This window comes from Aptenodytes patagonicus, chromosome 3 (assembly GCF_965638725.1).
Source record: "Aptenodytes patagonicus chromosome 3, bAptPat1.pri.cur, whole genome shotgun sequence".
NCBI classification, from domain to species: domain Eukaryota; kingdom Metazoa; phylum Chordata; class Aves; order Sphenisciformes; family Spheniscidae; genus Aptenodytes; species Aptenodytes patagonicus.
Window position 1 is genome coordinate 53,155,719 of NC_134951.1, and position 122,516 is coordinate 53,278,234.

General features: G+C 42.6%; 2 protein-coding genes across 3 annotated transcripts; both read right to left on the bottom strand.

Moving 5' to 3' along the window:
* Nucleotides 1-2,189: 2,189 nt before the first annotated feature.
* Nucleotides 2,190-67,878, bottom strand: SEC63 (SEC63 protein translocation regulator). The gene is made up of 21 exons (XM_076333351.1): nucleotides 67,690-67,878; nucleotides 48,970-49,069; nucleotides 47,993-48,107; nucleotides 41,870-41,982; nucleotides 39,211-39,272; nucleotides 35,521-35,579; nucleotides 34,720-34,770; nucleotides 32,060-32,168; nucleotides 29,404-29,498; nucleotides 26,678-26,810; nucleotides 25,420-25,512; nucleotides 17,981-18,135; nucleotides 16,052-16,199; nucleotides 14,180-14,262; nucleotides 12,439-12,498; nucleotides 12,047-12,205; nucleotides 11,170-11,328; nucleotides 10,127-10,228; nucleotides 4,859-4,957; nucleotides 3,876-3,980; nucleotides 2,190-3,313 (listed from the first exon to the last, which is right to left on the bottom strand). Exons 1-21 carry the CDS (start codon nucleotides 67,811-67,813, stop codon nucleotides 3,170-3,172), a joined length of 2,268 nt encoding a protein of 755 aa, XP_076189466.1. The 5' UTR covers nucleotides 67,814-67,878; the 3' UTR covers nucleotides 2,190-3,169.
* A 29,750-nt stretch (nucleotides 67,879-97,628) lies between these two features.
* Nucleotides 97,629-108,460, bottom strand: OSTM1 (osteoclastogenesis associated transmembrane protein 1). 2 transcript variants are annotated; one of them, XM_076333353.1, is made up of 7 exons: nucleotides 108,131-108,460; nucleotides 104,843-104,957; nucleotides 103,183-103,280; nucleotides 101,693-101,857; nucleotides 100,714-100,879; nucleotides 100,313-100,406; nucleotides 97,629-97,888 (listed from the first exon to the last, which is right to left on the bottom strand). In XM_076333353.1, exons 1-6 carry the CDS (start codon nucleotides 108,458-108,460, stop codon nucleotides 100,351-100,353), a joined length of 930 nt encoding a protein of 309 aa, XP_076189468.1. In that variant the 3' UTR covers nucleotides 97,629-97,888; nucleotides 100,313-100,350. The 2 variants fall into 2 exon arrangements, with proteins under 2 accessions (XP_076189468.1, XP_076189467.1); XM_076333352.1 differs by having other exon boundaries at nucleotides 97,629-100,406.
* Nucleotides 108,461-122,516: the final 14,056 nt, after the last annotated feature.

A 122,516-nucleotide genomic window follows, 5' to 3' on the forward strand; every position in this document is an offset into this window, starting at 1 on the left:
ATCATTTTACGCAAACAAAAAAATCCCGTTTCTATAACTTGTCCCTTTTACCTACACATATCTACTTCAAATTTATCCCTTATTTTAACAAGCAGTGTTTATCTACCCTAAATCACGGTACTGCCACCGACTAATTGCAAGTTACCGCACCCCGCACCAATACGCAAGCTGGGCCAGGAGGAGCAGGGCCAGTTGCGTTGCATCACCCTCCTGCCTGTTCTAGCCAAGTCCCATTTTTTGCCCCTCGGAAGCGGCTTCTGCAAGCCCCGAAGGTATTCGCAGCATCTCTGCTTGGGTGGACAGTCCGGCTGGGCACGTGCCTGCTCTGATCCAGAACAAGATGCTACAAGAAGGAGCATGACAGCAGAAGGGGAAAAATAAACCTAGTCACGCTGAAAGGATGCTAGATGCTTCCAAGTTATGCTTGGGCCACTATTGCACTGGGGGTGCAGCAGCAAAGCAGATTTTATTTCTAGAACTTTTTTACTCTTCAGTTACTAGTCCAGAGTTTCAAAAGAGTTAGGTGTAAAATTGGCTGAATTAATTCCTAAACCCTATCAAAAAGCAAGGCCTATACAACAGCGAGCGCAAAATGCTGCTTCTTCCCATAAAGTTTTGCCCATCCCAGTAACTGTTATTCAAGGAAGAGTTAGCCAATCTTTGAATGACAATTCAAATTGTTGTTAAAAAATGGTTATTAATGGACACACCACACGATAGACCAACTAACAATTCAATAATGTAGTAACACTCCTAAGAGTTGTGCATCTGCAGTTAGTGTTTTTAATTGTGTGAAGCTCTTAAATACCTCCTCGGCCCCATTTTTGCATCTGTCCCAGAAGGTGTTGCAAAATGATGCACAACTATATAGGTGATATTTTTAGGAGAGAAAGTATCAGCATGCCTTCTTCACATTATGAAGATTTCCAATACCACTGCAATTCTTTTCCTCACATCTTCTATTAAGTTACCTTGACTATACAGGAGACCCACATTTGAAGTAGCATTAGATTTAGCCTTTGTTAACCTCAACAGAATTATCCCTTGGTTTGCAGACTTTCGGTGTAATCCCAGCTGCCAGCTTCGATCTTTAAGAAGAAAATACTTCAGCGTTCAGACCAGGGACATGATTCTTTCTTTTTTTTAAATCACTTCAATGCATTCACATCTTGCAAGTATATACCCTGACTTTTAATAGTCAAATTTAGGGATCAGTAGTCAGAGCACTCCCCCCTCCGCCCCACGCTCTTAATATCAATTGTATCTCCTAACTATAATCACTTCCCAACTTTTAACCACCGCAGAAGTTCACTATGAATTGTTCTGGCAGAATGATGTAAGTTTAGCATTCATTTTGCCTACTTGGTAACGAGGAGTCTGGTGACTCTGCCTCAAGCATTTCTCTCATCAGTGCAGTATTTGGCTTGAAAGCCTATGGAATGCAACTAGTGCTTTTTTATTATTATTTCTCTACTGTATTTCACAAATAAAAATGGGAGTTAAAAGGCACCAAGTGTACAAGGCATTTAATTTAAACCTAGTCTTCATTCCTGAGTTTGAACACCTGACGCTGCTTATGCTTTACAAGGGTTTTTCCTGCACAATATGCACTTCAGAAGTACTTTGAAAGATACCATAATCTCATTTAGAACATTTTCAAATTTTATTTGCAACTATTGCAATTACAAAGAATATAACAATGTAAATTTGCATTTAAAGTGACAACCCTTTCTAATAAACAAGGTCACAAATTAGTGTGCACCTATTCTGGCTTTGGGCAATTTTCATAGGATGGAAATTTTCCTGCATGACAATTTGTCACGCTTTACAGCATTGCATTTTCATAGTTCAATACATACGAACAGAAACACATCTGTTCCTACTTGCAGAACACGCTATGTATTTCTGAAATATAGAAATACAACTTTTAATCACTTTCATTTGTTTTATTGAGAGGAAGAAAAGGAAGAATCCATCCATGGCTTTTGTCAAGTCATACAATACACTAACAGCCCTGATTCTCTCCTCCCTGAATTTATTCTCTAATTAGACTTGTTTGTGGTTTGTTGTTTGTTTTGTTTTGTTTTTAAACAGGAGTAGGGATGGAATCACTGTCTTGTTTACAGCCCTGCAGGAGACTGAGGTAAAAAAAACTCAGACAGAGATGCACACTATTACAAATGCAAACAGCCATCAAATTGTCCAGTTTATTGATGGGAATTCAAAATTGATACAAAACATGCCCTCTTTGCATGTTGTATTTTACCCTTAAAATGTTTCCGACAGCGTCAGGTAGATTCAGAGTTAAGAATATACTTCGGCTTTCAGCATATACCTTTTAATAAAGGTATTACACAAAAGCCACCAACTTACGTAACACATGGTCCCAAAATTGCTTTCAGACATTTTGTTTATCAAAAGACTCAGATCTTCTGCTGATCTGATGAAATAAAGGCTTAAAAATGTTTTAAGCCATTAATAAGTATCCTATGGCAGAGTCAAGAAAGTTTACGATTTCCATTATAATCTTGGGCATAAAAAGGCAACAGTCCTAAAAAAGCAGCCCTCCAGAATATATGGAATGTGGCAATGGGTATGATGCCAATTTATAATGATCAAGTTAAGTAAAACAGATTTTTAAAGCTATGAACGATGTGAGCAGTATCACAGCAAAATATTTAATGAATACCACAGAACCGATCAAGTTTGAAAGTTGAGCAGATGTTGTTTCAATCAACAGAGATCTGTAATGTCAAATATACCAAAACGTTTTCTAAAATAAATTCCTAATGCAGAAAAATTGATTTAAAGTTTGCTCCTAGCTAATAGTACCTTTTATTTAAATTGGACCCTAAACTGATCAGACAATACATAGCCCACACTTTTGGACATTTATAATAAAAAAGCTTTTATTTTCAATTGAAACAAATGCACCATCCTGCACTTGAAGGCTATAACGAGCCATAAGCATATTCCAAGGTGTATCAACGGCAACAGATTTGTTTCACCTCCACTGAGAAGTTACATAATGCACTCTTAATTGGTAAAGAAAAATTAAACTCAGCCTTCTCAAAGCTGCTGTACTGTGTTTCTTGGTTAATGTACAGTTCCACAGTCAGACCAAGAGTTTGCAGTGTGTGCAGATATTGTAGTCAATCAATAGTATTGTTTAATCATCATCTTCCTCCTCTTCCTCTTCCTCCTCAAAACTATCTTCAAAGCCCTCGCTGTCTTCCTGGTCCTCATCACCTTCTATCGCTGTATCCCATTGTGGATGATTTTCTGGCACTGGTTTTGCTTCATGAACTTCCAGCTGTAATTGGATAGAGAGAGAAAAGATGGGGAAAAAAGTTACAGACAATACACACCAATTTGGGAAAACAAAAAAAAAACCCAAAACAAAAATGACACACCACATGAAACTGACAGTTTTAAAAAAAAAAAACAACAACCAAACACAAAACCAAAACAACCCACCCCCCCGCCGAAACAAAACCAACAACTGCTTCCAGAAATAACGCATGCCAGATTTTTCTGATTAACTGGATCTATCTAGGACTAAGGGCAGGGAAATGGCATGGCAGACCTCAAGGTATAAAGCCAGAGCCAACCATACTGCAGAAATTTAATAAATGTGAGAAAATGTGGATTAAAATATGCAGGCACTGGAAAGCATCACAAACTTTAGTCCCATTTAATCCATCGTAAAATTGCCACTACTGGCATCAGGCAGAAACCGCTTCTAAGTCCCTCCTTGCCACTGTTTTAAAATTAGGACAGCTTCAATTCTTAAAGATAACAGGACTTTTGGGGTTTTAATAGCTGTATGAAGTAGCTTTCAATCTAATAAAATATATAACAGAATTAAACATCACCTTCAATGGTTTAATCTGATCCAATCCCATATACGAATCCGATCTTAAATAAACTGTGTACTGATAGTTTCCAGGCTTGCCTGGTGCTGGGAACTTCAGCTCTACCTACAAAACAGAATTCACGCCGTAAGTTCTTATGCTTTCAAGTGACACATTAGAAAAAGTACCCAAGTACTCTAAAACTTTTTAAGAAAAAAAATATTATTCTGTAGTAGTATTTATTGCTTATTAGTTTCTTACAAGTGACACTTCTAAGAAAATCTCTACATAATAAAATAGCCACAGAAAAGAGACAGAATACGCAAGCACAATACCTTCCATGAAAGCTGAATAATTGAGTCACATTTTTTTCTCTATTAGACCAAGTAACTCTACATTAAGTACACAATTTCACCCTGTTGTATGCTTCCTAAATCTCAAAAACCCAAACAGGTTAAAATATTTAGTCTGCCGAAAGTATTAGCTTAAGTCTACTGTTACTTGAAATTGAACATAAAATCTAGTTTGAAAGAAAATACATCAAATCTCCATTTTTCAGAAGAGCAAAGAACACAGCCAAAGGTTACAGTATGAGAAAGGTTCATGTGAGCTGAGGCTAATTAATTTGTCACAGCCTCTGCTTTACAGAAAAACAACACTTAGTATTTCTCACACATTTGAATAACTTTAAGAATGATCATTGTGTACAAATACTGGTTTTCATCAGCTTTTGATACCGGGGGCGGGGGGGGAGGGACGGGACACGGGGGACGGGGACACAACCCTATATTCTGCAAAGAAACGTAAAAGTCTTCTTAAATTATTTTTTTCTCCACTATCAATTTTCAGTTAAAAAGGCTCTTCTCTACTTTTATCAGGAGAGTAAAATTTGTTTTCCATCTTAAGAAATAAGTATGAAAAAATTAAAACCTAAATGTATTTCCATACCATAAGACACTTATGGTCTTGTAACACCCCAAAAGAAAATTCTTGAAGTACTTTACCTCTTCTTTATCTTTTAGTGTACAAACGTGATACGGCATACATATTAGCATCTGCTCCTTCCGATCTGCAATATATAGCCACCACCATTCTTGTTTTTCCTTTCATAAAAGAAAAAAACCAAACAAACCAGGATTATTGAAGTCATATGAAGTGATGCACCTACACTTTGTAACAGGCAATTATGTTTCTCTGGTCCTTGTAATACAGATAGAAAGGAGGTGGTTTGTGTTTGGTGGGTTTTTTTAAACTCTTGGATATGTATGAATAAAATATATAGTATATACTGCACTCTGAAAGCAAACAGGTTATCACAAGTAACTGTTGGTCTCCAAAGGCTTCATTCTGTATATTCAGCCTAAGCTACCATGTGAGACCTGGTACCGTTCTGAAGAATTGTGTCCACTGAGGATTAACAAGCAACTTCATGCACTATAATACTACCTTAGGCCCTTCAACAGAAATCCAGCCTGGATAACAAGGTCAGCATATAAAGCAAGGCATGCCAAAAGACAGATGAAGTACTCTTCCCAGTAAACAATCTTTTTCAGGAAAGTATGCTTTGCCCCACTTCTTCCCTCCCCCTCTAAAAAGTAGGAATCTGCTGAAAGTTGGAATTTGGACATACCGAGATTTCACTTCAAGGAAGTATGAACCACAGGCAATACTGGTATTTGTAAAGGATACCCAACAACTGCTGCCTATCACACACAGCTTTCAAAATAGCTACAGGTCTCAAAGGTCTTACCACTGCAGGCACTAAAGCAGAGTTCCTGAACTAAATGAAATGAGTGCAGTCCTTCATAAAAGACAGCAACACTGTACAAAAATAATAGTTATCCCTCAACTGGAGTCAGATTGTTAAGACTGTGGTGCAGTTCAGCAGCATAGACACAACCTTTCTCAAATGGGAAAGACTATAGCTCTTCAACACCAGCTGTTCTTCATTTAACCACTATTCCTTTTTGGTTAACCCTCTGGCATACATTTTGGGCAAAATCCACTTTGTTTTAATAGAAGCTGAAACCTTTCTATTGCAGAGAAGTTAGTTTAGTACTGCAAAGCAAGTTTCGGTTCCTTCACCTTAAGTCTTTTCTTAAAAAAAGTGAGAATAGCGGGGGGGAGAGGGGAAGACTTCTTTATATTTATGAAGAAGTATTTTAGTAGATAGGTAATAGTCATAACAGCATAATCTTACCCTTAGGGAAAAAAGGGGAAAAACCCACACCTTGTAGACAAACCCAATGTTACACTGCTGAACTGTGTTCCAACACAATTGTCACCCACCCCTGATGGTCTGATAACTGATCACGTTTATAACAGACTGGAGCCCTAAAGAATGCATCTTATGACAGTTACAAGTCAAGCTCCAAACCAGGAGGCCAATTTTTATATATTTACACCAACAACAATCAGGTAAGTTGCTTCAGTGCCACATGAAAGTGGTTGTTTTGCTTTGTTTCGTTTTTAATCTAACAGCATTAGAAGGACTGAATGAAAGGATACAGTGGACTTTTAACACCACCACTGAGCCCCTTCCAAATTCCCAAGGTGGGAAGCAAATGCTGTTAATATGTAGAGTTTGAAGAATTTTTGTCTCTACTGAAAGAGTCAGAAGTTCAGTAGTTTTGGTGTGTTGTTTTTGGGTTTGTTTTGGTTTTTTTAAACACTTCAGAAGCCAGTGTTTGGTGATCTGAAATTTAAATAATGCAGGTCGAAAAATTACAAAAGCTAAATTAACTCCTTTTCTCTTTTGAAGTGGCTAATTGTTATGCTAGTAATAATTATCACCATCTCACTGAAATATTCAACTAGCAAACTACAGATTTGCAATGGCAAGACACTCACACCAGCAACCAGAACACCCTGATTAGCACTGTTGAGTCCGAGAGCAGAGGAGTGTAAAATTAACTCAGTATGTTAATGCCCATTTTACAGTGTATAAAAGTAAAAGCAACTGCATCACAGTAAAGGAACAGCATTCCTTCACATGTTTAGAACAACAGGCACTGAGAACAGGACAAAAACCTATTCATATACTATTTAAGACCAGAATTTGTAGAATTATAAGAAGTCCTTTTTACAACTATTCCAAGTGATTTTCTTTACAAAAAACCGTCCCATGTGACTACAAGGCATAAGTTATTTTATCTGTAAGTTTCAACAATAAATATATTGTCGATCTGCTTGACAGCTGTAGCAAAGAAAATCTTACACAGTCGAAGTGTTTATTTCCTAGCCAAGGGGCCTCTAGGAATATAAGGATAAACAGTATAAATAGTACAGATGAACAAGAACTAGAGAAGCTAGATCCATTACAGAAATGGCTACTCACTATTTTGGGCCTGTAAGGACTCTGACCATAGAAAAAAGGATCTGCATTTGTATCAATACATTATTTTTGATGTTACCAAAACACTGTGCTGACTTACTATACATTGTGTATGTTTCCATCACTCTCAATGGCAAGGAATTTTTTTTTTTTTTTTTAGAACAAAGATCAAAACTGTCAACTGGATTTTCACAAAAGCTGGTAAAAATAACAGCCAAGGGGGGAAAAGAAATACCAGAACAAATGACATGCATTGATCTAACGCTCAAAGGAATCTATAGAGTAAACTCTTTGGAAGTAAAGCTTCTGACCCCGAAGTGCCACTGCTTTTTTTATAGAAAGGACAACTGTACAGGAGTATCATTTTCCTCTCTCTTATTGGGTGGAATTTAAAGTTTATGCCTGTGAGAATCTGGCAAACTAACAGGCAAGCGGGCAAAATGCCCTTTAACAGATGGGTGCAAGGTTTGGCATGCCAGAGAACCAGCATGTTCATGAAATTGGAGTACCAGGGCCAATTTCCACCTAAAAATGTCAAAACTACAATCTGTGCAGTTTCTGGATCCACGGATGCAGGAGCAGAAGATAATTATTTAGGAACCTGCAAAGATTAAAGATGCATCTCTGGCAGAGTAATCAACTGCCCAAAAACTTAGATGAAACAGTGTTAAGGCTACCTCCTGAGAACAAGTATATTAGGCTCAGCTACACTCAAACATCCGTAAATTCTGGAAATACAGAGACTCACACAACTAGAGCATTTCATCCTTAGCTCTCCATCTCTGAACTGGCCATGACCACAATACACATAGTACTCTAAATCACAGATGAAAAAAACACCCAGAGAGTACAATGGATTTTGTTCTTCAGACGTTGTAAATCAACTATATGAACAAGCTCCAACTGCAGCTACAGCACTAAGTACAGCTGCATTCAACTTCCAGTAAATCAGTGAAGAGAGGTTGGAAAATTTACAACTGCAGTACCATGAGATAATACGCGTGCATCTTTCAAGTTCAAGCCTTCAGTTCAGTCCTAGATATTTTTTTTTTTTTTGCGCACAGTACTGTATTTAGGTTTTATCATAAAACCTATCAGCAGCTTGGTTACACACAGCTGAAGCTTAAGCAGCTTTGTACAAAGTATAAGCAAAGTCTCCGAAGAAACCCTCAGTGCAGCAAAAAAGAAATACGAATAGTTAGCGCCCCTGTGGCACTGGGCATAGCACATACTCACTGTTTGAGCTTAGACTGATGACCAAAGCCAGCTGCCTTCACAGCAAGGAGGTATTAAGACTCTGCTGCGTATTTGACATGATCTAAGGCAGCCAGAAGAGCAGAATGCCAGTACACCTTTTTCTATTATGCTGGTGTGTACTGCTGGAAGCTGTATTGAGAGATGGAAGGATACCTAACAGTGTCAGGAAAATACAGCATTAAGATCAGCCATTACAAAACTAGATGTTGTGAGGCCACACAACTCTCAGCTAAGGCCTTCAGGAAAACAATTTCCTTGGTTTATTTGTCTATCTTGTCTGGCTCCTTAGCAACAGGTCTTGCTTCCCACACTTTGCTTTCTAATGATGGCAGAACTAGGTAAAACCAGCAGAAACAGTATGATCGCAAGCATGGGGGCAACGGAGTATGTTTTGCACACACAACAAGCTGTACAGGGTATAGACATAAAGAGCCTCGGGGACCGAAAAGAGGGAGCAAATATATAGTGTCTTCCTTTTTTCTCATGTTTTCCTGTTCTTCCCCATCTCGGTTGTCTCCTTTAAACCACAAAAGGAAGCATAAGCCTTGCATCCTGCCTCCCTGTTATTGGAGATAGCACGACGAGAGAAAAGAGATCCTAGATTAGTTCCCCAGTCAGACAGCAGGGAAGCAAAGGAAACCCTCTGAACCACTGGCCTGGAAAGAAAGTGTGGCCAAATACTCCTTCCTCCTGGTTCTAATCTGGTCGCCTCCCAAAGACCTAACTTATTTGCTCAGAACAGAAAACCCACATTTTGAAAAATCCCGTCTTTTTCAAGGTTTCATTGCTGTAATGGGTTTTCAGACACCTGTTGAGTGGTTAGCTGTTTGTGTAAGTCACAACTGATATATCGGAACATACTTTCAACACCAAAGGCTGCTGTAGGGGCACCTCAGCCTATCTACTATACTGAGTCACCACTCTCAAATACATCCCTTTCTCTGATACCCATCCACACCTGATCTTGTATTTTTGAGGTCTATAGGAAAGATTGTTCCACAATTGGCTTCCGCCACTTCCAGACTACACTGTGGTAGAGAGACAGCTTTGCCAACCCTCTCCATCTTCCACAGCTGCACACTGTGTTGCCACCATGCTGTTGCATTAAGACTTGAAGTCAAGCAGCAAGCCAAAACAATCTGGTGATCCAAATGACCCCCAAACTCTCCCGTCATTACTGTTAACACAGGAGGGCTCAGGACCTCCCCCGCTCACAGGCGCTTGCAGTTAAAGAGCAAGTAATACTCTACCCTTAACTCTGTATTAGAGCCACTGCTGTGCTTTCACATTCCATAGCAAAAAAAAAAAAAAAAAAAGGACTATAAATTAGATCCCTATGTATCTGAAAGGTTTCATTCTGAATCTATATGTAGCAGACCAGCAGAAAAAAAAAATTCAGCATTATTGCCATCAAAAAGGAACCTTAAATTCTGTAAAAGTTTGCAAGTCTATGGGAACTGGATAGAAATAATATTACATCAAAAGCTTTTAGAAAAGTTATCTGAAGGAGTTTAAGAGGATTTTATAAATTAAGACTTTTTTAAAATGAAGATTAGCAATTTTTTCAGGTATTAGACTTTTCTTAAAAGCCCAGTGTTTACAGTAAAAATATAAAAAGAGCAATTAATTTGTATTATATTAATTCTCATGTTTCACAACTGTAATGTTTTCTATTACTGACCTCAGGGAAAAAAAGACTGTAAACGGGATGTGTTATCTTTGACTTCGTTTCAAGAAGGGCTCGTTCCTTTCTCTGTATACTTTGCTGTAATTCTTGCCACTCCTGTCAAAGACAAGTTTAAAGAGTTACTGTGTACTAGCCATCTTTTGCATTAAAGAAAAAAAGAAATTTTAGCCCATGGAAACAATACATGACAAGTTCTTGTGCTACACTACACATTATAAAAGGGAAAGGCACGTAGAGATTAAGGTATATAGTACGATTAAAAGCAAAAAAAAAAAAATAAAAATCAAGCAGCAGTAAAACTAAAGAGACCATTCATGTAAATATTTTAAAAAACCCAAAACACAGATCTGAGGGGCTTGCACACATTCTTCAAAACTCACTTCTACAGCACTGCCTATAAACACTCACTACCTGAGCTGTAAGAGCCCTGATTACAAGCTTGATGATTCTTTTCCCATCAGAAGCTTATTCTCACCCTGTATGGGACTTCCAGCTGTCACTCTCAAGTCTTCCACTGTAAGACCTGTGGTGCAGAAATCATCTACCACCATAATGCCTCATTCTCAATTACAGTTTCGAATAACTAACCTAATTATTAACAGTTGCTAGAGTTTAGTAAGAACATGTACAAATTCATTCAACTACTGCATGCTTATAGTATACATTATGCAGTATGCAACAGCCACTGCATGTAAAGAACAAAGTTCAAAGGAGAAACTTTATCTCACAAAATCTGCAGCAGCTAGTAATCAAATTAAGCTGCAAGAAACATTACAATCTTTCCCTGAAGTTAAGCTATTTTTCTCATGTAATTTTTAAGTTTTCTATCTATGCTGCAAAGACCCTTCACTGCTCTCTCTGAAACTGACTTGCACTGACAAAGCTCTTATGCTGGAATAAGATCTGAAAACCTCTGGAGAACTGATATTACTCCTTCATCCTAGTGTTGCCTAGCCTGAGGGGATGCTAGAGGATTAAAATGCATTTTCTCTCAACCCCAGAGGCAACATTACCCTTCAAGAAAAAGTAAGGCTTACAGCTTCATCATCTTTGTTTTGCTTCTCATCTTGTTCTCTGTCAGAGTCTCTGTCACTTCCATCATCTTTTTCACTTTGAGAATCCCTGTTTGTTTCTTCTTCTTCAGATTCACTTCCTTTATCAGAGATGTCCTCCTCTTCTTCCTTCGCAACTACTTCCTAATGGGAAAGGAAGAAAAAAAAAAAACCCCTCTAACTTAGTTTGTCTGCATTATTGTAGTACACAGCATTCATAGCACCCATCTTAAGGTCATAGCCCTTCTTTCCTATTTTGATCTACACTCTTCTTGTGTCACAGAGTATGTCTATAGTGAAGATTAATCCCTTTCACCTCATGTGCTAAGAGGAGCAGGGAAGCAATTTTCCTTCTCCATATGGCACCCGCAACACAAATAGGAGAAAACAGTATTTGATTCTGCGGTTGCATTTCAAAGAGTCGTAAGAAAGTTAGAAAAAATACAAGAAAGTACCTACAACATAGCCCATGAGGTGGAGAAAACACCATGCAGTGGGAGCATAAAGGTACTAAAATTTACCAGAAGTCTCATTTCAGTTTTTTCCTTTAAAGGAAAAGTAGAAGGTACAGAACAATTCACCTCCCAGAAGGCAGCTTAACAAGAACTAATAAGAAGGGCCTATAAAGCCAGACTTCTAAAGTAGTTGGGCACAGCTTCCAGCAGGCCACTGGAAACATTACTGTGGTGGTTTCCTGATTATTTTACCAATAATTTTTCAATGTAAAGAAAGAAATGCTATTTTAGGAGATATGCTTTCCAAAAGCACAGAATGAAATGTAACAGATAGATACAAAAAAACCATCAGATTAGAAGTGATAAGCTGAACAGAATACTAAAATATCAATGAATCTATGAGCTACCCCATTAGCTTGTTTTTGCTTCTGCTGTTTCGGTGGCTGCAATGAAGGTGGCACAGGTTTCTTTTTCAATGGCTTCTTTTTCTTTGATTTTGAAGCTTTCTTGGTTCCTTTATTCTTTTGCTGCCATCCTTTGCTCTTAACTTTGTTGACATCTCCTTGCTGTAGGAAAGCAGTATTTAAAATATTTATTCTGTTCATTAAATTTCAGGCATTCACTGTACTTTAAGCATTTTAAGCTGAAAACCAAAGTTAGAAAGCCTAGCTCATGAGACACACTTCAGAAGGCATTTCTGGGAAAAAAAAAAAAAGCTTGAGAAGCACACAATTAGCAACTCAAGATCTGAAAGAAAGTTCTCTTTAGCTAGCAAGAGGAACATTCATTCTTCACTTACCCCATCTTCTGTTGGTTGCTCTTCTGCTGCACATATAGACTGTTCCTTTTCAAACACTTCCTGGTTAGAGAAAGATGTGGAAAACTATTAATGCCTCTCTGTACCAAAAGAGCAAATTATTATTTTTTATTTGAACTTAAACTAAATCACCTTAATCAGTTCTGAAGGTTTTACTCATTATGGCAAATTCTTTTATCAGTGACAAACAACAGGGGATTAACAGATCAAAATTAAACACTGTTTTGAACATTTGGTCTAGGATTTTTCCATCACTAGCATTATAAAGAAATTTAGTAACAACATGTCATCTTGTTCCAAAGAATCTACTTGTTTTATAAAGCACAGAAATCCTGTATCACAAAAGCAAGCAGTAGTAAAATGCAAATTCTGCTCCAGTTGCCAGAGCATTAAAAACTTCAACAGCTGCACTGCTACTCAGGGACACAGGACAGCAAATCAAACCAGAAATATGAAACGTTAAGACAAAACACAATGTTAGTATTATGTAGACTAGAACATCTCTATGCAAATGGAATTTTCATGCATTTCTTTCTTCAAAACATACTATATGCCATTCAAAAAAAAAAAAATTCAGTCATAAGGAGCTGTCTTATATAAAAATGGCAAATATGAGATACCACGACAAAAAAGGCATCATATAAAAGCCTAGCTCTAGTTTTTAGGTCTTGTAGCTCAATGCAAGACTGCCTTGTGGAGTTCACGTAGAAAACAGCTTACATGAATCTTCTATATGCTGTCAGATGTTTTAATTAATTTCTAAGTGCAGTTCAATATGCTCACAATTTTCAGTTTCCTTCATTTTTAAGATCCAGCATAGTGATACGGTGCTTTTACTTTTTATCTACTGCATCCTCAGTTATCATCAAGATGATGCATTCTGAAATTCCATAGCATGAACACATGGTACTTATAGACTGCTTTCTGCTGAACTGGCTTCAATGGCTAGTCTGATCCTCAACTGTAATATTCATGCTTGTATGCCTTACCTTAGAGGCATAACTCAGACTTTCTGTTTACTTAGACAATTATCTGAATAGTACAGATGCAAAAATTGACACTGTAGGCTTTGTTAGGTAAAAGTTCGTTTAGTTTCTGCACATTAAGTTTTTTGTTCAAAGAAAGTCATTACTGCGTTTTAAGCTAAAAAATAAGCACAAGTCAGAAGTTTGACTACTAGGATGTAGTATTATTTTGGTTATGCCACTTCGCTAGCAATTCAGTAGTCCACTTTCTTCATGTGGCACTGGTGTACCTCCTTTATATTAAGTTATGTATATTCTGCATTCTGCTGGACTGAGTTTCTTTCATAAAAGTGTCTAAAACACCCCAAGAGATTTGTAACATTATGAGCCCACATAAAGTGAAATCAAACACTGTCTTAAGGACTTGAGTGAATACATTATTCTAGTTCAAGAACTAAGTTTCTGAATGTCGCTCTTCCTGTTATTTACAAACCTCAGGACAGTATCACTTGCCATATTCTTTTACTGTTCCCTAGACAACTGCAACGGGTCAGACTGAACTTTGGTTTGATTCCAGGAAAACTTTCTCATTCAGAAACAAAAACATGAGGGAGGATTAAGAGCACAAGTTCTCAATTTCAAATCTTAATTTTACAGTTATATTTACAAAACACTATGTTAGCTTGCAAAGAAGAAATGCCTGTTTATTAGCATATACTTGCAGTTACACTGAAAGAACAAGTATTCTTAATACTTACTGCCATGGTCTGTCTTGTTAGTGTAACCAGAACAGTGACAAGAGAACCTACTGTAATATTGTTGCTGTCTTCATCATCCAAAACTAGGGTAAAAAGAAAAGCAACACATCTATTAAACTTCTTTAAAGCTTTTTTTTTTCCCATTAAACATTGTTTCTGCTATGTCTAAATACAAGCATACAAATTCCAAAATTTTTAACAAAAAGTAATTTCAAAATATTATTTAGTAAGTCTCTTACAACCTCAAATATACTATCAGGATGAGGGCTGGTAATTCAGCAAACTATAAAACAGCAACATTGAGTTTGAAATTTTAATTGCATGAAAGTTAGAAATTTCAAAGTTATAGCTGCTGTGGGAACCATAACTCTGTAATACTGTGCATTATATATTAAAGCATAAAGCTTCAGAAACATGAAATACCCCACATGACCAAAGGGACCGTGTTATATTTGTTCTGGGAATCATAACTTTGATTTTCCTGACTTTCATATGATTAACAACTCAATTTCAACGCTACATTAACAATCATGCATTTAATTCTTTTTTTAAGTAGAAGGCAAAGGAAAATAAAAGAACAATGATTATTTTAACTAAAACATCAAACATAAAACCCACAGGAAAGCCACTGAGGAGTTTACATCTCCAATCTATGAACTGGAGAATGTCCCAGGTTGGGGAGGAAAAGAATTATATCCCAGTGTAGAAATCTTATTTATTCCCCCCACCCCCTCCCACCCCCCCCAGAAAGCAGTTTTACTATTCACTAGGTTTACACATATATTTTATATAATGGTAATACTGAGCTAAACAGAAAAGCATATGTGTTGTTTAATCCTCCATACCACACCTGAGTACAGTTGTGTGACAAATGAAGACTATAGGTAGAAAAGGGTTGCTTGCCAGAATATAGGAAGGTACTCCAAGACTGAATTTTAAACAGATTAACAGGACTATGTACAGTCCTGTGCTACAATAAGATAAAGTCTTTTGTTTGTTTGTTTTTAAAACACACACATAAACAACATTTAGAAACACCAAGGTTAACAGACATTTGCTTCCTTAACGGATATTTCCATTAACATTTGCTTCTCGCAGAGGACTACGCATAAGCCAAATTACAAATTAGGCTACCCAAACAAAACATGTCACATTTTGAATTTGATCACGGCAACCACAGTAACAATACAAATTAGAAACAAGTATTAGAATAACTTTTCAAAATATCTCACATTTACTAGCACTGATCTTCTACAAAGGAAAGGAGACCGCAGAACCAATTCACTTTCCACTGAAAGGCTGTCTAACAGGAACTGCTTAACAATATACCTCATCTTCAGAGAGGAAGAGCATTATACATTCATTGAAACAGTGCACACAAAAGGTAGCTAGCATAGCATGGACAAATTCTGCCAGATATAAAACCCATACAAGGATTATCACAAAGGAACCCATGAATATTTAGTCATCGGGGTCTCCAACTCAAAATCTCACAAAGGACTCTCCATGCTGGAGTAAGCCGAGCATAAATTCTGGAATAAGCACAACTTTTTAAGATAGCTAATAAAAGTGGTATTTCAACCAGAATTCCACATTGCTCATGAAATCTTAAATCAACAGATGAAACGTCAGATAAGCTTCTGTAGGAGAAACTACTGCTGGCTTGGGAATCTGTGAAATGTTTCAGTGTACTTTATCTCCTCAGACTATAAATCTCATGTACAAGAGCCCGCCACTCAAAAAAGTATGTCATTTCCAGGCCACATAAATAACAGTGAGTAGTGTTTCAGCGTCCTCCAAAAGCTTATTGCCAACAGACTATCAAAATGTCAGAAGAGCGACATATACAGAACAAAACGACCTCCCACTCACCCTGTGGTTTTATATCCATAGTGACATACGGAAAGCTGCCAAGGACAGCCATAACTTCATCATATTTCTTATCATCTAAGAAGTGCAGTAAATTGCGACGATCAGAACCTTTCAAACTCACCAAATCCTGAATACTTTTGATTTTATACTGAATTAAAAAAAAGAAAAAAGGAAGTCACATGGTAGCAAAGAACACAGTCCACAAATAAACTCTTGATAATGCATCACTTGTGTCCCCACATTACTAATACATACGCACCATTTCATTTGTTCTTATAAAAAAAACATACTTTAGGAAGCTATCAAGCATATGTTTTGAGAAACAATAAAACAAAGAGGTTGCATTCAAACCTGCTAAATAGCACCGCTTTGAACATTGGTGTGTTCCATACTATGTCACCCCTTAGAAACTGAATACATTTCTTATAAAACTATTACTTCAGCCAGCTTTTTCAGAAAGCTGAGCCAAGAAATTTTACTAACTGGGTTCTTTATTTAGAGTACTTCAGTGCTTTGAGATTTATATTAGCAGGAACAACTAAGTTAATTTTTTTTTTTTTCTTTTAAATACTGAATTGCCAACAAATCTAAAACCATGCCTTTTAGGATCTGAAGAGCAGAGTGAAAAGGATAAAACAAACACTGATTTGTCTGAACACTTGATTACTTCAGCCCATTAGAAAAGTGCGTATTTTATTTAAAATTTCATGCATCTAGGTAGACTGATCATACCTCCACTCTAGGGGACTGTATTTTTGAGAAGCTCGATGCATGGGAATCCTGAACAAACAAGTCGAATAAATTGGTCTCATCCCTCTTTCAGAGGAAGGACAGGTGGGATTATGAGATAGCCAAATTCTTGATTTCTGTACTTTGTTACGCTGCACATGCCCAAAAATACATCTAAAATTGTGTACTTTTTTGTATGTTCCCTGTAGTTTAGGGGTGGATTAAGAAAAGTACGTGTTTGATGATACCTGTAAGATAATGGTTCTTTTACTTCATCCAAAGGAAAAGACTACTTGACTATTTGATAAACAAGCATTTTCAAAAGGGATTAAAAAATGCTGTACTGAAGAATCTTCACACTAACACAGAAACATTTAAACACCACCTAAGTTAAAGCTAAACAAAGCTTCCATTAGATAAAAAGAATGTTTTTAAGATTGATTAAGAATTAACGATTGTAATAAGACTATCACAAAAGTCAACAGCTTCTACTAGAAGACAACTGGTGGTTTCTAACCAGGCATTCCTAGAAGATATACTACAGTCAAACAAATAAGCAGGTTTGAATACAGTGATATAGTCAATGCAACAGGAGCGAAGACACGTATGCAGGTATTCAGACAAGACTATTCTTTTTTGTCCTTAAATTCTACAAATACCAACCCTTATCCAACTACAACTACATAGCAATAGCTTTTTAAAGCATCCTCTTTCATACATAGAGGATCACAAAATCTGAAATACTTCCCACAGTAATTGACTTTTTTTTTTCATTTTATGAACTCCTTTGTGCTACCTTCCAAATGTATTTTCTATCAAACTAGATTAAGAATGATGTAAAGCCAAACAAGGAAAAAAATCCCCATAGGATATTCCAGCTATATTCTGGAAAAAGTGTTATATTAAATAGGAGCTCTGTAATAAGAAGGAAACTCTGTTTCTTCTGTTTGTGAGGTCAATGTAGACTGATCTTTTACACTCTTTTACACTTAGAAGATCTCTGATCTTAATTCCCACCTCCTTAGATGGACTTTAAAGAAACACAGATCTAGGAAGTATTGTACTGGATTCCTGAAAAAAATAAATACCTTTTTTTTTTCCTTAGTTATTTCATGACCTTGCCTCCTTATAGGCAAATAGGTAAAAGTAGTAACAGAAAATGTTTTAAGACATTACCAAGTATCATTCATAGTTTTGTACCTTTTTGTGATTGGAGACCCGCCTAAGGTTGTCCTCTTCAATGTGAGGCAGCTGCAAAAGGGGAGACTTGAACTGCTGAAGTCCCTGGACAGTCATCTGTGAAAGCTTCATGCAATTTTCCAAAGATCCCAAAGATGGAGCACGGAACTCCCTTTCTTGGGGAGAATGAAACAGATAACATCGTTTATAATTTTTTTCTTCTTACACTTTTACAATGTATACTTATGTTATAGACTACAGAAAACCTTGTTTTCAGTCAAGCAAAAGAAAGAGGCATCTTAAAATGTTCAGCATAATTAACCTGGGAGCCTTTTGACTCTCATTGCAGTCACACAGCTCAGCAGACATTTTCTTCCCTCTATTTAGACTATCACAGCTGAACACTAAGAAAGGGAAAGACTTCCATCTAACATTGTCTCAGGGAACAACAGCACAATATACCTATGCAATTATTATAAAAAACTCCACCACTTAAATTTAAAAAAAAAAAGGCAGCATCAAAACCGACTTGTTTTAAATTTGTATATTTTATATATGTGTGTATAACACGTTTAGCTCTATTTTGTAAGCATATCATTACAGTTTATCATTAAACATTAATGTTTTACAACAATACCTTATTTGTAAGATTTTTATCTTGAGACGAACATAAAGCTAGCAGCCTATTACATGCAAGAAAAAAATGTAGGTATAACTGAAGCTAAGCAGGGCATATGATGTTAGAAGGCAGTAAGAACAGCTTTAAAAATATCAAAGGCATGGCTTTTATGAGTAAACCTAGAGGTTAAAAGGGGTGTCCGAGCAAACATCTATTTGACTTTTATTTTAGAAATTACCTGTAATTCCTTTAACATTTTAAAGTACAAAGAGGTATACACTCTACATAATTAAAATAATTAGAAGATAGACAAGGAGAAAGTCTTAACCAGAACAGAGCAAAAGAAGAAAAAAAAAAGTCATCTAACACTCCTCATGTCTGCAAAGAAATGAAAAAGCAAAGCAGAGAGGTTTCCACATACTGCTATTTAATTTTGTTAGAGAACTATCTATTCATAAATAAGAGTTCTCAAAACCCTGTTTAGAAAACTTATTTCAGAATTCCCCTGCAGCTCAACCCAGCAATGTTTGGGTCGCTCTATATATACTTTACCGTGAAACAGAAAAGTAAGTTAGATTCTCTTCAGAGAGCCAAGAGGAATTTAAGCTACTTAATTGTTTTTTCTGAACTCATATGTGGCATAGGAAAAAACTGAAGGCAATTTTAAACAAGTATTACAGAAAGCACCTGTAATTTAGGACACCTGTCATTTTATTTAAGAATCAGCTTGTGTATTTTCCCTATACTTTAAAAAACTTTTCTCAGGAAAAAAATCAGCCTTTGATTACCTTGACTGTTACAGGTATATTCTGCATATAAATATAAAAAATAAGTATGAATACAAATATGTGTGTGTACATACACAAATATACTCATATATGTATACAAATATGTATATTTTGTATGGACATATTTGGCTGGTACCAGTATATTTGGGACACTACAACAGGGGCATAGAGGCATCTTTCAATAGATTGATTAGACAGATGGTCAGAAGGAATATGCCCACTCTGCTAGGGCTGTGTGATCAAGCTTGCCACACTATCAAGGCAATTACAGACGTGGATAAAAGCAGGTTTACTTACACGTAGGTGAGAAGGCAGACAGGCCATAACCTGCACCTGACCAAAAGGGTACCAAAGCAAGAATTGCTGAATGTTTAATTTAAGTGCCAATAGCCATGTATTTTGATAAACAGCAAGTTTAAGTTAATTTTAAAACATTTTACAGAGGAAATATGAAAAGGTAACAAATCTGACCAAAAAACCAAATTTGGTGTCTTCAGCATGTTTTCTCCTTCAGCATGTTAAATGCATATAAAAGATCACTCCATCACCTCTGCTCCACCTGCCCTTGTTCCCTCAAATGGCCTGTTTATTCATTAATTACACCAAGCTATAAATATAATCAGCTATCAAATCAAATTACATGGCAGGAGCTGTGGTTTTGGTGTTTTTTTAAATCCATTATACTAATAAACACTGTAGCGATTATACACAAAGCAAAGAGAAAAATAACACCAGAGGGATTATGAATGGAACTACCCAGCTAGAAATACCAATACATAACAAAGATGTAACTTCTACCTTTCAAAAAAAAAAAGCAGTAATGGAAAGACTAATTTCCATTTTAAAAAATTTATTTTCCATTTTACCTATCTTCCACCTCCCCCATAATTTTTTTGGCTGCTGCTAAGGAAAGTCACAGGATTTTTTTAAATTAAAAAAAAACCCACACTGCAAACCAAGTTAATAAAAGAATCCTACATATTCTCTGACAAACTGGCTTTTGCAGGAAATTCACCTAGAGCTTTGAGACCACAGAGCACTAGTCAGAGTAGAAACTCTTCTCTTTCTTAAAGCATTGACTCATCATCCATATGACAGTAGAATAACATTTTAACAAAATTGGAGAATATTATTTTGGTTCTCTGAAAATAACACAGGACTTTATATTCCCCGAGTGGATTTGAGGAGAGACGGTATAGCTTTTAACACCACCAAACTGCCCCACCGTAAAATGAATGCCATTACTGCACGTATTTTGATGGCTTCTGGTTGTCATAGAATCATTAAGGTTGGAAAAGACCTCTAAGATCATCGAGTCCAACCGTCAACCCAACACCACCATGCCCACTAAACCATGTCCCTAAACGCCTCATCTACACGTCTTTTAAATACCTCCAGGGATGGGGACTCAACCACTTCCCTGGGCAGCCTCTTCCAATGTTTCACCACTCTTTCAGTAAAGACATTTTTCCTCACGTCCAATCTAAACCTCCCCTGGCGCAACTTGAGGCCATTTCCTCTCGTCCTGTCGCTAGTTACTTGGGAGAAGAGACCGACACCCACCTCGCTACAACCTCCTTTCAGATAGTTGTAGAGAGCGATGAGGTCTCCCCTCAGCCTCCTTTCCCCCAGTTCCCTCAGCCGCTCCTCATAAGACTTGTTCTCCAGACCCCTCACCAGCCTCGTTGCCCTTCTCTGGACACGCTCCAGCACCTCAACGTCCTTCTTGTAGTGAGGGGCCCAAAACTGAACACAGTATTCGAGGTGCGGCCTCACCAGGGCCGAGTACAGGGGCACGATCACTTCCCTTCTCCTGCTGGCCACACTATTTGTGATACAGGCCAGGATGCCATTGGCCTTCTTGGCCACCTGGGCACACTGCCGGCTCATGTTCAGCCGGCTGTCAACCAGCACCCCCAGGTCCTTTTCTGCGAGGCAGCTTTCCAGCCACTCTTCCCCAAGCCTGTAGCACTGCATGGGGTTGTTGTGGCCGAAGTGCAGGACCCAGCACTTGGCCTCGTTATATCTCATACAGTTGGCCTCAGCCCATCGATCCAGCCTGTCCAAGTGCACAAGACAAGATGTCACAAGACTTGTCAAAGTGCACAAGACAAGATGACCTTTAATCTAAGGTCATAAAGTCATCCAAAACATATGCCACTAAAGTAGTCAGTCACAAATTTAAATGCAAACCGTAGTTGCTTGTGAAGGAATGGTATACACCTGGGTCAAACCATAACCTCCGCATTACACTGCAGCTTCCAACCTGAATTAAGAAATGCACTTTGACTGGACAGCTGAACTGATGCCTGACCTTTCTGCAGACAGGTACTAGAGCACATTCCATGGTTTTGGCAGCAAACGCCTCGCTTGGCAGGGCAGCTCTCTGCTTATGATACCTAAAGATGATCTCAAAGAAGCCATCAAGATAATTTACACCCCCTGATTATCAACTACCAGTTAATCATCACAAAACAATGGATGCAAGCAAGGGATACCACAGAGCAAAACATATTTTCAGGGAGCTGCACGGAAAAAGAAAGTCTCACAGACTATGCAGAAATCAGGCGGGAGAGTAAAAGATATTTTATCCAATGGTAGCTCACAATTGCCACATTTTCCACCAGACTGGAAAAAGCTTAGCAGTAACTAAAAACTGACTGGACTGAAATGAAAATAGTATCAGTTGTGCTTTTATGAAAGCAAATTAAAACTGTTCCTTGGCAATAACAAATCCAAATAATAACGAATCCAAACTCATCTGCAAAGAATGATAGCTCTGTTAAAAATTAAGAAGTAACCATGATTAAATTATTTTTATGCCAAACCTACACACATTCTTTCATGACAGATTGTTTCTAATGGGGTTTAATAAGAAAGGCAGCGTCCATGACTTTTATGGGGATGCATAAGCAGCCTGAGGTACCACTTTTTGCTGTCTGGGGAGGCAGGATGCTTGTCCCTGTGAAGGGCTCAGACAGCACAACTTCGTAAATCTCACTTTGTGACGTGCAGTCCTTAGTGTTTCTCAGTCTTTCTTGCGTCTCCTTCAAGAACAGCTGACACTGGACTAATAGTTGAATGCTATAAGGACATTTTTAAAATTAACAAGGAAAACAAAGTGCCAAGATTGTCAAGATTCATCCAAGACGCTTCTCCTCAGAAGACTTGATGACAAAGTATGCATAAATGATTACAGATATTTTTAAGCTAATAATAATAATAATAATAATAATTCAGGATACTTGAAAGATATAAATGAATGCAGCGCAAAATGAGACTCCTCATCCCACCATCAATTTAGGTTTCACAAAATAAGATTTGTCCCCAAAATATTTCTTTAGATAATATTAACGCATGCCATCATCTTTGTATTTTCACAGATCAGGACTGCTGAACATCTATGGCTAATTATAGCATGTGATAATTTTATGTACCAAGTCAAGAGTGATTTAAGTGAAAATTAGAGCTAAACCCAGAAACATCTGTAGTTAAGTTTTAAGCTACTTAATTATGTTAAGATGACAAATACACAAACTTAAACAAAACAGTCTCTCAAAAATTTCAATATCTAACTTTAATTTTACTCATATCTTAAAAAAAAACCAAAAACCTGACACCTTTTCAATTTCCAGTTGTTTCCCAACAATAGTCAGCAGGAGGGCAAAATTCTCTCTACATGTACGGTCATCAAAAGCAGGGTCAACATTTTAAATTTGCTAAGTGATAAGTAGCAAAAATTGTGATTTTCCAAAATTCTGAAACACTTTACTTTCAAGTCCTCAAATTCATTATTGGCCTGATGGGCAACTGTTCAGTACCACCTTCCCTTTAATGCTTTGCGCTGAGAGCACTGGCATGGAAGTCAGAGGAAATGTTTGGTACAAATTTCTGAATACTGCCATTTTAAAACTTTAGAAATAATTTTGAGAAAACTTGCTAAAGAAATACCAAACAAATCCTCAACTATACCTATGATACACTTCTCCTTTGCGTTTTTCCAAATATATGGAAGTAACTTCTGCCGTACATAATGACAACTATAATTTCTCATCCACTTTCACAGACTCATTGAGGTTGGCAGGGATCATGAAAATCTCTAGAAATTATTAGTAGTAGAGGTTGTTTAGGATTGTTTTTTTAATAACCATCACTTCCCATTTCACATGCAAATGGAAAATTAGTTTACACTATTGTCTTCCAAAATACTGTTTGATTTTTTTATTTTAATTTAAGCTAAAACCTAAATTTTCTGGTACTTCAAAGCAGTTTATTAAATACACTGCATCTATAAGTAATCATTGTACTGTCAAATTAAAAAAGGGATCTCCGTGTACATAGAGAACTAGAGGAGAATACAGCTACTTGAAGGTCATTCAAGTTGTAAAGTATATCATGTACTCTGTTAAGTATCTTATTTCAGCTTTTACAAGAAGAGATATAGGTGTTTTTCATTTTTCAAAAGACTTCACAGTTCTGTTGCATAAAAAAAGCTGCTGGCTGTATTATTCCAGTTTCATTTTACACAAGTGAAAACAAGTATTTGCTAGTTGACTAATATACACATAGGCCATCTTAAAAGACACCTTCTAGAGGTCTGAAGTGTTTTTATAAAAAAAACTATCCAGATTAAAAAACATACCTATATTTGGCATGCGCAAGAGCTTATAAACAAGTAAAAAGTTGTCTTCGCTCAAGTGCTTTTCATAATTAGCTATAATATGTGGACTTGGTCCTGCTCAGCTAGCAAAACTTAAAAAAAAAAAAACAACAACAAAACCAGCACTTCCAAAACGGCTACTTAGCTTTTTATGAAATTATTAGTTTAATAATGTAAGTTTCACAGCATTAGTTTCCTCACCTTAAATCTGTACTGGAGATATCTTTGCAATTTAGTTACAGTGCTAGTCTGGAGAATATTCACAAAAAGGTATCCAATATCTATCCACAACTGAGCTCTTAATATGATACTCATTAATAAATATAATCTAATGTTAGGTGAAGATTACTTCTACAATGAAAAATACAGCTACTGTTTCCTTCCAGGTTTCAAGTTTTCTCCCCAGCAGTCTCACAGACTAGTAAAGACAGGGTTTAAAAGAGAAACAGAAATATAGTTCATCAATACTTCTTTCTAAAATAGGACACATAAGCCAGCATGCAACAGCCTTATCTGCTCATGTCCCCTCTCTTGTACTTTATCTGGTTATGGAGCACAATTTCCAGCACCGCTTGCAATAGTGCTGGGAAAGATCTTCCAAAGCCATTCTTGTTAGGAGGCTATCAATGCTTGCTAAAGGAATTTTGGTCTAGTAAAGATCAACCAATGAGTATTATTTGATGGCAAGCAAAATGGTCCCCAGTTTGGCATAAAAAAAGAATGCCTTGCCTATGTTTGTTGCAATAACGGAATGAGATCCAAGTCTTTGTTTCTTTACACTGCAAGCAACCATCTTCAGCATAATTGCCTTTTTACAATAAAAATAAAAAGCTTAGATATTACATTTCAATTAAATTGTAATTTTTACGTCAATTATGGCAAAGCACCTGCCACTACAAGTTCGGGAAAAAAACTACATAGCAGTATCAACAGCATAGGAACCAGAAATGGAGAAATACGAGCAACACACAAAGAAATGACAGCAAAGAAATGAGCCAAAACACAAGTGACACTCGTAACAGAAGAGGAAGAACTGTGAAAGTGCAAATTAAAAGACAGATGAACACAAGATTCAATGTGTCTTATACTAAGTGCTTTGCTACCAAAAATGGACCAGATCTTTAAGAAAAGGTTTTCAATTGCACTTAAGGTGAAACTTTTAGTTGCAAAAATTACAAGGTGAACACAGATACTCAAGATTTCAGAGCAGGACTTGGCAGCAGCAGCAGCATTTCAATCTTCAAAATGGAGAGCTCTCTCATTACAGTGAAAAGAGCAAAAGTGCATTTAGGCATTTCTAAATATCACAGGTTAAGTTTCTCACAAGAACCAATGAAATACTGCAATGAAGAATCATATTTACTAGTTTTAATTATACAGTTTCTTTTCTTACCTTCTCGGCTTCGAGCCATTATTATTAGTTGGCAGATCACATTAATCATTTCTTGAAGTAGTGCAGGACTCTTTTTCAGGATAAACTGCTGATCTGCAAGACATAACTGGCTGCAATTATGCTGCACTTCTATTAGGAAAAAAGGGGAGTGTTTACACGAACAGGACATTTAATGGTACAGTCTTAATTTCTATGCATTCTCATCTTATTGAAAATATCGCTTTATTCACATTGACACACCCATCCGTAACACTCCGTAACAAAACAGGAAAGAGCAAGTGCTAAGAGGGAACACAAATTTTATGTACCAGACAAGCAGCTTCCACACCAAATGAAGTACTTATTAGATCCATCTAAAAAAGCAACAGGATGGCGCAGACGATTTACCAGTCTTATTAAAATACTATTAATTCTTCAGGTAATTAAAAAAAAAAAGGATTTTTACTTCTAAGTGAAACACCGATTTTGGGAAAAATATTATTTGTGAAGTACTAACTACTTTTGAATACAGATCTGTGAAGTTCTAAGTACAAACAGTAACTAAGTGGCAAGGAAGAGGAGGTATTTTTAGTGGCTATTTAAAACTGATCATTTTTCTTTTGAAAGAAACTGAAAAATTTGAACCAAAGCACCTTCATTGTTTGTTTGGTTCAGGGTTTTTTTTTTTCCCACTTGCATTAAAATATAGAACATCTCAAGTTTCCTGGTCAGCCTAAGAAACCATGAAGCTCATGGTTGAAACTTAAGAACTGCATTTAGAAACATTTCAGTTTGTATATTTACAAGCATGAAAAATTGCAAAACACAAAACTGAAGCTCATGTAACTGACATTTTAAAGTTCTAATCTTGTCACCCTTGCTTTACCTAGTGGGGGTAAACAACTCCAAAAATAACCATGAATGGAAATGTTAGAGAGCAATATTATGCTTATCTTAGATTTCTTTACTCTGAAAGGCAAATACACTTCACATGTTTAACTTTATTCTATTACAAAGAAAAAAAAAAGATCAGTCACATTTGCAGCCAAAATGCATTAAAAACTAGGATATTAATATTACAGGGCTATCAAGAGAATAAGAAAATGCTAAGTAAATGTTTTAGAGAGTCACTAAAGTTGAAAATCTAAGTACACTGCATAGAGATTATTGAGCAGAGATCCATGCAACTCTAATGGACAAAAAGTATGTTTATGAGTACTGTAGCATGCAATGTGTTGCTCTGTTTCCAACAATATCCAGTTAGTGGAGAAGCCATTACCTTCTTCAAGGACCTCAGGAACTTTCATCCTGGCAAGGTGAGTCAACAGCAGAACTCTGGCTTTCAGGCTGTAAGGGCAGGTGAGTGGAGGCTCATTCTTCTTTAAATTTATGCCACCAATTTCTCTGATTAGCTAAAATAAAATAGTTAAATACAAATAGCTATTTTGGTGCTAAAGAGAAACAAATACAGAAGGAGAACAGTTTACAAGGAAAAAAGTTACATTCACAAAGCAAGCCTTTAAGTAACTTTTCCCTGGAAAGTTCTGTAGAGATGAACATTAGCCATTTTTATTCATAACCCAGCTCCAAAAAGTCAAAAAGTATCTTTAAATGCCTTGTTTCAATGTGGGTGTGACGGAGGAAGTAAAGAATTGCACAAAAGAAACTTGCCTTGAATAGTATTGAGTAAATTTGTATTGATAAATAAATGTTTAAAATCTGATTTTATTGCCAAGGTTTACGAGATTCAACCATATTTCTACAATATTTATATGAAACTCAGTATGCACTAGCAACAGCATCATCTTGAGACCTTTCACCCGTCTAAGACCTAGCCAACTTCCTCAGAAATAGCCTCAAGTATCACAGGAAGGAGGGTTATAAGCCTGAACTCCCTGGTAGGCTGAAGATCAAGTATTTTAACTTATTTATAAACAGCACCGACTTGAAAAAAAAGCGTGGTATTCTTTATCCAGGATGACTTATCTTGATCCTGACTAGACCAAGACACACAGTTCAAACAGGTCTCTCTCATCTGAATTTGTTGAAAACCCTGGAGGGAGAAGCTGCAAAGCTGACTAACAGACGCTCATAGTTTACAAGAATCAATACATGGCCCAGAAACTTCACTTTTTAGGTCAAGTCACCTGAGGGGAGACTGAGGTTTAAAAATCTCCAACCACAAAGGGAAGTTAGGATATCAGCAGCCAAAGCTACACTGACCTTTGACCAGCCTTTCCCTACACTTGAAAATTTCAAGATCTTCTAATAAGAAGTTCCTTATAAGCACATCCTGGTATAACACCAGACCAAAACAACTAAAACTTTGATAGGAAAACTTTTATAAAAGTATCGATACGGGGTTTATGGTAAAACAGTGAAATAAAAATGGGAACAATAATCATAGCCCAAAAAGCAGGATACACTAACAAAAATTATTAGCAATACCCTTCTGTATTGATGCTTTGGAGACTTGCACTGCCACATACTAAGAAAAAAAGAACACAGATGACTGCAGCTTTAGAAATGGAACAAAATCCAATAGTATAAAATGCAAGGTCATGCACTTGCATACTAACAAGAACTGCAGCTCGAAGATGGGAGCTTGTTAGCTGGAAAACAGGGGTATATAAGACAAGAGAAATCTGGAAAACCGTGATCCCACACTACCTGTATTAAACCACCATATGAAACAGCTGTGGAAAACAGTATGCTGAAAGTTATTCCCTGCAGAAATACAGGAATAGCAGTGCCACTGATTAAGGCACTGCTAAGACTTAAGATGGAATACTGTGGACAATTCTGAGCAGACAAAATAAAAAATAATGTAAAATTTAGAAATACATCAACTGGGGACAGTACCCTATTCAGCACGTAGCAGGATGAGGGAAATGAAGAGCCTTTTGGGAAAGAGGGGATTAAAAGACAGCAGCTTTTCTAGCTTAACAAAATTAAGTCAAAAAGAGAACAAATGGGCTATTGCTTCTGTCTATAAATGCATTAAGGATACACACAGCAAGAATCATTTCGACTCAAGAATAACGATGACAAAACACACTGATATAAATTGGTCACAAACAAGACTCCTATGGTGATTAAGGTGATCTTTCCCAGTCACGTGCTCCCAAGCGCAATGCCTGCTGAAAAACCTCACCTAACCACAATTCCAGCTCCTTCTCTTAAAGTCCACAAGATAATAAAGAATTTGTAAAAGAAGCAAAGACAGTGAAGTAAAGAGGTTTCTCAGTATATTTTCTTTATGTTTAGGACATGAAAGTATGTTTACAACTTGAAAATTCAATTGTGTGCATGCAAAGGTTAAATCTGTGAGACTACGCTCCCTCATTTTGCAAACTCAAAACATTTTCATTGGAACATTTTGTATACTGTGCTTCAAACTTCTTAAAATCAAAGTGTTAGTTGCTGATAATTAAGACTTCCTAAAACTCTGCTAGCAATAATTATTTGCCACAGTATACATTATGGAATCTCTGTTGGGAAGACTGAGTGGAAATGAAAATAAAAGGCAACCAGAGGGGAACTGACATTCATGGAAGAATCGTTATAATATTTAAAGAGATTATTAATTCAGACATCAGATAATAATTTTATTTCACTATTAACATATTTAACCAGATATGTGTTAATGATTCAAAAGCACTTTATCAAACGGCAATCACCTTATATCAATACTCAAAATTTATAAGGACTTCCACTCTAATTCCCTATTTAGCTGACCCCTCCCCAAAAACCCAACCCAGCAGCCTATATACTAAACTGATTCCATTTAAGCTAAGCATTATCACCAATTAATGTTATCTTTTCTTTTAAAAAAATTAAATCAAGTCTAGCTTCTGATTTCTATTTCTGAAGAGATACAGTTGCATCTCAACAAAATTAATGCCTTGAGAACTTGAATACTGTCATCTGGTCACCTAGAAGTGCCATCTCCCTCTTCCCTTGAAGGGGTCAGTTATTTATAAAACATCTCTTGATATAACTAACCTGTGGTATCTGAATGTTGTCTGCTGGTCTGCTCGTAGCATCTTTATTGTACTGAGGATCAAATTCAGATGCCCCTGCTAAAACCATGATAAGCCCTGCAAAGATAGGAGGCAGACAGAGAAAATGTCAGCAACATCCTATGCCACTGAGCGATTTCTTCAGAACCCTCAGCCATAAAACTTATTCCCGCTCTTCCCCCAACAACCATGAATATACCACGTTCTCTATTTAGTGGATCAGTTAGTACTGCCACAGGGCAAAGGAGGCAAGAACCAATGCCTGGCACAAGACAAAAGAGATCACTCAAGGCTCCATTTTGCATGGCATCAAGTCCAGCATTTGATTCTAAATGTCTTTACAAAAACATAGTTAGACTCCTCTAGGACTGGCAGACGTCACTGCACAGCAGTTTGACTACTACTGCATGCTCACAGAACGATTCCTCTCAGCAATTCACATGCCTGTGGCTCCACCACAATGTGTGTACTGGAGGGGGAGGCGGGAAGGATAAAATTTCAACTCCATGTTCCATTCAGTCAGCATCAAAAATTCACCAAAAATTTTTCTTTTAATTATTAGAAAACCAGTTCAATAAATACCCCTGCAAACAAATCCCATTAAGATGGACTGCTCTTCTCCTAATGTGATTAGGAGAATGGATTAGGAAAATCCATACTACCTCAAAATATTCTGTTGTGTAATTAAGATGAAAGACCTACACAATGGGGTATTTTAGCCCCATTATGACCTTTCTGCTCACGAACATATCAGGTGCCTCAAACAGACAATGAAAGCTCAACCCCATCATTTGCTCCAGTTAAAAATAACTTTTTCAGCAATAGCTACACAAAATTCATTCTTAAAATTTGAACAAGTTCTTTTCTGAGCAAGTCAGTTATTTTTGCCTACTTGCAGTGCTCAGTGAATTCCACCTACTAACAACTAGTCAAGTTCCCTGAGCATCGATTTTCATTTCCATTCTCGATTATCTATTTACTTCCTGAGCAGAGCATAACGAAGGGTTTCAGACAATTATAAATACTTTCCTCTTATTTAAGATCCACAACTGTGTATCCTCAAGAAAGGAAGTTTTTTAGGTTTCAATACAAATGAGTTTTTTAAAAATATCTAACACAAGGCAAGCCACGCAGATTTGTCTCACCATTTCCCTAGCCCAGTTTGATTACATCTGCCCAGGCCTTGACTTTTGGTACTGGTACCTTACACCAGTGTGGAACTCACAACCAAGCAAAAGCCTTACCTGATCACTGTGTGATTTGTCTAAGCCACCGCAGCTGCACCTCATTTTTCATTCAGACTGCACAACAGACCTCAGTGTAAATAACTGACCTGCCTCTGACCCCAGGACTCCTTGAAAATGTTAAGTCCTTAAATAAGGCCACTTAAACTTACAGTTAACTTTTTAACCAATCCACAGGAGAGACAAGGCAAGCCTCAAAGCTATGGTTCTGAGCAAGGTTCAACATGAAATAATCTACTGTTGCCAAGTTTGGAGAAAGAAGAGAACAGGTTTGCAGCGAACTCCCTGAACTTCTAAAGGTGTCTCACCTACTCTCCCCTTCCTCCTTTCACACCCAGCTGTTCGGAAAGGGGAAAAAGCGTGGAGTATGACAAGGTGGAAAGCATAAACTGGCCTAAATTAACCCCACACACAAATCCATTTGTGCTGTGACTAGAAAGCTAATGTATTTCCATACTCTTATCTCCTAGACCTCTCGGATTATCTGTGAAGCATTTCTGTTCAGCAGGAAAGGGATGTATCAAGCGTGGATGCTTCCAGCAATCTTTCAGCAAATCTAAAGCTAAACAACAGTGCAATTCAAAGGAGTACAAGAATATATTTATGACCCCTTTTTAAGTTTTTTTTTTTGTTGTTTTATTCTGCTTTTCAATTGCTCTGAGCATGCAATCTAGTAAAATCCAATCTAGAACTTATTGGTACCATGCTAATTCTTCAGGCCCATACCAGCCTCCAAACTGAAAGATCCAATTCTGCACCTGAGGATATCGTGGACCAAGATAAAGTCCAACATAACTAATCTACAGATTTCCCCAGAAAATTTTATTTTCATTTCTTTAAAAGTGAGCAGACAAGAAAAATAAGTATATCAAAAACTATAAACAAGTAACAAAGTAACATGAAATTGATAGGGAGCAAAATTTTTAAACAAATTTAGCTACAACATAACAAGTAAGAACAGAGTACCAGTAATGCTATTTCGTTCCTTGGTGATACAAAAAAAAAAAATTATGACAGCCCCTCCCTAGAAAATTCCCAAAGCCCATTTTGTTAACATTAACAGAAGAAAACACGCAGATACAGGCTGCACTCCCAGTGGCCACATAGTAACTCAGGACTACAGGCAGGTCAGCGTCTGTTTTTCCCAGCATACAATATCCTTTGGTTTTTTTATAGACACATGTAGATATAGATCTATATGACTCCCTCCCCCAAATAGTTGTCTTCTTACAGAGTACTCTTCACCTGCAACAAAATGAAGTTTTTAAAAAAATTCTCAAATAACCAGAAATATTATTTTAACCTAATAAAGACTTGTAAGGCAGAAGTATTTTAACATCAGTAGATTGACATTTCAGATGAACACATCAACATTTCAAGATGCCTTTCACTTACGTTTCATGTCCATGTTCCGTGTTTTATAGACAAAATATGTATATATTTGAGTTGTCCGAATAAGAATCTGATCTCCACTGTATCGTATTGATCGGTACCACCAGGAACCCTGAGATATTTAACAAGAACAAAATTATGCCAGCTACAGTGAAGCATCAGAACAGCTATACTGGATCACCTTGTATCTGTTCACAACCTGTTAGCTCAGCCCAACTGACTTTACCTATGTTACGGTCAACTGAATCTCAGAAAGGAGAAGGAAACAAAAAAAATGTACCAACACAAATTTTAAAAGCACACCAATATATTCATCTGAGAGAATCTAATGCTAAAAGTTTTTAGATTATCTCAAGCCTAGAGAATTCCCCCCGACACATGCACACACACACATACAGTGCTTTATTTATTTTTGGCGTTGTTGTACTGAATGCACTAAACAGTAAATCCTCTCGATTTACTGGTAACTCCTTACTGTGCAACACAGCATTCAAGTTAAACTCAGTTTAGGCAGACCAAGGTCAAACCAAGAACAAAGTAAGAGATTTCTCTCATTGCAAAAAAAATAATTTAAGTCACCTAATCAGAAAATGCTTTTCAGAAGGGGAATTTGGATGTGGCCCAGTGCCCTTGCTGCAAATTTTCAGAATTAAGCCACACGCCTTCAGGTTGACAGAAAAAGTTTTCCAACCCTTCAGAAACACTCCAATAATTCTCTCATTAGCATTAAACCAGTGACTTCAAATTATGGAACTCACTGTACAGTGATTATACTCTGTAATATATTTTACGAAAAGTGGTGTGCTGGGTTATAAACTGCAGTCTGTTCATTAAACTCCTCCTTGGAAGCAAAGCTCACTAACATGAGAAAACACATCCAAGATACATCTCAATCTATTGTAAAGTTTATCACAAGTGAAAAGTAACAAGCAGTAAAGTAGTAAGTGATGCTTACTACTATTAATTTAATAGGCAATAGTGTAAATTCCCCTACCATAGCAAGAAGTCTGCAATTTACTTAATTATTTGGGAAATGCTCTAGGACTGGCTCCCCATAAACACTTTTTTTTTTTTAATAAATTAGGTTTGATTCTTCTATGAATAGATTAACCCTGACACAAAATAGTACACAACTTTTTTTAAAGTTTTTCTGCAGAAAAATTTAGACTATAATCCCATAGCTATCAAATTTTTGTCTACTGGAAGAAAAAAATATAACTACAGCCAGTCCAAATATACATGAAAGAGGCTGCTCTGACTGCTTTTGCAGATACAGCTCATCTCTCTCGCCTCATGTACAGAACATTATTTAGGTCAGTGGAGGTCTAGGAAGAACTACGTATCAGTATTTTCCTTTTTTGTTGATCTGGATTCCAAGGGTGGAACTAGCCTTACTTTACCTCAGATGCCTATCTCAAATATAGGATGACTACACTGTAGTTAACTTCGGCTTCTTTACTGATTCATAAAAGAGAAACAGGCCCATTAAAGGCATGAATCATCTTGTATGTCTACTTTAGAATGAAATGATAGAATAACTTGCTCCATAAAAATGACTATTCCTCTTCACTGACTATAAAAGAAATTTACAGTGACAAGTCTGAATGCAGAAGTCTACATCTGGTATAGGAGCAAGAAGAGGCAGATTATTTTCTTCTCTGCTCAGGACATTTCTTCATAACAACAGAAAGGATGTTTACTTTTACCTGAGCTATGATAAACCTGGTATAAATCACTAAAAGTACACGTATACAAAATAGCACCAACAGATACCAACTGAAACCTAAAAGGAAAGACGAGAAAAATAGGTAGACATTGTACCCTGGGGTTTAGTCTTCTTATTCAACAACTTGTTGAAATTGCCACATCTAATTTTCTACACTGAATCCTCAATTATGCAGAAAGACTCTCAAAGAGACGGGATAATGCCTGGCTGAGCCTCTGCACACAGAGGTGCAAGCAGTTGCCAAGACCCCCGGACACTTTCTCAAATAAAAGTCTTCCCAAAAGCATGACAGTTTCTGGGTGTCAATTGTCTGAGTCTTTCTTCATGCCATACCACAAATGCACAATCACTGGACAAGGGATATTGTTCAAAAGCAATACTGTAGGGCAAACCCAAGCCCTGAAATACCACTCACCTAGCAATTGATTCCTCACACAAAGGACTCTCAAGGGCAGACACCTCATGGTGTACAGAAGATCAATAAAAATTGAAGTTACGAAAACAAAGGCAGCCAGGAGAAACCAAAGCAACAACCTGTTCCATATGCAGTAATCATTCTAGTACCACCAGCTACAAACATCTCAGTCTTGGCTCTACAGTAACACCACTGAATATACTCTTAAGTTCATCACATCATACTAATTTTCATGTGATGAATGACAGAAGGTGCAAGACAAATTACATAAACTCAGTCTCTAACTCTTGTGATATCTAGTATTTTCCCTACAGCCCTCTCTCCATCATGGCACTGCATTTTTTTGGAAACTCTACAGCAGCTACTTTTTTTTACATAATAAAACACCCACACTAAAAAAAAAAAAGCTCACTCACGCTCTCTCTCCATGAAAGGCAAGAATGAACAACTCTACTTATGTCTAAGACAGCTTTGTTTACAGCTTGGTTACAGAGGGTAGAACATTAGTCAGATAATACTTACCACAACAACTGGAAGAATAACCATAAAGGCTAATCCGTATACAAGCAAAACCTAGAGATAAATTATGAAACGTAGTGCATTAGACACTCCAGTTACTTAATACCACTCTTGTTTAATCTTTGTTCTAAAATACAGTCAAGTAGTATTACCAGAAGCCTACTACAAATGAATGGAAGCTTATTGCATAATACCTGTAATTATTTCTGAAGAACAACTTACAAGTAATCTAATCAGTTGAGTAGGGTTTAAATAAGGAGTATCAGTTTAGTATAAGTAATCTTTTAAATCATCCATGCATTGTCTCAGGTGGGTTTCTTTAATAATTAAAGAGTTGGCAGCTAAACTGTAATGCAGTGGACAGAGATGATTACCGCATTAAAAGAAATCAAGCGGGTAAGCCAAATACCTTGCAGCAACAAATGCAACAGAAAGAACATGTAGACACTGCATGATTACAGCATCACTAGCAAGCCAAAAATGGAACTACAGAAATCCAGGAAACAAGCAGTTCTATGTGTTTCCTTGCAACAAACACACACTTTGTAGCAGGGGTGACCACAGTACAACCTCATTATCATTGCAATGAGATCCTTCCAAGCATATTAATATTTTACTCTCAAAGGTTCGATTTAAGCTACTCTAACACTTTTGACTCCTGAAGTTTGCTTCAAAAATGTGCATTTGGGCCGAAGTATTATTAACTACGTGTTATCACTAAAATGGGCAGTATTAAGCACAAACATTTTAAGGTGAACACTTGAAAGTTCATCTTAAAATCTTAGGCTAAGTAAGCTGACTCACCAAAATTGAATTTTTCTGATCCACAATCCAAGCTGGCAAAGCTATACCAAAGCTTGTAGCTGTAGAATGAAAGAAAAGAAATTCACTATAAAGTATTAAGGAATTGTTGTAAAGTCACATTAAGTCTAACAAACAAACAAAAAAACCCAACAAAACCACCAATCCACAAAAAAAAATCCTCGTGTTTATCACTTCAATAAGCAAAATTCTAACAAATTTAGCAAAATCAAAAAACAAATTAGAAATACTCAAGTGTGCAATAAAATAACATCTGAAATACCAAAGATTTTACCTTAACATATTGCAGTGAAATAGATATGCAAGATTTATTAATATATAAAAAGATAGAGAAAGATTTTACAGATGGAAAGATTTATGAGCTTTGCCTTGCAGAGTTTTCAGCAGTTTAAATACATATAGATCAGTAAATACATGAACTGCAAGAAAACTGTTTGAGCAAATGAATTCTGTGGAAAAAGTTTTACTAGTTTGTAACTTTAAAGTGTTCTAAGCTGTAAATTGTAAAAATAAAACCCTCTACCAGTTCAAATTTCTGTGTGATTGGTAACAAAGGAACACTTTTCAATTCAAAAGATGTTAGGCTGCAGAAAATAGAAGACATGATTCTTTAACAGTAACATCTACAGTACACAGATCTGAATGCAGAACAGCATAAAATAGCTTGTCTTCAGACACTTTAGCGGTAATAAATAGAACTTTGCAAACGCTAGCTATTCCACCTAGGAAACCAAGGGGGAAAAAAAAAAAAAAAAAAGACTTTACAAATTTCTAGAGCCTGCTTAAAAAACAAACAAACAAAAAAAAACCCCAAAAAACCCAAACCCCATGCTTTCCTCAGTTACTAGCAGGTATCAATAAGGAGTATTGCCTTACATAAGGACAGACTAGGATCCCCTATGTACTTAGATACTATTCTGATACTGTCTCAACAGATTGTGACAGCCATCCATTCAGACAACCAGTTGTTATGCGTAAGCCTAATGTGACTTCTGTGTAGTTAAGTCGGGAACTACTACTTGCTGAGACTCAAATTAAACAACTGACCAGCTTGACCGTATCTCAAGCTTAGGAGTTCAACAGAATAACACCCAGTGAATTTAGCACATTAAGTCATAGGAAATGCCCTGCTCTGGAGAAGAGTCTGGAGATACTTCCGTACCTGTTAATGGTTATGGATTTTTAGAAGAATCTACTAAAAATGTAATGTGTCTTTTACTGGTGATACCAATTTCAGTTTCCTACAATATTTTTCACCTTTAGGATAGTAGCTTCAAACTGTTCCAGGAGCAGTAGCTGTTCAGTACAAAGCTCTTTCTCTTCTGGTCTGAGAGTCTGCTTGCCCCCATCCATGCTCGCTGAGCTGAAGCACTAGCAAACATCAAGGGGAAATAGTCTACTAAAACTGCCTTACATTATTAAAAGCGTATCTTTTCACTCTCCAGGTGCCCTCACCTGCTTTGAACACTCTCCAAATGATTTTGCACATTCAGAATTTTACTTTTAGTAAAGGAGCAAGTCATGCCGAAGGCAAGAAAATCTTGTTTGCCTGCCTCTAACCTCCATGCTGCTTCAGTTGGATAGAGAGGAACACTGCTTGCTGTTCCTTTGCGCTGGGCACAGAGAGTGGGATGTACCTCATCTAACTTGGTTAGACCTGTCTAACACCAGATGCGCTTCATCTCATCCCAGAATATACCTCTATAAAGGGACTGTCTCCATTCTTTGACTACATAGAACTAAAAAACTAGAGTACATAGCTTGCATGCAGATTTCTACACCACAGGTGTATAAATGAAGAGAAGATGAATTTCACTACATTAGAAAGCTCCTCACACTTCAGTGTAGAACAAGGTTATAGAATAGAGGATGGGAGAGAGAAAGTCTCAGGCTTCTTCCCACCCTTCAGATGAAGCAACGATGAGAGACCTAGAAACAAAGCAGAGAACTCCAATTCCACCATAGTCTGAGTTAGGATTTCAGAAGAGCAGGAGGCTTCACACACAGTACAAACTGCTGCCCTACGAAAGAATCATTTCATTCTGCCCTTCGGGGATCCAGAGTCCCTTAAGTCTGTGAAAGGGATCTCTGAGCCAACCGCTCAAGGATCTTCATGCCTTTAAATTCTCAGCTTTTGGCTGAGTTTTCTTTTGAAGTCACAGCTTCAGGTCTGTTCAAGGACACTGACATATTGCCTAACTTGAAATCCTATGCCTCGGCAACACTAAGTTAGTAGCTTGTGGATACAAAAAACAGCTTAACATCAGGAAAGGCCCTAGGAAAGCTATTTGTGCATATACCAGACTAAAATTTACAGCACCATTTTGCTGATATTGTGACAGCATTTCTGAAGCAAGATTGTATTTGTATTTTGCAGCAAGAGGGACAGAGTCCTCCCTACTTGCCTGTCTAGGAAACCTAGAGAAGCTAGGAGCTTAAAGAAGTTTGCTATGCTATAAAACACAGTGGTTAAAGAAACCAAACCACCACCTTAGTCCATCAGAAATGCCTTTGTCAGACTATGATTTAGTTGGCACAGTTGTTTTGTTGAAGGGAGAGTGAAGATTGTTTTTTTGAAACACTGGTTCAGGGGCTGGGGAGTGTATTCCCTTTTATAATTAATTTCCCATGTTGTATGGATATAATTCAGGAGAAGAATTTCCAGCACAGAGTTCCCTCATGTCATCCAGTAACTTCACAATTAAATTACAAATTCAATTTACTACTTCCACGCTGGCCTTAACTCCTTCCATGTAGATATGCAGTATAACTTAGTCCCACGAACTGCAGGGCATCAACAAGCAGAGATCTACAGAGGCCTGTCCTAACAGATGGCAGGTTTCCTTCTTGCTTGTAATGAGTATCAGAAGCAGCTAGAAATATACAATATTCTTCCTCACAACTAGTCCACTTAGACAACGGTCACAAAGATGTTTTACAAGCAACTCACGCAACTGCAAATAAGAGGGAAAAAAATAATCTATTAACTTTCAGTCTCAAATTGTTTTAGTTTGGATCATCTACTGTAAAACTTTAATACCCCATCATCAGGATAATTTCCATGTAGCTACCTGCCCAGAAACAATCTACCAGCATAGGGATAATCAGCAGGACTCCTCAAGCAAGATGAAGGTGGCATAAAGCTACACTCAAACAGTACTGCTTCCAGCAAATGGAAGGCAGATGTGTATACAATATTTATTTAAATACATACATATCCTCACGTACATCCCTTCGAAGTGTGTTTGTTGCATTATGGCTAGTTGTTAATTTTTCAATATACATTTATAGTGTCTGATCGTAAATACTAAGAAATGTTTAAAAGTGACAGGTTTCTGATGAGTATTATTCTATTTTTCACTTATACCTCCTTTTAATATTGGCAAGTTTCTCTAGGTAACTTACTGAAGCTGACTAATTAAAAAAATACCCTTCTCTTTTTTCCCCTAATAAGAAGTTTGAGGAACGTGAAAGCAAACTCTTTCCTGCCTTCCCCTCCCACCACCACCCCAGAGCCAGTTTCACAAGCAAAGAATTGATTGGATGCATTGTTTCAAATCATAAGAAAAAGTTATTCTATATGCATTAAGATCTGAGTGCTTCTCAAATGATCAGATATTACACAGCTCAATGCACAGAAATTACAGGACTTCTGTCATTCATAATTGTTACCTTGTGGTCCATCTGGATTACCAAATTCTTCCCAATTTTTTCGTGATTCTTCATCAGTTAAGCTAGTATCAAGAAGAGATATTAAGTTAATACAGAAGAAATTTCTCTAAATCATTAACATACAGAAACTTTAAAATATGGTATTTATACTATCCTTCAGAGATGGTCTGGCAAGCTAAACAGCTTCTGCTATTGTTTGTATGAAATCTGATATGAAACAATACTGCTGTATTCCTCCATGATACACAGGCAAATTCTTTTAGCACTTTGACAGCAAAAGAAATCAGACACAGAAGGTGCACCCTCATACAGGAGATGGAACAATCACATCTCCCTTTCATGAGAGTGACTGCGTACCCATCAAAGAGCACTTTTCAATGCCAGGTTACAGTTCAGCAAATTTTGAAAGACAACAAAGGTTGAAAACATTGTCTTTTTTTGGAAGGAAGGTGAATATGCAAGATGAGTTGACACAGCAGAAGTTGTCCCTGTGGGCTTTTAATTCGCTTATTCTAGACTTTTAACCTTTGATGGCATGTGTGCGTTTGGTTGCTTTTTTCCCTGGAACTCCCTAGTTTCATATTTAAGAAGAGAGAAATAAATTAAGACACCGCCTCCTAAATCTTACAATTTCTATGCCTGTTCTGTAATGACAGTTTCTTGGCAACAAATATACCACCTCAAACAGAATCCCTGTTCCTAGAAGGAAGACTACTGCTTTAGGAAACAGAACACCACGCATTCGCTATACGGAAGAAACCCAGTGAACGAGTCCGACATGTCCTGATCATTTCTAAGTCTCACATTTGTTAACAAGCAGACTCATTGAATGGGTAGCTTTTATATTCTTTCAAGACAGCATAGCTAAGGAACTTCACCATCATTTACTTCAAGATACGCCTCTGCCACAGCCCTTGCACTAGTGTTTGAAGTATCAAACTGTATCACCAAGCATTTGAGTGCTAGCTTGCAAAGCAAAGTGAGATGTTTCAGGAGTTCAGAAAGCAACGCCAGAATATCCTATTGAAGAGACCTGCATAGTGTGCAGATGTATTTAAGCAGAAAGTATGATTTCAAAACTGCTCAAGTGAGCATGGTGCTGGTTCTCCTTCTCACTTCACCCCAAACAGGAATCTCAAACAGTCAGTAAGGTCAACGACATAGACAACTGACTTAAAAGCAGAAATCACCAATTTGCTCGGTTCTCCGATGATGTGACTGACCCAATATACCCCTACAACAGAAGAAGGCTCAGAGGGGATGGGCAAGGGCGATGTGCAGTGAAGCACATCACAGACTGACTACAGTGACTCACCACAGTTGGTGCAAAGAACCTGACTCTGTCTCAACACAAAGGGGACCGGAGGGTGGCCTTTGTTTTAGGTAAACACCTATCAACAGCTGAGCAGATCAACTGGTAGTGCAAATGTTTCTCCTCAAGTTTGCAAGACCAGCATGGGGGGAGTACATACCTGGCTCAGCCCAACATAAGAGTATAAAAACTAGACAAGTAGCAAAAGAATTTTGAAGAGAACAACAGGCTTGAGCTGGCTTCAACCCACACATGCCTTCCCAGTGCCTGGGGATGCCCAGCATCGTGACAATGAGCTTATTACAGAGATCGGTAATGGGAATCACATTGCTATTGTGATTGAACAGCATATTGAAATTGCAATATTTTGCTAAGTCTAACTTACAAAATAGACTAAAAACACGATACAAATGTATCACTCTGCTAAATCAGAAATCCCATGTAACATCAACTGTCTTCAGATAAGCAAATTTGACATTAAACATTACATGCTCCACACGTGGAGTACCTAGAAGAACCTGGTCAGAGGGTATTGGACTCTGACAGATGATCATTTAGAGTAGAAAAGAATATAAAGCTGTATTAATATTCCATGTATGAACAGCATTACAAAACCCAAACCCGCATCTTGATTATGGAAAAAGTCAATAAAAAGGGATTTCCTTTCTACCAAATTCTAATATTACACATCATCTCTCAGATCAAAAAAAAAAAAAAAAGCTCTAAGCAGAGGTAAGGCCAAAAAATACTCTGAAGGAAAAGAGGATTCGAGGATTCGGCTTTTAAGAACTACATAGGTAATATGAAACAGTCACTGAGTGAAAAAATCAGGACTGCAAGGCAAGTGCAAGTGAAGAGGGACATGGGGGACCTGAGAGAAAACTGACTCAGAACGAAACATCTTTGTCGCTAGATGGGAACAGAGTTAAAATACTGTCTCTTATTCTATGGCTTTATCACCAGGTGAAACGAACAGTATATTTATTTTCTAAGCAATGCTTCAGAATTGCTGCGACAGGGTTGGTTGGTTAAAAACTGCAAGACCCATTTTGTTCTTTGTCATCTTTAAGATTTAATATGTATTGCACTGGAATCACTTTTCCTAGCTGACATGGAAGTTTAATACAAAGACCTAACACCTTACAGTATTCTGACAGTTGCTAAACAATTAAGTCATCCTTTCTAACTTGTACAGAGCAAGTATGCACTGAACTGAGACATGTTTTGACTTTCATTACGTATCCGAACACATTTTCCCTGGCTGCTTAGGTCATCCCTATTATTACTTTAGAGGTTTCCTTCCCCATAATATCAAGTTCCCATTTTTTGTAGGCAAAAAAAACTTACGCTGCATAGGCCTTAGCAATCCTCATGAACATAACTTCATCTCCTCCTTTATCTGGATGGTATTTTAGCGATAGTGCACGGTACTGTTTCTTAATTTCCGATATACTTGCTCCCTTAAAAAGGAAAGTTTTGAGTTATTAATAAATTCCTTAAATCAAATCCATTCTTCTATATCTATATTCTAAAGCACATTGTGCAGTATTTCTCTGAACCATTCACTGAAATAAAGAAATATGTTCTAATATGATATGATCATGAAACTACATATGCATTTCATGGAAACATGATTATTTTTTCTAGTAACTTTTTATAACCATTACATTTTTAAAACAAGTTAGAAGTCATAGTATAACAAAAAGACATTCAGATGGCTGGGTATTGGTTTTTTTTCTGGACTACCTTATTCATCCATCCATAGAAAAAAAAAAGTAAGGCTGCCTTATCTGTTTGGCAACTCTTATCTTTTCCTAAACGCATTCATGAATACAAAGAATTCTCACTTGCAATATTCCACTATTTAAGCAAGGAGTTCATAGATCAAGTATGATGGTTCACTTGCAGCTTATAGGCAGAAATAAATCTGTCACCAGGAACAGTGGATTGCCCTGCCACTTAAGAATGTCTTTGACTAGAATCATCCTACCCATAAATTATTTCAAACTTCTTGAACAAAGGGAATACATTACCTACACCTGAGAAAGAGTTTGATTTTTATTCTACTACAGCACATTGTTAAATGCCACCAACACAACCCCCTGTGCATTAACTTTCAGGTTGGACCGTGAACTTCACTATTCAAAAAAACAACAAGAATTCATAGTAAGTGCAGATAAAGTTTTTTCTAGTAAGCTATCTGCTAAGTTTCACAGAACCATTACCATAGGACTCTTCAACATTTTGTGGTAGGCAGGCCTAGCATGCTGGCCTTAACTGCATAATAAACACGCAAGAAGTTATTTAAAGATGATGGTACTGTTTCAATAAATTTAAACAAAAAATTAAACTACCCTGAGGCTTCAGTTGCTGTTACTTTATCTCTCTTTATACAATCTGTCTATCATTTTCCAACATTATTTTTCAACAGCATGCCTGACTCATTTAATGCACAGGATGAATTTACTCCATAATAAGTTAGACTTCAAGTAAAAACAGCCATTTCAAGACTTGATGAAGAATGCCAGATGAGTAGCAGAAGCTAGAAAGTGGAGAAAAAAAATCAGGTTGCTGGAGAAGAACAGAAGGGTTTTCATGGCTCACATGAATGTTGCCCATAAAAAAAAAAAATCCTGATTTTTTTTCTCTCTCTGCCACAGAGGTTGCATGTGAACCCTGATAAGCTGATGACAAACTTTCCATCTATCATCAATTGCTTACTCCTCATTTTCAAAAGCTAGGCTACAGAGGTTAGGCCTGACTTACAGAAATGCTTAGCAGCCTAGGACAGTTGGTGTCAGTCATCACTCTGCTTGGAACACAGAGCTTCCCTATATATTGGCATAGAGGTGCTATGCTGGACCTTGTTCTCACCAACAAGGAGGGGCTGGTGGGGAATGTGAAGCTGAAGGGCAGCCTGGGCTGCAGTGACCACGAAATGGTGGAGTTCAAGATCCTTAGGGCACCGAGGAGGGCGCACAGCAAGCTCACTACCCTGGCCTTCAGGAGAGCAGACTTTGGCCTCTTCAGGGATCTGCGTGGTAGAGTGCCATGGGACAAAGCCCTGGCAGGAAGAGGGGCCCAAGACAGCTGGGTAATATTCAAGGATCACCTCCTCCAAGCTCCGGAGCAATACATCCCAACAAAGAGGAAGTCAGGCAAAAACGCCAGGAGGCCTGCATAGATGAATAAAGAGCTCCTGGACAAACTCAAACACAAAAAGGAAGCCTACAGAGGGTGGAAGCAGGGACAGGTAGCCTGAGAGGGATACAGAGAAACTGTCCGAGCCGCCAGGGGTCAGGTTAGGAAAGCTAAAGCCCTGATAGAATTAAATCTGTCCAGGGACATCAAGGGCAACAAGAAAACATTCTATAGGTACATCGAGGATAAAAGGAAGATGAAGGAAAATGTGGACCCTCTCCGGAACAAAATGGGAGACCTGGTTACCCGGGACACAGAGAAGGCAGAGGTACTCAATGACTTTTTTTGTCTCGGTCTTCACCAGCAAGTGCTCAAGCCTCACCACCCAAGCCACAGAAGACAAAGGCAGGGACTGGGAGAATGAAGAGCCGCCCACTGTGGGAGAACATCAGGTTCAAGACCATCTAAGACACCTGAAGGTGCACAAGTCCATGGGACCCAATGAGATTCATCCACAGGTCCTGAAGGAACTGGCGGATGAAGTTGCTAAGCCACTATCCATCGTATTTGAGAAGTCGTGGCAGTCCAGTGAAGTTCCCACTGACTGGAAAAGGGGAAACATAACCCCCATTTTTAAAAAGGGAAAAAAGGAAGACCCAGGGAACTACGGGCCAGTCAGTCTCACCTCTGAGGCTGGGAAGATCATGGAACAGATCCTCCTGGAAGCTATGCTAAGGCACATGGAGGACAGGGAGGTGATTCGAGACAGCCAGCATGGCTTCACCATGGCTTCATGGCAAGTCCTGCCTGACTAACCTAGTTGCCTTCTATGATGGAGTGACTACATCAGTGGACACGGGAAGGGCTACAAATGTCGTCTATCTGGACCTCTGTAAGGCCTTTGACACAGTCCCCCACAACATCCTTCTCTCTAAATTGGAGAGAGATGGATTTGATGGGTGGACTGTCTGGTGGGCGAGGAATTGGTTAGATGGTCGCATCCAGAGGGTAGTAGTCAATGGCCAAATGTCCAGATGGAGACTGGTGACGAGTGGTGTCCTGCAGGGGTCCGTATTGGGACCGGTACTGTTTAATATCTTCATCAATGACACAGACAGTGGGATCAAGTGCACCCTCAGCAAGTTTGCAGATGACACCAAGCTGAGTGGTGCGGTTGACACGCCTGAGGGACAGGATGCCATCCAGAGGGACCTGGACAAGCTCAAGAAGTGGGCCTATGTGAGCCTCATAAGATTCAACAAGGCCAAGTGCAAGGTCCTGCACCTGGGTCGGGGCAAGCCCCAGTATCAATACAGGCTGGGGGATGAAGGGATTGAGAGCAGCCCTGCCAAGAAGGACTTGGGGGTACTGGTGGATGAAAAGCTGGACATGAGCCAGCAACGTGCGCTCGCAGCCCAGAAGGCCAATCGTATCCTGGGCTGCATCAAAAGAAGCGTGGCCAGCAGGTCGAGGGAGGGGATTCTGCCCCTCTACTCTGCTCTGGTGAGACCCACCTGGAGTACTGCGTCCAGCTCTGGAGCCCTCAGCATGAGAAAGACACAGACCTGTTGGAGCAGGTCCAGAAGAGGGTCACAAAAACGATCAGGGGGATGGAACACCTCTCCTATGCAGAAAGGCTGAGAGAGTTGGCGTTGTTCAGCCTGGAGAAGAGAAGGCTCCGGGGAGACCTTATTGCAGCCTATCAGTACTTAAAGGGGGCTTATAAAAAAGATGGCGGCAAACTTTTTAGCAGGGATTGTTGCGACAGAACAAAGGGGAATGGCTTTAAACTAAAGGGGGGTAGATTTAGACTAGATATAAGGAAGAAATTTTTTACGCTGAGGGTGGTGAAACACTGGCACAGGTTGCCCAGAGAGGTGGTGGATGCCTCATCCCCGGAAACGTTCAAGGTCAGGTTGAACGGGGCTCTGAGCAACCTGATCGAGTTGAAGATGTCCCTGCCCACAGCAGGGAGGTTGGACTAGATGATCTTTACAGGTCCCTTCCAACCCAAACTATTCTATGATTCTATGATTAACTACTTACAAAAAATAAAAATTAAGACCCCAATTGTCTTACTTAAAGAATCCAAAATTATAATCAGTTTTGAGCTTCATCTTTCTGCCTTGGATCCCACCTGTAAAATGGCAGTATGGATACTTATTCAATAAATCAGTAATAGTATTTGAGTGATGCGCTCCAAAAAGAGCTATTCTATGTTCAAAACAAAGTGCTGATACTTTATATAAAATAAGGTTCATGTACGTTATCTGACTTTGTCCATGTTGTGGTTCTCCTCTGGAGAAAAAAGCCTCTTGTTATAAGCTGATAAGCTAACATGAGATTAAAATTAAAAAAAAAAATCTTGGCCACAGGGTGAACGTAAAGAAGCAAGTGAATTACTGTGTACCAAAGCTTTCAAGTGCTTGTCTGCAACTTTTTTAAGTTTGGGGGTTTTTGTTTTTTTAAAAGCAACATTTCCATTATCTAACAACACTTCAACATTAGCAGGGCTGGCAACGACTCTAAAGGTTCCACTTGAATAGGAACAGAACAAATGTTAACTACATGTTAACTTTCATGTAGTCCAAACTAGAGGTTTTTCAAGGGGATTTAACAGACATTGTCTGGTAACAGAAATACAAAAAACAAACAAGCTCTGGAATCTTGGACTCCATTTTGAATCCTACTTCAACTGCTCTATCTTCACACCCATCTCTTCATTCCCCTTGTAACATCTCTGGCTTTAATTCAACTTGTCCTTATGACAATATACTCCATGCCTTTATCAGCTCTTTGAGCATCCCAGTATTGGTTTCTTTGCCTGGATAAGTTGCACGTGTCTTGAGCATGCATACAAGTTTTCATTAATAAACGTTAAGTTACAATTCACTACACACATACTTTTTCCCCCCTCAGGGTGGTTACTTGTAGAAATTTCCCTAAGATGACAAAAGAAAATCTTCTGATGACCTAATCCCTAGCCTGATTCAAAGTTAATCCAGATATATGAACATTTAAAACTGCATGGTTCCAACAGATACCATTCAATAGTAAAAATTTATCTTGTTCCTGTGCGTCAGCGAGAGAACGCAAGTCAGCAATCAGTCACTCACAGAGGAACTGAGCAGAGACTGAATTTAAATAACTTGCCTCTGCATACGACAGGCAGGTCTTGTTCTACCTGTCTAGCTAGAAACAGGCTAGAGTCTACTTACCTGCTATAATGGCTTTCTTAGCGTAGAAAAGCAGTACCAGTGATGCCTACCCTTATGCTGACAAGCCACATGACTAATGGCAAGAGATGGATTTGTTAATGTTCATATACATATTAAGCTCTCCCACACTAACAATATACACCAAGTTTAATCAAAACAGGTACATTCAAAGTTCTTCCATATTCTTGTGCTGAGCTGTATCCACAGTGTACTTCCTTAGACTGGAGAGTAAAACATAGCTCAGACTTCAGAACTGAAAAGATTACTCTACTGTTATTCAAAAGAGGAGCTTTGTATCAGGAAATAATTACCATAAGCAGAGAATTTGCTCAAGGCATTGCAGTTAAGATGAAGAAGAGAGTTTGACAAGACTGAAAAAAGAGTTTAAGAGATGTCCAGAAGGTCTATTTGTCTCCTTGGGATAAATAACTTTTTATATCCATTTTGAATCAGACCTTCAATATAAATAAAGCACTGCATCCGTTTTCTAGATAAACACTGCATCTTTTTTTTCCAGTTTAATAAACCAATTGGCTGGTATCACTATTTAGAATTTGTTGTTTGCATTCACAGATGCAACTGAGATTCAAGGTAACCTTTACTACATCAAAATGTGCATCCCCAACGCCCTTTAGTGAAACCTTTCATTTACAAGAGAAATATTGCTGTACAACAACTGTAAATCAAATGAATCCACGTTCTTGTTTATACAGTTTATTCAGCAGCATCCCTAAAAATGGCTATTGAGAGTATTTTCATAGGGCATACAAAGCAGAATGACTTTGTGTTCCTGTACCAAGCAAGGAAAACAATATCAGAGTAAGATTCAAAATAGATTTTAAAAAAACCACCTCACTATATTAAGAAAGTCATTAGAATTTTGAAGGAGTTAGATATGAAAGTTACAAATTAGATATTCTTTGCCTATATCTGTACTAACGATTGTACAATACGCAGCAGCAACTTTCAGATGCCTAAAAAGAACAAAACTACTAGATACATTCACTAAAGTCAACTTATTTTGTTTAAAAAACCAAGTCTTAAATTTGACATCTAGACATAGAATATACAGTTATAGTAGTACAGACTAGTGAAAGATGCTGTTACTTACAGGATCCAAATGTAAAACCTCATAAGGGTTGTATTCTTGATACTCTCGGTCCGTTTTGGAAACTTTGTATGCAAGAAACAAAAATAATGCCCAGCCAGCAAGGAGGACTACTTTCCTGTTTGGAAGAAAGAATTTTTTAAGTGTACAAATCCACTAGCTCTAGCATAATTCTACAAATAACATAAGCAGCCATTTGATATCAGTCTTCAAGAAACAATATTAAAATAGTGAGAAACATTAAAGCCATTTTAAAGCAGGTATGAGTATTTCAGTTATAACACCACCTTTGACACAGATGAGACAGCTGCTCTGACTTCTAATTAATTTCTTTTCTCCTTTTTTTCCTAAGGCAAGCCACTATCAACAAAGACACTTTCCATTCTTTAACTGTCTGTCCTCAGCAGGTATACAATAGTAATTCCTATTTTTAAAGGATGATTTTAACCTGATCTTAGACAAAGTCAATGTTAAAAAAAAACCAAAAAGCTGAAACAGATGCATAACAGACAGCAAAATATTTTGAGGGTTGGAGTAATAAACAAAGAACTGAAGGATATAAAACCATCAACTTCGAACATACAAATTATTACTGTTGTATATTTGAATATATATGTTTACATATTAAATATTTAAATCAAAAGACATCACTAGCACCACTAATTTCAGTGAGGGAGGATTATTTTTTGGAACAAATAAATGCATTGTTTACTTATTTATTAGTGCTGAGGGTCACTGGTCTCATTTAGCAGATATTTTATAAAGCACAAACAGCATCCATCTTGATTTCAAGCCCTACTAAATAATTATTAACTACTAATTATTCAAATATAGCAGATTGCAAATGTCTCTTCCGTGACACAAAAGCCATTATTATATAACTAATTCCAGCTGCTTTTATTACAAAAAAATATATTTTTATAAAAATAAAAATGTAGGAATTGCTTTAATGGAAAGTCATGCAAGTGAAACAAACTTACTTTACTGTAGGAATTATGTTTTGTTGTGGTTTTAACAGTCGCAAACGATACCACAAGCATCTTCCATATACATTTCTTATATTCTTTAATCGAATTTGCTCTATAAAAATAAAGAGAACGATTGTGATTAACCAATCTGACAAAAAGCAGAATGACAAACACGCTCAGTTCATCCTGGAGTAGGCAGTACAAGGTCAGTTGGAGGACTAACAAAAGGTCCAGCAATATTGGAGGAAACAATGGTTTTTTAATCCATTTAAGTAACACTGCACACCCCTAAACATAAATTGGTCAGATTATTCTCCACTACCTAAAAGGAATCCATTCTATTTTCCACATGCCACGCAGCAACCACCACTTGTGAACCCAGCCTTTGCCTGGCTAATGTGCACCTGTAAGTTTTACTTCTGCCATTTTATACTCAACTCCAACAAGTCTCCCATTTCAGTAAGTCAGCTACCGTGTGCAGGAAAAACAAACAAACAAAACCCAAAAAAACCTAACCCACATGCAAAACAATGTTTGTATACAACCAAAGAGTGCAGCTAGAGTAACAGCTACTTCCTCAATTCAAAATATGATGCATTTTCCTCCTCTTTGCAACATCTGCTTTTTGTAAGTTGCCTTCATTTAGGTTTTTCCTGTTGAAGGGGAAAAGGAAGAGTAAGGTAACAGCTATTTGTAAGCCATGTAGCTCAGTAATATGGGCCCTTGGCAAGAGAGTATACGCATTAGCAACAAATTAGCCAGCAAGATTTCCTCCCGTGTCCTTTCAGGACAGGATGGGGCTGGAAGGAAATTGTATTTATACCGTCAACATCACTGTGACAAGGCATGGAAGCTCTCTCTGTTAACCGAGTTTTAGTTGTATTTCAGAGTTAACAAAGACCACCTTAGTCTTGGTCAAAGAAGTCTTTTATGCTAAGAAAAGTATGATGGAAAGCAAATAGCTTGTACAGAATTTCTGTAAGCACTGAAATTATATGTTATAAAGTGACTTCAATCCTATTTATCTTTTAAGTAACTTGTCTATCCATAGACTATGGAGTCTGACCTGTAACACCTCTGAAGTGAGTAGGTCGCTGTAATTACCTTAACTGCAAAAGAATAAGACCACTTGGCCCTTTTCAGACTAAAGGAAAAAGAATTAAGAGAAAAAAATTCATTCTGTCTCAACACATTTAGATATTGCTGGTGAACAAAGTGACTAAATTTGCCAATTTAAAAGAAGTTTGTGAATTGTCTAAATGCAGGAATTATATTAACAACTTTGATCCAAAGCACATGTCAATCACATCCTAAAAAGTCTTAAATCTCAACTTTGCACTTTTAACAAGGTGATGCCATCATCTGAACTAAAATAGCAGTTATGATACATGGAAACATTTTTCTCTGGAAAATTTCTAAAGATGATTGTGGAAGACAGTGACGACCTCTGTTTAGTTATTCTGAAGATACTGGGAGGCGGGATATGGTGCTCAGTGATCTACTTGAATTTCTAGGCAAGCATGCAATTCAGATGAAACGTCTAGAACTTCAATTTGCAGTCACCAAACTATCTGAGGCCAGAGAAACGTGACCATAAATGTCAATACTGTGCACCAGATCAATCACAGGTTCAGATTTAACCCGGATCAGATGTGCGCACAGGATGGTATTTCAAACTCTGGCTGATTTGGCAGAAATAGAGTGGGAACACAGATGATACCTGGCCACCCACAAACTAGTAAAGCAGACAAATACTAAAGCTTGCAGAGACAAGGTACCGGAACCAGAAAAAGTGTATCAGCTTATTCTGAACTACTTAATTCTATAAAATATATCTTCCCCAAAACTCAGTATGACATTGAACAGCTTGATGGGATTCCTTGAGAGGATTAGATTACATTAGTAGTCCCATCACCCCCAAAGAGGGAGCGAGGGAGATAAGGGAGGATAATTCAATCCCTTCCACCTGATCCAATTCTTGCAGGGCTTCAAAATAAGCTTCGAAACTTGCCTCATGATTTTGTGCAACAGATAAACCACACAAGTATTTTGCGGTTCTCCTGATCTGCAGATTGTTCACATACTTAAAATAGGTATTACACATGAAACTTTCTAAACAAAAAGGATATGACTAATATTTGGTTAAGCAGCTGCTCACTTAGTTTCACTTGTGTAAGGCTTTAGAAAGCACTGTGAAGGAAAAATTCAGAAGACAATGAAAACAGGGTTAAAATGCAACACTGACTCCCTACCGGTAGAATGCAAATTAATTTGGCATTTTCTCTTTGCAATTTTTTTTTTTTTATTTTAAGACAGAAATTGTGGGAGATCTATTGGTTCAGAACTGGATCCACCACAACTAGAAGTGAGCTAATTGTTACTTAAAATTAAACTACATTTTTTAATGCAAAACTAAGAGACATTACCAGCACATAGAACTGGCATTTCAAAAACAGTTGATGGCATTAAAGACTAGACAGATGATTAAGTTATGAGGACTAAAGAGCTCTGCTAAACAAACTGGGAGGAAAATGTTCTGGGGGTTTTAAACAGTCACGGGACAACTATGAGCCATAGCATGACGCTTTTATGAAAGTCACCAATGACACGAACAAATCGGGCATCACAAGCCTCACAGAAGACGTGCTTATGTTAAGCATTTATTATTTATTTCATTTCAAATATTGTCAATAAACTCAGTTGTGCAGTGCTGAAGCAAGATGAAGCCAACTGTTCAGTTCAACCACACTGACCCAGATCAGCTACCTGATCCAATCTGTACCACAGCCCCACAGACATTTCTGCAGCACAACCAAGGGGCAGTGCTGTTCGGTAACTGTCTTAACTGACTGTGCTGCTTGCAGAAATACCTAAAAGTAACGTGAAAACGGACTACCAGTGCGCTTGGAGAAACAGAAAGCGACTAAGAGAACTTTGTTTACTTAATCCTGTAAAACTCAGCCTAACAGGATATGACTCCTTTTAGTTTTTGCTAGGATGCTTTTAACAAGCTGCTGTGCCTTTTTTTTTTTTTTTTTTTTTTTTAAAATCTGTGCCACCCTGTGACACAATACCCCAGTTCTCAAACCTGCCTACCGTCCGGCCCCACAAGTACCAGATGACCCTCTCCTTTCCCCCCTCTGCATCCTCCCTGCAAGAACAGCCAGTACCTTACCATACCAAAAAGCTTCCAAAAGGCCCTTAGGGGAAGGCACCACGGAGAACAGAAAAATAGTTGTGCAAGGTAAACTAAAGAGTTGGCATAAGGTCAAATAAAAACTGACCACAGGGGAAAATGAGGCTAGAAACTAAAGGTGTTTTATAATAACCAGAGAACTGAGGTTTTGGAACAGCCTTCCAAAAACAGCTGCAGGAGTCACATTTTGTGAACAGTCTGACAGTAGCACCAAGGGGGGGGGGGGGGAAATGAGGCAAGTGGTGTGAGCAAAAATTAAGCACTTTGGATAGGTAAACAGCACTCACCTAAGTCAGTTCAAGAGTCCCTGGCAATGATGTCCTGGAACAGCTATGCTGCATAGGGGGATGACTTCAGACAAATACCAAATTAAGACATGATGCTAAGTAGCCATCGTGGGTTTTTGTTTGGTTGGTTTGGGGTTTTTTGTGGGGTTTTTTGTTTTGTTTACACACGCATCTGAACAACTCTGGATCAAACCTAATTACAGAGTTGATTAAACCATATCAAAGCAAAAGCACCTCATTAATTTCTTTCCGATCTTGGGATGGCAATGGTCTCCTTTGATTAACAACTCTAAAAGGAAACAGGGCACTAAAAAGATGAATGATTGTTTATAGTTATCTGTCCGGAACATAAAGAGAGAATCAAATCCTTCCTAAATTGAGGTTAAGTCCAGACTATTCAAATTATTCAGAGCTATCCTGAGGCACTTCCTCTGTCACATGTCATCATTAACACGTATTAACTTGTGGAATTCAAAAACAGGCAGCTACTTGGGAGAAATAAGGAGGAGTACAGAGAGCATCACTTCCAGTTTAGGCAGAAAGCCGCCGGCAAAACAGCACCCTGAGTAAGAAAGCTATATTCCTGCGGTATCCAGGAAAAACAGGCTTCCTATTTATTTACAGACAACATATGTGATTGCACCAAAGAAAATAGAAGAAATCAGTTGCAGGGGAAAAAAAAAAAAAAAGAAAAAAGGCTAGCAAGAGCTAGAATAGCAGATAATTACTGTGCTTAACAAAAGCAGCAATGTATTCTTAATGAGCAAGTTGTGGATAAATCAGGTCCTTTTTTGATTTGCCTTCCTCTCCCAAGGAGCTTTCTTTCAAACAAGTGGATTTGCCGTGCCACGGAACTGGCACACTGTCCCTGCAATATCCTGCAGACCCCGAGCACGCAAAAGTAAATACATTACATGCTGCTCAGGGTAAAGCTTTGCAGTGAAATAGGAATGGTAGCTTCTTTGGATTTTAGCTCTGGAATCCTTGCTTGTCAGGGAAAGCGGTTCAGAGTCTGAAAAGCAGGTAAGAGTTCTCTGTTTCTTCTCGCTCCAGATCATGGCTCCCCATTAAAGCATAAGAGCACTTCAGACATCATCCTTTGACATGGGATTACAGGGAGACAAGTGGGAGGGAAAATGCTTTTCCTCTAGTCAAAACGACTTCTCATTTGATAGGTAAAACCCTTAACAATAGTGAATCTCTTCTACAGTTTTTAAAATAGGTATTAAAGAACCTTGAAAAGCAAAGGCATAATGCATCCGTGGGCTTTTGAATTAATCTCACTAACAATAATCCATGCATCAAGGTATTGTTAAAGCACCCCTATCAGAGAAGGATGTAGAGTGCCAGTTCATTTCTGTAAATAATCTGGGGAAGCATCCAATGCTTCCTTCATTTCCCCCCAAACTGTTATAGATACATCCAAAGTTCCTGAGATTCACAAGCAATTTTTCATCAATACAACTCTTACTTTCAGAGGGTTCTCACAAGGGCCTATTATAGTATCTTAACAAACACATGTGAATATCCAGCCAAAACTACATCTTAACACACTCTTCAAGTTCTCAAGAAATAAAACAATTACTGGTACAAAAGGAAACCTGAGTACCATCTCTTTCAATTATTCAGAAAGAGCTAGTCAGGTCCCCCAGCGATACTAGTAGGTATTTTAATCCAACGTTGTCTAAAGCTTTTAGACAAATGAAAATAAAAACAAGACCCTAGCACAGCTAGGCTATTAATAACTAAATGGGGAAAAAAGTTCATTTGTACACTAATCTGCTTACTGCTTTTGGATGAAAATAACGTAATTAACAAGTATTTTAGACTTTTGCTTCTTAAAGGTAGCTGTCCATTTGGCTACATACCTTAACTAGAGAATGACTAAAGATCACTGATCTGTAAATCTGAGATATAGCCAACTTTATGTTGAATCCAAAGAGGTATGCAACATCTGAATGACAAGCTCAAAGCAATTATTAAAAAAGGGGGGGAGGGGGGGAAGACGACCATCTTTGATCTTTATTTCTTTTATTTGGTGACTAAAGGTTTTCTTCCTTTGTATTCCAGGTGACGATACAGGTATCAGTAGAGAATGCTTAAGTAAAGAATTGACTCCTCTTTGTCAGAACTTACGTATGCCTCTTGAATATCCAGGTCTTTAGAGAGAATGATTTTAGGATGAATAAGCCAGAGATGTCTGCTTTTTCTGGGTGGGTAATCCAGACCACATAGTTCTTGGGTATCCCAGAACAGCTGAACATCTGAGGTTGGAAGAGACCTCTGGAGATCATCTGATCCAACCCTGCTGCTCAGAGAAAGGTCAACAAAGCAGGTTGCTCAGGGCTCTGGCTGTAGTCCTCTGAATACCTTCAAGGACAGAGACCCCGCAGTCTCTGTGAGCAGCCTGTTCTAGTGTTTGATCACCCTCACACAGCAAAAAATTTTTCTCATGTCTGTCTCAACATCTGTTCTTTCACCCATCACACGATGGGTGAGGAACACAGAGCACACAAACACAGGAGGAAGCTGATCACAGGTTGGATTCGCTGTTTTCATAGATCACATACAACCTGTGGCCTACAACTCAGCCATGTCTGACAAGTTTGGTTTTGATGTTCACCCATACCTTCCTTACTGGCCCACACACTGCCTTTCTGCACTTCTCCCCTGCCCCCTCATCATAAGAATACAAAGTCTTTGGCTCCTCATACAAATATTGTCTTCAAAAACCAAGGCCTTTATAAAATGCAGCAACTGCATATTGTTTTACCACACTCCGATCACCACCTCGGCAGTACTGATGACCAGCAAAAGCAGACATGTTTCTATCGGCACATGAGGAACACAAAGGATGCTGGCAACATGGGCACTGCCAGGCAGCTCAGAAACACAAGCGCTTCTGTTGCCAGAAGAATCTGTGTCACACATGCTGGCACGACTTCACAAACATGTTAAAAACAGTACCACAGAACAAATGAACCACTTCTGTGGGCAATGATAAGGACACCAGATAACTGTGCTGTGCCAAGACATCAAAAGAAAGATCTGGGATACAAGTCATTTTGGGGTGAACACCATAAAGCAACACAAATACAAAAGCACTGCACGAGTTCTGTGTCATTTTTAGTAACCCGTGCAGGGTAACCTAACCTAGCCGTTACTTCAGAAATTACTTCTGACCGACTCCTTTCTGTCAGTGAAGCAGAAGTGGCCTTCACTGTTCTCCTATTGAAAGTGCTTGAGAAGTCTTATATATATGTTTCTGAAGAAACAGGAGGATTCATTTTATCCTTAGGAATGCCTGACAAATGATCCCTACCTAGACCTAACCTTTTTGTTTCAGGTTCTAGAGGCTCCAACAAGTGCTCCAAAAGAAAACCTATGGGAGATTCTTTTTCATTTTTTACATCCTCCTGAGGAAGGAGACAAGACTACACATTTATTGGAGACGGACAAACTCTGGAAGAGAGGGAAGGGAAAGAGGTACACCGGAATTATATAGAAGAGAAAAGTTTTAATCACCAGAATCTTGTTTCAGCTGCAACAAACACAGGTCAGTTTTAGGAAAAAATACCACAAAATAAGACTATTGGCATCAGTACTCCTATCTAAAGCATGTAAAAGTTTAAGATGATCCTACAATCAATTTTTAGGACAAATCAAAAGTTAACAAAAAACCTAGTATCCAGAATAAATGGAAGCCACCAGTTTTCCATCATTCTACTTCAAACAGTAGGAAAGAACAGAAGTACGTCCTAGCCTCCTGCATCCTGTCTGCCTTCAGGCTACTAAGAAAAGCAAAGGTAGGAAGTCTAATATACAGCTCCAGTGGACTCTGTCAGAAAAAGAAATATGAAGAGGTGCATATGAAACATTCTGCCCACCAGATGCAGACAATTCACCCAAAGGAGAATGCTGCTTGGTTTCAAAAGAAAAGGACTTCTTTCAGCAAGGAACACGGAGTGACAGAGTTCTGCAGCCTAGGAAATGCCAAGATCCCTTTAAAGACAGACTTTCACAAAACTTATTCGCAGCATGTCATCCTCTCTCTACCCCATCTTGGAAACCTGTACCTGTGGAATGCATCGAGGTGAAAGTAATACACATAGCATGCAAGTCTTCAGTAAAGGTTATGACCCAAAGGTACCGTGGCTCTAAGCAATAAACCTGTTCTGTTAAAACTGAGGGTTACAGGCTCAGCTGAAACACTGCTCTTGAGAGTTTCTGATTTTGCTGGGTTTTATTCGGAGTTCTACAGTTTTAATCCTCTAAACTGTGCACTAAATAGGTTCCTGTTTCCCTTCAACAGCTATGTACATGTATATGTGTACATATACACAAAGTATACACATACATATGCAAAAGCTGAAGTCTTGGACTTTTTCCTACTTCAACAATCACAGAAATTAAACAATGGTATGGACAGTTTATTTACTGAGGTCTTGAGCTGGGACTCTCTGAACAAATTTACTTCTTTAATCACAGAACAATTGCTCAGATAACAGGCAATGAATACAAGTATGAAAACGCTACCCTACTGCCTTACTAGGCCATTTTTGCTTAACTCTATTGACATTTTCCTTGATAATTATTGTAAAATAGACTCCACATGGATATAGTATGGTATCCGGGAATAATTTAAAAATCACAGGATTAGGAAAAAACCCTACACTTACTTTCAAAAGAAGCCAGTGACAAACACTGATAAAGATGTTTTAAAGCAGTAACCCATCTTCCCCAGCAACTAAGAGGCAGGATTCAAACTCGCAGTAACTCAAAGTCAGCAGCTCCTCTGAAGTACTAAATAATTTCAAACCTTATTATAATAGGATTGACTTCTAGTGTAAAACCCCAAATTATGAGGCATGAAGCAAATTGATTTAAAAGTGTTCTAAAATGCAGTTGCTTAAATCCAAAAGCCTTCAAATGACCACTAGTGTTTCAATTAAGATTACTTTTTTTAAAAAAACTGGAAAGCATGTTTCAGGACTTTGAATTGACCATATCAGTGAAGAATTAAATTATCTGAATAGATGCTTTCTAATTTTAATGTCTATTATTGTAAGAATTGTCCTCATTACCCTGAGTTTATCTATAAAGAGGTCATGTCCAAGTTAGCCTCTTCACCAAAATGTTTATAGCTGAATAATCTGACCCTAGTTGTTTTCAAAGAGATTTTTTTTTCTGTATAGTAAATATTCATAGAAATAATAAAAAAATGTCGTGTTTTGAGTAACATGTTGTTAACTATTAAAACTCCAAGCAGTTCATAAACTACAGAAAGTCCTGTGAAAGACCTTAACAGTGAGGCAGCTTCTCTTCTAGGGCAACCAGATTAAGCACAAAAGGGACAAAAAGTAACCTAACTTTTCATTCACACACTGTTCCACACATTTGCTGACCAAAAGATAGCATTTGTTACTAACGACTTTAATAAATAGTAACATATGATGATTCAACATCTTGCAAGTTAATTTCTTTTCAGAGTTTACTTACTTGGACTTTCTGTTTACTGTCAGCCTCGCTGGTCTCAGGGCACAGTTCTGCATTACGTTACTCCTAATCAAGCCATTTCCAAACCTTCTCCTTCCTATTAGTATACTGTCCCATTTGTGCTGACAATACTGTCAGTGGGACTAACTATGCTAACTTTTAAGCTGCATCACCTAAATTATCAAATTTATAGTAGGGCTGGATCCTACAGGTGCATCAGCAAAACTTCAATGGAATCTGAGAGGAATCAGAAAATTGGCTGTTTTAGTAAGGAACAACACCCACGTGGGTCAAGGTTAACAATTTTAGATGAAATCAACAACCACCCTCGGCTCCAAGACTTACATATCCTTAATTATTAGCTTGATTTTATCAATTTGGTGTGTGGAGGAAACCAGAACACATTCAATCCAAAACAAATGTAGACAAAAGTCACTCAGTATATCACCAATCACTAAAAATGCCTGTATCCAGTATCGTTCTGATGCACACCTTGAAGAAACTGTAATAAAAGACAGAATTATTGGACACAGGGATACTTACTATACATCCATTTATCATCGGTGGGGCTTTTGTAAAGGGAAAGTGAGCTTTGCAAACTTGAGTCCTCTAAAGGAGGTAAATGTATGGAAGAGGAGATCCTACTGATACAGTCTGTGGTTTCCAAAGGCTTTTGAAAGGTTCCTCTTAAAAGTCTTTCAGGACAACCATTTAACTATTGCAAAAATAAATACGTGATTAGAAGACAGAGTGAATGGCCAATTCTCACAGCAGAAGGAAATTGCCAGGAGTTCTGCAGGAATCTGTGCTGGAACTACGATATTCACATTTCAGTAATAAGTAACCTGGGTAAAGGGGTGAGCAGTAAAATAAAGCTTCTGGACAATATTAACTTATACTAGGTAACAAAGGCAATGGTATCCTAAAGAATTGTAAAGATCAAGCAAGTGGCAGAATGTACAGAATGGCACATGGAATTCAGGGTATGAAAATGTAGAGAGCAATGGGGACTATGATAATTTTAAATATATATATATAGGGATGAGCTTGGAGCTCACCATTACCTCTCAGGAATGCGATCTTGGTGTTGTAAGAACCAAGATCTACGAAAACCTCAGCTGAATGCTTATTAGTTATAAAAAGCAAAGCAAATATTTAGGGAATTCCTGTGAGGAAAGGAAGAGAAACCACATAAGCTTCAGGTATGTACAACCTTGAGTATGATGCACAGTCCTAGTCCCCACCTTTCAGAGAGGGGCAACTAGAAAACATTCAATTAAGATGAACAAGGGCCATCGAACATTTGAGAAGATTTATGTCCAAAATACAAGCTACAAATCTTTTGGCTGGGAGAGAGAAAAGTGCAAGGAGAAGTAATGGAAGGCTGTAAAAAACCTAAGTGACAGCCAGGACAGACAGGATTGAACGTTTACTGCCTCTTCCAGTAGAGCAAATAAGGATCGTCAAATAAAATCAGAAGCAGATGCAAAACAAAGGTTATTATTTGCAGCGTGGGCAGCAGAGCTGGTGAACTCCTTGCCACAGGATGGTATAGATGCTATGCTAAAAGAGTTATTGAACTGAAAACCATTGGAAACTGGGACAATATGCAAAGGAAGCATCATTTATGCTTGTCCTGTTATTCCCTCCTTAAGGCATATACTTTTGTAATATCATGTAAAGACGACATGTAACCTGACCCAGTATATCCACTCTTCTGTTTCTAAAAAAAAAAAAAACCCCCAAAAAAAACCAACTGTGTTTGAAACTTTATTGGTAAGCCTTTGTAGAAGTCATAATGCTAGCAAATATCCTAGTTTCAAATAGTTCAACCAGCTAACCAAGATAAAGGCATCTTTTGAATCTAAAATGCATCATCTCCAACAGATATATATTTAGAATGCTCATAAGTAATTTTCTGTACAAAGGAAATATTAAGTGAAAATCTGAAAACACCTCTTCAATCTTCTCAGTTGTACGCTTATTTAAAAATTGGTGCAGACACAAATCTTTTTGCTTAGGAAAGCAATGAAGTACCTATTTTAGGCTTCTCCCTACTATTGATATGGTCCAGCCAGCACAACCTTCCTCACCATGAAATGGAGGCACATGTGTGTCAGGTCCTGGCTAACAACTGAGGGAAAGGACTACAAATCCCTCAGTGGGAGAAGGCAGCACCACAGGGTGAAAGGACGCAGCAGCAGCCCCAGTCTAAACTTGTTCAAATTCCTGCAGATCTGCACCCTTCTTCAGACATGAACTTAACGGGAAAAAAAAAAAAAACACCACCAAAACACACAAAAAAAAACCCCCACCCCAAAATCCTCACTTTGGAATTGCTGTTGATCCCATTCCTTGTCATTTACCTTGCTCCTCTCTCAAATTCCTGCTCCTCCTGCAAGAATGGTTTAGCTGCTCATGAAACCATAAATGAACCATCACACTTTACCCTTGAATATATCAGGTTAAATAGCACTAACTTGAATTCTCTAATACGTAGCCTGTGCATCCTGGTAGTTCAGTGTCATCTACATGAGTAGTCAAGATATCCTTGCAGCAAATAGAAAATGAACAACAAGGTAATATAATAAAACTTTCACAACACTGTTTTCATAAGCTTCTATAACAAAGATTGAATTTAAAAAAAATAGAAACAGCTTTATTTTCATGTACATGTAATGAGAGATAGCTTGAAATGTAATGTAATGTAATAGCTTGATCTTTATCTCGCAACAAAAAGCTTTTCAGAATTAAGTGTGCTGGGCAGTCTTGAAGCTACTCAACTAATCTCTAATACAGGTTATTAATTTTATTTTACTGCTAGGAGGCTACAATGCTTATAAGATTACAATACTTCAAAAAAATTCCATGAAGAGATATGCCTTTTTCCCAAATAACAGAGCCGTTTAGATACCTCTGTCCCAATGCTTTGTTTTGAAAAGTATTTTTAGAGATAATTGCTAGGCATTACTAATGACAACTCATGATGTTTGCCCTCTCTTCAAATGTTTCTGCAAAAAAAACCTACTGCTTCAAAATAGCAATATAGTAAAAAATTAACAAAATAGTATTAAGTATCACCATTATATTCTATTCTCCCTTTTAAGTCACCTAATCAGCTGTATTTTTCTGAACTTGAAATGGTTTAAGTTAACCATAGCACACTCAATCTCTCGATACCTCAAAAAAAAATATCAATTTATATGTATTAACAGTTCTTAAATGCATAACTGAGTTTCACTGACTCTCCTCCCACTTCCTCACACAATGCTCAAAGGTTATATTAACAGGAAAGGATTAGCACACGCACACACGGGCACAAAATGCTTATATTCACAGATACCAAGTTTTCACAGCCATACTCCACATAAGCATTAGCAATGAGCATGGCATCCTGTCCTTTTATCCTGTCCTCTACCAGCATCCTGTCCTTTTATCCTGTACTACCAAATACCAAAATGCTGTGAAATACTTTTGAGGTAAGGTAAATGAGATTTCAGTGAGCTGTGAGCAAGGACAAGGGTCACAGTCAACCCACTCCAACCAATCTTATCTCACCAGAGGATTAGAAGCAGCGCAGAAGAATTTTACTCCCAAGTGGGAGCACCAGTATTAGGTAGTACCGAGATGCCCTTCCTCCCCCGCAGCTGCTGTAAGGTACAAGTGCTCATTACTCCATTACAAATAAAACAGAAGAAATGCTGCCTGCATTCTCTACATTGGCTTGAGTCACATCCAAGTTGCAGACTCACTGTTTGTCCTTAAAGAGCCAAATAAACTTTATAGCCTCAGCTCCTCTACTTCCATCTTAAAGCAGGGGATTAATATGGATCTCTGAAGACAGCCTTGAGATCTACAGACGAAAAATGCACCAAAAAATTAGAAAAACCTTCATATTTACACTACTATATAGGGATATCCAGTATAGTGGGTAGATATACAGAGCAGTATGGTTCCTAATACAATAAACTTTTACAGAAGGACTTTCTCAGGACTTCTATTCAAGGTTTTGAACGTGGGTGCCAAGTACTACCTATCTATAGTAGTCGGCAAAAAACACTACTGCTTCAAAATAGCAATATAGTAAAGAATTAACAGAATAGTATTAAGTATCACCATTATATTCTATGCTCCCTTTTAACAGTCACCTAATAAGCTATATATTTTTTTTTTTAAGTATTTCTGTACTTTGCCCAGCCTCAACACAAAAAGGCTGGACTAGAATGGGGATTCTCAAACTGCCTATGCTACTTCTTAGAGGCATGGCATCTTCAAAGATTAGCAGGGAATAGCCTTATTTAACCAGGTATTTTTGAAGTTTTTCTTTTTATTAGCCCAGTGTTCTTCAAGAAGACTTTAGCTACATCTCAGAAACAGAAACATTTGAGAGGGGACGGTGCAGGGGAAAAAGGTTAGCGAGCAACAGGACAACATATAGCTGGGGGGGACGGGACCAACAAAAAAAAAAACCACACACACACACGCTTTATATGGATTTCTATCACAATGAAAGCAAACTGAACAGCTTTTGTCCATTTCATATCAATATTTTTTCCTAGATATGAAAATGCAGCAGCTTATCTTTTTTTTCCCCATTCCTACAGTAGGTTTTTCTGTTCTTACACTTCAAGAAGGAAGATCTACGTTCCAAGCAGAATTGCTGTGAGAGAAAAGAGGCTGTAGGAGCTGAGACAGAGAGAAAAACTTTCATTAACGTTATCCTGCATTCACAGCTATTATTCTTTGGGGTTTTTGAACTGTTTTCAACATCTTGTTTTGTTCAAGTTACTGTAAAAGACTCGGGATAGAGGCTTTCATTCTTTCCAGCAGCTTTTTAACACATGAATACCCAGTGCCCTAAAACAGGATAATTTATTTAAGATAGACCTAAATCAACTCAAAAATTGGACAGAATGACAAGCTTTCACAGTTACATGTACTTCACTACAAAGCGCATCACAATCCATGACCACCTGTTTCAGCACAGCTTTGTAATTACATGTCTCAATTCAGCAGTACAGGTATAGTCAAAAAGTACACAAAGTTCAGCAAACACATCAGCATTGTGCAACAACTGGTGCATTATCCAACTAAATTCATTCACCTCTTGTTCTCCATTTCCTTTCTAGATGCTGATGTTCAATCCACACAAGCCTACAGTGAAACTGGTTCAAAGCAAGTCCAACAAGAAGAAGATACTTTGCTGGGTACTTATCCATCCCTAATTGCTGAGAAAAAACATCTTTTCTTCAACTCTCACAATTAACTTTTTGAAAAACAACTTAACAATTCCCATTTCAGAAAATACTTTTTAGTTAAGACATGAATCTGCACCAGAATAACTTTTTAGCAACCGTATTTTTTGTTCCAAATCAAGAACAGTACTTGCAATATTTTTTCTCACAGTATGCTGTGAGAATATATGCTAAAGTTATACCAATATTTACCCAAAACAGAAGTAATGCACAAGAAGTATGAACTGGTTTTTTGTTTTGTTTTTTTTTCTTTTTTTAATAACAAAACACACATACACAGATATATGTTTTAAAGATACAAGTCAAGGATAAACAACATGGCTTCAGGTGATGGTGAAACTGCCATCACCACCACTGAAAGAATCAGTCTTCTCCCCTCCCAGCTCACAGTCACATCCTGCACCATCCCAGACATCCACAAAGTGAATCCTACCCAGAAACTAATACACATTAAAAGTAAGACAGAAAAAAAAGCCAAAAATTTGTTTTAGTTCAAATGAGTTTCTTATAGTCCCCCACACTGCCCGGGTGCTCTATTTGGCACAAGGGAGGGGGAAAAACACAAGACTTGCTCTGCTAGAGCACTGCTACCTTGAAGCAGTTATGAAACTGCAGCCCAAGACAGAAAGCTGAACAATTAACCTTTTACAAGAGCCTTATTAGCTCTACAGTGAACACCGAGGAAATAAAGTCATTGGGACAAATCCATTTTACAAAGTCAATTACCTTCTTGTTTGGTTTATCAAAGCTGAGGTAATGAAATTATAGGACAGTTCACAGGGTGACTACCACACACCAAAACCCTCCCAAATATAAATATTGATCCCTACTGCAGGCTGCAGCAACACCTCACATGGACTCTCAGAATGCCTTGAGGAAGCAGGTGTAGACACCCAGGAAATAAAAGTACCTCAAATTTTACTGAGGACTTGAGCAAGACAGGAAGTTAAATCATGCTGTTCTTCAAGACAGTAGTATTGAAAAGGCCTTTCAAAGATAATTTTAAAAATAACTAAGAGCAAAATCTTAATGGCTTGCCAAAAAACTACTAAAAAACTGACATTAGGCAACACATTTTGAGTTTTCTCTAAGTAGTAAAGCAACATAGATATATTCTTAATTTCCAGTCTTCACTATGGCAAAATCAAACCCTGATTCACCACCACCCCTTTAATTTACTCTGTGGGCAGTTACTACAAAACCACAACCCAAAAATCTGGGAATTGCTCATGTTCCGTAACAAATCATTTGTTACGGAACATGAGCAATTCCCAGGTTTTTGGTGCTAAACCTCACTTGGAGAGTCGTGAACATTTTGCGCTCTCATTCCTCCCCCTCTGCTAGCTCTCTTTATGGTGTCAAGCACCAGCAGTCTCTGGCAGTGCATTTGTAGAAGGACAACAGTGGGCACCAAAGGCTGGACCTCCACACTATAAGCATTTCACTCTTGCTTCAGACTAGCTCCAGTCTGCCCTCACAAATCAATGTGGCTGAAGCACATCTTCCAACCTAGTTTTTACCAAAAAAGGAATCCGCTCTGTGTCTTTCGGGTACTCTGGTTCGCACTGCAAAAGGGTCTTGAAGTGAGGAGGACAGGCATGTGATTTGCTTCATAGAAGTTTGCTCCGATCCAGTCTTTTCACTCCCAGCAAGCTCTGCTGCAGCTGGACCTGAAACAGGTACCTAGTCCACCTGGACCTCACCAACTCCACCCAGGGCCACAAAGGGACCTCTACACTGGATTCTCTGGCACAGTTAGGACAAAACACAATTCCAGAACAAAAACGTTAGTTGGTCCTACACGGAGAGAGCAGAGGTCTTGGCAGAGCTTATTCAGTTTGGCCCGGTACTGTGCCTCACTGGTTGGAAACCCTGTTCTAAATTAGCATCAGAACAAACATCTCTTATCAAAGTCTAGATATTCGTGTTCATTACAGGAACCAGAAGCTAGCAGTGCTGGAAAATTTCTCTTCTGAAGACACAGGTCTTCTCTTAGCTTTCGAAATTATACATGCGTTTTGGTTTGTTGGGGTTTTTTTAGTTAACTATTCTGAAAACAAAAAGTCATGGCTAAACAATCAGTACTTTGCATCATCACAAGGTTTTAATTTATTCCTGAAATCCAGTTCAAATGCCGGAACAGGTACGGTTGAATACATACGAAGTTGTGTGAAGACTGTTCAGAGCATTTTGCTGGAAACGAGTCCCACAGGAGCCGTACACTTAAACAACAAGAACACCACAATGAAGTATGGGAGCGCTCCAGTAGTCCTGAACATAATCTGCACAACACCTCAACTCTTTATTCAAAAAAAGCCTGCAGAACAGAACTGAACCAGGAGACTGTAGGCACACTATTAAACCGTATGCTAAAAACTGGACTATACTCACATTTTAAAATCCATTAAGACAATTACGAGGCAGAAATCATTCTTTCATTTCCATTCATTGCCATGCCTGGTGATTTTCACTTAGTTGACTCATTTTTGTACCACCAGCGTAATAAAATTTACCTTGTGTTTTGGAAAATATGATTTGATACAGCTTTGTAAGAATCTAGCACTAATTGCAGAACGATATGCAGCAGGCCCTCCACACACACGACAACACTGGCTAGAGGGAAAGAAATGAGTAATGTTTAATGGCGGGCCTATTTGGAAACTGGGTATAACCCATATAGCCATATTCCAAAGTTAGGTTTTCATTTTCTGCCATTCTGTAAGGATATCTGAAGATCAAATATAAGGCTAGTAAAGTGTTTCCAAGTTTGACAGCATTTCTACAGCTTTTCCTGCCTCTGTCAGCCCCTTGAAACCGAAGCTAACAGCACTGAGCGTCACTGCTGGCCATGCCATTCTGCACAGCATCTCAAGTAAGTCACATCAGTTTTCCCAAGAAGCAGCTGCTAAGAACTACGGAAGAAGTAAAACATTATTCAAGAGAAAGAGTGGTTTTCTCTCCCACTGCCTCCCACCCCTCACCAGAACAAAAATAAAACAAAAATCTTGAGTTTTGGAGAAAGGTTACAGAAGTAGAGTTATCTTCTCTCTCTGATCCCCCGCTCCTTAAAAACATCCCAAAGATTACAAAAATGTCTTCAACAACAGTAATGCCTCCCTATTGTAACCATCAGGACTCAGCAAGACAAAGCAGACGAACCTTTCTTTCCAACAGAAAGAACTAACTCCTCAGCCGTACAACAGGTAGTATCTGGAGAGCAGAGATCAACCCTCCAAAGAGGTTCTCTAGCCAGTGCCCCATCAGAAGCCCCAGGCATGTTTGTCAGCAACCAAGATTGTAAACAGCTATGATTTAGCACCAAAACAGCATTTGTTCTACCATTTTTTTTCTACTTACTCCTTACTAGAAGGTACAGAAGTAAGATTTCATTGTTGAGTATTTCTTTTATGTATAAAACTAAGTTAAACAGAACGACACAAGCCATTTAAACTGGCATACAAAAACACTAACCACCAGATACTGAACATAAAAAGATGCAGTGAACAAAAGGGATTTTTCTCAGATTGCAAAGCACAAGTGTTCTTAAAAGGTCAGTAGTTTCAGAGATGGGAATAAGCACCAAGCACCCCTGTTCTACTGAGCATTTATTATCCTGCCTTTAAACACAATTTCTACAGCCTTTTTCACCTCAAAACTGCAGTTAAAAATGTGTTCCTGGCAGCCTATATACCAAAATGCCTTCTCCCTCCAAGAACAGAGGGATGCAGGAAAGACAAAGAGGGAAATGACTGTGGACATGAGATGTAGAAGCATTCAGAGAAACTTTCTAACGTCGTTTAGGCGACAAAACATCATCCCAAGAGGCAGAACAGAAATCTAGCACTTAGGACGTTTAACTGTGACTTGCAACGGGAAAAATTAAAGCCCCGTTTTCACACTTGCTGTGACCTCACAGTATATAAAAGCAGAGCCTCATAACCTCTTTGGCCTCAACTCCGAAACAACGTTCAATAGTTTATTCTCTTCCCACGATGAAAATTTAGGTCATCCGCCCTGAAACACCCCGGGAAGACAAGGAAAAAAAACAAACAAACAAACAAAAAAAACCCCAAAACCAAGCGTTAGACCCCAGCGCGGCAATGACTCTGCAAGAGCAGAGCGCGCCGTCGGGGGAGGCGGGCTCGGACCCTCCCGCCTGCCGTCTGCCCCCCGGTACCGCTAAATGGCTGACAGCGCCTACAACGCGAGCCCGGCGCCCCCCCAGAAGCGGCAGCCCCCGGGGTCGCGCTCCGCCGGGCTCCCCGTAGAGCCGGCCGGGCGCCCCAGGCGGGGCGGAGCGGCGCCGCGCCTCTGCGGGCCCGGCACGGCACGGCACGGCCGGGCGGGAGGCCCGGCCCCGCTCTGCCGCGACGCGGGGGCGGGGGGCGCGCGCCGCCGGCGGGGGGGAAGGGAAGGAGCGGGGAGGGGAGGGCGAGGGGAGGTAGCGCCCGCGGTAGCAGGCGGAGGCGCAGGCCGAGCCCGGGACAGGGCCGCTCACCGGCGTGCTGGTCCCGCGGCCACAGGTAGTAGGTGGCGGGGATGACGATGAGCCCCACGAAGCTGGTGAGGAAGTAGAAGAACGTGTTGCCGCTGTCGTCGTACTGGAACTGCTGCCCCGCCATGGCCGCTCAGCGCCGCGCCGACCGCCTGCCCCCGCCGCTGGCGTCCCCGCCGGCGGCCCGGTCTCGCCGTCCCGGCTCGCGCGGGGCCGAGCCAGTCGCTCCGGGATCCCGCGAGAACGGGCGCTCCCCCGCCCCCTCCCGGGCGCCGCCGCGGAAGGAGACGTGTCACTGTGCAGCCACCATAGGCATTGTGGCGTCACGGACGGCGCGCGCGCGCGCCCCCCCACCCGCACGCCAGCCCGGCCGCTGATTGGCTCGCCGAAAGCCACACCTTCCGCCGCGTCGCGAGGGGCGCCTGGGGAGAGCGGGGGGACTGTCCCGCCCCGTCCCGTCCCCGTCCCTGTCCCTGTCCCTGTCCCGTCCCCGTCCCTGACCTCGTCCCGAGGGGCGCCGTGACCCCGCCCGGCGCCCGCGGGCGGGCGGCCGAAAGCGATGGCCTGCAGGGAGCGGGGTGCTGACCCCCGCCTTACCCCCGGGCCGCCGCCTCCTCCCGCAAGATGGCGTCCCTGCCCCGGAGTAGCGCCGCGGCTGCCTCCTGTTGTTCCCTGCCCTCGTCCCCGCGCGAAATTGGTGTCCCCGGGAATTGCTGGGGCCTTGAGACTGGGGAGGGGTGCGACCGGCGTTTTGCGGTGTGCGGAGGTGCTGCCGGGGGCAGTGCTGGTTTTATCCCAAGTGCCGTTGAAGCTGGGCTGCTCGGCGGGAGCGGCTGTGGTTTGCGCTGGGCGTGGGGCAGTGAGGTCGGCGACGGGGACGGGAGCGGGGAAGGCTGCAGGAATAGAGCTGGGGAAGAGGGGAAGGCGGTGAGGGTAGAAGCCGGGAAGCAGCATTCAGGGAGTAAATAAGGGACCAAAACGGCACAGTGTTCTTAAGATGTGTAAGAATTTGCATAAGTTGTTCAGACATACGAAGTCCTCAGGATTTGGAGGGTGGACCCTGAGCCGCCGTGTGAGAGCAAACATGTAAAATGTGTCTAATTCTGAATTTAGTTGAAGGAATGATCATACTCTGCAAGAGGATGTGACCCTAAAGGTGTGAACTCAAAAGGCAGATACTGTGTTGGCATTCATCTCGCCATTAATGGCAAGTTACCTCACTGAAGTAGACAAGGCTGCTAATCACACCCATTCGTGAGAGTATGCCAGTCTCTACAGCTTCACGGTCCAATGTACAGCCACTCATAAATGTGATCTCATAAATACCTCTCAGTTTCAGTACTTGTAAGTTCAGACTATGGGAAAACGTGACACAGAGGTGGTGATGGCATCATATGCAAGGGAAGCATTAGGCATACCTTAGTGGGAAAGAAGTGCTGTCCCGGCATTAAAAGACGACTGATGTGGGAAGTGGAGAGAAAGGTGATAACGCCACAACCAATGAGTGGCACCAGATGTCCTGGTGCCACGATACAGTAATCCATAGATGGAAGAAATCTCTTTAATTTTTCTGGGAATGGATTTTGTGTTAATTAAATTGTTTTAAAAAAAAAATTATTTTTTTCATTGATAGTCTTTGTAATTGTTCCCAGTTAGATCCTTGTAGGGTTCACAGGCAAAGTTTAAGATACTTCCTTCTATGTCTTTTGCTTTATACACTGCCTTTGAGTGTTGTACACCCCCTGCAGTGACAACAGCTCTTGCAGTAGCTGTTTTGGAACATACCTGAATGCATGAAATTCCGCTCCCTCTGCGGGTTTCTAGTCCTTAATGTTTCACAGTGAGGCAGTGAAAAGCTTCTGTACAGTAAAAAAGGTGCAAGACAGGTAAAAGCCTGCATATGTACTTAGATCAGTTTTGTAAGCAGAGGAAATGCTCTTTCTGCAACTATGTTCGGTTGTGGAATCTGTTACTTCAGACAGATGAAGGGGCAGAGCTCTCAAAGACGATTAAGTTCCTACAAGTTTTGTGAAAGCAACCTGTTAGATGAGAAAGGCTTGTGGGTGCACCAGCTTGAAGGCCCAGCAGTGGGTGAGCTAAGATCTTACTAGACACTGTAAAATCCACACAGGAGACGGTGTGGGTAAGTGCCCTGTAGAAAATCTCTGGTTGATGCGTTCAGCTGATCACAGGAACCAGAACAGGAGCAAAGCAGTCATTGCTCATGTTGCAGACCATGAGGCTGCTTCTTAATGCCATTGTTTCGGAGCCCAGCTATGGATTTTCTGTCAGTTGTTGGCAACATCGCTCCTTTGACCTGTTGGCGTGTGAGGGGTTTGCCTGTGTTATTAACTGACCTGGTGAGGGAATCCTAGGGGGCTGCACTCGGCCTCATCCTGTCTCTGCTTCCCCCCTGCCAGCCTGTTCCAGCTATTAGCCAGGAGCCACTGGAAAGGAGGACCTGAGAAAAAGAATTCCTGCCGTCCGGCTCTGGTAGTGCAGGGCTCCGCAGCCAGGAGGTGGGATGCCCAGTAATTGACTAGCAGTGAGCAGAGACCATCCTAGCATAAACCCTGATGGTTTATTTGAGTGTCATTCCTTATGTACACAATTTCCCCATAAACAGTGATGGTGATCCCTTGCTTCCAGGGGAAAGGGAGAAGCAATGTTGCTTTTTCCACTCATGACCTGTCTGGAAGGACATCGGGGTAAAAACAACCCCACCTGCTTGGATTTCAGGGGCAGCTGGGTCCACTGGAGGTGAAGGTAGCATTATGGGAACTCCCCAGTAGATAACTATTTCTAAACTAGAGGAATTTGATCTTCCCAAAATGTTCTCAAAATACTTTAAGGACCCATTGTGTCAACTCACAAAAGCGCCCTTTTTTGCGACACAGCACTGTCATGCTACTAGCAGTTGTAGTGGGCCCTTCCACGCGGGCAGGGTCTGCACAAATGGGTTACTGCGGCCGTGGGGGCTGCCCCTGGCATCTCACAGCACACTTCTGCGGTCCGCCTGGCTTCCCTTCAGCACCCTGCACCAGGTTCAAATTGCTCAGTGTTATGTGCATGGTCGTTCGCACAGTTGTTTCACAGTCACCAGCATCTGTTGCACGTCCACTGGTGACGTTTCCGATCTCATGGGAGGTTGCCAGCTGCTGACCACCTCTGCCAAGCGTGCACCTTCAGGCTTTTATCAGGGGAATGTTACAAAAATACAGCCTACTGAGTTCAATCCTACCTTAATTCCTAACCACACAAGCCAGAGACCCAAATTACTGGCAGGAGAAAGAGTGCTTTGACAAGATCCCATAATCTCTGTGGAAGAAAAGCAGCAGCAAACCGGGTAAGGTACCAAAGATGGCAGTCAGACTGGTTTAGCAGGTAGGAATGGCGAAATTTAGAACATTTCAGCTGTAACAGATACGTAGTTTCCAAACAGAACGGAAGATTTTATGATTGTGAAATGGAAATTGCAATCTAGCAGATAAGCCTACAGCTCTGGGAAATTGGGTCCCAGATGTCATGACTTTACTGATCTTCTGTGAGGTGGTGGACTGCCTTCCCGCAGCCAATGGAGTCTGGAGAGCAGGGACTGGCCAGCAGATGCTGTTGTGGAAATTACACATGCCAGCCACCATAACAGGGTTGGACTCTAGGTTTCCGCTGAATCAATAAGCCGAAAAGAGATTCTTCTATAAAGTCCTTTTTATTAATAGCGCTACAGCTCGAGCTGGGTGCCTCTGAAGAGGGACCCCAAACAAAGAAATCCCTGGGCAATTATACCCTTACAATCTAAGTTCCCCGCCCCTCGCGCGACAGTTGGGACCAATAGTAATATTAAGGTCTGGGATCTTCTTGCTTTTTATTGGTTTGATTTGCTTGCTGTTTCGTTACTAAGCGGTTGCTAAGCGGTCATCTTCTTACACAATATACAGTGGTTCTATATCCTGTTCCGCATCCTCTTAGGTCGGTTTCGGCCGGTTCTGTAGTTAGCTATTCGGCATGTTGTAATACGGTTATTATAGTTCATATACCACAATCTATAGGTTTTGTCTACTCTAGCTATTAATGTTTAAGCTGCTAGTGCTAAGTTTCGACTAACTTTTTCTACAACAGTCCTCCCTTTGTTTTTATTAACATTCCTGTTACCATTTGGGAGCAGAATATTTGAGGCCTCTAAGGTGTCATCACAGTTGAGCACAGCAAATGTTACAACATTGAATACAAACAGTATTAAAAAGATCATTATAAAAATTAATAACCCATAAAGAATTTGTTTTGCCCAAGCTCCTAAATCTGGTACCCAGGAAGTGAGCCAAACCATACTTCTTGGAATCCAGCTGAAGTATTGTCCAATTGTACTTTATGCATTGATTTTACTTGTTCCCACAACTTCCGGACATCGGCTGAAATCCTTCCACTCTGGTCAACGTACATGCAACAACTGGTATTAATAATTGTACATACTCCCCCTTGTGAAGCTAACGAAGTATCTAATGCCTTTCTATTTTGCAGTGTAATTTTGGAGAGTTGCGAAACCTCTTCTTGTAATGCCGTAATTGCATGAGCGGTATTATTGCCAAGAATTTCTATTGCTGCTGAAATGTTAACTAAGGCCGTTTCTAATTAGCCCACTCCCAACCAGGGAAAAAACCATCTAGCAAAGGAGTGGAATGCAGTCAGCCTTTCTACTCGTGGATTACTACGTTTGGTCCTATGAACAAATGTTTGTAACCATGATCCTGACTCCATAGTCAAATTTGAGAACACAGAAACATTAGGAGTAATGGCTCCTAAGGTACAAGCGTCTGACCAATCTCCGACCACTGTGCATGCTCCTTTTTAATTTTGAAACTTTCTTGTAAATTTAGAACATAGTGTTGAATGCTTATCTCCATTCAAGAGGCTGGTTTTGGCCAGGATATAAGTTCCCAGTATAGCTAAATGTCTCCCAAAAAGAACTTCAGCGGGCAATAGTCCTAAGGATTGCCTTGGGGCATTCCAAATGTCCCATAAGGCTGAACTTAATGCTTCTGGCCCTTTTAACCCTGTATGTGTGCAAATTTTTCCTATTCTCTCCTTAATAGTTCAATTCATTCTTTCTACTTGCCCAGATGCTTGAGGGTGATAAGGGGTGTGCAATCTTTTTTCTATCCCTAAACTCTTATAAAGTCGGTCGATTATTTCTGCAGTGAAATGCGACCCTCTGTCTGATTCAGTGAAGTCTGGTACTCCATACCTAGGAATAATTTCTTTAAGGAGAGCTTTTATTACTCCTCCAGTGTCTGCTTTTCTTGTTGGGGAAGCCTCTACCCATCCTGATTATTGGTCTACTATCACTAGCGAATGCTTATATCCACACACTGCAGGCGTATCAGCATAACCTATGTGCAATCTTTGGAATGGGAAAAACGCCTATAGTCGATTTCCCAATTCATGCGCAGGTTTTATATTTGAGAATTTCTGACAGGTAGGACAGGTATTAATAATTCTTTTAGCGGCTGCGTAGCCTCCCAGGGCTGCCCATACTTGCTGTACTTGATTAGCCACTGCTTCCATTCCTCCATGACTTTATCATGGAACCATCTAGTTATAGTCATCAGGTATTTCTTCAGTGAGACAGGTTTTCCCCCTGTTGTCCATATTCCATCTTCATCTTCCACTGCTCCCCATTTTTTCCACTGTTCCTTTTCTTCACTTGTCACATCTGATGATTGGTATAATGCTTTTGGATGGTCAACAGCACACCATGAGCTCTTATTCAAAGTAACTGCCATAATCTTCACCGCAGCTTGACGAGCCACAGCTTTCGCTGCTGCATCAGCTAAGGCGTTCCCTTTGCTGATTACAGTAGTGTCCCTTGTACGGGCTGGACAGTGAACCATGGCAATCTCTTTGGGAAGTTGAATTGCATCCAACAAGTCCCGAATTTCTGTTTCATTAGCCACAGCTTTTCCCGAGGAGGTGAGAAACCCCTGTTCTTTCCACAGTATGCCTATTGCATGGCATAAGCCAAAAGAATACCTTGAATCTGTGTAGATGGTTACTCGCTTTCTGCTTCCCAGGCGAGCTGCTCGGGCTAATGCAACTAACTCTGCCCCTTGAGCACTAACTGTTGCTGGAAGGGGTCTGGCATCTACAACCTGCCATTGGTCTGCGATTGCATAGCCAGTCTTTCGTTGCCCGTGTAAATAGTGGGACGATCCATCTGTGAATAAAACAAGATCTGGGTTTTGTAAGGGGAGGTCTGTGAGATCTGCTCGTGGCTTACCAACAGTCTGGATTACCGTGTCACGTCAGTGATGCTCTTCCCCTTCTCCAGGTATTGGTAGTAGTGTTGCTGGGTTCAATGTATTACACCTCTTTAGAGTCACATTATCTGCATTTAAAAGAGTTAGTTCGTAGTTCTGTGCACGTTGGGGAGACAAGGCTTCTGTCACATACTGCTTGGGAAGTAATTCAACTTCATGTGACACATAGATCATAACCATAACCAGGTGCCCTAATACTAAAGATCGACATTTTTCCACTATTGTAGCTGCAGCTGCCACTGGTCTAATGCATGTTGGAGCTCCAGCTGCCAGCCAATCCAGTGAATAAAATAATATGCCACAGATCTTTGATGAGGTCCTAATTTCTGCGTTAACACTCCACTAGCCACCCCTTTTCGCTCATGTATGTACAGATCAAAAGGTTTTGCGTAGTCTGGAAGCCCTAAAGCTGGAGCCGAAGCCAAGGCCCCTTTTATAGCTCTAAAGGCTTTTTGCCGTTCTGGCCCCTGTGTAATGGGTTCTATTTCTTCTTTTTTTGTTGCCTCTGTCAGAGGTTTGGTTAGTTCCCCTAATCCGGGTATCCATGGTCGGCAAAAGCCAATGGCACCTAAAACCCCTCATAGCTGTTTTTTCATAACTGGCCGAGGAATTTCAATTATAGCTTTTACCCTTTCTGGATCTATTACCCGCTGTCCTTCCTTTAAAATGAATCCCAGATATTTTACTTCCTTTTGGCACAGCTGGAGGCTGGATGGAGATGCGCAATGTCCCTTGATTGCTAAGGCAGTACATAAATGTACAGTTCCTTTTAAACAGTCGTTACAATTTCTACTAGCTATTAGTAAATCATCTACATATTGCACTAAAACTGATCTGCCAGGTAACTCAATATCCTTTAAATCTTCTTTTAATACCCGAGAAAATATGGTGGGAGATCCAGTAAACCCCTGTGGAAGGCGAGTCCACGTCAACTGTTGTCCCTTCCAAGTGAAAGCAAACAAGGGTTGGCTTTCTTCGCCTATGGGAATACTGAGGAATGCTGTGGTCAAATCAATCACAGCAAACCACTTAGCCCAGGGCGGTTTTGCACGAGTGTGGTAGAGGGTTCTGGCACTACAGGGTGTGGGACAATAGCATACTGGTTAATTGCTCTCGAATCTTGAACAAATCGAAACTCAGGGTCCTCATCTTTATCCAAGCTGGTTTTTCTTACTTGTAACATTGGGGTATTATATGGGGATTCACACACTTTCACGATTCCTTGGGCAAGGTACTGATCTATTTGTTTTTGAACACTTTTCTCTGCTTGCCGGGGGTGGGATACTGTTTTACAGCAGGGGGCGCGCCGCCCCTTGTTTTTACGTGTCTCGGTTGTGCCGATGTCAGCAGTCCCAGCTCAGTTCCCGATTTACGCCGCAATTCCCTGGGCACCGCTTCCAGGGTTTTTGGTATCTCTAGGTCAGGATCCTGGACTTCGGATATTACGCATACCCCCGCGATTATCAAATCAGTACCCCTGGGTGATAGATGTAATTGCACATCCGGGGTTTGGAGGAGATCTCTTCCTAATAAACAAGCTGGGGACTCTTCGGCTATTACAAATCTTCCCCACACCCGTTTATTTCCTATTGTTAATAGTAATGGTTTACTTAAAACATGTTCTCCTTTTCCCGTTACCCCTTGAATTAATACCTTGTCCTGTGATACGGATGCCTTTGGTACAAAATTTAAATGTGCTAGCGTTGCTCCTGTGTCGACTAAAACTTCAACTTCCTTTCCTTCTATTTTCCCAATTATATGTCCTTTATGATTCAGCTGAGCTTTCCACATCCCATAGACTCCAATTTTCCACAGAATCTTCTGAGTCCCCTGCCTCCAGTCATTGCGGATTGCTTCTTGATTCCCGTCTTACACCTCCCATGTCCAGTTCCCTTCGAGGCCCCCTTGGATGAAGCGGGCATTCACTTTGCCAGTGACCAAGTTTCCCACAGTAATGACACTTTTCCTCCCAGTTATTTCCAAGTCTTCTCATTCCTCTTTCAAATCTCCGGTCTGACCTACCTCTTCCCCTGTTTTGTTCTCTTTGAGGGAGAAATGCCCTCCCTCGCCCTCTTAGTTGTAAACTCTGTGCCAGTGCTGCCGCTAAAAGACTAGTTTCTTGTTGCTTTTCCTGTTTCTTTTCCTTTGCAAATTCAGCTCTATGTTTTTCCTCCCGTCAATCGAACATAAACACTGCCACACTTAGGATCTTTTGTAATGTATCCCCTTGCCACCCACGCTTATGTTCTTTAAAATATTTCCATATATCTGGGGCAGCTTGATCAACAAATACACTTGCCACTAGCTCATTGTTAAAGTTCTGCGTGGTCATTCCTCCATATTTTAATAAAGCTCACTGTAATCGTCCCCAATAGTCACTAGAGTGTTCATCCAGCCTCTGCCTACGTTCCTGTACTTTTGTCCAGTTCAGTCCCAATTCCCCACAAGATCTAATAGCTTCTACTAAATTCCGAATCGCTGTCTGACAGTTGGCTCTGTCTCCTGCATTATTATAATTGCAATTTGGATCATTTGCTAGCCAAGGATTCCTCTTTCCTCCAGCCTGTCACGTCAATTCTGCATCCTTTTCAATTATTTTATCCCTTTCATCAGATCGAAATAACTCCTTCAATAATATTTGAGTGTCCCCCCCCATGATGTATTATATCCAGTACAAATGTTTGAAAATAATTTGGCACACCAATCCACATCCTCCCTCAATGTAGGCATTTCACTCCCCCACACAGCTAAATCTCCTGGATTCCAGAGTTGATTAGTAAATACATGCAATACTGGAGGAGGAGCGTTAGCTCCCCCCACTACAGGCTGCATCGCAGCTGGATTTGGAAGAACATTAGCAGAAGCAGTAGCTGGAGGAGTGGCAGAAGCAGTAGCAAAAGATGGGTTAGAAGAAAGCCGAGAGGGGGGTGCATAGGGTGGAGCAGATTCCACAAGCATGTCTGTTGGATCACTTACGACTGCTGCAGCGAGAGTCGTAACCCAGGTTCTCTGTGAACCTTTCCTACCACCTTTATGGCGGTCATATGCCCAGTTGTCCCATATATACCAAAAATCCGTTTGATAAGGCTTTTCATCTTCCAGAACATGTTGTAATAAGTTAATTTCTTTTGGTCAAAGGATCCTTCACGGGGCCACACCCCCATCCAGTCATTGATGGCCATTCCTCCTGGTACAATGCTGTTGCTCATTTGTTTGATAGACTTGCAGTGCCAACTATTTTCCTCCAATTTTCTAGTCTGTTGGCTAAGGGCATCCCCTTCTCTATGCTGGGTACGTTCCCCATATCTGTACGCCAAATTCGTGCACCTTACGCTGATCAGGCTGCGCACACCTCTCCTAGTGCACTTCCAAGCTGAGACTTGAGCCCACTCAAACCCAGAATATCCAGAATTTAGTAGCAGAATTTTAACACTCACTGGTCGGCGCCTCCCATCCCCAAAGTTCCCAGGTGAACTCACCCGATGCTGGCAGCTGGACATTTGGAGACGGGAGGGTCCAGCGTTCAACAGTGGTTGCCTAGAGTCCCATCTGGGTCACCAAACTGTTATGGAAATTACACATGCCAGCCACCATAACAGGGTTGGACTCTAGGTTTCCGCTGAATCAATAAGCCGAAAAGAGATTCTTCTATAAAGTCCTTTTTATTAATAGCGCTACAGCTCGAGCTGGGTGCCTCTGAAGAGGGACCCCAAACAAAGAAATCCCTGGGCAATTATACCCTTACAATCTAAGTTCCCCGCCCCTCGCGCGACAGTTGGGACCAATAGTAATATTAAGGTCTGGGGTCTTCCTGCTTTTTATTGGTTTGATTTGCTTGCTGTTTCGTTACTAAGCGGTTGCTAAGCGGTCATCTTCTTACACAATATACAGTGGTTCTATATCCTGTTCCGCATCCTCTTAGGTCGGTTTCGGCCAGTTCTGTAGTTAGCTATTCGGCATGTTGTAATGCGGTTATTATAGTTCATATACCACAATCTATAGGTTTTGTCTACTCTAGCTATTAATGTTTAAGCTGCTAGCGCTAAGTTTCGACTAACTTTTTCTACAACAATGGCAATCCAACACAGCACTGGGAAGTTCTCCAGCTCACGTCGTTGCCAAACAAGTCTGATAAGAAGGTGATGGATTTCCAATGATTTGCCAGTTTTGTAGGTATATTACTTTCCAGCAAAATGGTATGTGACATTATATAAGTTTAGTATATCTGTGTCATTAAACCAATCAAGGAAGAAGGCTCTTAGTGTGTGTAGGTGAGAAAGAGAGAAGATAACAGATTTGCATGGCATATTTCATTGAAATGGGCATTGCTAACAAAACAGCTTTGTAAGAGCTTCAGAAGCACCTGTAGCCGTGGAAAAGCTGCAGGCATGAGAAAGGCAGCAGGATCTGCACTGTGTGTGTAGCTGGGATCCACCTGAGGCTGCCCGGCGGTGTTGGGTGGCTAGGGAGATCCCTGCCTTTGTTCTGCTCCTGGTCCACTCTGTAGGCAGTGTCACACAGGAGCCTTTGTGTTTGGCCCAGCTATTTTAGAAACGTTCTTCCTCTGTGTGTGTCTTGTGACACAAGATGGTCCATTCAATTAGTTCCAGTCAGCAAAAGTTGCGTGTTACCAACCTGAAGAGCCATGAACCAAAAGACGACTCTCATGAAGAGAAATACACTGTGGGAGGGAAGGTGTCTGCAGCTAGTTCCACTAGGGCAGGTGAGTGCCTGCGCCCACTTCCCTGCAAACACCACTGCCTTTCTCACTGGCACTTTTTATTGCTGCCATTTTATTTATTTCTGGCAGAGAAGCCAGATTCAAACTGATGGCCCAGTGATCCACACTGGGACCACAGTGGACCTGTCTTCTTCGGATTTGCATGTTGGTTTTGATGGGAATAAAACTAGCAGTTGTCCAGGACTGCAGAGGAGTTGAGCTGTACAATACATCTAACATGACCATACAAGGTGAAAGGTCCCATGTTTTAAGCTCTTCCTGGGGTGCCCACAAGAGTGTAACTCCCTCTGGTTGGGAGTTTTTTTCCACAAAAACTTCCATAGAACCACTCCTGACTAGGCACAAGGATTGGGCCAGACCGATAATAATGGGATGATGGAGGCAGGGGAGAAGCACTGAAGGGCAGTGGTGTGGAAATCTGTAGGATGGAGAAACTGAGCTTGCCTGGGCAGTGCGCTGAGTACTGCAGAACTTCATGTGGTGGGTAGTTACAGATGACAGGAAATTGGGGGCTTTTCCCGCTGAGAGGTGACAAATTCAGGAAAAAGGTACTAGAGCAAGTTGCTGGCAGCTTGTATCTCGGTTGTGTAGAGGCTAATGGCAGCCCAAAACCCCACAAAGCTCTTGAGCAAAGTGCGGTGCCAGAAGAGCCAGGGGAGTGGGAAGATTAGAGCTGACGCACCTCATAAGCTCATCTGTGACATTTGAGCTGTGATTCCCTGGAGTCTTACCCTTAGCAGAAAATCCAATGACTGAGTTACATCAGGAACCGATTTTGGCCTACTTTCTTCTTTCCTGTTGGGTGCGAGGGAGTAATTGTGTGCGTGCAATACTGAAGCTGAGCAGTGCTTTAGGGGTTGAGGGTTTCCGCTGGCCTAGGTCCGACATGCTGACTTTTCTCCTCTTTCTCCTTTCTCTTTTCTCATCTTTCTCTCTTCCCCTCTTTCTTTCTCTATTTCTCTTCTTTCTTTCTCCTTTTCTCTGCCTTTCCCCCAGCCTCACACAGGGAGCAGCCGTGAGGGTTTTGCCCTTGAGGAGGTGCAGGCTTTGCCGCAGGGCTTCACAGGCATCAGAACAGGGCACTAATGTTGGGAATACTAACAATGAAAGCTGGAGCGCAGCTGCTGCTTCTCTGGAAATTAATAAGTGTTGCGGTTAAATCCAGCAACCGGGACGCAGGGGTATTATGAGGATAGGCACAACAAAGATGCAGTAAGTGGATTATCTGAAAAGTCCCGTCGTCCCCCCCCCGGCTTTTTCCTCCGAGTTTCCCATTTTTGTTTAAATTAACTATTTTATGCCATATTTTTAAACATGGCCTAAAAATGATGCAATAGCACTGCCTTTAGAAGCGGAAAATAATTTGTAAGTTATGCTTACTACTTGGCATTCAGAGCTCTTCAAACAATCTCTGTTTTGATAGTTGACCTTGCAAATTGGGGAAGGCAGAAGTAAGTCACAAAGATTCCTGCGGGTTAAACTATTTTCCAAGCTGATTATGAAGCTTAGAGCTCAAATGGTCTTTGCACAGAAACTCACAAAATACCTTTTCTTTTTAAAGGGTTGTCACCACCTAATTCATTTTACCTCTGAGTTCGCATTTGAGGTATTGTTTACTCCTCTGCTGCTCAGAAAATGCTCAGGAAGTGTGATATTATGGTCCACCCCACAAGCCTGCTCCAAGATACAGCAGCTTAGCACAACATAACGCTGCCGCCTGTTCACCGTGGCTGGGCTTTGTTAACGAATATTGTTTGAATCTTTAAGAAGGGCTTTCCCTGACATTTTGTTTATTCCTCAATAATCTCAATCATGCTGCCAGTGATCAGGCGAAATTCGCATCAGCACCGTTGCCTGGCTGCTACCGGTGCAAGATTTGCCCAAGAAATAGTTGCAAAACCATGAATGCAATGTTATGCACAGGGGCTTGTGCTGGCTTCCAGAAAGTTTTTATCAGCTTTCATTAATGATTTATAATTAACTACAGTTCTCTGGTTTACTTTGTCCTCTGCTTATTTTTAAGGGGCAAGAGTGTCTGGGTTTAGATTAAAGTGTCAGAAGGCAAAGGATAAAAATTGTTTTTCATTAAGATTAAAAAGCAATTAATATCAAAGAGAAGTCACGGCAAAAATAAAAGGGACTTTAAAAATAGTGCCTACTGGCTGAACTGATCTACACCTCGTGTTTGTGGATAAAGCAGACGCTTGTTGGTGTATACCCTTGATATAGAAAGCGGAGCTAGAGGAGGCACAGGGAAGAGGACTGAAATGATCAAGGAGATCGTCTGTCCTGGTTTCGGCAGGGATAGAGTTAATTTCTTTTCTAGTAGCTGGTACAGTGTTTTGGATTTAGGATGAGAACAAAGTTGATAACGCACCGATGTTTTAGTTGTTGCTAGGTAATGCTTACACTAGCCAAGGACTTTTCAGCTTCCCATGTTCTACCGACTGAGAAGGCTGAAGGTGCACAAGAAGCTGGGAGGGGGCACAGCCAAACTGGCCAAAGGGACATTCCATACCATGTGACGTCATGCTCAGTACATAAACTGGGGAAAGCTGGCCGGGGGGGCCGCTGCTCGGGGACTGGCTGGGCATCGGTCGGCGGGTGGTGAGCAATTGTACTGTGCATCACTTGCTTTGTGTATTATTATTATTATTATCATATTATTATTATTATCATTTTATTTCAATTATTAAACTGTTTTTATCTCAACCCACGAGTTTTTCGAACTTGTGCTCTTCCAATTCTCTCCCCCATCCCACCGGGTGGGGGGGAGTGAGCGAGCGGCTGTGTGGTGCTTAGTTGCCGACTGAAGTTAAACCACGACATCGTCTTAAGATCATCTTACAGGGAGCAAGGAGGCAGGCTGGGACTCTGCAGAGGAGGTGGCCGAGAAAGGACGTGTTGGAGGTTTACAAAGCTTTGGCAACAACAGCCAAGCGGAAGAGCTGCTCACAAGTATTGCAACATCAGCATGGGGGAAGCTGAAGGAAACTAGTAGGAGATTGGTTTAAAACAGACATTCTTTGTACAGACAGTAGTGAAGTTTTGTTGCTGGCAGCTAGACAACGCTGGGGGAGTCAGACAGTATCAGCAAGTTGATAAAGGGGTTAGATGGACAATAGATCCATGGATGGACACTAAAAGGACTAGGCCAGGACATACGCCTGAACATCCCTAGCACAGCAGCGCTAGTTACAGCAGAGAAAGGGGGCAATGGGCTACAGGAGGTGGCTAGGCTCATGCGCTCTCTCCTATTAGCCTCTCCTATTGCCTCTGCCCAGTGAAAGCAGCAACACGTGCTTATATTCATGCATACCCACTGACCTCAGCCCACTTCTTCTCGTAGAGAGGTTTCTTTGCTTCAAAAAACTGCTTTTTTTTCATGAACAGCCTTCTTGTGTGCAGTGTAATCAACAATCTCTTGAAGACACTTTGACTTTTCTGCTTCTGCACCAGAAATGTCCAGCCCAATTTAATCTTCCTCAGCCAAGGTGACTTCCACTTGGTCCCAACCATCCCAAACGAGATCTTTCATGCAACGGGAACCGGCTACGGGATCAGTCTGGCCACACAGCTCCATGACACATACTTGAATGCTGCCCATGGTAAGAGATGGGAAGTCTGCAATAAATGAAGATGGGGGGCGAAGCCTCTTTTGTAAGCAGTGGAGCCAGGGAGTGCTCTGAAACTGTCCTGGTGCATCAGAGCAGCAGCCCAGCCTGTGACACTCCCAGTATGGGGCAGCTGCAGCAGTGAGATTTACTGGTGAGGAGCTGGGACAGCTCATGACAAAACAGAACATCAGCAACTCATAGCTGCGCACCTCTGGGCATGCCGAGTGCCTGCCTGAATTGTGTGCCCAGGGCATCAGGGGTAAGATGGCCTTTGGTGCCAGACTCTGATCTTCTGCTCAGTAAGCTAAAATAATGATCATGGGAGATTCAGGCACAGAAGGCAGGGAGTACAGGTAAATGTTTGAATCAGAGGGATTTAGCCTACCCTAGGGGGGATGGGGACATGCACATCTTTGCTATGGATAGGGCCAGGCCAGCACTCCAGGAGGTCCTGACCACCTAGTGATTCACGCCAGGACAGCAAATACACAATAGCTTCAGCCCAGCTAAACAACACTCTCACAGCTGCAATGGGGATGGCATGCCCAGACAATGGGCAGCTTTGCTGCTCAGTGGAGGTGTATTTTAAAGCTTTTTTTTTTTTACCTTGATGTCTGCCAATCTGTATGAAGTTAAGATTTGTAAGAACACCATTATGTGTTTTCACATTTATTTTTCCTTCGCTGATTTCCAGTTTGCCTTTTTTTTTTTCCTCTTTAACTATCAGGCTGACAAACCCAAAGCTGTATTGTATTCCCCATCTTATATGTCAGGCACCAGGTGATAAAGATCTGTAAACCAAATGCAGAGGCTGTGCAAGCATAATGAAGGGAATAATGTAATTCTGTAGAGCTTTTATTATCATTCCTCATGAAAGCACTGTACTTGGTGACATAAATCTGCGACCACAACCTTTTCAAACATGGGCTACTATAGAGAGTTATTACTTAGGTGAGGTGAGGATGTAAGATTGATTTGTGCAATGTCATCATACTGTGATGACATTGATTCCGTTACCAGTATTTATTTTCTAAGCTTTTCCATATACAGGTCATTTACCTTTTTAAACTACCGTAGCAAATGGAAGGGCTGCGTTCAGTGCCACATCTGCAGCTGTACTTGGGCTCCCCCTTCTCCCCAGCATAGCATACACCCCCTGCCCGAACTCTACCAAGCGTTCCACATTATTCTTTCGGACGTGTAATGCTCTGCATTTTGCTACAATGAGATCATTTTCCGAATTAGTAAGGGAAAAGGAAAATGTACCAACATATGTTTTTGTGTGCTCCTAAAACCTACTTGAAATTGATTGAGCAGATTTTTAAAGACCAATGCAAGGACCTTTAGCGCTCTTCTCCAACTCTGTCAAAGGATTAACAGAGACCGCCACTAGGCTGAGACTTTGTATGATGTTATATTGATTTTTTTCACAGCTGAGCTATATATCTCCAAACACTAGGGTTTGTAATGCAAATGCTACAGCCTTTCACAGTAGCAACTTAAGAGGAGCAATGCTATGATTTTAATAAAGCTGTCAGATTAAGTGACTGCATGGTTACACCATGATATTAATACACGTTCTTAACTGTCAATTAGTTAACTGGCTAATAAAATGAGCCTAGCTTATAGGATTTTACTAATGAATATAATGCTTTGTTTCTGGGCAAAACATATGCTTTGGATATATAATTACAAAAAGCCCCCCTCTCTCTCCCCCATCGAGAGAGCATGTGCAGCTGAATAAAGGAGCTCATTATACCTGCGAGGGGTCAAAGTCTGTGGATCTGTAGCTTATGGTATTATGACAGATTACAAAATCACTCTATTATGTTAGTCAATCTGTTTCCAAGCACAAACTAGCAGGGAGCAGGGCACTAGAACCTCCCGAGCAGGGCGCCCGTTGGCTTTCCCCAGAGGTCTTATGATGGGTCAGCTGGCGGTGACACCACCTCTGACAGCTCACATGTCAGACCTTCCCTGCCTGACTTCTGCCTTTGTTATCGCAGAGCCTCTTCACCGACAATCAATCCCTGCTTCAGGTTGCAAAGAGCTCCCAGTAAGAGCTGAAACAAATTTGAAATCTGTGGGTAGCCATCACTTGTGCTAATGAAAGAGAAAAGCAGAGCACTTATGCTCCAGCTGACCTCTCTCAGGCTCTCGCCTTAAAAAAAAAAAAATTGTGAAGTTTTTAAGTCGAGAGGGGAGCAGCTAAACAGCAACAGCTGGGAGAGAAAGCATTGGGTTCAGCATTAGCGCATTCGTCGGTTTAAAAGGAAAAAAGTAATTCATATGCAGGATAAAGAGATTTCAGACATGATAGAGATCCTAAGAAATATTTGACTTTCCTAATCTTCCAGGGAAATTATTCTGCCGGAAAGTCTTATTCAGTCAACTCAGCATAAAACTCCTTGGTACCAAGGGGAAAGAAAATCCCCTTGTATTCAAGAAACACAGTGCTAGTCAGCACTGTGGGCACATACGTTTCTGATGGACCGCACCTTTCCAAGATCCTAATGAATACGGATGGTTCCACTACTGCCTTGGGCTGGTTATTTCACCCTCACACCAGTCTGGCAGCTGCACCAGGGCCAGGAGGGCCCCAGCACTGCCAGCGTGGCACGGAAAGACCAGGAGGTAAACCTGAACCAGCAGGCTGGCTTAGGTAGCCCCCAAGGACTGGAACTAATGAAGCCACATTTGTGCCCCGTGGTCAATTGATTGTGGTACCCAGGAAGATACAAAGGCTGACCGAAGGTTTCCCTGCAGCTGGGACTTGTACAGGCTCTGTCACGTGGGATTTCATCACGTCTAACAGTGAGGTCAGGCTGAAGCCTTTCTTTGAGGGGTAGTTTCTAGGTAATTTCTTTCCTCTTCTCAGCTGCCCTTATCGTGAAACTTGTAGGAACTCATTTCTCTTTGCATCTTCTCCCCACAGTCCAGTTTGATTAAGATTTGCCAAAAAAGTCAAAAGCTAGGAGGGCATAATCTGGATTCACACCCCGTGAGCACGCAAGCTGGCTTTCCCCAGGAAGCCAAGCTCAGAAATGTGCTTGCCCTATTATCCATTGAGGGCTGTTTTTGTTGAAATACCGTGTTGAGAACACACTTTTAACCATTCCATGTTTACAACAGGCACCGAGTGTCACACAGCAGCAGCTGTAGCAGCGGCAGCTTCTCTCATGGTTAAACGACCTACAAAGGCCCGGGCAGAGAGGATGGCAGGAGTGGGGAAAGAAATGCATATTTAGCTCTCATGGTCCAAGATCACAGAGAGCCAAGTGCTGGGCTGTGGCAGAGAGGGGGTACAGACAAGCAGGGAATGGCTTGCTGCATCTCTTTTTTATTATTTGATGATAAATGAGACACTGATGGAATGAATATCATTTAAAACAGCAAGCTGAGTCAAGACCCTGGGGCTAGGGCTGGCCCCAAAATGGAGGAGTGCCGCCATCCAGATGCTTCCACGTTCACCCTGGATTGGGGTCAGCAAAGATTTAAGGAGCTGTTTGGCTCACGCTGATGCAGACGCGGGGCTCCCAGCCACTGCACCGTGGACCACCCGGACCTCCAGGGACCACAGCAGGAGCTTAGACACCAAATCCACACAACATCCCTCCTGGAGACACCTGCATTTGGGGCCAGGTGCCACCAGAAACACACCGTGGGACAGCCACGGCATCAGGAGAAGGAGCCACAGTCCCTGGAGGATGCAGGGTGCCTGAGGAGACATTTTGTAGGATGATGTTTGATGCCATCCTGTCCCAGCAAGGAGCTGGGCATGGGGTCTGACGCCCAGCAGTCCCTTCTCAGCACCTTCCTGGAGCCACTGGGTTCACTTTCAGAGGTGCCCCTGCAAAAATAGATTACTGGGAAGTTCAGCATAGACTCGCCTTGGGGCAACTGTCTCTAGGTGGCCCTGCTTGAGCAGGGGGGTTGGACCAGATGACCTCCAGAGGTCCCTGCCCTGGTAATAAACCTCACTGCAGCTGCAAAGCACCCTTGTAATTTTAACTTTGCTTTTTTCAGTACCCCTCCAAATGAACTGGAAAATCTCTGAATTAAAGTACGAGGTGAAAAATTAAAGTAAGAAACCTCTTCCTTTCTCTTTGAACCGTCAACTCAGGTGAGGAGAAGGGGAATTTCCCATAATCAAGCTTTGCTGTTACTATAACGAGACCTGAAGAGAGCTTCTCCTTTACCGGGGAGCAACCTTCCCTTGCAAAAAACAGGAAGTCAAAATCAGAGCATTCAGAGCAAATTGAGGTTTTGAATAAAATTTCCCAGGTTTTTAGAAAAGATGGGGGGTGTTTCCTATTAATCATCTCAAAGATAAGCAGTCTGTCAGTCTCTTTCTTTTGGAGATAATATCTGTTGTATTTCAGGAGCTAGCTTTTCTTCTCAAATGCATTCGCAGATTTTTCAAACACATTTATCCCATTTCTTTGCAGAACGTACAGCATTAACGGTCATACAAACACCTTGTTAATCCCCAGAGGCTGAATCCAGGCATGGCAAAAGTCAGTTCATGTCCCTGGAGATCAGCAGAGGGACATCAGCTTACACTGGGCAACAATTTGGCCCATACGCTCTGATGTATTTGGCTAGCAGCCGAGGAGTTCATGACTTTTATATGTTTCAACAAAAGGCGTTGAAAAGAGCTTTTGATATGGTTATTCAGTGAAAGAGATCAAACGTTTCCCCTTTGCATTAATCCTTTTCATGTTTTCAGTATCTAAACTAAATTTTAAAAACCTGCAGGTGTTCAGGCACATGGTTTGAGAAATAGATATTTGGGGCATAAGTGCTACTGAGGCAACGGCAGAAGAGAAATGGCAAAGGTTTATGAAATGAAGGAGAATGTGACCCAAAAATGATGAGTCCTACCCATCGTGCCAGAACTGGCAGGCACAGTGGAGACGGGCTCCTGGACTAGAGATGACCCACTCGGCAGCTCTTACGTTCTTCCGTCGGCATTGCTCTTACGCAGTTGCCACCCTAAAGCTCATCCCTGTAAAGCTACAGATGCCCAGGATGTGCATTTCATCAGCACAAGAAATGTGTCAAAGCGGCCCCGTTTCGCTACCGTATGAGTGGTGCTGCACGGCTCCGCCGGCCGGGACCCTGCCTGCCTGCCTGCTCCCGGGCTCACCACCCCAGGCTTGGGCAGGCGTGGGTTTGCTGGTGTGTGCAGGGAGCCGGCGACTTTCCTCCTCCTGGAGCATCCCTCCTGGCGGGGGCGAGGGCAGAAAGGTTCCTGCTTCCACAGAGGCAAATCTTGGGTGGGTCCCTCTGAAACTGGTGGGCACAGGAGGGTTTGCCCAAGGGTCGGGAGAGACTGAATTCATTTACCCACTGCTCAGCACTTCTTTTCTGACCTCTGTGGCCCCTTTGTAAGCCCCGGATGGGGCTTGTTTGTATGAGCACGGCTATTGTACGTGTGCCAGGCTTTACTGCTGTTCTCGAAAGGTGTCCCCAAATGAGATTTACTTCTAAGAAATAACAAAACCCAGGCAGGCAGTCATACTCTCTTCATCTTTCCTGTTTTTTTGCTTTCTTTTTAAATGACCTCTAAAATATTTCCCCATTAAAGCAAGGTCTATTTTTGAGCTACCAATGTCATTTAATTAGTCATTTTTCAGGAGAGGCACATCTGACTGGAATTTATGCTCTTTTTATCCCCTTTTAGCAGCATATACATTTTTTTCTACCAATGAGTAAGATGGGGTCTCTTAGTCTTAGGTCTAACAATCGCTACTTTTTTTTCCCTTTTCCCTCATCTTCCCCCTCAGATCCTGGAAGCGAGTACATTAGACAGTCTGTACACCACCATTTCACAGATCGTCTGACTCACGGCACAGGAGCTAAGAAGTAATGTGCTCTGAAATCAAGAAGATGCACTTAGAAAAAGAAATACATATATATTTTTTAAAATCTATATTAGGTATTTTTATCTGTCACTTCTATACCTGTCCATGTTGTCTTATGCTTGTTGTCTCCTTGGAATGAGTTTCCAATGTGAAAATATGAGAGTTTTGTAGTGTCAGATCATTAAGATAACATACAGCTTAATTTCTGCCCCAATCACATAAAGGATGGTGGTGTTCCTTTACTCAGCACTCACAGCTGGGTCAACATACACCTTGGAGAAAAAATGCGCAGATCTTGAATTGAAATGTTCATAAATACAAACCATAGCAGAGAAGAAAACATGGTTTTGCCCAGCTTAAACACCTTCAAGATCTTATAGCTGATTCAGAATAGTTAGTTCAAACGCTGAGCACATGGGTCACATCCCCGTGCAGAACAGCCGCGTGTCCGAATTCCTTGTGACATGGCCATTTTGCTTACAGACTTCTAGACGTGGCAGCAGCAAAAACCTTGAGAAGGTGAGAGATCAGGCAGAGGTGGAACACATCTGTATATGCTTTGCTTTTTTCTTGAGGTTGCCTACGTATATGCGAGACCGCTGGCTGCTGTATAGCAAGGTGTGTGCTGCAGGGCAGTCATCCCACCTGGGGATATACCCCAAGTCCAAGGGAGAAGCCTGGTCCCCCACCCAGAGCTGTAGTTCCTCTGCATCACCGGCGGAAAGCAAAGAACACGTGGTTTTACTTCTTACCTGTTATTACAGGGGTGCTTTTACTTGAGCTAAAGTAAGTGGATGTCTGCATAAGCAGCAGAAAGCTGCCCCTGTTACCAGTCGCTGGGGGGTCAGCTTTCGTACCCAATCTACCAAGGAAAGCAAAGGAGAAGCTGTTATAAAGGAACTGGGCATGGGAAGCCCCTTCACTGGCTCCATTTTTGGAGCGGTTCCTCGCTATCCAGCTGTTGTGTGAGATGGCCGCATGCTCCCCAGCAAGGCTGGCACACACGGGGCGCTGGGTCAAAGCAGCCTCCGCTACACGGCTCTTTGAGGATGCAGATATTGTACACGCTGATGGCACTGCTTCTCGGGACTCTCTAAGCCTCTACTCAGAGACGTAGAGCCAACGACTACTGTTATCATTAGTGCCCTGGACGTCTACTTAAATACCAGAACCTCGTTATGCTACATGCTGCACAACCCATGATGAAAGCCTGGTCCCTGCAACCCCCCTTTACGGACAGGCAGCAGGAGCATTGCTGGCAGCCCCAACAGCAACAAGGCTGTGGGTCCCTGACAGCAGCCATATGGGGAAAAGACCCTATGGCTGAGTGAACTGCAAAGGGAGGCCAGGCGCTTCCACAGAGAAAACGAAACCTGTCAGTACTGCTTCAACCTCTAAACAGACACGAGGCAGGACGGAAGAGCCTCCTCGCTCTCTGCTCGGGAAGTGCCGGGTTAAAGTTTGCTTACTAGCTTTGTGGGCAGCTTTTCTTTCAGCCCTCACCACCAGAGTGTGTGGGAACAGCCTCTGCTCACTAAGGGCTCCGGTACCCTGCAGCGCTCTGCGAAGCTCAAGGATTTGTAGCGTTTGGTCTCTGTGAACTTGGAGTTACTGTTGAATGTGTTACTGGGAAGAAAATCTCAGTGTTCAGGTGTAAAGCTCTTTTTGAAGTATTTGGGTACCAGTGAGGGATAAACAGTGCTTCCTAGTAAAAAGCCACAATCTGCCTGTGCTGCAAAACATCAAGTGTTAAAGTGATTCTGCCGCAAGATTTTCTTTGCTCAGCACTTTGGGAGATAGTCTACGTAAACTCGCTTCCATCTCCGATAGTCTCTCTTGCCCTCTCAGGCTATGCACTTCTCTGCTTTTTGACCCGTGATCGTGAATCTCTGCTGTCCCTCACAGTCAGCTGAATAATGCTTCCTTGGGGAAAGCTGCCATAGCATTTGCGTTATCGTGAGAACCCAGCTCCCACCTGGTGAAACCGCAGGAAGCTGCACCCACTCTGCTTGAATCAGGATTGCAGATGTTGAAGACAGAGCAGCAACCATGGGGTACAGAAACCATTCTGAGATGGCAAATGTTACTCCATGACGTTGCAGTGGTACAGAGCCAGAAAAAACAGCAAACATCATGGACTTTAGAGCTGGGAGATGTGACACCAAGGCCTGGGAGAACAGGAGAACACCTGAAAGGTGCTGATTGTAGATTTTAAAGCCAGAAGAAACAGTCAGAGAAGCTGAGGATGGCCTGGTGTAGAGCACCAGTCAGGGACGTTCGGATGCTCACCCTTGCATTAACCCTAACAGCCTGTGACTGAGTTGGAGCTGTGGTTTTCAACCTCAGGGGTGCCACACATTGCATGGAAGGGCTCCATGAGAGGTGACCGGGAAAAGCAAGTTCACATACCCTGTACAGCAACCCTTGGATAAAGCAAGTTCAAAGCCCCACTAGTGAAAAAACAGGAGACTATCAATTTAAATAAGGTTGACAAACATGAACTAAAGACCATTTGAATGCTGAACTTGACCAAGTATTTTCAAAAACACCCTACAGCTGAAAAAGAAGGAATATTATTCAGAACTAATAAGTCCCATAGGAGCCCAAGTCCTGCTTTCAGAGTAGCTTGGCTATTGGGATGCTACACTGCACTCTTCTAGGTCAGTGGGTTTGACCACACTTCTGAAGGCTGGATTTGGACTCCCAAGTCACTAATGGGTAAAATGGTTATCATTTTTCCCCTCAGAAGTCCTACCTGTTCGCCCATGGATACCATAGATGTGGGGACAGCCGTCACAGGGAAAGACGCTTTAAAGCTGCAAGGGTAAAACCAGGCTGCTGGGCTTTGGCAGGGCCCGTCAGCGAGTCAGACTCCTCCAGCCACTGCCCAGTGCACAAAGATGCAGCGGCGCTGCTGACAGCAGGCTGAGGCCAGAGGCTCCAGTCCCTCATGTTACCATGAATAAAAATCCAAAAGGCAGAAAGCCCTGAGCTTCCTGGAGAAACTAAGCTCTGGCAGGTCCTGTAGCCTTTCAAGCAGTGAGACACCCATTTTATTTAGGGAGCTTAAGCTGCTTTGCTAAACTGAAGGTGGTTGTTATATTTACCACGTTTTCATTTCCTTCCCCAACAGTGCTGTTACCAGCAGAGAACAAACACCATTTCTGGTGGGTGGCGATCCTCCTGCCAGCGGCCTTCCCCGGTGAGATGCTGCTGTGGGCTTCACAGGGGAAGCTGGGCACACGCTGGGCTGCCTTTTGCAGAGTGCAGCCAGCTAAATATCATAGAGAGAAACAGGCGAGGTTGCCTTGGCCATGCCAGCCAGCTGGCCAGCCAGCAGGCAAGCTAAAAGCCAAGGTAATTGTTCCAGGAAAAAGAAAGAAAAGAAAAGCTTAGTCTTAGTAAAAATATAGTCCCTGAGCACCGGTGGGGTCAGGGTCAGATTGGGTTACACGTTGTATAAGCCTCCGTTATACAAGCCAAGGCAGGGCAGAGGCTTTCCCAGGACTATTCAATCCTGCTTTCTCTTGCTCAGTTTTGCTGCTGTTCCCTCATTCCTTCCTTCTCACTGTCCCTTCTCCTCATGCTTGCTTGGACATCAAACAGGTCAGTCCAAGTGCTTCCATTGCTGTGATTTAGGAGATCACACAAATCACTTGGTCTTTAAATAAAATGTGACTGTGGGAGCTTACGAGTGGAGCTAAAGTAACTCACGTTGAGTGGCTGCAATAAAGGCAGCTCCTTATATGCTGCTTATCTGTGTAACAGACAAAAAAAGCATATTTTGCATATTTTGCACTAGGGACACAGCCTGCTGTAATGCCTGTTTGTTAACGCATCAAACCCCAGGGGCTAGATGCAATCATCACTCAGACCTGTGCAGTCTGGACAACACCAGCAAACAGTGCTGAGGGGGCTCCTGATAATTGAGACAAAACGCACCGCATGCCTGCTTCACAGAAATAACATGACTGTTATTATTCATCCCCTGACCAACCTTAAACCAGCTGCTGAGGACATTACTTGCCCTTTGAAGCATGCATGCTCCCCTCAGGGCACTCCATCCCGTTCACCTTGAGATTCTGTTTTTCCATGAAAAAGTGTCCTAACCGTGGCAAGTTAGTATCTTTGCCAACGCTCGCCGGCCCTCTCTTTGCACCCAGCACTCACCCTTCAGGCAGATGTTCTGAAAGCATCTTCAGGCTATTATTTTTTTTTCATTGGAGCAATGTAAAGTAAGGCTGCTCTTCCTAACAGGCTTCCAGAGTGCATTTCCTCCTCCAGAAATAGCTGCCTTCAATCCCTTGACTCTCCCTTTGCCAGATCACTTTCGATTCTCTGTTCTGATCGACTGGAGAAAAGCTGCATTCACCAGAAGAAACATGCACTTTCCAGAGTCAGAACCACAGCCTCCATTTGAAAACCTACTCCAGCACAGTGCAAATGCACTACTTTTGACATTTTTCTCATTTCTACATGTTTGAGTAATTGCTCTCAACTCAGCGCACTTCTGCGATACTTTGAAGCTCATTCCTCTGGTTTTAATATTCTAGGTTTGACTCCAAGACTCAAAAAAGCTCCTGAAATATATATATGCAACTCATCATAGTCTTCCAAAGCAAAAGAAATATAACATAGTACTGCAAACAGAAAATTCATTGCAATTTTTTTGAACTATGGAGAATATATGGATGTCCTAACAAATACAACTTGCTTCTTAATCAACAAGAAGGGAAGGTAATTATCTAAAGCAGTATTTTCGTGGCAGAGGGAAAGAACAAAACAGTAACCGAAACCCACTGACTTTAGAGACTCCCAGTTGAGGCTTGCCCCTGCAGTAGGAAGAGAAGAACACACAGTTTTACCTGGAAACTAGAGAGCTTAAACTTTTCAGACCTGGCCAGTATTATACAATAGAACAGACTTTCTATTATACATTATACAATACCAGACAGGTGTAAAATACCTGTATCACTCATATTTCCCTGCCCCCTTCTATAGACTCCTTTGAAAATCTTCAGTCTTTACCACATATATCTTAGGACTTTTCCTCACAAAACCAAGGTGCCTGCTCCTTGCAGTCTGTTTTTCCTGCAGCACAGTGAATTGCTACTGTTTCAAATGCTTGGAAAAAAAAAATTCTGAATGAAGTCCGAAGGAATATTCTGATTGCCAGTGGCTGTTCTCTCTGTCTTAACCTAGATCAGTTTGACATAAGCCATTTACTTCATGGTTAACCCCGGAAAAATCCTGCAGAGAATATAAATTCATGCATTAATCCTGCTCACCAGTTTGCTTCCACTTAGGTTTGGATGAAGGAGGCGCCACGTTGCAACCCCAACTCAAATTTACTGCTTCGAATACTTTAACAAACCACCACTCCGGAGCCCTTTGCGATCCTCACACAAACTCTTTATTGCAGAGGAGAGACACAGACAACACTGTAAGTGCTGAGCATTACAATGAAACATAAAGCAGCATTAAAGTTGCTCCGTGCTTAATGCTGCGGTTTAAGCAGCTAATCTTGTTTCGGTTGAATGGCATGTTCATTACAGCAAATAAATCAGTAACATGTAGGATTATTGAAGAGGAAAGACATATTAAACCAGTTTAGGGCATCAAATTGATTTTATTTTTTTTTTTTTTAGTGTCTGATTTAGCTTGGCGTTTTTCAACAGTCAGTTCTAATAAACGCTTCTATAGCGCAGATTAAGCAGGTGGGAATGCTGCCCAGAAAGAGTATTATGAATAACTTAAGGCACTGGTTTAATTGCAGCAATCCATGATACTTACTGTGCTGGCACCAGAGGGGAATTTTCAGTATTAAAAGTTAAAACTTCAACCGAGCTACTAGTGAGTCTGTCTCTTTTATGAAATATTTGAAAGAGCTTTCCAATATTTTCGCCTCAGATGGGAGTAAGGGAAGATTTCAGAGTTCATGTAACTATTTGTTGCGGTTTAACCCCAGCCAGCAACTAAGCCCCACACAGCCGCTCGCCCACTCCCCCCCAGTGGGATGGGGGAGAGAATCGGAAGGGGAAAAGTGAGAAAACTCGTGGGTTGAGATAAAGACAGTTTAACAGGTAAAGCAAAAGCCGCGCACGCAAGCAAAGCAAAACAAGGAATTCATTCACTGCTTCCCATCGGCAGGCAGGTGTTTAGGGCTCCATCACGTCATAACTCCGAACGTCCCCCCCTTCCTTCTTCTTCCCCCAGCTTTATATGCCGAGCATGACATCATATGGTGTGGAATATCCCTTTGGTCAGTTGGGGTCAGCTGTCCCAGCCATGTCCCCTCCCAACTCCTTGTGCACCCCCAGCCTACTCGCTGGTGGGGTGGGGTGAGAAGCAGAAAAGGCCTTGACTCTGTGTAAGCGCTGCTCAGCAGTAACGAAAACATCCCTGTGTTATCAGGACTGTTTCCAGCACAAATCCCAAACATAGACCCATACTAGCTACTATGAAGAAAATTAACTCTATCCCAGCCAAAACCAGCCCACTATTTAACTTATTTCCACCACAACTCATTAAGTTATTTTTAGAAAACAATTAGCAGTTTACTCGATGCAACTTTGTGTTTCTGACTCTGCAAAACATTGCAACAGCATCCCTGCCGTCCTGCCACCTGGTCAGCCCTGTTCTGCCCGTTCCTGCTTGCAAGCAAGATGCGCAGAAGCGAAAAAGCCCAAACCCAGCTCACACTTCAAGCAGCAGGCTCCTTTCAAAGCTAAGCTGTACTAGTCTATTGAGTATTCCCCGTATTCCTTCCCCACAGTGCCAGTTCCCTGGCACTACCCTTGCCACAGCTCAGAGAAATGAGTACGAGCAACTTGATCCAACTTTGGAGATGGCCCTGCTTGAGCAGGGACTTGGACTAGGTGACCTCCAAGGGTCTCAAAGTAGGGCTGACAGGAGAAGATGAAACACAGTTAAGGTTTAGGTGAAAGCAAAGTGTTCCCCAATGCCAAATAGCCTCCCCTCAGCAATTTGCCTATGTCCATGTAGAGTGGAGATCCCCTGTAAAACATCAATGACATTTGCAGTAAGCAAGCTCCACGCACCATACACAAACACATCAAAGCAAGGATTCAGCAGGAAACAGGGGTGGGGAAGTTGTTTTATGTAGGGGGAAAAAATGCAGCTTTGTCTTCTCTGTATAAGGATGAAAGTAACAAAAAACTCCCTGCAAAATGAAAACCCTCCCTCTTCCCTCACCTCTAATCTGTGCAAGCTGCGAAGGCCTGTCTTAGCCCACTGCACTCCCAGAGAAGCGCGCATGCTCCCACACGCTCACGTTAGCCAGCACAAATCAGAAGTGCCCCAGGCAGCTCCTCAGGCCCCAAAGCAGATGCTGGGGGAAACCAGTTTGGACCAGCACCATCTTTCAAGCAGAGCAGATGCGAAGCATTGAAGCTGCGTGCCATAGCAGAAGACACTGGTCAGACATCTCCTTAAGCCCACACCCGGTCCCGGGTACACACCATGCCAGAAACCCTCCTGATGGCCAGCAGAGATGCTGGCATCTCTGTATTAAACCTACACTTGGAAAAGGTTATCGCACAACTGACTCTGGTCATCAATCACATCACCTCCTGTTTTCTTCCTTTACATGTTATTTTTGCCTTGGATTAGACCAGGTTCTCCAAGATAGCAACTGCATTTCAACTCTAAGCACAACACAAGGCTACTAGTTGCACATGAATCATCCTGGCTGACTCCACCAAGTAGCAACAGACACTAATCGCAACACTGGGAGAAGCAACGCTTCAGAGAAGTTGCAAAATTTATTGGCTCCGCTCTTCCAATGTGTAGCTTTTTACACTGGCAAAAATACAGAAGGTGCATCCTGCACAAACTTAAAGATCAGGCTAAAAATGCTTACACCAGTCCCAGAAGGAAAATTCACACTAAAATATGAACAAAAATTGGTAAGTTACGCTTACATTCTGATTAGGAGTGCAGTGACTTTGCTGATCACACAGCTTATCATTCCAGAGAAACTCTATATTCAGGGCATGAAAACTAACGTATAAATTAGCAGAAATGCAAGTACATTTGATGGTACTTGATTAACTGGACAGGAAGCACCAGAAGCAAAACATTAGGAAACCGAAGCCATTTTGTGATTGTAGCAGGCATTTAATAAAGATGGAAAAAAAGCAGCCATTACACAAAACCCAAGTATTTTTGGTTTGTTTTAAAGAAAAAAGTCCCCTGTTCAGTGCTAAACAGGAGCCCTCACTCAGCCTGAAATACAACATGAGCTTTGTAAACAGCCTTTGAACCGGGATTACTTCAACACCATCCACCACATCACACAATTCAGGTACCCTCCCAGAAGAAAGCAGCTGCTTTTAAGTAACTCAGAAGCAAGTCCCTGTTGCCATCCCACTACTTGCTCCCATTCCCAACCTGCGCAGGCAGCCCACCTGCGTGTCCCATCACAGACCAGCGGGGGACCTGGGCTCAGCTGCTCTGTCTCCCTGCTACCAGTCCCCAAACCTCACCTCCACCAAGGAGCCAGAGCCTCCCCTTTCCAGCTCAGCTGCAATCAAGGCCCCATTTGTACTCTCTTTTCTCAGGGCCTTTCGACCACCTGTGAACTTTGGCAGCCTCTCCCTCCAAAAGATTTTGTTCCAAGTGTGCTTACAGACCCTCATTTCCACCCTCAGTTACTGGTGGAATTACCCTCAACTAGTGGAGCCTCTCCTCCATTCATTGGATGAATCCCCTGCTCTTCGGCTTGCCCTTCTCCTGTGCTTACTCCCTTTCAAGTCCCCCTCCCAAGCATACAGGCAACCAGAACCATTCCTAGTTTTGCAGCTGAAGCCGCACCTCACACGCTGGCACTACAACTTTCCCAGCCCTCCTGGAGGTCCCTTGCAAGTGACACTGCGATTTAAATTTGCCTTCGAGACATCTACATCCTACCACTAGTGCACACGGCTACTCTCATCAGGCGAGACACCCAGCTCTCTCCATGGTGAGGCACCGCACTGCCACTGTTAAGGAAATCTTCCAGCTCAACAGCAATCCAACACCGTGCCTGCTGAAGCTGAAAGAGTGGCCAGAGCAGGCAACCAAAAGCCTCCCCACAAAGACAGCAAGTCATCCCCACTAGCCTTACCCACGCACACCCATCCAAGAAACTCAGTTGCAACTAGCAGGAGTTAGTTTCCGTATACTTCAGTAGGCTTTGACTGAGCTGAAACTCCACCCTTTCTCAGCAGTTGCAGTTCACTTGTTCTGTAATTCAGCACAGCACTGCTTTGATAACATCTTTCTGATGCTGTTTTCCTGCAAATGGCATAATGAGGAATAATAAGCAGGTGCTTCTGAACACATACCCAGAACAGCAGGAGTATAAAACTACTATAAATGAAGCAATTAAGTAACCACACTGTTCACTGTTTATTGACAATCTTTATTAGAGCTGACTTTCCATGTTTAGAGGTTTCCTAGTAAGTATAAATATGAATCAGAGTGCTACCCCACAGTAAGAAATCTTTATTTGCACAAAAAGATACAAACAACTAGTATTTCAAAGTCCATCCTAGTTAGTACACAGAATACCAAAAAGACAAAAATAAACCAAGATGAAAGACTAGCAGCAAAAAGAATTCTACTTCTCCTTCAACACAGACTGTGTGCTTCCACATTTCTCTAGGAAACAGAGTATAAAAAGAATTCAATCAATTTATATATGAAATATCCTACCAAAAATATAACACTGTGTAAAGAAAGTTAGTAGTACAAATTTGGGAGGGGAGGGAGTGTGAAAGAAAAAAGGAGAAAATAGTAGATGTAATATTAAAAATCTCAAGTGTAAACTTTACTGCTGCTTTAAAATAAAAAAACAACAAAAGTCACATGAGTATTTCCGTTTGGCTTAGCAGCCACGAAAATAAGAAAAGCTGATTTTTTTTAATTTTTTTTTTTAAAGTGCTTAACCATCATATCCAGAAGTAATGACTTTCAGACCTACTTAACATGAATGTGCTCAAAAAGCCACTGCTTACAGTATAAAAGCTGTCATTCTGAAATCCTGCACATACAAACTGGCTTTATCTGCACGAATGAAAGATTGCTTTGAACAGCTCTCAATCATATGATGTCCCAAATCAATGTAATGCTATTAGAGCAGGCAGCTGAATAAGTCCCAGAAAGTTGAAGTTTAAGAACAAGAGATATAAAAAAATCTTTTTTTTTTTTTAAAGGCAGCATGCCTCTCCCAGCCGCAAGAAGGTAACTTTATGTAATAAGCAAGAGAAACACAGTTTTACATTATTGTTGTAAATCACCTAGAACCACCTAGACTGTTGACCTAGTAATTCACATGTTTAACAGAGGGAGGTAAATACTTCTTACTGATAAAATACAAAAAGGCAATCATGCAGGTGGGACCAATTGCTAACACAGTATTTTACTTAAAGTCAAACTGACAGTATGTTTAATATTAAAACTGACGGTATGTCCTAACTCAAAAAAAACCCCCCAAAATAACAAGAAAAACAAGAAAACCAATGACTTGAACAGCTTTAGGACTGTTTTGTTACATTGTTATATATTTACTTGAGCCTTAGTGCAAGGAAAAATGTAACATTCTAGGCTCCAAAGCAAGTCAAATACATAAGAATATTTCACAGGGTTTTTTGACAGACATCAGAAACACAGATTCCAAGAGAAATTTAATTTTTTAGCTGTAATGGCCATTCATTTTTATCTCAAGGTTAGAAAACACATTTGAAAAAGGGAGCAAAGACTCTGGCATTCATTAACCTCAAGTTCAGCTATAAATTGTTTCAACCCCACCACTCTCTCAAATCAGGGCTATCATAACTGAACAGAACCCTCAGTATTGCTGCGGTTGTTGAATTGTGCCCACAACCGGTCAGTAGCACTATCCATCCCCACAGTTACTGTACGAATTTCTCCATCAGCTTCGGAATCCTGCAAGCTTGGATTTGTTTACATTCATCTATTTCACAGGTCTAATGTTTGAAACTATTTCTTGAAAGTCATCAATTCCCAACACAGTATCTTCATTGCCCTTCAGGACAGTTTTTAAGTTAGAGAACCTCCTGGTTCATTTACCACTAAAATACACATTATCTAGAAAAAGTAACTTTTTCCCTACAAAGTTCCTGTAAACACCTCTGTATTAAGCCATAGCAAGCTCTAGACCAGGAAATTCAGCATCTCCAGTGACTTGACTTTACCTCGCTTCTCCTTTACAAAAGCAAAAAAAACCCCCCAAAAAACCCTTGATAATTAAAAAGGAAATAACACAATAAACAGACAAACAGTGAAGCAATCAGTTACCCAAGCAGACATCTAAAATAAGCCTCTGAAAATTTAACATTTGAAAAGCAACGATTTTAGTGGTTAAAGTGTGCAAATGACTAAATATGCCGCCTGCTTCAGAGATAGTGAATACTGTAGTCAATGATTATTATCCATGCCTAAGACTGGCAGTTCTGTTGCTTTTGTTGCTGGCTTTGGACATTATATATTACCACTTCCTCCACATATTTCGTGACTTCCCCCCCCCCCCCCCCAACAGAGACCATCAGCATGACTTTAGAGAGATGTATCAGAAAGATGGGAACTTTTCTTTTCAAAGGTTTCCTGTCCATCCCAAGTCTGGCAAAACTGTATGTTATGTGGAATTAAACATAATATTTCTAGCAGGAACATAAAATATTATTTCAAGTTTTGTCTGTCTATGAAAATAACCTCAAAAAGATTCAGAATCTCAGGTTTCCGTGAAACAAATACAATAAATTAGAGGAAAAAAAAAAACATGCAAGGAAAGTGTAACTATTCTATTGATGAGAAGTACAAAAGCTTAGAAACAGAAAAATACCAGCTTCAGCCCAAGACTGAAGGGGAAAAAAAAAACCAAACCAGATTTTTCAAAACCAGAGTCCATACAGCATCACACAGCCCTGCCTTGTCATGTTTGTTAATATCCTTGCTTAGAAGTCAGACAGCATTTTGTTTAACTTGTGTTGCTCTGTATCATTACACTAAACCATAATTAACTCCCCCTTTGTGCCGGCCTCATTCCAACACAATTGTACCCACTGTATACCAGCAGCAGTTCTCAGGTTTTGTTTTGCAGCTCAGCTGTATTTTTCTTGGATGTTCACAAGACTGGCATTTGACTGGATGCGCTTGGCTAGAAAGGGAAAAATTATATGAAAATTAAACACAAAGAATTCCACAAAACTAGTCTCTCCACTCCCTCTATTTATCTGACACAGACTTGCAAACAGCTTTCTGTTCACGTCCAGAAACTTTAATGAAAAGATATGGCTGAAGCTCTTTACTACCCTTCTTCAGGGGACAGCAGCAGACTAATAGTTGCTATTAGCGCCGTCAGCACAGCTGCGGGCAGATCTGGCTGGGCCCCCTCTCCCACAAGAGCCAAGCGAGTCCCTGGCACCGCCCAACTCTAACCGTGAAATGCCAGCACCATCACTTACGCAAAATGAGTATCCGTTTCTTCTGCTTCGAGTGAAGGAAGCTACTAAGATAAAAAACGATCGGTAGGAAGAGAATAAAGGATGAAACCGCAATCACTGGGACTGTATCACTGCAGGGAACAGAACAGTTGAAAGTCCTGCTCCAAAGCTTCCGAGTGATGTTCATCTACAAGAAAAACATAAGCAAGCCGTGAAAGCGTGCACATGCATTTTTGCTGTGCTGCATGGCAAACACTCAGGCCTCAAGACATTCAAGTGTTCAAACATGACCTCAGAAAACAACACTTTAACAGATTCCCCCCCCCCCCCGAAGTGAGCAAATCCCTGGAAACATAGAAACAGACAATTTAGATGGAGCCAAAATTTCACATCAAAACTTTTACAAGCTTCAAAACCAGACTACGCTCAGATACACTGCAGCATTGCCACATGCCTGTTCCCCAGAGAACTCATTGACAGCCTGCGGGGACAGGGCTAATCCCAGACTTTTGACAGCACTCCTTTTCCCCAACCGCTTGAAACCCCACAGTATAACAAAGCTTTTTCCAAACATACATCGCCAATGCTGAGGAAACAGCTGCTGTAATAAGGAATCAATTATTGCACTGGCTAGAACAACAGCAGTAGAGTTTCGCATTAAAAGCCAGAAGATTAACACGATTTTTTTTTTTTTTTTTTAAAATCCATCCCCTTCGCAGTAACAAGAAATTAAAGTGCAGCTACTTAAACTGGAATGCACTCGGGTGATCAGGAGCTTCAGTCACGCTCCTGCTGCACTGACTGAGGACAGGACCTATCAAGACAGCCCCTCCGGGCTAACTTCTTCCTCACGGGACATCAACCTGACAAAGGCACTGCTGCCAGTACTGTCCCACACCGAAAGGGAAGAGGCAATCCCTAGCAAGACAAGCACAAATGGCTCAGATTAATAAACACCTCCATGACAAGGTCTCCCTGTTGAATATTAATAAATACTTACTGCATCTTCCACGTCGATACACAAGTGTGTGGAGTGCCCGGACTCACCGCCTTGCCTGTTCATCCTTTGCAAGTTGTTATACAGGTCATTCAACATTTTGTAGGTTTCGTTGCAGTTTTTACATACCTCTGTGTAGTTATTTGGTGACAGATAGACTGTTTGTCCCTAGGGTTATAAAACTCTGTATGAATGCTCTTTTCAGGCATTATTAAAAAAAACCAACTTAAAAACTAGAGTCAAGTTTGAACTAAAATCCAGATTTTTAGCATCCTAGATTGAATAGCGGCCCAGACGGAGAACTCACATGAGAATGCAGGAGGAAAAGGGACCAACTCTAATTCACTAGGGACAGGATCCATTTCCTGCAGGTTCTGCATCTCAGACTGTTCTTTGGACTAGCAGCTTTTTTATTTAAACACTTATTGTTAAAGTACCAGTTCCCAGAAAAAAAAAAAAGAATTACTAGCAATTAAATGTTATTCTGGAGCCAGAGATACCGGGTTCCTTAATAGGGTTTTTTCGTTTGTTTTTGTTTGCCCATACCTAACAACTGTTAGGTTGCTACTGCTGAGCTATATTGGCAAGGACAGACTGTGCCATAGTAGGTAATACTTTTCATTTGTGGCCTTCACCACCCCTGAATGAAATACGACACACCTGAAAACAAAACTACAATCTCTAAAGATATTCCAACCCAGTAATGGTTGTACCAGCTACCCACCAACCACTGGGTTACGTTCTAGTTCAGACACTTGAAGTGATCGATAGGCCAGTCCACACTGCTCCTGACCAAGGCCTATAAAGGCACATTTCCTAGAAATCATTAATAATAAAAGCAGCAGACAGTTTCCTCAGAGATTGTCCCATACCCATTGTTTCCCATTTTTACTACTGAACGATCCCGGAACTTGGTCAGTTTCTGATTGAAATGGAATATGCGCAGTTTCTTAGGCTATTTAGGGCATTTTCTTTGAGGACAATTACCACATTTATTTCACTAAGTTATATCGCCTTTGCAATATGGACAAACTTTAACTACCCATAATTTTACTCGTCAAAAGAATTGTTACAACGATTTAAGGTAGCTGGTCTTTCTGAACCAGTCTATATTATCAAAAGGTTATTTAAAGATTGAATTGTTAAGTCAGAAGACAACAATTCCACAAAGAGACAGAAAAAGACTTACAGCACGCAGACCTGCCGTTTCTTACTGTATAATTATCAACCATTGCGAATTCAGAAATTCTGATGTGAATTAGCATTGCAATTACATACAAAATTAATTCAAGGTGAATATTAATTAGAATTAATTTTAGGCTCTCAATCTGTAAACATCTGCGTTTTACAGATCATTGCTTTATCTGCCTAAAAGTCACAAACTCACCAGCAGTTTATTTGCCTAATCTGTATCTGCGGTTTATTCAGCAGAAGTCAGATTTTGCTAGCAATTAGAGGATTTAGCGCTTCTCTTAAATACACAGCATAAATACCTGGAAGTTATGTTCAAAACATGTCAGAGATTTATTGAATAAATCCAGGAATTCTACGGTAGAATTTGATAATCCCTCACTGTTGTTCTTTAAACAATCTGTCAAAAAGAAAGAAAAACATCAGGATATTCTCATTTCTAACATTTCCATAGCTGACAAGCCCCAGACACTCCACTCCTGAAAAAAGAGCTCTCGACTATAAAAGACGGGTCTAGTCAACACTGTGGTTTCCTTATCTGCGTGCCATTGATGTCTCAGACCTGCTGACCTAACTCTTCATCGAGAGCATATTTCAGAATTAATTGGCCTTGATTAAGTGAGATGAAGACTATCATCAAGAGCTTTCTGAAGAGGGAGTCTGAATTATCTTTGGACTTTAAGATAAAACAAGACATTACTTTTACTTTCTAGCCTGCAGATCTGGCTTTGCCCAGCAACAGTAACAGCCATTACGTGAAAGCAGAAGCACCAGCAGCGGAGATGAAAGGGAGAGCATCCAGGAAACAGCTAGGCCACGAACACAATAGTAGAAATCAGAGCGTAGGTTATTACTGTTGAAGAAAAGAGCTGATCGTTTCACCAGCTTCGAGGGGAGCTCTGCGGCTTTCCTCCCAGTCACAGGCTCAACCTTACCATGTCACTGCTTCCATCCCTCCCACCCCACTTCAGGTGCTCTAACCAGAAAGACCCTTGAAAACAACAGTGGCTTGGGAATTTAGATGTTCAGCAACAGCACCGTGAGAGCAAGCCAACAGCCTAGAAAATTCTCCTGAAAGAACGAAGCGCCGTCAGTACTGAGGGCGAGCATTCAGCTGGACGCCGGGCAGGCAGCACACAGGTCACAGGCTAAGCACGGCAGGACAGCACAGACCACAGAGCTGCTCCTGTACAGCCCTTCCAGCCTTCACACAGCCCAGACTCAGAAATGAAAACAAACTCTTCTGGGCTCTCAAGGGACCCTGCAGCAAACCCAGCGTCTTTAACGCTCAACTCCATGGTGCTATTCCCACTGTTTTCTAGCGCATCTATTAGCATAGGGTCCCACTTCCCCCACCAGGGGAATGGCAAAAAGCCATAGTTTAGCTGTAAGCATGGCACAGCACCATCAGCATGGGGACAGTGAGAGACAGGCTTTGCCTGTCTTGGCAAAAGACTTGTCTTGTCCATAGACTTGGACATCCTCTACCCATAAAATGAAATAAAAAGCATGGCTGTGGAGGCAGATACCGTTCAACGTGTAAGCATTCCAGAGTTACTGACTTTATTAACAAACAAGGAGAAGTTTCTTATGTAAGTTTTTTAAAAATGGGAAGACTGGGAGAAACAGAAGAAACCTCAATGAAGCTAAGGAAAGTCTCCAGCAGGGTCTGTAGATCACAAAGGAAACTAACATAACTACCTTTTGAAAGAATAGCCTAAACCAAATATTTATATAACAACTGATTTTTCCAACAGACTAGTGCCCTCATATTTTGGCAGTCTCCCTTACAAAATAAAAAGCTCCTGTACCCCTCATTGGAGTGGCTGTAGTTTAGGATTTTTATGTTATATACTGTCTGTATTTAAACAAATACATACAATTCTGATCTGTGCAAATTTTAGGGGCAAAATTAAGCTAAGTCATAACAGTAGCATGAAAGCTACAGAATGAGTCACATACTTGCACAGTTGGCTGCTTCCCAGGTTTCGTTAAAGAACACCGAAAGGGTCACAACTATCTGCAGCCTGTCTGAGGTCAAGATGCTTTTGGCACAATTGTGGCTCTCGGAAGAATTCTAGAAGAAAAAAAGGAAACAACAAGAAAAAAAAAAAAACAATCAAGTGTTAAAAATACAAAGGGAAAATTTTGAAACATGTTTTAGGCAAGCACAGCTAAACAATCACGTCTTATCACATTGGTATTTCTAGAATAGGCAGAGTGGAATCAACGGAACAATAAAAATCTTTTCATCATCCAAATCATACTATGAGCACCACAGTTTACTGCACATGGTCTTTGAAGACCTACTAGGACTGCATGCAAGTCAGTCAAAAATATGCGACTGGAAGGAGAAAAAAAAAAAAGGCAAGCAGAAAGACAGGGCCCCCTCTGCCAGGTAGCTCATATTCATCCATTTCTGGGCCGCTGCCCCAGGAGCCAGCTCAAGACACGAGCAGCCAGAGAGAAGGATGTTAGACTGCAGGAATATTTGAAGGAGCTGAACCAACAGACTGGCCTCAAAACAAAACTCAAACAACAGAAAACAACGTCCAAAACTGCTGTACCAACGTATTGTATCAACAGCAAACTTCCCCCCGATGCAGCAATACCAGGAACGCAGTCCTCCGCAAAGTGGTGCCCACGGCCACTCCCCCAAGCCCATGACCAGGCCGGGCTCTCGGCCTCCCCAGACGTAGGTACCAAGCTCACCTGGGCTTAGCAAGCCACCCAATGCACCCCATCCTCAAAGCAGGCACTGGCACAACTCTTACAGCAACTTATTCTCCGGACCAAGTTAATGAAAAAGTGCAGAGCGACTGTAAAAGTGGTTACCGAATAAACAGGAAGCATCCCTATCAGAATTCAGAACGATGTTTTTCTCCCTCAAATCATTGATACGAAACCATGATCTCCAGTCAGCTGACTCCTAGAGCTCTAGGCTCCTGGTTTCTGGCTGCTAAATTGACTTAAGCACTTCTCAAAATTGCCAAAGCTGCCAAAAGCCTCTTTGATAAGTGACGTGGGACATACAAGAAAATAATCTCTTTAATGAGAAACATGTTCCTTACAGAGCTTTATGAGAGATCCAGTTTCCGCCTCTCTTTGTTAAAGCAGGTTTATTTTTTAAATAAGAAGTTTCCCTCGGAGACTCAACTGCAGGAATCGAATATTGCCACATCTGGTAACTCCTACGTTCAACCCGCTTTCATTTCTACTAGATTACAAACAGATACGCAAGAAAGTTGTTTATGCGGGAAACCCTCTGGTTGCTTCATGAAGGCCTTTAACTGTGACACTTCCTCACCAGCTGGACCCACGAGTGGGAAAAAGCGCTTTAAATCCAAAACTGAATCAAGTAGACCCATATCATTCCTTAAATATGTTTGCCTGATTTAATCTTTAATTAGCCTAGTGAGGAGGATTTTACATTTCAGAGATGTCCAAAACTTAACTTGGCTCCTTCTTTCATGTTGCACTATAACTATTGTAGGATGGCAAAGATAAAAACATCAGATATCTGATTACTTGTGATCATGGATTGAGGCTGCAAGAGGTCACCTCCTTTATTTATTTGGTTAGTTAATCCATGCACAGAAGGAAAGCCAAACGCCCTCTAATACAGATGTGTCTTCCAGACCACACAGTGGACCAGTCCTCCCAGGCTGCCAGTACTCAAGAACAGCAGCTGCAATGAGTTCATACATATTGTAAGTACTGGGATATGTTTGGCAACCTAATCCTAGCCAAAACATCACGCTGAAAGTACCCAAGAGAATTACATACTCAATTTCTCACTTTTACATTACCTAGTCACTGGTATGAAACAATGAGAATCAAACCTGAGAAACAAATAAACAGACTACAGGTTTGCAAACTAAGACAAGAGACCATTTGCCCTGGAGAGGACAATTATCAAATGAACGTCCACGCGCTTTTCCAATACGAGCACTGGGATGGTGAGGGGAAACAGGCAGACAATGCATCAAAACCAGAAAGTGATACTTCTTCACACGGCAGGTAACTAAAGCTGTGAAATGGTTTGCAGCAGGACACTGCAGCACCAGAAGTTTATCTGGGTTTAAACAACAGATTTTTCTTGTCAATGGCAACTCTAAATACAGATTCAGAAATCCCAAGACTGGAAGCACAATCCAGGGGACACACTGCTATAAACTTGCCCTCTGCTTGTACTCTTACCGGGGCACCCACTTCTAGCCATCATCAGAGAACGGACAAAGGTCCTTTGGTCTGATCCACTATTGTCATCCTCGCATCGTCCCAGGGACTTTTACAAATGGATAAACTGGATGAGAACACGCAAAACTAGTCATGAACCACCTCCAACACTAAGAAATGGAAAAAAAAAATTACGAGCAAGAGTCTGGAGGATGTAAACAGAAGACCCAGCTTCAGTCAAGGTGGGGTCCACAGACTTCAGCCAGCGCTCAGGACTTCTAGTTTGCTGCCACACACTCCCACCAGCTTTGGAGCCAAGAACACTGCGACATGGCTCCCCACAGATGATGTGCATCACTCACCACAGCTTCAGATACCATCAATTTTCCAAGAAGTGCCGGGCAATTCTGTCAGTGTTCCTCATTAGTGCTATACAACAACGACCTGCGAGCCAGACTGCTGCTTTAGGTATTGCTACATCAGCAAGAACAACTCAAGTTTTTCCACTTGCACAGAGGAGCAAAGCTTTTTTTCTGCAGGTGGAGCTACTTGCCCTTAATCACGCCGGGAGCTGGCTGCACCCACCATGCCACAACACCAGGCAGCAGAAGGCAGCCATCACCGGCAGCGGTGCTTCCCAAACATTCCCAGCCTCCATTAAACCACCTTATGCACCCGGTGGGGCTTACAGCGTGGGAACTGACCTTGGCAGGCTGGAGGTCCGCTTACCCAAGACTCGGGTGCCCCGCTCACCGCACTAGTGTCACAGGTCACACCGCCGGCCGCACCCAGGCCTGGCCTAACACACGCTGCCTCTCTTCGCCCCCCGCACGGAGCTGGCCGAGACGCCCCCCGTCACGCCGCAGGGAAGGGCGAAGCAGCAGCGTCTCAGGGCCCGACTGCGCTCTGGTCCAGGGCTCACATGACTGGAAGCCTTAAAGAAACAGCCCAGGCCCCCCAGCCCGGCCCCGGGGCGGGGAGGGCGGCACGCCGGACCCCCGCCCCGAGCAGCCTCGCAGTCCCCCTTCGCCCGCCCGCCCCCCTTCCCCCCCCCCGGCCCCGCGGACGCACCCCGACGGCGCGGACGATGTTGCCGTACTGTGCGAGGAGGCGGCGGTAGTGGCGGTGGCAGGCCTGGCAGAGCCGCACCGGGCGGGCGCGGCGGCCCAGGCAGCCCGTCAGCGCCGCGCTGCCCTCCGCGAAGGCGGCGAGGAGGTGGCGGCACTCGGGCTCCAGCTCGGGCAGGTCGCCGGGCAGCCCCGCTCCCCACAGCTCCTCCGCCAGCTCCCCCGCCTCGCCCAGCGCCTCCAGCGCCAGGGGCCGGCGCGCCTCCCCGGCGGCGGGGCCGAGGGCGAGCGCCAGGGCGGGCAGCAGCGGCAGGAGGCAGCGCAGCGGCGCCATGGCGGCCGCGCCGAGGAACCGGAAGCGCTGTACCGGGCAACGGCCCGCCTCCGCCGCGGGGCTCCGCCGTTCATTGGCCGCGGCGGGTAGGGGGCGGGGGAAGGGGCGGGGCAGAGGCGGGCGGGGGAGGCGGGGACCGCGGGCGGGGCCGGCCGCGGGGGTGGCGGCGGGGCAGGGCGGGGCGGGGCGCGGCCTCTTCCCGGGGCACGGCGCTGGGGCGTCCCCAGGTCCGGGTGCTGTGCCGGCCGGGAAGGCGTACCTGACTCGGGACACGTTCTGCTCCACGGGGAGTGCGGTTCCCGTGCCGTGCGTTTCATCCGGGCGACGCTCTCTTCATCCGAAAAGGGGGTTCAAAAGCACCTGTCCTACGGGAAGTGACGTTAAAATACGCTGAAAATCCAGCAGCAGTTAGGGAAAAGTCCCCAGGCCGGAGAAAGAGTTGACGAGGGAGGAACAAACCGCGTCTTCCTGCAGTCACAGCACTTCCCACGTTTTCTCTCAAGCTGGACACCCTTGTTGGTACCTGGCCCCAAACTTTCCCATGGCCGCTTCCCAGTAAAACCGGAGTCGCCAAAGGAAAACTCTTCCCGGGGCAGGAGGAGCGAGTACAGCAGCGGGGAACCCCCTCACCGGGGGCCGTACCGCCAGGCTCTCCAGTAACTTCTCTGTCTGGCAGGACCTTGACCCCGTCCCTGTCCCGTCTGACCGAAGCTCCCGTTCCAGTGACCTCCGTGGGCTTCTGACTGAGCCCGGGTCTCCGAGTGCCCTGGTCAGGTGCGCGCCAAGAGGGGCAGGGCAGAGCCCTGCAACTCCATACCGCGGTGCCTTCGGGAATGACAGAGCCGGGCGGGAACGGCCCCGTCCGTGTCCCGCAGCTGATTCGGCTGGCGTACCGGTGCGGGGGTGGCGGGAGGCAGCGCTGGCTGCTGGTGGCGTGACGGCTGTGGCAGCTGCCGGGAGTTCAGCGCTGCTTGAACCGGCTCCCCGTGCGCCCGGCCGTACCCAGCTTGGCCGGCGCCACCTGGCCCACCCGGCGTTGGCTTGTGCCGGTCGTGCGGTAAATGCCACAGCGTGGCAATCTCCAGGATGGGTTTGTGCTGCCCGGTGAAAAGACGGCAGTAAAGGTGGCGATAAAGATGCCACCGGGCAGGCAAAGAGCGCCCAACAGGGAGCATCTGACTTCTCCGAGCGGGCTGAGTACCTCAGCTCCGAAGAAGGGGCTTTCAAAGCCGTGAACGAAAACGAATGAAAACCATGTCACGAGTATGAGACAGAGAAATGCCCACAGACTGTGGGCAAAAACGTACCAGATTGCCTGTACTTGTAAAGCGATGAGGGTGAGGGCCCTGGTTTGGGTGCCGGACCTTCCCTGAGCCCCGCCGCCCGGTCTCCGAGCAGGCCCCGCCGAGGTGTTGGCCGAGGCCAGGCAATACCCCCCGGCACAGCCGGGTCGGGGACCGCGTCTGGCAAGGCCACCGTGTTCGGAAGCCTGAAGCTGCTTAGCAGGACGCGTGTGGCCGGGTGGCTCCAGGGGGAGAGGATGGCCCCCCTTGTTTGGTTGGCTAGCAGGGGCGCAGCCTGAACACCGAGAAACTTTGTCGGCAGCGGTGCTGCCTGCCCCAAGCAGGCAGCCGCAGCCCTGAGGTGGGGACAGGAGACGCTTGCCGCCCCTAAGCGACCCTTCGGTCGCCACGGAGCCTCGTTTGCCCGGCGCAGAGGACCGGGTGGCCCCGCACCGCACCCGCCCCGGGCAGCCCGGGGCGGCGGGCCGGGGCGGCGGGCGGGCAGGCAGGGGCGGCGCGGGCGGCCTGCCCGCATCCCCCCAGGAGAGGGCAGCAGAACTCCCGCGCATCGCCCCACCGAGGGGCGCCGGGGGGCTGGAAAGGGCCCTCGGCGTGTCCCACGCCGCCCTGACAGCATCTGCGTCCCCGGGGGGCGGTGGAAAGACGCCCGAGAGCAGCCGCTCGCCCTCCTCACCGGGGCTCTCCCTCCCGTGGGCCTGCACGGGCACCGGGGAGGACCGGCGGGGGGGGGGGGGGCAGAGCTGCGTCTTCATCTTCGCGGGTCGAGAGGGATGCGTTTTCCCACGTCCTGAGGGAGTTAAATATTCTCCTTCGAGAGGATGTGTTCCTCCTGCGAGTGGAAAACTGGTCTCAGGGGAAAAGAGAAAAAAAAAGAAGAAAAGAAGAAGAAAAGAAAAGAAGAAGAAAAAAAGAAAAGAAAAGAAAAGAAAAGAAAAGAAAAGAAAAGAAAAGAAAAGAAAAGAAAAGAAAAGAAAAGAAAAGAAAAGAAAAGAAAAGAAAGAAGAAAAAAGAAAAATAAAAAAAAAATAAAAAGGAGGGGAAAAAACCCTCTTAAGAGTTTCACATGAAATCTCCGAGACATAACCAGAATATAAGCATTTCTAGCATTAAGAAATGCATTGCTGCAGGCCTGTAAGGAAGACATCTGGTTAATAAACATGACATTACAAAGCAAAATTAGAAAGTGACTAACTTTTTCAGCTGTGGTTCAGAAACAGGGCCTGAAGAAGGCATGGGTCTCTTCTCTGATAATAGGTGAATTTTGTTACCGGGCAGAAAGCGGCATTTACCCCGACTGACAACTCGGCTGTTGAGCAAACCTGGTTAGTTTTCTTATACAAGTGGTGCCATTACCTTTCTGCTCAACCTCATCAAAGGGGTTGTATTCACGACTAAGGCAAAGAGGATTTGGCCTTGGCCAGGAAATCTCAGAAATAACTCTAAGAATATCAGAAGTCTTGTGTGGTTACATAGTCCCTGTTATTCTTGAAAACACATCCAAGTATTTCAATACTGCCCTGACTACAGGAAAAAGTGTGTATCATTCAGCAGAAGGAAGAGTCTTACCTTAACAGTGTAGAAACAGAACACAGCAAATGGATATTGATTTCCTATGCCGTCTTGCTGGATCTGTGGAGATGGCAGTATGAACCGGGGAAAATGAGCGGTTTGAAGCTGTGAACCTAGTTCTCCCCTCTGTTTGTCTCCCTGTTGCCTTCAGTTCTCTTTCTCCTGATTTATGCCACTGTGAGCTGAGAAGTGAACCCTTTTTTCAAGTTTTCTTGTTATCTTCGAAGGATGATGGCTTGGATAAAGCCTTTTAACCAAAGGGCTGGAAAAGGAGGGACAGACCATAAAGCTCAAGGCAGTGCCAGAAAATTAAGTGATAACCCGAATGTGAGGAATAAAGAGGGAAAGGGGTCAGGGACGACTGGGAGGCTGGGTGCTTGGGGAGTGGGACAGCCTCGGGAAGGGAGGCTGGGGCAGGCAGCAGCTCAGAGGGCGGGAGGAAAGGGGAGAAGGGGCTCTGCCTCCTGAGCCAAAACTGCTGCCCAGGAGACAGACTGCTCGTCATCTGAAATAGGGGCCGGCAAGAGCAGGGAGGCGTGAGGGTTTTCCACAGAGAGGTGTCTCTGGGGTTGTGGAAATGGAAATCTTTTTTTAATCTTGACTAATTTCATTGCAAAGATGGCAAAGCTCAGCATGAGCAAAGGATCAGTGTGTTATGTCTTCCTTGCACAGCTATCCCCTGCCTATGGAAAGCTTTTCTTCCCCATCTCCATTACAGTCCTGCGTGTCCCTGTTAATTCACAGGGCCAATGTTGGCTCCTTCGTGTGCCGGTCATGGCTGATGTCAAAGCCTGACAGTGGGACACCCCATTCAGTGACTGTTTTCTGGACTCCACAGAGCATCAGAAAGCGGTCCAGAAGATAGTTGCACATAAGTAATTAATTAAGGGCATGCACACATCCCCATCACACCCAAGAAAATAAACTTGTGAGGAAATAAATACGTTAAATAAACTATCAGCATGTTGATGCATTTTTGATTAGTTGCAAGTGAAAATCATCCCGGCAATACTGTACAATGGTCTGAGCCAATTCCCATTTTCAAAAGATTATGTGAGCTTTGTTTAAAAACAATTGACAAACACTTGTCTAGCTGCACTATTTCTGACCAGCCTGAGCCACCATGCCTGTTAGCACTGTCCCGTTGGAGCATTATTTTTCTATGTGTGTAGCAAAGAATATGAAAGCCTTTTCACTCAGGGCAAGAGGACAGAGTCACATCTGCACTAAACAACGAAGAATGAGCAAAATAACAAGTCAGAAAAAAACCCAGTTGATTTACAATCATTCCAGTCTTCAATTCAGAAGAACCCCAAAATTTATCAGTGGCTTTGCAAATCAGATGCCAAATCCTGTCCTTCAACCTCGAGCACCCGGGAGCAATAATGCTGCATTGGCTACTTGGGAATCAAGGAAGGTGTCTTCACTTGAAATGTGAAGACAGTACACTCAGGAACATCATTCTCTGCGTGAGTACAAGAAACTGCTATCACCAACTAAAACTTCAGGAATTTTAGACTTACAGAAAATGGGTGTCAGTGCCTCATACAGAATGCTTTTTTAGGATCACTCTGCAAATTCAGGGTTTATTCCCTGAAATTACCAGATGAAATGAGGAAGGGCTAATAGCAGCAAAGTTTTCCAAAGAGCTGTTGACGAGGTTTACTGAGCCTGACTAGCCAGCTCAACCAGGATCCGCAATGTATTTGTCTTGGTCAATTATATGGCAAATTGTGAGCAGATGATTTGCTCAGCCTAATCCAACCCACCACGTTCTCATTTTGGAGAGTCATGAACGTCCTCCATGTCAGAGTAAGGTTTAATCAGAGTTATATGCCACCTGGTACATCCAACTCCTCCTTACAGCTAGCTGGTTCACTCGGGGGGAAGGCTGAACCTGCACCTGACATCCTCAAGGGATCAGAGGTTACTTTGCTGACCACCACGGTCCATGGAGACCTGACCAGGACTCATCTGCATTTCTCCATAGCCACCCGCTCCTGAAGCCTATGGCTGTTGTGGCCTCTGGTGGATACTCAGGCCACCTCAGCCAGAACAAGCTGGGCGGAGGAGTCCTGGACGCTGTCCTGTCCCTGGGGCTAAGGTATCAGAAGGAACTGAAGTGACCTGAGATGATGAGCCAGAAAGCCAGAATTAATTTTCCCGTTTCCAACCAGATATACAGAGAACACCAAGACAGGTCATCCATCAGCTAGCCGTCTTCCCTGTTTAGCACCATCACACTTCTGAAGAGGGAAAACAACCCCACATCTTCATGTGAAGGCTTTTATTTTCTGTGAGAGTATAACAGTGTAATACCTTGAGAAATCATAGATAGTGCCATATGATCTTTGCTTAGACCTTAGATGTTTGCATATAATACTCTCTGTGAATCTAATACACAGAGAAATGTCATTTCCATGCACCTGTCAGAATTTTTGCTGTGGAAAGGAGAAAAAAAAGTACATTATCTTTTTAGAATCATGACGAGAAAACAATTAATTGTCAGTAGGCAATCATGCCAGTCTGAAAAGATCCAGCTTGAAATAAGTTTATGGGGGGGTTTTTTGTTTGTTTGTTTGTTTTCAGGATGCTGCACTTGAGCAATTGAATGATATCACATGTAAGGGTCCTGGGTGGCATGCCATTTCCTTACTCATATGCGTCAAATTAAGTCTGAATTGTGCCGTTCATTATGAAATGAAAGAAGAGCTGTTAGACTGGATGTTTTTCATGACAGTAAGACAGGATGATACCGATGAAATAGCTAATGTATAGAAAAAGAAAGTGTGCAAGGGAAAAAAAAAGGCTTTTGAAGATAATGATGTTTAAAACACAGCAGAAACATTAGAAGCAGCATAATAGTGAAATTACCACAAATAACTTCTCGATCAACACAAGTAGTATGAAAGGTACATTCTTTTTATAGCTCACTGAAGTGTGGATGACTGTCCATGCCCAGAAATACCCAGTGAGCCAAATTCTGCTTTTCGTTACCCTGGTGTCGGTGTGGTATCTTCCCGGTCTCCTCTTCAGAAGGAAACAACCCAAAACCATTCTTCTCTTTTGTACAGATAGTTTCTTGCTACTCGTATACCTCCATTGAATTTCATCAAGTTCCCAAAGCACAGGCCTAAACCACGGCTCATAAGGTAAGAGAATGGCCAGGCTTCAGCAGACGTTGGATCCGCTTGTGCACCCATCAGGTTTCACTCCTTGTATTGCAGCCCCCCTGGTCGGGTCAGTGGAGGACACCCCCCAGCAGTCCCACAGAAGCTGGAGTCCTTCCCTCCTGCACACACATGGCTGGGATTGAAGCGACGGTGCAGGAGCTGATGTGAACATCTGAACTAATCACCTGAGCTAAGGGAGAACATTTTGACAGGTGTCTCCACTTCAAATATATCTGTCCCGGTGAGTTCTTTGCTTTACATCTCTTCTTTGCATTGTACCTAGGTACTTCCTTTTACCCTTCGTAGTTGAAAATGATCTATTTACTAATATAATTCCCTAGTAAAAGTTTTTCCTTTCCTCTCTGGATAGAGGATCACAGCAAGATGAACCATAACAGAAGATAACATAAACATGACAGGTTATTTCAGTAAAGATATCAAAACTTAAGGACTGATTATCTGTAGCGTTGCAATCTTATCTGAAGTACTCCCCATCTATGTTGATTCTGGGGAAAAAAAGAAAAAAAGGGTCTTCGGCACAATTTCAGGTTATTTTAAGGGCAAGGTGCCTGCTGGTGAGAAGTCGGCAGAGACACCACTGGAGGGGAGAGCCTGGGGTGGGGTGGGTGAATTCCACCACGGCTGCTTCCCACCCAGCCTCGGCCAGCTGCAGCCACCGCACCCCAAAACGGGCCGGGGGCTGTGAGCTGTTGGGAACTGCAAGGGACTCGGAAGAGCCAAGAGTTGTTCCCACCTGGGGTGTGTCACCAGCGTTGGTCCATTGTTGTTTCCACAAAGGGACAAACTTTCTCACCTGTGAATTTGCAAGTCTGCTCAGTGGAATTCACCGAGCTTGCGTGCGTGCAAGAAAAGGAGCACGCTCTGGTCAAGAGGCTAGAAACATAATATTGAATACCAGATAACTTTCCTTATGCCAGCAGGAGCCAGCAGGCACTTCCAAAAGGCTTGTTGTGGTTTAACCCCAGCTGGCACCTAAGCACCACACAGCCGCTCGCTCACTCCTCCCCAGTGGGATGGGGGAGAAAATCGGAAGGATAAAAGCGAGAAAACTCGTGGGTTGAGATAAAGACAGTTTAACAGGTAAAGCAAAAGCCATGCGTGCAAGCAAAGCAAAACAAGGAATTCATTCACTACTTCCCATGGGCAGGCAGGTGCTCAGCCATCTCCAGGAAAGCAGGGCTCCATCACACATAACAGTTACTTGGGAAGACAAACGCCATCACTCCGAACATCCCCCCCTTCCTTCTTCTTCCCCCAGCTTTATATGCCGAGCATGACATCATGTGGTGTGGAATATCCCTTTGGTCAGTTGGGGTCAGCTGTCCCAGCCGTGTCCCCTCCCAACTCCTTGTGCACCCCCAGCCTACTCGCTGGTGGAGCGGGGTGAGAAGCAGAAAAGGCCTTGACTCTGTGTAAGCACTGCTCAACAGTAACGAAAACATCCCTGTGTTATCAACAGTGTTTCCAGCACAAATCCAAAACACAGCCCCACACGAGCTACTATGAAGAAAATTAACTCTACCCCAGCCAAAACCAGTGCATTCTCCACCCCTAAACGCCACATGTTGGGTACCAAAAAGGACTGTCGTGGTTTAACCCAGCAGGCAGCTAAACACCACACAGCCATTTGCTCACTTCCCCCCCTGCAGTGGGATGGGGGAGAGAATCAGAAAAAAGGTAAAACTCGTGGGTTGAGATAAAGACAATTTAATAGGACAGAAAAGGAAAGGAAAATAAAAATAATGATAAAAGAATATACAAAACAAGTGATGCACCGATGTCCAGCCAGTTCCTGAGCAGCGGCCACGCTGCACCGGCCAACTCCCCCCAGTTTATGTACTGAGCATGACGTCACATGGTATGGAATCCCTTTGGCCAGTTTGGGTCAGCTGTCCTGGCTGTGCCCCCCCCCAGCTTCTTGTGCACCTCCAGCCTCCTCGCTGGCAGGGCAGTAGGAGAAGCTGAAAAGTCCTTGACTAGTGTAAGCACTGCTCGGCAACAACTAAAACATCGGTGTGTTATCACATTATTCTCATCCTAAATCCAAAACACAGCACTACACCAGCTACTAGGAAGAAAATTAACTCTACCCCAGCTGAAACCAGGACAAGGCTATAGGCAGTTGAAGACTTGATAAAATTTCGTAAACAGTCGCCATCACACCTCGCGGCATTCATTGCCGTGTTTCAGTTCCAGCCTGCTGCTGTGACCTGAAAGTCACTTCTCCTCTTCCAAGAGTTCACACAGAATTTATAAAAAAAAAATCCCACAAATAGCATCTCAGATGTAACTATCACATGTAGTGAATGCATCTTATACTGCTGGGATGATATTTACGGGTGTTTTATTTTTAGTAGCTTCTTTTTCAAATTCTTTTTTTCCATTTGGAGTGTTTTCATTAAAAAAAAAACGTTAGTTCCATCCCCCCCAAAAAAAACCCCAACCAACAACAGAAAAAAAACCCCACAACCCATTCCCAGTCTTAAAACTGATCTAATAACTGTGCACTTGATCTTTCTCTGCTGGGAGGAACTGTACAAGCCTACCTGTGCAGGCAACCCGGCTGTCCTGGCCACAGCACGCCCCTGAAATCTCTGGCTGGCAGGATTTGGCCCTATTCCATATTCAAGGGGACAGTCGCCCTGGCTCCTTCCAGGGCTGAGGGACCCCAAGTAAATCATCTTACAGAGAAGGGAAGTTTCAGCGGCAGAGGAGAGGTCAGGCAGTGGGAGTCTAGAAAAGAATAAAATCTGATTTTCCTACTCTTCCTAGACTGTATTAATTGAAGTGTTTGAAAGAGAGGAGTTAGCTACTCATTCAACACGAGCCTGTAAATTCTTTAGCAACCTGGGCAAGCCCTTCTCAGCAGCAAAGTGACGGGTTTGTGAACGCCGTGGACTGTCTGTCGTGAACTGATGTCCCACCATCTTCCAGCTATTCAGAGCCTGCGTATCTTTGTCCACAAATGATAAAAAAAATAAGGAACGGGTGATCCCGGGAATTTCCCACGGGGTTTTCAACATCTTCGCTCCCGGTGAAAGCGGGGCCGGGGGGGGGACGGACACACACGACACTGGCGAGTCCCCAGCACCGACCGGGGCCAGCCCCCGCTTTCGGTGAGCTCCATCTGACAGCCGGACACGGGCCGTAAGAATCCTCCCTCCCCAGTGCCTGGTTGCGAGGTGCCGGGCCCCGGGGTCGCGCGTGGAGGCCCCCGCCCGTGGGAGCGCGGGCGCTGTCCTCCCGCGGCCCTCCCGCCGCTCACCGGGGGGGCGTCAAGCCGAGGGGCGGGCGGGGGGACAGATGAGTGCCCAGGCGGACAGACAGACGGATGGACAGACTTCAGGTGTGCCCTTCCCCTCGCTCACGGCTCTGTCTCGACGAGGACAGTGCTGGGGCAGCTCCCCCCCGCCCCGGGGGCTCACTCCCCCGCAAACCTCTGGAGAGCTGCCGTGGTTTTTTTCCTTCGGAGCGCGGAAATCTGGAGACCAGATTTGGGGCTCTTGGGGGGTTTTCCAAGCCAGGTATTCCCCTCGTCCCCACAAGCCCTGAACTTGCCACAGGGGAGGCTTAAACAACTCAGACGAGGAAAGGACAGGAGCCGATGAAACCCAGCGCGCGCGCACACACGGGTACGCGCGCAGCCCCACGCAGCCCCACGCACCCCCACGCACACCGGTGTCCCCGCTCAGAGCGCCCGGCAGGCGGGAGCCGGGCTCACTGCCGAAGTCACGGCTGAGGCCGGCGCCGAGGGGAGCGGGGCTGAGCGGCCGGCAGCCAGAAAATAGAGGCAGCCGCAACCTGTTGGCACCGGCGGCTGCACAGGCGGCCTTCCCGGGGCTGGGGGCGGCTTCCCACACCCCCCCAAAAACCACCCCTTTCTCCTGGGCAGGGCAGGGCCGCGGGCAGGGGCTGGGGCTGGGGAGGGCTCACTGGGTGCCGCGCACGGGGGCCCTGGATGTGCCCAGGCTGTCCTGCGCCCCTTGGGGAGCGGGGCCGGGGGGGCCGGGGGTCTGAGAGCCGGACACAGCCGTGTCCCACCGGGTCAGCCCCGGGGGGAGGGTGGTGGGTTTGTTGGGGTTTTTTTTGCACGAGGAGGGGGTTGTTTTGAGGAGCGGCCGCGCTTGCAGCCCCGGCGGTGGCTTTGGGAGCGATGCCGGCCTCCCGCCCCGGCCCCCAGGCCCCCGCCCCGGTCCCCCGGCCCCGCCGCCCCCGCCCGGCCCGGCCCGCCCCGCCGCCGCCGGCGGGGTCGCCTCCCCTGCCCGGGGCCGCGCTGGGACTCGGCTTTTTGTTATTTTCACGGAGCAAGATATTAATTAAAAGAAATACATGATTAAAAAGTAATGAGTTGAATAAAAATTATCTCCGCTCATTTTCTGATTATGTTAATTGTTAAAAACCCTTCAATCACGCTGTTGCAGTCAATGGGTTTTAATGTGAAATTAGTGGGCTCTTGATAACTTACAGTCCAGAATAATCCTGGAGGTTTAGTCATCATTCCTAATAACGAGATGTTACTGAGAACGGAGATTTTACATGATTTTGCTACATTCAGCCCTTCCCCCATGAACGGATCTGCCTTTGTGGCACACAACTTCAATTTTCATGCCTACGACTACTTTGTTAGTCTTACCCTGTATACTGCTCCATTATACGCCAATTACATATTTTATGTCGTCTGAATATAAAAAAACCGCGTGCCCGATGTAAGGATAGAAAAATAATTTTGTCCCTCGTGGATTTCTAATTTTATTTTCCCGTCCAACTCATCTTGAAGCTTGCGACCGTCTCTCTTCTCTGATTAATTATCTCCCTAAGAGATAAGCACAGGTTTATACTGAAAGTATTAAAAGTAATTAAACTGTTAGGGGGAAAAAAATGTTTGCCGCAGGAGTCGGCACGCTACGAACGGGCTTAAAGACTACGGAGGGAAGTAAATATGGAGAGTTTCTCCGATGGGTGATCGCAAAGAGCCGGGGGTTTGAAATAACTTCAGCCCCGCGGTTTGGAAACGCTGCGAAATTCGCCCCTCATAGGGGGACGAAATGACGGCCCCCAGACCACTCTTATTTTAGCCAACGTGTTTCTTCCCTAGAAATTCGTTTAAGAGAGGTTTCATTTTCATGCAGATAACTAAATGTATCCTTTTCTGTTCGCCAGCCTTGAAAATTTGCATCTAAAAACCGCTCCTCGCACCCACCTAACAATTTAGCTAAAATCTCGAGCACTGACAGCAAATTGACTCCTCGCTGGAAGGAAAGGGCGGAACAGAGGAGCGGCTGCGGGGAAACGATCCGCGCTGCCAGCCCGGGATGTGCCCGAATTCCTTCGCAGGGGCCGTCCCCGCCGCGGGCGAGGAGCCGCCCGGGCCGCCGGGGAGCGGGCGCCGGGCGCGGGCGGGACCGACGGGCAGCCGCCCGGTCCCGTTCGGTTCCACTTTTTTGGGTTAAAAGGGGGGGGGGGGGGGGAGGGAGGAAAAAAAAAAGAAAAGGGGGGGGAAAGGCAGCGGCAAAATTGGCGCTCGCTGTTCGTGCGTGTGTGTGCGCGCATACCCACGTATTCCTTCCCCCGAGACAAAGTGCTGGTGCTGTGCATCTCCCTGTCACCGCAAGGATATCTAATTACTGCTGACAGATAAGAAAAGACGTTTTCGTGCGGACCGAGGGGGCTGGAGCGGGGGCGGCGGAGTGCGGGGCGCATTCCCGGCCAGCCCTGCACAGACGAGGCGGGGGCAAAGTCTCCGCCACGACGACTTGAGCTGCTGCTGGTTTAATATTGATCCCCTATTACCGGCGGCGGGGACCGCGTGTTTGCTTGCCTTGCGGGTGGGAGGGGGAGGTCGGGCCGGATCCTGCACCCCTAGCCCCGGCTCCTTTGGGGTGGGGGGAGGCCGGCCAGGATCGGGCCCTTTGGGTCCTTCCCCCACGGGAAGCGGCGGGCCAGGGGCAGCACCCCCGCCTCCCGCCCGTGCCTGCGCCCCCGCCCCGGTGCAGCTCCCGGGGGCGCCGGGCCTCGGGGAAGAGGGGGAAGGTTATGACCCAGTTTGTTGTGAAGGGGGGGTGCTTGAGGGTATGTGGTTTGTTGGGGCTTTCTGTGTTTTGTTGGGTTTTTTTTTACTCGCGCTTCTCGTAAAGAAGAGCCATTTGTTTACGAAGCCCCAGTGCCCCCATCTGAGCCCACCCCCGGCAGAGCTCCCTGAAGGGGGGGATCCCTCCGTGCCGGGCCCCCTCGCTGGCTCATTTCCCTATTTGCATCCGCTGTTAGCTGAAGATCATTTTAATAAATAACAATGAAAGGGGAGCGCGTCTAGAGGGCTTGTCGGCACCATTCAAAAGCCAATAGAGTTTATAATTCTACTCTATCATTTCTTATTGATTAGAGTAATCAAGATAAAAAGCTAGCCGGGCTCCGAGAAGTTCAGCGGCATATCATTAAAGATAAGAGTCAGTTAATTCTGGCGCAGGGGTAATGGTGCCGGCGATGAAGAGTTCATTTGCATGAGATGCTGAGCCCCGTAACAAGAGGACAAAAATCACTAATTAGGACTGCAGAGTGTCTCGAGTTCTTCAAGCACCCTTTCGAGATGAGGGATGATGCAAAGGGACCGCACTTTTATGTAAATCCAGGGCAGGACACCGCGACCGGGGTGCTGCTCCCCCGCAGGGATCGCCGAGCGGGTCCGGGCCGAGTTCCCGGGGCCGCTCCGGGGCTGGCGGGGCTGGCGGCCGGGCCCGGCCCCGGTGTGCGCGGCCGCCGCCGTACCGAGCCTCCGGGACACGGGCTGCCCCGAGCAGCCCGGGCATCTGGGGAAAACACGGCCGCAGCAAGTGCCGGGCTTGCCCTGAAATCTGCGGGGTGGGGAGGACGCGACAAGAAGGAAAAAAAAGAAATCGCAGCTTTGCTCAAAGGTTTATTCGTCGGGTTTCAAGAAAATAGAGTGAAAAATAAGCCTCACGGTAGTGAAAAATAAAAAAAACCCGGCACCCAGGCACCCGTGAGCCTGCGGGCAGCTACGAGTTGCTAAAAACTAGGGAAAGCGTTTCGCGGCAGCCTACAAGCCCGCGAGCGGAGCCCGCACCTCTGCGGGCAGCGAGGAGCGCCCGGCCGCCCCCGCCGCCCGGGACGGCCGCGGGAGCCCGGGGGGCCGCGCCGAGGCGGGACGGGCTTGGGATCCGCCTCTCCTTCCCGCCGCCTGCGGGCGCCCGGACGCCTCCTTCCCCACGGAGCACGAGTGGGGCCAGCGCCCGCTCCTTTCACCGCGGTCACTGTCTTCCCCCTTGTCCCCCCTTCCTCTCTTGTCTCGCCCCCTCTCTGCCCGCACAGACAAGACCCGAAGCCGAGCAAAGCCCCTCAGCTTCTGGCAGCCCTCCGGGGAGGAAGGACACCCGTGGGGCTTTCGGGAAGCTCCCCGCAAAAGCCGGGGCGCGCAGCAGCGGGCCGGTAGCTATAAAGTTGTTTACTTGCCCGAAAGGCATCAGCCGCGGGAGGCTTGGCAGCTGGCTGTTAGCGCTAACTTTGCCCCTCGCTTGGCCGGGGAGCAAAGGATTCACGGCCTTCTTTTGGCTAATCGTAGGTGTCAGCGTGGAAAGCGGCAATGTTTGCCGCCTCTCAAAAGTCTCCCTGTCCCTCTCGCCCCCAGCAGCTCCCCGGTCAGCCCCGCCGCCCCGCCACACGCTGCCCTGCGCACACACGCACACGCGGGACCGGGCGCCCCGGCTACACGCACCCACAGCCGCCCCTCGCTTTCTCCCGTGTTCACACCTCCCTCTCTCCACACGTGTCCTTTCTCACCCGCCCCCCGCGGTGCACGCATCTCCTGCGCACGCGCACGACCCACACTCACGTATTCATGCGTGGACACCCCTCTCCCCTCCGTTTCCCGCACACTCGCGAGCGCGCGCGCGCCGGTGTCTCGGGCGCACGAACGCCTCGCATCCACAAAGCCCCGTGCACACCCCTTCGTGCACACGTGCACCCCCACACACACGC

Bases quoted from the DNA above. Each gene is read 5' to 3' on its own strand.
- OSTM1 (XM_076333353.1), bottom strand. From the start codon at position 108,460: ATGGCGCCGCTGCGCTGCCTCCTGCCGCTGCTGCCCGCCCTGGCGCTC. The intron at 100,880-101,692 runs GTAAGTATTTAT...TTTTTCTTGTAG, and splicing joins GTATCGACGTGGAAGATGCA to ATGAACATCACTCGGAAGCT. The intron at 100,407-100,713 runs GTAAGTGATGGT...TTCCCTTTCTAG, and splicing joins GAAACGGATACTCATTTTGC to CCAAGCGCATCCAGTCAAAT.
- SEC63 (XM_076333351.1), bottom strand. From the start codon at position 67,813: ATGGCGGGGCAGCAGTTCCAGTACGACGACAGCGGCAACACGTTCTTC. The intron at 49,070-67,689 runs GTGAGCGGCCCT...TTATTTTTATAG, and splicing joins GCCGCGGGACCAGCACGCCG to AGCAAATTCGATTAAAGAAT. The intron at 34,771-35,520 runs GTGAGTCAGCTT...ATTTATCTCTAG, and splicing joins ATCAGAAAAATTCAATTTTG to GTTTTGCTTGTATACGGATT.